The following is a 144,179-nucleotide window of genomic DNA, read 5'->3' on the forward strand; positions in this document are numbered from 1 at the left end:
TCATTAAAGCCCTAGGTGACTGGTGCTTGGCATGGAACTGTGAGGAGTGGGCAGCATGCAGAGGTATCTGCTACTTGTCTAGCACAACTGTTTTCCGACTGTATTTCTCTGTTTGTGGTTATTAAATATCCACAGGAGTTAGACTCACAGTGACCTTAAAGTTATATTAAGCCAGTGGACAAATCTACTTCTACAGAAGGAAGAATGAGATTGGCAGCTCAAGAGGACAATTCATCTTCTTCTCTAAGAGAGCTGATGTGAAGCTCTTTGCTACTAACAGACACAATCAAAATCTTTCTAAGCACGTTTTCAAATGACTCTGTTGAGTTACTTTTTCTTTTTCTTCCATTTTTTAAATGCACTGTCTCTGTTACATCCAGGCTTCCTGTCTCTTCCTGCTCTCTAAAGGTTATGAAGTTAATTTATCAAAGTGGTTTTAAACATGAAGTGGTAATGAATATTTACACATGCTATGTCTCTCTTTGATGAGATAAAATGTGAGGATTTATTAAACAATTTTCCAATTAAAGATAGTTTGCAAAGAACAAAAGATACATCATTGGGCGGGGTACAGCAGGACATGTGGAGATGTTAAAAGCTTATGAATTTAGGGAGCATTGACCTAGAGTAATCACTATTCTTTAAAAATCCAGCACTATTTCTCAGATACTATTAACTTTTGATATGACTTGCCCTTTCTGTGAGTCTTGGTGAGTTTGTATCCTGTGGTGTAAATTTCTTAGGACACTTCAAGCTGAACATCTATTGTAACCTGCAGATTTTTTTTTCCCACATGAAAATGTACTTTCTTGCTGAAGTGTAGCATGCAACAGGAAGATAAGCAGAAGAATGGTATTACTTAACTGTGTTTGAGTGGAAGTGTGTTTTCTTTTGCTGGTGGTGGTCATGTACAGAGATGTCAAGAGCTGAGCACACAGTTTAAACTCAAAACAACTTCCTCTGTCCTACATTATGTCCAGTTTATATTGAACAAAATACTTATGTACACACAAATACACAGGCCTCTTGGGTCATTCTACTTGTTACAAAGAAACCTACGTAATGTCAGTACTCCTGAAAACCACTGGGCAAGTTCACAGAGTTGAAGCATTTGCTCAGTCTTTTCCTTCTGTTATTCCGCACAGGAAAGGTCTGTCATTTCCAGTTTACTGTGATGCTCAGTTCAGCTGCTAGCAGGAACAGGGGATGGAGAATCTGCATTCCTGCCTTTGAACTCATGATTATACTCATGTTTAAAAAAATGTTGAACTTACACAGTTATCAGATTCACCCAAAACTAAAGGAATTTTGTAACTTTTTAACAAATTATGAAAAAAAAAAATTCCTTGTCCTCTTTCATATCCAACACTGTTGTTACTACCAAGAGGGCTGCAAACACTAGCTCACATTCCCGAGACATTAAATTGGACAAGTAGAGTGGAAATGAGTTGTCAAACATCACTAACAAACACATACAAGGGCCAAAAGGCACCTGTATATTTTCAGTTTCTAAAAAAGGCACATATTTGCTATTAAAAAGTAATAAACAGCAAAAATAATCTGACCAGGTTCAAATAGTTGAACTTACCTGTAGGCACTTTAAACAGCAAAGCATGCTACCTCATACAGTAGCTTTCTTGTTGATGGGTAAGCTACTACTCACATGTAAAGGCATAAGAATATTCATAGCTGAGAAGTTATTAGGCATACTGCACGTGTATTGCTGCTCTAACTCAGTCTCCCAGGAAAGCAATACTAGAGATTTTACACTTCACTACATATTTCAAAACATGGTGTGTCTTCTCAAAAGATGGTTTGACATGTCCAAAAAGAAGTCAAGATTAACTCTCTCAGACATGGGGGATGAATTTTCTTCATCCAAATGAACACCATTCAATTAGGGTTTTTCTAAAAATCTATTGGTTGTAGGGTTTTTTCCTTTTTTCTTTTTCTTTTTCTTTTTTTTTTTTCAGTCAGGAAAGGCAAAACCTCAGTGTCAGTTTCACACATAGGGTCTGAGGCTGATGCAAATGAAACTAGTTATTAGCTTGGGATAAAGGAAATACATTTTGACAAATAAGGGTTTTTTGTCAACTGTATATAAAACCTTTGAAATATATTCACAACTGGCTTGAATTTAGATGCACTTTTCTCCTCAAGCCCAGGTAGTAGGGCACGAAACGAGGTTATAAATTCTATGAGATAATTTATAGCAAAACAAACTACTGATGTGATTTTACCTTGTGAAATATGAGAGTGATAACAGACATTTCACTTAATCTGGTCAGAAGTTTTTTTCTACTGTTCTTGTCAATAAGAAGGCAGTTGTCAGTCTGTGCTTGTATTAATCTAGTTATTAATGCATAGATCCTAGCACTAATTTCTGCATTCAGAAATATCGTATTGAGCAGGATTGCAATAGTTTCAATAAGAGAAAATACATATTAAACTGTGATTCAGTATCATTCTGATGTTTCACACTGAGCACCTCCACTGTGGTGACATCTCAACCAGGGTTTAGAGCCTGGTACCTAGTGATAGAGCTTGCTAGCATTTTGTATCAGGCAACCCTCTGAAATGTGTTCCATGACAGCTTTTCACCTGTGGGATCGTTTCAGGTTGCATTTATAATGATAAGTTTCTACAGTAAAGTGGCAGATGGGAAACATCTATTTCAATGACACATGGGCCTGAAAATGTTTCACTGCCACTTTCTTTAATAAACTGCCTTTAATACATTAATACACTTACAAAATAATGAATATAAACATTATTTAAGATTGTTAATTAATGCAGTCCTAAACAGGTATAATAGTAAATGTGTGATTAATACAGAGCATAGCTTCTGGTAAGTACTTTGTAGTTTTCATAGATATTAAGCAAATAGGAATCATAACACATTTTTTCAGAAAAAAAATGGCAAGTAAGTTCAAGAAGGGATTGCCTGCAACTTTACTCACTTCTGGAATTTTGGAAATCATCTCCACTAATTATGTCACCATCCCTCAGGTTCTCCATAGAGATCCTAGTTGGCCTCAGAAAGATAAACATGTACCAGATAATAGTACTCAAAATTAAAACTGCTGTCATTGTAATTGAAGGAAATGTGAACATGAGAAAATTCTGTTCCCTGGAATTTAGAGCCATTACCTATTCAAGTCAAAGGGTCAGTGTTAATTTTAATTTACTCTTGCATTGTAATACGTAATGAAATTTTTAGATCAGCAAAGAAAAAGATTATATGCTTCAAGTTTTAAATGCATACGTCAAGTCCAACTTCATAACATCCCAGCTCTACTTCCCAACTGTCTCTGTTCTCCTGGAAAATATAGATGTTTTCTGCTGCCTCTAGTATCAACACTCTGGCACCATATGGTCTTTGCACATAGTCTGTCCCCAGACACATCTGCATGCCAGTTCAGGACAGTCCATGGCAAGTCCTATCTTGATATAGTCTCAGAAGTTCCTGAACAGGAGCTGGCATCTCAAAGAATCTTGAAGAAACTGAAGAATAATCTATTTTCTACCCTGAGGATTACTTTTTGCGCTGCTTCACACACTCTTTCCATTCTCACTTGAAGTGAAAATAAAGTAGTAATCAGTTCAGTTAACTTTAAATTGATTGATTGTGAGACTAGCTACTGGAAACCATTAACAACCCCTGCCATCCCTATGCTGTTCAGAAAATCTTTCTCATATCTAAGGAATAAAAAATTACAAGCAGGATCCCAATTCTAAACTGGACCCCAGCTGAACAGGATGCAATATGCTTGGTGAGCCTATATGAACAAAGATGTAATTTAAAGGGGGGAAGAGTGTCCATTTCTTAACCCACAACAAGGATCCTTAACCAGACTAAAGTTGTCCTAACAAACAAAGGAAAGGAATAAGGCTTCATTACCTTGATACAGCAGTACTTTGTACCTGAGTCCTAGTTCTGCCACAGACCTCCAGTGGGAGTACGGACAAATTCATCACCTAAATTCTGCTCCAGTACCCTGTTTGTAGACCAGAGGCTGTGCTTTCTTGCATCTGAAGGAGTAAATAATTTGCAGCCATGATATAACTGTAGGAGAGGTGGGTTAGATAGAAATTCCTCATTTACTTTGCAGAGCACGATATGTTAGCCAAGATGCAACTTGAAGCTATTAGAACTGGACTGTTCTTAATTTGTCCTTTAGAGGTAGTTCAATTTTCTCTGTGTTGTGCTTTATATTCATAGACATTGCTGCACAGACTGGCGAAAAAAATCAGACCTGCTCTCCTACCAACAGCTTATCTCTGTCCAGCTGTTTGCTTTTTTCCAACAGAGATGACACCCATGTGTTTACATTGGTTCAGAGAGGACTGACCCCTAAGTAGCAACAGTGCAGTCAGATCACAGTGAGTTCAATGGAAATATTGCTGTTCGGCTCAATGAATCTAGGGTCAGACTCTCTTACATTCAAATAAACAATTAACAGGCAAAGAGTAAACTGACACATGTTCTTGAAGGCTTCAAGGAGAAGAATGAGAAGGAAGCACCTTTCATTATCAAGGGTTAAAAGCATAGGATGCCTGATTATAGGACTTCTAAGCCTCACGGATGCAGCACACATCTGCATATTAAGCAATGAGAAATTTTTTAATTGATCATCCCAATTAGATGTGAAGCAGAGTTGAGCCAGCTGGGCACTGAGCTCTGCCCAGGCTGAAAGTCATAATTCTTGTGTAATTTAACTGATTGTTTGTTGTTTTGAGATTTTTTTCATCCTATCGTTTTTTATTTTGATATTCTGTGTTTATGCCTATCTGTCAAAAGTCTTAGTCCCTCTGCACACTAACAGAAAAATCTCAGTGTCAGTTATTCCAAACTCAGACAATGCAAAATCAATTTTGCTTCCAACATTTGCCAATCCCACAGACTATGTTTGTGTCAGCTTTTTAAGTCATCTTTTTTCCCCATTGCCCTGTTTGCAACAGTGAGGGGCTCAGCACTTTTTTTTTTAGACAGGAGGCTTTTTCTTTGTGCTAGTACAATATCTTTGACAGAGACATCTTCAAATGCTTTATGACCATGTAGTAGACTTATTGCATGAAAAGGGAGTTTTGTATAGTTTCTGCCTGTGTAGCAACATTTACATAGGTTATATGATCCATACAGCAAGCACATAATTCATATAATCCATGCATACTTATGAAAAATAATACAAATATCAGTATATTTCTGCATGCTATGATTATACAACTCTCTATGTTGATGCCAGCTAGCCACAGGTAATCTTTCAAGAAAGTTACAAAGAAAGATAAATGCACAATTGTGAAATATACGCACAGTCCTGAGTCAAAAATCTTGTATATACAGAATTATTATCATTGTCTCTACCTGTATGTGGATAAACTATAGCACAGAATTTAACTTTCTCAAGACCATTCACCACATCATGAGCATAATTGGGATCTAGTGAACACAGCCATGAGATACTTTATTTTCAGTGCCATATATTGAGAGATGGAGGGCATTAGAGATGATACTGCCATAGCAGTATCAAACAAATCTGCTTCTTTCTTTCCTTCATTTCCTCATGCTTTTGGCCAAAGCACTTTTTTTGAACATTTTTATATTTCCCTTGTAATATAGTGCTTCAAAATAAGCGTGTTGGAAAGTTAAAGTGTGGGAAGATCAATGAAGCTTTTTAAATGGTTTCTAAAAATGTGATAAATCTTTCTTCTAGTTCCTTCTATAATAAGCACAATGTTTAGCAAAGTAGTTAAAGCAATTTTGGGCTCCTGTAAATCTGACTTAAGCTGTTCTAGCATTAATACAGAGAGGAACATTGAAGAATTAGAAGCATATGTCTTACCAACTTTGCCTCTATAGCTGAACTATTCTCAGTCAATATGCGTACTCTCAGGTACTCAAGGTTTTCCTTTCTTCTGCAATTAAATTGCAGTTAAGAAAATATAGAATTAAAATAGTTGCAGCCTGTGATTTGTAATCAGTGTATCGTAAGGGAGCATAGAGAAATCTAACAGCAAGTCAGGTACACATGATGCTCTCTCAGGAGAATGCTAGTGCACTTTTAAAACAAAATATTGCCATAGGTTGCTGGCTAGGGACTCACCAATCTTCTGTATTACCTATGCTCCACAATGTTAGTTCCACAGATTTGCAGCTGCTCCAGCTACCTTTTGGGGGCTGCATGCACAGATGCTATTAAATACAGTTAAATTAACACTACTTTGCAGTCTCTGTCACATAGTTTCCATAACATCAAATCACCTAAGCAGTATGAATTGGTTAACATATTTTATGGCTGAGCCACGTTAATGAGTATTAAACATATTTTAATAAATAAATATTTTTTAAAAAAAGGACACCTCAGCGTGTTGGATTTAATAGGTAACTGCCAGAAAACTAAAATGCTGTTTGGTGCTTGAAAATAGAGTCATCTGCTTGCTTGTTGCGGTGTGAATATGAATATTCTGCTGAGACTGGTGTAGCTGTTGCTTTCTGTTGCTCTCAGTTACTCAGTGTTTTCAGAGCCCGGGAACAGATGGTGCACCACCTGACTCTGCACACTCTAATGTAAGATTCATTGTGCTTCACAGGAAATCAAAGATCAAGCAACATTGCAGAAGGTGAAGCAGCACCTCAGCAACCAGCAACACAGTATGATACAGTCAAGAGGTGGAGCGAGAAAGTAGGGAGAGAGAAGGGGAGAAAGGGAGAGAAAAATAGGAACTATAAAGACTTAGCTCACTTTCTGAAGTTTATATTGGTTTCTTCTTTTGCCTTTCATTTTATGCCTCTTATTTATTTTATTACATTTTATTAACTCAAGTCTATTCTCTGTTCTTTGGAAAATGGATCAGTTCATTCCAAAGAAGCTTTAATCCTTAGGCTGCCAAAAGTTCAGATCTGTCAATAAAAATCTGAATATTTAGAATCAAGAAAGTTATTTGATATGCATGATTCCTTCCTTTTCACTGTAAAAAATGCATGTTTGTAACATTAACAGCTTTAAAGAACTACAATGGCTCTCAGCACTTGCTAGACACTCACAGTAAGTTATCCATTCTTCCAGCTCTTTGCCCTGCCTTTCTCTTTCTGGACAGCATATTTAGGCCACTCCTTTATGGAAACCCAGAGTTCAGAGGTATGTGCAAGAAAAGCCAACCTTCTCCCTGAGCCCTAGACTATATGAAGCCAACAGAGGAAATTAAGTACTGAATTGAAAGGCCTGAGTGATGGGATAAATCATAGAATCATTTTCAGTTGGAAAAAAACCTTTAAGATCATTGAGTCCAGCCATTATTTAAGTCTGCCAAGTCTGGTGCTAAACCATGTCCCTCAGCACCACATCTCTGTATCTTTCGAACACCTGCAAGGATGGGAATTCAACCACCTCCCTGGGGATCCTGTTCCATTGTTTGAGAACACTTTCAGTGATGAAATTTTCTTTCTCACACGCAGTCAAAGCCTGGTTCAAATGGAGGCTATTTTCTCTCATCCTATCATTTGTTACTAGGGAGAAGACATCAACGCCCCCTCACTACAACCTCCTTTCATGTAGCTGTAGAGAGCAACTGCTCACACCAAAGCTTTTGAGTCTACTTGTGAGTTCCCAGTTATTCCTTGTACATGTTAGTGTACAGCCTGGTGCTTTAATAACTGATATAAAGGGAGCACTTTCAGAAACTCAAAAGTTAAATTCAAAATTTAATTACATATTTTAATTCTTGGATATATTTAAAAGCCATCCTAGGAACTGCCTCTAGACAGTCTACTTCAGCAGAAAGGTTGAACCAAACGACCTCCAGAGGCCCCTTCCAACCTCAGCCACTCTGATTCTGTGAAAATTACCCAGAGTCTGATATTGATCTGGTTTCCAGATGTGATGCTCATAGCACCTTGTTTCATTCCAGATACACATCTGAGCTCATGCCTGTTGGGAAGTCTTGTGAATCAGTACATGCTCTTTATCTATACTCCTTAGAAATATAGGGATACAATATCTTAAAGATTGAGTCATAGGTCCTGAATTACCTTCCTAGAAGCAACTGAATTTAGAAACTTGCTGTAAAACCCTGAACTGCTCACCACCAACCTCAACATTCAAAAGAAAATTTATTTACCTTTCCACCCCTTACCAAGAACACATTTATTACCACTGCAAAGCAATTTGCACATCTCAGCTTTGAACTGAATATAGAGAGGACTGGGCTTGCCAGGAAGAAGCTGGGTGATTGTCACAAGCAGGGCTATGCATTCAGTCCAGAGCAGTCCATCCACAGCACCTTTCTTTGTATACATAGTAAAGCTGAAGCACAGAGTTAATAGATTTCACTTTTTAAAATCTAAACTATGCACTGACAATAAGATTAAAAAAACCTATATAACCAAAGTGGTTCTTTTTTCTTTTTTTTTCTTTTTTTTTTTTTTTACAGGTATATAGCAAATATTTCATCTGACCTTAGTTACAGAGAAGTGGCTTCCTTGGTTAGACAGTTCTTTCTTAAAGTAACTCTGTATAGTGAAGCTATCAAACTAATGACAAAATTCCAATGAGAGGATTTCAGAAGTTGTAGTAAGGAACAGCATCTCATTCTCCTAATCTAAAAGTATTATATCCTTTCTAGACCAGCATGGCTAAAATCTAGCAGAAGATCAAAAACCAGATTTTCTGTATTTCATGGTCTTCAAAAAATGACATTTCTTCAGAATAACAATGGGAAAACTCATCTCTAAATGGCTTCTCTGGGGAAAAGTAAGTAGTCATGTCTATCTTTTTATCCAATAATTTGCAGGAAAATAGCTTGATCAGCCACAACACTATCTGCCTTCTCTGGCCACTATTACCTTTTTATTCCCAATGGAGTTAAAGATACTGAAAGCTCCTGAATCTTCACATTCTCTTTGCTGTAAAGACTTTCATTGGCCCTCTTCTCTCCCACTACTCTGTCTTCTCTGTCTTCTCAACGGCCACCAATTTTCTTCCACTTTCCTTGGTGTACTCTCCCGTCCTATGTGACTTACACAGATTTCCTGTCCTCTTTCATATGCAGCTCATCATCCACATCCTATTTGTCTTTCACAGACAGATACTATCTCACTCCAAATATTTGTCTTTCACTCCATCAAGACCAAGTAGCCTTTCTGTTATCTTGGCCAAACTCAGACAACAGCAGCAAAAAAACACCAATGCCATTCACAAACTGGGTTGAGCTTTGTGGTCCTCCACCCCTGTTTCATGTCACCACCCAGGTAAGGTCTGTAGTCCACACCAGATCTGCTCCTCTCAGGTTTTATAAGCTGCCTGTAGTCACTGATTCTTCCTTTCCAAAACACCAACCAAAGGGAGGACATACATCAATCTTCCAAGAGATGTGGTGTCACCTAGGCATTACCAGTGAGCAGCAATCTTTATTTCCTTGGAGGAAACTGGGATCCTGAGTACTCCTGGTTATGGTATCTGTGTGTTGGTCTTCATACTAAAACACCAAATGAGTGCAACCATGTTGCCAGATGCATATTCAATCATTCATGGCTCACGTGGGCTTTATCGCTTGAACCAGGCCAGAGAAAGGTGAGGATTTCAGAAGCCTGTCTGGGCTATTTTATTTCTTTATTTATTCATTCATTCATTCATTTTGCAGATGGTACTGCCTTTCTTCCGCATTTTCCTTCCTAGGAAGAAGTTATGGTAATTGAATATAAGGGCTGTCTGCAAGCAGCAAGCAGACCAGTGTTTCAGGAGCCACTGGAATATACCTGGTATAGCTACCTATGAATGGATACAGATTGAGACTCAAAACCAGAAGACAGTAAACATGGAGGAGTTGCTAGTTTCTCTGAGATTTCTCAACAAAGAGCCTAGAAGCTCTGTCTCTGTGAAGGTGGGGAGAGCAAGAGACTGAATATTATCAAAAGAGGGTTAGTAGCAATCACAGTACCAAAAAAATAGTAAAGAAATTAATACCCTCACCTCTCTGTGAAACAAGATCTTCCTCAAGATATGTCCAGATGTTGGGTTCTTGATCCAGCTTCTTCTCTTTCTGACATGTTAACAGCTTTTGCAACTTCCTGTTATTCAAGAACAAAATTGTTCAACAAGGAACTTCTGCATCATAAACTTCAAGATGTGGCAGTACTGTGAGCCTTAGCACTGTTCAGACTTCAGACAGCTTGCTTGAGCTATGGAGAATGGATATGATAACACAAATGTATAGGTCATGGCCACTCGGTGGTGGTGGTGATGTTATTTTCTAAGTCATTTTTGTACTGCCCTTGAAAGTTACAAACAGAAAATACTAACCAAGAAGACATTTCGCTGGAAGCTTTTTGTGCTCTGAAAACAATGATTTAAGCCTTGACTTTTCCTTGTTATTTTGTCACTGTTCTCAGAGCAGAGTTGTGACTTGCCAGCTTTGCTTCTTGGAGAATAATGAAGTAAAGCAGCTGAACATCAGAAACAGGGATCATGATGAGCTTGTCATTTGAGTTTAACAGCAGGGGCACCGCACTTGGTAATCATTACTACTGCCTAATCTACTGCATGTTTTCTAAGTCAGTAGAGATTAGAGCAATGGTGCTTCAGACATCTATTGGGAATAGAGCTAAAAAGGAATCATGAAAATTATGTGTAAAAATAAGAATGTATAATATACACATATTAATGTTTCCGAGCTGAACGTTGTTGGCCTAGTAAAAATGCTGCTTACTGCTATGCTGGAGTCCCACCTTTGGGAGTTAGCTGCAGGCTCTTAACAAACAGAGAGACTATGGTTTTTTGAAGCTCTTATAAATTTAGAAACTCATTGAGAACACTTGTCCACACAGGGGGAAGTTTTCTAAGTTACGTGCTTGGGATTAGGCTGCATGATTGCCAACAATCTTAATGGGAGTTATTCTTGCCTCTGAAAATATCAGGCTAACTCTGTAATAAAGTAATTTCCTCCACTATTGGTTTAAGCTCTTCATGCCAAATTTCTGACCTCAGTTACTTATTTGACATCCAAGGTTGCTTTTTGGATTGGGTTGCAATGAATCAGTGCCTGCAGGCAAGAGAAACAATTGCTCAATAAAATTCAGAGACAAATAGTACATCTAGGACTGATACTGTCTGCTTCTAATACACATTTTTGTACCACTATACTCCCTGAATAAACCACCAGTAGGGGACATTACACGCATTATAAATAGAAAGCCTGGAAAATAACTTCACAGACAAAAATAAAAAGAAGTAGCTGAAGGAACTGCCAGATGAATTAATCCAATGGTTAATCAAGGTTAGTTTCTGGCCCTTCTCCTTGGGACTGGCAGAGCAGTTCAGCACAATGCACAAGGAGGCAGCTAAAATGACAAATAAAAGCTTTGCATTCCAGCAAGTCCTGTATCTCTTGGGACGTTGTGGCTTACCACTGCATTGCAGTGAACCAGAGATTGGCCCACCACAGAGAGCCAAATCACTACTTGAGAAAATGTTCACTGAGATGCAATGACTCTGAGAGACCAGCAAGAAAAGGTTTTGAGAGCTGAGTGGGGAGATGCTATATAGGCAATAGTCATATGTCATCTCTTAGGATGATTCCAAAATGGGATGACAACTTGGAACAGAACTACTGATACAAGACAGTGCATAACTGTTTCTTTCATTGTACTAAAGATGAAAGATTTTTTTTTTCTGGTTATTTCAGCATCTAACTTAATGTCACTGTGATACTACATTATAGGGTGGAAGTGAAGCTGGCAGACATTTTTTTCTTCTATGAAACTGTCTAGTTTGATTATGTCTCACAGAGCCATGTGATACTGTTTTGTTCTATTTAGATTTCTAGAGATGCTTTAAGTTGCTGGGATAAGTGAAAACCCACATTCCAGTATGGACATGGTTCTAAACCACCCAGGCCACATAAAAGGATGTTGCATGAACTATCATTTCCATAAAGCTAAACCAGAAACTGCTATTCAATACTAATCTGAAAATAAATTAATATGATTTAATTTAACAAAATATTTTTTTCTATGAGATTACAAGAGTTAACATGTCATAATGATATATGTAGTTTTGATTCTTTTTCTACCTGTGCAAAATTTATTCTGCGTGTGTGTGATACCTGCATTTTTCAACAGAATGAACATGATAATGGAAAATAGCATGACTAGTTTAAATGCTGTAAATGCTTTGGGTGTGCATCATGCTGAGCATCGTGGCTTTGATCCAGTAAAGTACATAACTATATTTAACTTCAACCACCAGAACAATCTAGCATGTATACTGCACCTGCATAACTTGTAGTTCACTGTGGTCTCCAGCTGACCCATTCCCACCAGTGGAAAAATGTTCAGTGGGCCACCAAACTTCCTGGTCTTCAGATTATTTACACCAGAGGAACCTGTTGAAGTCACAGATGCTCTGTTGTTGACTGTATATCAATATGTCTTTATAAATAAAACAAGAGATCACACCTGCAGCCCGTATTGGCTTGTATGTCAACTAAGGCTTAGGAAGGAGTGCAGTTTGCACTTCAGAGAGTGTTCCAGTCATAGCATAACACATCTACAACATAAAGAAATTTCACAACTTTCTTTGGCATGGCGTTGGAGTAAACTACACTAGTATAGGTGTCCTTTTTGATTAGGAGAAGCCATAATGGAAATTGTCCCTAATGCAATTTGGCTTGTGCTGACAATGGTCACCCAGGTGCTCTTGCAAGGGCCAGGAGGAAACAAAATCACAAGAAGAAGAAAAACAAACAAACAAACAAAAACAAAGGAGGGGAAAAATGGCAAATAAAAAAACACAAACCAGCCAGCAAAAAACTAAAACAAACAAACAACAACAAAAAAACAGACAACAATAGATGAAAAGAGCAATGCAGCCAGTTAGCAGTGGAAGAGACAGAGATATGCATTTAGGCAAAGTGGCAGACAGACTGCAGCCACTACTTCCATTGCAGTGCTGAATTACCACCATTTTTCAAGTGTTGCTTCGCTTCTGATAATCTTCTGCAGCAGACATACTAAAAACGGTCATTTTTCCTCAACAAAGTGATTTGCAGTCTCCCAGTGTGCATGTGTGTGTGTGTGTGTGCCCTTTTCATGTCTCTTCTGAAACCTAGAAGACCAGATCAAGAAAAGCGGTGTGACTCAGACGAGGAGGAGGCAGCCATCGTTACAGTTAGAGCTGTTGTGTAGGTTACAGATCAGACAGGAGTGACTGTTGTGGTGCTCACAGTCACTGGGACTGGAAAGCAGGCCCCATATTTATTATGGTGCTCAGCAAAATGTCAGTTTGAGAAAATTAGAGCACTGGCAAGAATGAGAGTTAGTCGCCAGTTAGCAACACTAAATTTGTCTGCTGGGAAACTTGCCTTCTATCAGTTTCCCAACTGAAAACTGTGAAACTGCAAGTTGACTAGATTGAGAGAAGAAGAACCCCAGCATTTCCAGACGGAGATGTTGCCTTACATCTGCTGATGAAAAACTAGATCTTTGGTCTTCAGTCTTTTTAGAGTATGTTATTTATGGTGTTCTCTCATGTCAGTCCTTTTATCTCATCAGGTTTCACATGAATTATTCAGTGAAGCTCTGGCTATATGATTTGATTGCTCTTCTAGAATGTATGTTAAATTTAGTTATGCTGCACTTTTCTTAGTGAAGCTTTATTACCGAAACTCACAGTTTAGCAGGATACAATCCCCTCCTCCCACCTTCCAACTGTGTTTTTTGTTGTGGGTTGTTTTGGGTTTTTTTAACAGAATGCCAAAAGCATAGTGCTAGACAAATCCTCCATTTATACTCTGAGTCTTCATCTTCATCTAGGTTTTCACCTCTCAGAAAGGTCTTGAATGTCATGAACTGTGTTCTGTTCAAGTGTATTTCTTGTAATATGCCAGCTGCTTTCCTGGCATTAGGAATGAGCGTCACTGCTAAATTATGCTCTGTTGCTGACATCTTGAATGCAATCTTTATAACCCCGACCCCCCACCTCAACTGAAAGGCATGCTGTGGATTATTCCTGCTCTGGCCCATTCTTTCTCACTTTCACTTGTATTGTGTTAGATAACTGAACTAATTGCTGTGACTCAAAAATGTCACAACTTTGCGTGTAAGGGCTTGCTATCTGCCTCCCAGACAACTGACATCATGAATAATGTTATATCAGCAAGGTTTTGAAATAAGGATCATTTTAAAATATTCTTTCTGACAGTGAAATGAGAAGGTTACTTGGAAGGTATCTCTTTTATTGTCTGCCTAATGAAAATTTTATATTGGCATGTAAACCTTCTGTATCTCTTACAGCTGATCTTATCAGGACTGAAAGCCAAGGTATGAAAAAAAATCTACCTTGTGAAATCAGGAGAGGCTTTTCGCATAGCCATCCATTGAAACAAAGGGGTCAATAAATCCTTTTTGTGTACCTACTGATTTAGTCAAGTGTCTTCACCTGTGAGATTTGCCGTGCTCTGCATACCCAAATTCTCTATGCAGGTTCTTAGTTTCTGTGCAGGAAGTTCTCTGAGCTCCCCTTTCGGACCCTTTCAGTGTGGACCCTACTTAGATGGGAGTAACTTGGAAAAGTAAAGAATATGACATAGAAAGCAACTAAATGATTCATATTAATTGCATAAATACCTCAACATATGATGCAGTTTGAGTGTGAACGTTTAGACTGTCCAACATTGCCACCTACAACTAACTTTCTTTTAAATTATTTAATACAACTTTCTCTTGTTTATAATTTCAGTTTGAAATCAAGAACATCTACAACCCCAAGCCTCAATGCTCTTCAATATCTAATTTCACAGTTTTCTTAACACATATCTCATGTTATTTATTATAGTCACTGTCATCCCAACACCTTTGTCTATTCTTGCTACATTTTAAATGGTTTAGCTGGCAAGCCATCAATCATAAATCATGAGACATATCTTAACTTCAACTATGAGCCAGTTTAGAAAGAAAACAAGTCTTGTATGGACTAATTGGGTACATTACTCACATCTATAAGTGATAAATGCCTGTTCTAGAAAACAAAACTTTTTTCAGAGTTTTTATACATGTCTACATTATGGCTGAGAGCAAGATAGTTATTGATAAATCCAGAACTTGTCACGGAAGAAAGCTTCTTCAGAACTATGCTTCAATGTTCAGAAATAGATCCATTGTTTCATTAAACACAATTTAGAATACATGAAATTTTTTTTCCCAGTTGTAATTCAATCACTACATAAATGAAGGAATGATATAATTGTAGGAATTTAGGAATAGTTTTCTCTTCTATGGACATAAATAAGGCAGATTCACTGCTTTTATTTAGTCAGTGTATTTTAAAGCTTCCCTTCCTTTAAGTTATCACATACCGACGGTTTCTTCAATTATTCTTCTATGACTAACTTCTGATGCTTTACAAAAACAAAGCTATTTTTAAAGTATGAACCCATATGTGAAATACCATGTGTTTTTTCAAGGTCTGGTGTTAAAGAACAACATTAAAGGAATAACAAGGTCATGATAGAAAGTCAGGAAAAAAATAAAATATGTAGTTTTATACTGCAAAGCAAATAAGTATTTGGGAAAGACGACAATCATTTCTATAATGCAATTTTAATTCAACAGAAAATAGCTAATTTTACTTATTCCATCAGGTCAATTGTACTAGCTACATTAACCAGGTGATGCTCATTTCATTTTACAGGTAATTTATTGCAACTGCAACACTGACTCTAAGACGGTTCACAAAAATAATTTACCTTAGGTAAACACCATTTGCCACTAATGATGGGGCAAAACAAACTTGCAGAGCATTTATGAACAGTAACATCTCTCTCTTTCAGTACACATTTGCAAACCGATCTCTGTTGTTTGCAGATGAATTAAGCATGGCTTGAAAAATCATTAAAGCCATCTGCTTTGATGAGGAAAAAAAAACTGCTGTGATCATTTTATTGCTCTGACAGAGGCTAGGGACCATTTTACAATTTTTTAGGATCATTTACCCTAAATTTGACATCCTGTCTAAAAAATGAGCAGTATTATCAGTTCTCATTGTGCCTATTTAGAACCACATTTAGAGAGAAAGTAGCTTATACAGGTAACTCAAGGTATTTGTTTTGCTGGCCTCCAACAGATGGATGAGCCTGTTTTTCAACCATTAAAGTCTGTAGTTACAACAAACTAAATGTTTATGGGTTCTGGGGAAAGCTTAATCTTCCTCTGACATGATAGGAGCTAATAAGCATAAAAATATCATCAGTGTTTTAGTTACAAATTAGTTCCCATGGTCCATTTAAATATAACTTCTTTATTTTCTTTTTTTTTTTTTTTTTTTCCCAGAGAATGATCCATAGTTATTCAAATCAGTAGGTTAATATTGCTGGGTTTTTATTTTCCAAATCCATACTTTCAAGACCAAATCCACACCATTTATCTAGCAGCAACTTTTAATAACTTTCACAATCTCCCTACTTCCCTTTTTAAAATCCTAGTTGAAATCCTCTGATTTCAGCAGATTTTTGTCTCAAATAGCTTTCAGCAGTATTTCTATGACTGGATTCCACCACAACTGACTCACCTGAAAAACTATACATCATGGACAATTGGAGCATTCCTCCACCATTAGCAACACTGCTCTACTCTGTAGTTTACTTTGGTACAACTAAATCCACAAGAAACAATACATTTGTGGATGACATATCCAAAACCTCCCAACAGTAAATGAGTCGTACTATGGTGCTTTTTTTTTTATTTCATATGAGGACTGGTGGTTGCACCACCTAGAAAATGTCACTTATTCCACCTGCATCCTAAACAGATACTGGACCAGAGATATGAATTGAGGAAAAGGAACCAAAGAGCCATTCAACACACTAGCTGCTGCTAATCATATGCCCTTGTGCTGTAACCACTGTACTCACTTGAGTCTTTTGGCACATAACAAATCTCCAGCCTCGTGAGCAATCTAGAAGAAACAGTCCCCAGGTATTCCTTTCTGCATCCATCATAGTTACAGGTCCTTTTGGGAGCAGTGAACCAACAGAGCAAAATGCAGCAGCAAGACAGTGTTCAGTTTGTGATGGCAATAACTTCCTTGCTCCAGTCCAGAACTACGTTAGCTTTTTCATGACCACATTGCATCACTGCAGTAGGTAAGTAGTGCTGCAAGGCAAGATGGGTTGGAAAAGAATTATTGATAAGAAGTCCTCATTCATATGCATCTGCCCTTTTTTCACTTATGACTCTCCAGTTCTCTTCCCTTCATTCTTTTTTAGATATCCTTTTAACTTCTAGAATTTCTCCAACAACCCTTATTCTTCTTGTGGTTCTAGCCACAAAATGATCCCTTTCTCCTTTTCTTTGCTTTCTCTCCATTCCACTTTCTTATTGCTTTCTGCAGCTACCTGAAAAGAGGTTGTAGTGGGGCCGGTGTTGATCTCCCAAGTAACTAGAGACAGGATGAGAGGAAATGTGTTTACATTGTGCCAGGGGAGGTTTAGATTGGACACGAGGAAAAACTTCTTTACTGAAAGAGTGGTGAGGTATTAGAACAGGCTGCCCAGGGAGGTGGTGGAGTAACCATCCCTGGAGGTGTTCAAGAAGCATTTAGATGCAGCACCTCAGGATATAGTTGAGTGATCATGGCAGCTGGGTTACGCCTGGATTCGGTGATCTTGAAGGTCTTTTCCAACCTTAGTGTTTCCATGATTCTGTGTGTTCTATGGATGCCAACAACCATGCTTCAAAAAACAGCTTAGCAAAAGTTACTGAACTTAGAGTGCTTCTTAGATGCTTAGGTGTTCTTCCCTCGACCCCCCCACTGAAGCCATTTCTGGAAGACATTAGTCTTTGTAGAAGGCTGTATAATCAATTGCTATGCTTAATAATAATATTATTCATTTGGGAACATCAAATCAACACACTTACTCCCATTTTGCAGAGAACTTGAGTACCGAAAAACAAATGTGAAGGCCGTCCCCATAAATACATCAGGTAAAGATCAGAATGAAAAGTCAGGTCTCTGGGCACACAGTGCTGTGCCTCGTCCGTTTTTCTTAGCTCTTTGTAAATCATTTGACAAATACTTGACAACAAATTTTAAAGATATTTTTCCCTGATAAACACTCTATCTAAATTCTTTCATATCAAGTAGAAAACATAGAAGCTAGGAACAAATTCCACTGTTAAGTATGAAAACGTACTGCATCATTGATAGCATCATGCAACCAAAGGAGCTGAACTGGCATTGAACACAGCAAACCAGCTCCACCTGCTCATGTTTCTGGGTTAAGAACTCAGCCCTTGGGCTCATTCATTTCTCATCTTTTCTCAGATGGTTGACCTGTAATTGCCATCATTCTACCTTCCTGTCAGAAAAATATATTTGCTGACATGCAGATCTTTGCAAGGTCCTACAACTACAATCCAGCTGTATCTCTAATGGTGCTGAGGGAATAGAAAGAGGCCTCTTTGATTCTGTACAAGATCACATGAAATGTTTGATGACTGCATAAGAAAAGATCTGACATCTATTTCAGACATGCAACAGCAGCTGTTAAATGCTATGCAGTATCAACAACATAGCCACAACAATTCCTTACTAGCTCTCATTACCTATTCCACACATTCCAAGAATAAAACATCGCATTTGCATGGCACTATTTTCTCAGTTACTCAAGTGTTTTTTTTTTTTAAAGGCAGAGATGGAACTTAAATAGTGATATTTTTAAAACAATAGAATGCATATTGTATAAAACAGTTACATAGCAGAGAGCTGGGTGAGATAATCCATGTACAGTGTTTTTCTGTCTCTAATTAATGGTATTTATAAGCTTCTGTGATCATGCTTCTGTTCTTCCCGAGTGACAGAATTATGCAGCTGATCCCCAAACATCTTAACCTGACTATTAAGATCCCCTATTTTAATTAAGTAAAGTGCTTTGTATCTAATTGCTTTTATCTCAAAATATTTGTATTGTTCTCACATTGTATCCTCCTTGTTAAAAATTCTTTGTTTGGTATATATATATATATATATATATATATATATATATATACATGCAAAACAATACCACAGGCTTTCAAAATTAACTCTTAGGCAGAATATTTTCATTCAGGGTTTGTGTGGGGAAAAACTTAATTGCTCTTCTCCTGTTCAATTAGTCTCTCTAAAGAGAATTTATCCTTCCATTCCAAAAGAAAAAGGTGCTGAAAGAAAAATGAAACCTACACTATAACATAAGCCCTACCATCATCTTACATCAGAAATTAAGATTCACGTGCATGGAAGGGATAGCAGCTGTTCCCTGCACACAAGATTCAAAGTATAGATACTATACATTGTGTTCCATATATAAGAATTTAAGAATTTATACATTAGCAGTCTTATAATTTCTTCAAACAATTAGTTAATATATTTTCCTTTTTTATTCTGCTATCCTGCAGAATATAAATATTCTGTATCCAAGCTTACAGCCAGAGCCAACATTTTCCAGCTGGTTAAGAGTTTAAGGAGCTCTGCCAATACTTGCTGATTCACAAAGTCATGTTACTCATTTTCTCTTCTCTTTGTCTGTCTTCCACATTTTCTCTACTCTTTTCTCTACTTTTCTGATCAGTATTGTACAAAAGAAGCAGTCTTTCTTTGTTTGCATATTTGTTCTGGAAAAAAATAGTGTTGATGGTTCTGATAATGACCAGAGTATGATGTGTCTTGAAATATTCCAGATTTGTATTCCAGTAAAAATAAAACTTTTTTTTTTCTGTCCACCCTCACATCTTCAATGCTCTATACAAACAAGGAACCATATGAAGGTTCATTTCTTTTATTTTGAATTGAAGCCACCCTTATCCAACTTTTTCTATCTTCTCATTTCTTTGCTTTTTCCTTTTCCCAGCGCTTAAACAACTCAGCTTTCCTTTTGTGAATATGCAAGAAAAGTTAGAAACTGGAGAGAGTTAGAAGTGACCGTCAGCTCCACAGTAAAGCTCAGTATTTGCAAAGTACATTGCATTCATGCTATTTTTAGTGCAGCAGTATTAAAAAACAGATTCCAGACCCCCACTTTACAAAATACTGCATGAGTATACAGTAAAAGAAAGCTTTCTCTTCAGAAATCTTATTAACCCAGATCAAGCTACTACAGACATCAGCAGAAATAGTCCTATTAATTTTATTTACCTCCATGTTGATTTGGGCTTAATCTGTTATTCACATTATCATGATTGCAACTCACATACACACCTCCAGAAAATTCAAAAGACTTTTGTGAGTACTGCTAAGACAAAACAAAACAAGAAAAAAAGTAAAGCAACAGAGAATGTTTTCCCTGTCTGAGCCTGGGCAACAAACTTGGGCATGCTCATTGCCAGCACTGCTTCTAAAAACCAGATTAGAACAGCAAGGAGAGGGAAACTGCACTACCTGTTGGATTTGTGGCAAAACCTTGGTTTCTGTTCCAGGCCTAAAATAAGATACATAAAGGTGAGAACTGCAACTACAAGAGGAACAGAAGTGGAAATCTGGCACATAGGTGGGATACAGGGCTCATCAGCACTTCCCGATACGCACCATGAGCACATCCATGACTCGATGACAGCACCTGCAACAGCCAAGCGGTGCCAGCAGTCCCTACTGACTCAGGGGGACATCACCTACTGTAATCGTGAGAAACCACAAATGCACCACTTATTGTTTGGAGCAGCTGCAACAAACATGGCCTTAATTCTGCCTAAGTAGATGTTTCACTGCAGCCCAGCAGTGCTGGCAACCTGATGGTAGGTTGGATGTGGACTTATAAACACAGGATTTCCTTGGCTCGTGGTAAAGCCCAACAGACATGAACAGAAATTTTTCTGACATATCCTTTTAATAATAGTTATCCTATTATTGCAAAAGTGGGGGTCTTTTAGCCTATACATAATATTTTGTGTTCCATGACACTCAAATATTTTTGTATTACATTAGAGTCAATAAAAATCTAATGTTTCCAACCCTGCTAAATTATACAGTTTTCCCTATGGAGGACTATTATCATATCACCTTTAGGAATATTAGAGTCATCTCACCATGCCTACATATATAAGGTACAAACCCACACACTGTTCAATGCTGCTTCTGCTCAGATTTGAAGAAGTTATCTAGCTAGTCATTTCTCTGTTAGTTTTTACTTCAGTAAATGATAGAAGCATGACATTTCTGAGTAAAGAAACAAAAGAAATAACTTTAGGAATGATTTTCTGTCCAGTGACTCAAATGATTGCAATTAACAGCTTTAATAATTTCATGACTTTAGAAAAGAATTTGACCTTCTTAAAAAAATCAGAAACTGAGCACTCTTTTTCTTAATCTCTCTCTGAAGCTGAACTGATTTAACTCCTGGGTGAGATTGTTTTCTTTGCTACTGCACAAGTGTAGAATTTGCCCTTCTAACTTATAAAAATTGGTTTTCAGTGCAACTGCATTGGAGATGTTTTTATACAGTATTAATTGATGCTTATTGGAGGCTGAAGGGATGATCACTTAAAGTTATGGTATCAGTCACGTCTTGCTTGTGGGCCTTTGCGACATGACAGCAAATACAGACACTATTAAAATCTCTTCGTGAAAACACACAAAAATCAATCCTCTTCCACAAGGAGGTGCCCTCCAGCACAATCGATACAAACTGGTACAACAATATCTTATGACACTTGTCAGCTACTTTAAACGTTTTTGCTCAGTAAAGCTCACCAAGTACTGCTGCCTTTCGTCTCTGCCGGATTATGCCAAATGAAGATCTATTTCTAAATGAGTCACAGCCATTAGTTACCCTTCTGAAGATGACTTTAAATTCAGCAAGGTTGTAGAGGACTGAGTTCAACTTGGATTTCATCCAGTAGAGTTAAAGAAGATGAATTTGTTTACTGCTTTGAGACTTCTCTTTCCTCTACTTTATTTATATTACAGATTTTTCATGGAAAATTTTGTTCTACATTCTGATTCTTGCATGCCCAGAACACCAAAAGAATCTGAGTAAGGACAATCAACAGGTTCTTTCACCTTTCTTCTGTTATTAATCAACATTATTAGCTCTAATTACAAGCCAACTGTTAGAAATTAACTTCTTCAAGAGCTATATGCCCTGATCGAGTCCATGTCCCTGCATCACTTTGGTCCCATTGGGTTTGCTGTGTACCTGTCACCACACTTTTATACACATAGCTATCAAAATGTTCTGCGGTGGCCTTCTAGCAATCAAATATTTTCCCCAGATAACTATGAACCCAGGACCTGATAAGTGGTTCATACTGCCTATCACCTTGTTCAATCAGCTTTATCTTCTACTATGCATTGCTTAAAAACAAGCACCACAAAGACCAGAGTGATAAAAAACTCCAGGTTAACATAACACTGCAAAGTGTTAGACACAGGAAATTACTCCACTAGCCCAAGACAACATACCTGCACAAACATTTAATACGAAAAGACACTTGATAGGCTTGTTTAGTGAAAAATTAAACAGTATTCTCTGTCATTGTGCTGTATTTCTTTATGCAATGAGACATCAAACACTAAGACTGAAACCAAATCCCATAAAATCTTATCCAAACAAACTCAGTCAAATTAAAATCCCTTTTATGGAAATTAACCTTCTGTGAGAAGAAAAGAAAACTCAACTAAATGGGCAGCTGCATGACACTGTAAATTAGTGCATTAGCCTTTGAGCCTGAAGAGAACAGAGTTTAAGTTCTGGCATGAGGTGCAAAAGTAAACAAATTTCAAGGTCTCATATGAGCCATGCTCATGCTGTACTTCTGCTAGCTCATGTTCAGAAAGGTCATTGTGATTTGGGTGGATCACATCGTAGATCATTAGCCTCTGTTAACTACTAAATCAATTTACTAAGAGTGAAAAGAAAGAACTGTCCTGGATTACCCTCCTTTATGAATAAAATCTATGCAAATACAATGGATCCTGGTTTGTGAGACAAGGAAAGGTAGCAAAAAAATGTTACTTAGTGAATATTGCTCCATCATTCTTTTGATCAGTACAAAACACCACCAGGTCAGATGGAATCATGCGAGCAGAGAACAGCCTTCTAGTAAACAGAGAGTATATCAGACATGCAAGCATGTCATTTTCTCTTCCTAAGATTACAAAGAGTCCAACGTCATCTATCCTTTTCAATTGAGTGGAGCTGCCATTATGGGTCCTGCTTAGAAGTAGATGGCTGTCCTGACAGCACTCCTGCAGCAATCAGGGACTGGCCCATATGTTAGATGACAAGACATTTTGTGGGAGTTTCAAACAGGAGTATAACCAAAACATCAGAGTAGAATACTTGGCACTGCACTGAACTTTTCACAGGACCTATGTATCTCTTCCTTCCCACCAAACTCCTGCCAGCTGTCTTGACCTCCAATCTAGGAAAGAACTGTAGGGCTGCTAAATTTCACAGCAGGCAACCAAGATGGGGTTGGGATTCAGTGCAGGAGCTTTGCCTGATGCTCTGCTTCTTATTGAGTGTCATATAGCACCCAATCAGAAGAATTTCTTAGAGACTGTGTGTGAAGTAGAAAATTGCATCCAGCATGCAAGTCACTGAACTGGATGCAGCTGGATTCAGCTTCAGATCAGATGAATGCTTCTGGGACCATTGCTCACCTGTATTTCAATATGTACCTCCAAAGCAGGAGATACACTTTCTGATCCCGATCCCATAATATTGTGTGGAAAATGTGTATATCACTAAGCACAGACAGGAAGCTCATAACTGCTGAGGAATATAGAGAATCTCAGGTAACTGCTTATCTTTTCATGAGGCTGTATCTCCAAATTATACAAGTGGCCTTGACTCAGATGAGGTTGAGGGACTTTTAATGAAGAAACATCCTCTAAAATAACTTTGAATAAGGCTGAAGGCTAATCATGTGCTGAAACACATGCTAGCAAAGGAATTGGCTTTTCCCACCATCTCTCATGCAAACATATTTGTATACTTCTCTTACAAGCTCTATAATGTATAAGTCACAAAACAGATACCAAATATTTCCTTAGGGAGCTGCTCCCAAGTAATACTTCAGGTATAAGCAGGACATGCTCCCGTGAAGAAAGATTGCTATGACTCTATCAAGAAGTAAGAAAAATGTGAGTTGAGCAAGGCTCAGTAAAAATATTTACATATATAAACTATATACTTCAGTCCCTCTCAAATGCAATTGCAGGTGGCCTAATATCCCCCAAATTCCAAGACCTGAAACAAAATATTACTTTTAGATCTTTTAGAGTTGTTTTCTTTTAAGAAGAAACCACGATCCAAAGGACAGAACTGAAAATCTGCAAAACTGAACATTGTAGAAACTTGCATTTTTTGTATTATTTCTCTGCTATAATACTCTCAGTAAGACATTAACCCATCTGTAACCCATCTGAACAACTTGCTATGTCTGCCCTAGCTTCCTGAAAAGGAGGTTTTCCACAGACTGTAAAACATGGAATAGTCCAAGCCAAGTGAAGCACATGGGATAAAAAGCAAAGAAGAACTTTTCTCATCTAAAGAGAAGAACCAGCAGGTTACAGTGTTCTTCAGGTGACAGAGAATAAAAACAAGCAATAGCCTGTTACAATTCAAAAAGCACCACTGAAGAAAAAAAACTCTTGGATTTGCATGGAGAAGACAGCAGACAACTGGATGGCACATCCCAGTTCTTTGTTTCTTACCTTCATTTGCATTTGAGCTGATTGATTTGACCTTGCTAGATTCACACCCTCTATAAATGTATAAAGAAAAGGCAGAGGCAGAGTGAATCAGTGTCCTTATAGCAAGTAAACACAAAAAGACCAATAATAAGGCATACAAAATTAGCTTCATCCATATGATAACAAAGTAGAGTAAGGATATCTTTGTCTCAGTTCTGTTCAATTCAACAGACTTCAGGGTCCTGTTCTATGTAAACTGTACAACAGAATTAATAGAACCATTGTGAAGTGCTGGAGATCTTACCAAGCCATTAAGTGAGTTCTACTGACAGAAAAATATTGACCAAAAAAATGATGCTTCAGATTGTGTTGGGCTCTTGATTTCCATCCCTTCACAATTCAGGCTTCCACCTGTCCAGAGAATGTTCGTGCATTCAGGAAAGCATGCATTATGTATGGGTATAGAAAAGGGCAGAGGGGCTCTAGACCATGAGGCAGACTCAGAGAAAGCATTTGAGTTGTGTGCATTAAAACATTGTGACTAAATGTTCTTCTAACTTTTTTTGGCAGAGTCAATTACATTTGCAATCCTAAAGTCTCTGCTACTTGTCATAATTATTTTACTCAGCCTTAAACTCACTAATTATTCTTCTTTTTTTGAAGTCTTCTGAAGACATTCTGTTTTACAATTCTCAGGGGAAGCTGAAAATGTTTCTATTGTTAGGCAGAAACTTGTAGCAAATAAAATGGATTCTCTTATGGCAGTAACCACAATCTGTTAAATCTTCCCCTCAGAGCTGCTTCTCAGTCCTTCTCTAATTTTCACATCCATTTTGAGACTGGACAAAGGAGAAACAACAAGTTTTATATTTTTTTACTCTGAGTACATCGTAGAGTGGTGCAGTTCTCCCTCTAGTCTGTTCTTAGATATATGACTGTCATCAGTTTATTTTAAGAATTCCTTTATCCACTTCCACATCTTTTCTACCTGCCTCACCAAAAATCAGTCTGTGTGAGCCCTTCCTGAAGAAGTGGGACTGGTTTCTGAAATATCATAGTTTTATTAGCAGATTTTATGTACTGGGAAGAATTTACTTCATTTTCTTCTTTGTCTAATTTAGACAGACCAGAACAAATGTCTTCTGCGGATCACACTATGTTACGGCTTCAGAACAGCAGGATCATTAATGACATCTCTTAATAGAAGCACTTATATATTAATAATGTATACATTAATTACATGGCTATTATATAAAGTGCCTATAGAGTCTCTGTACATGAATAGTATGCATGCAGTAAATCACAAAGCTATATGTCAACTGTAATTATCCATGTATTTTTAACTTTCTTTTTCCTGCTCCACTGAGCAACCTCACATTCCAGCACTCTGGAAAATTTAATCTTCCTTTCCTTTCTCAGAAAGTTTCCCCTCCTTTTCCCTCAAAATATGGAGATTCCATCCAAAATCACAACGGACTAAAGATCAGAATAGACTAATATGGTTAAAACTCAGAGCCACCATTTTCTAGAAAATCATTCAGAATGTCATAACTGACATCTTTTGGACCCTGAGCTTTTCAGATAGGGAAATAACAATTTGAAGTCCTCAAAGCCCACATTCTCAAGGCATTTTAGAGCTTCATATAATCTTATAATGATAAATGTATAAGATGAGGTGATTATTTTTGAGTCTTTCCACAGAAAACAGATGATAACAGTAAAATAGAAAGATGTTTCCAAATCGATTTTTTTTTTTTTTTGCAGGTCAAAGGTTTTTATTCCTTCCTATTGCCATTCTCTCCATTTCCACAAGCACAACACAATTGCAAAAGGTTTGGGAAGGCCTACTGCTGAGGCACCTCTAGATTTCCTCAGAGATAGAAACCCATGACAAGAAATAATCAAGATTTTTGTTGCTTCAACAAGAGGAAGAAACAACTTGAGACAGATTCAACCACATTAACACAGCTTCTGCAAGTAATTAAGGCAAAACAGGAACCATCAACCTCTATCATATAAATATCTGAATCCATTGATAACTTTTCTTTACAGAAGCCTTTTCAGTATGAAACTGCACAAACAGTAACTAACACATCTGTGCTGTTTCTCTAAGATATTTTACCTTGATACCACTTTTAAATCATTTGTCAGGACTTCAGACTTTCCATCACAGTCATTAACTTCACAGGTAGGCAAATGATGAAGACTGCAACATTATTAAATATTTTCTAAACATCAAAAGAATAGTTTTTCTCTTTTTTACTTCAGCATATGAGGCTCAGAGAAAATAAAAGATGCTTGAGAATGTTGCTATAAAAGCCTTTTTTTATTTTGGGAGGAAGAGCTGTAAAATGTACTTCTGCCTTCACAAATAAACAGCATGGAAATAACAAGCAGCTTAGGAATGGTAATACATCTCCTTCACATCCATGTCAATGAAAACATCATACTACACTGCTCCATGATGTATTCTGTAATTATAGTACAGCAATAACTGCATTCAGTAAGGAATGGGTTACAGGCTTCAGCTTTCAATCTGAATTCTATCTTTCAACAATAATAAGGAAAAATATTAGGAAGTTTGACAGCTATTAGATTTTTAAGGAGAAGCTTATTTTTCCTTGACAAAATAAGGTCATAAACCAAACCAAAACACAAAGGAAAACAATGACAACAAAAACAAACAAACAGCAGCCCAGGAAGCTATCCCATTCGTGTATAAATATTAAAAACCTGAGACACTGGACTGTTTTGGTTTTCCTGGTGTCCTTTTTTGCTACATATATAACCTCCTCCAGATCTCTTTCTTTAACAATAACGCTGCTGTCTATGCACTGATTCCTGGCTGCATATAGAGGTGCATTTTTTTTATCGTGGTGCCTTTTATCTTTAACACATCTGGTTAAGCATTCCAGATGGACTTATCTGGGCAACCTTACATAGCACAAAAGTTCATTGGCCTGAGTTCTTACATCTCTAGATAGAAAGGGGGTCCCAGGTGTGCAGTCCAATAGAACCTGAGCTCATTTGATGCCCTAGAATTAAATGTATCTAAGTCATTCCACGCTAATTTTTACTTTGCATGAGTTACAATTTACAGCTCACAGTTGCCAAATTGCAGCAAGACTGAAAGCTATAATCTTTTTTTATTTACGCTTAATGCTTTCAGGATTCTTTCTTTGCTCTTGCTTACTGGATACAGCCACATCTGACACTGTGTCCTCCTGATGTATGGAACTACTGTCTGTCTCATTTAGGGCTTGTATGAGAATTCAGCTCACACTTGCAATGATATTTTAGACTGCTACCATTTTGGGACAATGAGTCAGCAGGACACACTTCCCTGGCTAGATCTTCTTATAAAAATTGTCAGAAATACTGACTTCCCATTACAGTTTATGCACAGGGTCACCCTCAAGTAACATAAATCAGCTACATAAATCTGCCTCTTACCTTCCAAAAAGTGTATTAACTGAAGACACCACATATACAGTATTTTCAGAGCTTTTATTATTATTTTACTCAAGAGATTTGTGTCCCTTGCTGTCTGTGTTTGTCATAACCATCCCATCAAAATCCAAGCCATTTTGCCATGAGAAATCTGTGGATCCCCACCTGCTTTCAGAGTCAGATGCACTAGTCTGTTGATACAATTGATATAAATGCATGAAGTCACCTAAGGTTTTAAGCAAGAGTCTTGATGAGATTAGGATATGTACTGCTTAATGTTATCTGTTGAGGATGGAACTTAGAGCATTATGGAATATGTTATTGATAGAGTTAGAGGCAATATGAGAAGGGAAAGACATTCATTAGTGTGGCTTTTTTTCTCTCTCTCCTTATTTTAGGGGGTTTTACTTCCAAGTCCTGCTTCAACCCAGTATGTTACTAAATAGCCTCAGCAAAAAACCGCCACACAAAGAGAAAACATCATGGGTGACATATAAGGTGTTAAGTGGCAGGAATCTAAAATGGGCATATCACCCACTAATTGGTCAATTATTTTCTTTCTTTTTCTGAAAGACATGCAGTTCCCAGTTAAACACAAATGCAGCAATATTTCTCTTCTCCCTTTAAAAAAAAGCTCTGACCCCAGTGTCAGCAGTTTAGTAATCACCACAAGTTGACAACGGCTCTTTGTAAAGGGTGTGTTTGTTAAGAAGGAAACTAAATCCTAGAGGCAAAGGATTCCAGGTTCAAATTTACAGATTTAGTGTAAAAACACCCCAACTACTTAAGTCAGTTATGTTACATCATTTACATCACAGGACTCACACGAAATGCAGTATACAAAACACTAAATTGTGACACCAGAACTTTGTTGCTTCATTTCAAATAATACTCACTTCCAGGAGTCACCTGTAGCCAAAGGTCCATCCATACCAGGATAGACCAGCATGACTGTTTAGAGAGTATGACAAGAGGGTGATTTCAGCATAACCTTTGAAGGTCTGACAGTTTCTATATTAGGGGCTTCCTGATCATAAAGCATTGATACACCAAGTTGAGGTTCAAGGACTGGTTTTGCTACAGCCAAGCTACGTCATTTACCCAAAGCTGGATCATGATCACAGAAACTATTCAGTTTTATGGATGCTACAGTTCCAGGAATCAACCTTTCCTTATGTGGCAATGCTTCTTCAGCAGTTAAGGCTAGATTCACAAAGAAACTTTACATACTATAAAGCAGAGCATTGTAGTGTCCAAAAGATAATTTGTAACTGAGCAGAATATTCCCCTATGTACCAGGAAGAATTCAACACCAAAACCCAAATTCATGAAAGCTTGAATGCTGAGCAGGCATATGCATGCACTGCATAAAACTGGAAGGTTTTTTCTGGGTGCAGATATCTATTCTGGACTACAAAGAATAGTCTTACTGCCTATGAGCTCCCTCCTGCAGTGTCACACTGCAACTCTAAAACTGTAACAGGAAAGCATTCTTTATTTTGTTTTTGTGTAGATGCAGATCTAGGTCTTCACTCACTTTGTTTGTCCACCATTTGATTCCTGCAGGAAGCAGAGAAGCCCTGATTCAGTTGACCAGCTTTTGAAATATTTTGTAGAGGCCCTTACACATGCTAGATACTTATGGCTGGGCTCACAGAGCCTTGTAACATGGAGCAGAGCACCAGCTGAAATACTTTTGCAAGTCTGCCTTTATGGCTAAGTTTGCAATGCACCTGGTATTTGCTTGTCCCGAGAACGGTTGGAAGCTTCGTGCATGCCTTAAGACTTCTAAATGTCCACATGATCCTCATGGACAGCTGTGAAGGCAGCCCTACAAATCCCAGCCACCTTTGCAGATAGCAACACTGAGCCACCTGTAGCAGGAACTCCAGCACCTACAGTCTACCAGCACTGGTCACAAAAGATAACCAGAAGTATTAAAGGGGTACATGGAGCTCCAGCAGAGAGGTTTAGACAAAAATGGAACAAGTTGGTTATATCAACAGATTTCAGAAGACATAAACGTTTATTTAATTTCATCTATTATTGGCCTCATGCTACACCCCAAGGTTTGATCATTTGTAAATCTTTCTGAATAAGGTAGCAAGTAAAAGTGCCCTGTGTATATACCATGCTAGACAGGACACAGACTGCTAGCACAAAGCCTCTTAGCTGACTTCCAGTAAACAAAGCAGATTTACACCAACTCACAATCTGACCTATTTGACCTATTATCCTATAAGGTGGTTGTTTTGTTTGTTTGTTTTTTAATACAGTGGGACAATAAAGTCCCTGCATTTATAGTCCAGAACACTCTCTGCATATCCCAGTGTCTTGTTTGCTCTTTTAAGAGCTATCACATGCTGTGCAGATGGTTTCACTAAATTATCAGCAATCACTCCAAAGTCAGTTCTGATACTCCTGTCCTTGGGGATGTACTACTGGGGCCAAACGCATCCCTGGTGCACCTCTGTTAGTCTAACATATTTGGCCCACTGACCACAAAGTGCACTGCCTCCAATTACCTTCTCTCTCTTGCTCTTATCTCAGTTTACTGACCCTGTACTTATCTTAGTCCCTTCCTTATCTAAAACACTGCAATCTTCCAGGTCCCCTAATGCAGTTCATGATTTGACTCCTGTTGTTCTCATCTAATATTACTGTCCTTTTCTGTGTTTTACTTTCTTCCTTTTCCTGAAGCACTCCACAAGCACTGGGGTCTTAACACTGCTGTTTGCAGAGTTTATTACTTTCCATCATTTCTTATGATTCTCCTGCAGCATGTCTTTCAAATAATTACTTCTTTGATTTACTCTGTCAGCCATATAACCTCCTCCTTCCTGTACTAATCAGCTCTGGATGAGCTACTTGGTAGGGCCAGATTGAGCCCAACAGACTTTACCCTGTCCCTGAGCCACAACTAGGCATGCAGGGCTCATAGACTTTCTAGCCTTCTCCATGCATACAGATCTCCTCACCAGGTCTTCCAAGGCAGCCCCACCCCAGTGATCCAGGCAGCTGCTATAACTGCCTATTTCAGTAAATGTCTCAAACTCTTAGGAGCAGGTGCCCCTGCCAAACACCTTATTGTGTCTCTGTTTAGGTTGAGTAGCTGCATGCCACTCCCCATGCAAGGCTTTGACTGAAAGACATCTTAGAAAGCAACTCCCTCTGCAATTGAGCTTCTATAAAGTACTACTATACTATGGAGCACACTGTTCACTCAATTATCATGGATGATTGTTGTGGTGTGGGGAGTTGGAATCCCCCTCCCACATTAACAATAACCAGGCTAACTCAGTTCAGAAGCAAATAAAGAATTGGTTTAAACTACCTGGAGACAGAATCATAGAATGCATCAGATTGGAAAGGACCCTCGAAGGTTATCTAGCCCAACCTCCCACTAGTAAGCAGGGACATGTTTAACCAGCTGAGGTTGCTCAGGGCCCCATCAAGTTTGGCCCTGAACATCTCCAAGGATGGGCCTCCACCGCCTCTCTGGGCAACCTGTTCCAGTATTTCACAACCTGCACTGTAAAGAGCTTCTTCCTGCTGATAGAACCAGCTGATAGATCAGTTGCTTCCTATCATGGAGGAGGAAAGAAAATGGTGAAATCTTCTCTACCCTTTCTTGTTTAGGGCAGCAGCAAGGAACTGCCATAGCAGAACTGCTATTTTGGATGCCAAGTATCTACCTGGTTACCTAGAGTGCGGAGATACGGAGAAGAATTTCTTCTGAAACAAAACAAATCACAGATACTCATAACTATGAGGAAAAAATAAAACTAAACCCCAGTTGCAAACAGTGGCTGTAATTACCTCTCTACCATGCAACTAAAAAGCATGGACATGGGCAGAAACGTCCACAGAGCTTTGCAAGAGCAGACAGAATTACAGTTTACCAGATCCAAGAGCTTGTGACCCTGCCTCAGGGGTACCTTCCTGTAACCTCTATTAACAGCAGAAAGCTCATCTTACAAAACCCCTTCAGGGTACTCTGTGTATTTCTGAGGTCTGTCCAATGAAAGTATGTAATAAGGATCACACTGAAGCAGTATTATATATGATATTATACATGATACACTTCTAGGGTAGGTAACACTACAGTTTTGGAGAAGATGATGCATGGATACCTTCTTGGAGTTTATTTACCCCTTCTTTTAGTGATGTTTGTGGTGTCATTTTCACACAAAAATAGTTCTTTGGGAAAATGTCAACGAGACTCTTCATAGGCATTTTCAGACTATTACATAAGAAGATGGCACAGATATTTCCTTCCCACAGAAATTAAATTGCTGTTTAAGAGGGAAACAAGTATTTCAACCTCCTAAAGTAAAAGATGAAGTTAACTTGACCTACCTACACAGTCATGAAAGCTGGGTGGTAAAGTACCGCAATTTGTTGATGCATTTATGATTCCCAAGGATCTGACCAACATCCTCTGGGTAATCTTGCAGTTTTAAAATGCTAGTCCCTAGGTTTCCATCCCTTTGCTCTGCCAGAGATTACCACTCCTGCAGCAGAAGTAGCAGAAAATGATGCACTGTGGTTCCTTCTTCCGTAAGCGAACAAGGAGGGCCAGGGCTCAGTTAGCGTATTGCAGATGCTTGTTCTCAATCTGGTATCTGAGCAAAACACAGGGGACTTTTGGAATTTTGAGGCACAGGCACCCAATCCCAGCTGCTCTTTCCTTTCCAAGCTGAGTAGCCTCTGATAAGAGCCAAACCAATCAAAAAACACATCCCCACCCAAAAAAAAAAAAAAAAAAAAACAAACAAGCAAAAAAAAAACCCAAAACCCTAAAACAAACCACAAACCAACCAACTCAACCAACCAGAGAAGAGGATTGAAACTAATCTTCTAGGCTTTTACATCTAGATCCAAGGGGTATTTCAAAGTGATGATTCTTAGAATGCAAGGTATCACATTAAGAATCCCAATATCTTTGAAGATTATTTGGAAAAGTCCTCAGTGCTATTAATGTGAGCACTCAACAGGGCTGTTCATTGGTACTATTAGCTGTAGTAAGCGACCTGAAGCTAACACTCTTCAGAGGAGAATGTACAGCCATTAAGGATTCCAAGTTTTCCTCCTAATACCTTTTGCACACATTGATCTATTTCCTACTGTTCAAAAACAGCAAAACCCAACAAAAACCCAACCAACCAAAAAACCCCACACACAAGGCAAAACTATTTACCAGATGATACTGTGCTCTGAAGGTGGACTTGCAGTGCAAGTCAGATGTAAGGGGCAATAAAACTCTAATCACTAATCCCTGGAGAATAGCTTCAAGTCCAAGAGAATGTCAGATGCAAAGATTGTGAGGAAAGGCCTCTTCACAGGGAATTACTGGAAAAACAATCCTTAATGTTTTTGTATCCACTGGTTACCAAAGCAGCCAACTGACTTGGTCTGACAAGCACATGCAATTCATGCTTTCAGAGAATGCAATATGAAGATTTGCACCATAGTTGCTGTGTGGGCAAGTCTGACCTGTGTGACCTTCGACAGAAAAGGCTCAGCCTTTGTGTCATGGTAAGTCACATCCCTAAAAGCAAAATTTACACATTGCCCTAAACTTGTAATCTTAACTCTCTCAACTGGATTCTGAGGGGATATGCCACGTCTTTACCTAATTCAGCACAACCTGTCACAGCAGAGGAAACCCAAGCATCCTGCAGCCCTACCATGCCTGTGTGCGTCTTGCAGCGATGCCTCCTGGATTTGCTTCATAGTAGCACTGCTCTGGGTAGCAAAGACACACAAGCAAACACACACACACAAGCCAACTCCATTACAGCTCCTCCTAAAAAGAAAGGTGCAGCCTGCATTTTCTGTCCACTTGTGTCACAGTATGAAAGCAAAACCAAAAACAAACCCCAGCCAATCAAATGAAAAAACAAACACCTTCATCCCAGCCCCTAACACCCCACACTAAAATTCAGTATGGTATTAAAATGCCCTGTGAAAATGTGTTAAGTGTTCTTAGAATCAGTCTTTTTCTACATTTACATAGACCAACCTCCTCCTTTTGTCAGTCAAACAGGATGCTGTGGCAGTCCAACTCCTGGTTAGAACTCATGCATACACTCACATGAGTTGTTCATACTCTTCACTTCCTTTTTTGTTGTGTTTGTTGTTGGTTTTTTGTGTTTTGGGGTTTTTTTGGGATTTTTTTGTTCCATATTGCAGGAAGCCATTTTAGGCACTGGGAACAGACCATCATCAGATCATCCTCTGATCTTCCAAAAGTAGAATCTTACTGTAGGGGCCTCTCCAGTCCAAATGGTTAGGAATCCAATACACAACAATCTTGCAGAAATCAGCTGCCAGATTTATTATTCTACCTGAAAACCCCAAACAAACAAACAAACAAAAAAACAAAAAGAAAAAAAAAACCCAAACAAACAAAAAAGTGGAATAAAAACAGATTTTAAATAAACCTCTTAGGTACATTTTAAAAAGGGTTAATCAGTTCAGTGAAGACTTTTGTATCTTCTGCTGAGAGATCATGTAATGTCAATCTGATTGCTTGTTTTGTTCAGTGAGTCACTACCGTACACAGATAAATATATATATTTCTTCTTAAATATTACACATTTGATGCACTTTCTTCCTTTTTTTTTCCCTTTTTTGTCCAACCCCTTTCCCAAATACCCACATCCTGCCACAGGCAAGAGGCGCTTTGTACTGACATCAAAGAATCAAAACCAATCCAAGGACTTTTCATCAAAGCATGTTTCATTTGAACCTTATTTCAATGGAAACCACAGTTTGTTTCAAAACAATCTTACTCAACCTTTTCTCTTTCCTTTTTTTTGCTAATTCTGAAATTTTAGACTTCTGATTCCGGGCTGATCAGTGAAAATATAAGTGCCATTGAGACTTAGGAATGACAGAACTAGGTGGCATATTAAGGCATACATACACTCCCATGTTGTCTTATGAATCTGAGTAAATTAAATACCTGCCCAAATGGTTTTTGTAATGCACCTGTGGTTTCTAGTGACCACTAACTCCCTATTTTTGATTAATTGCATATTAAAATATTCCTATCTTAACTACTGTCTTAATTGACAGAGATGAAAAATTAACCCACCACCTAGGATTGTCTTGGAATTCCATCCACTAGAATGAAAATTATTCTTGTTGTATGATTATGCATTCATTTTCCTCCCATTTCTCAGGAATACAGAAAAATGAGGCACTCCATGTAACACCTATTTACATTTCACTGGGCCAAAAAAGAAATCCAGATCTTACCCCCTTCTCCCTCTGCCTTCACACTAGGAAACAGTATATTCCAGAAAAGGTGCTCATAAATATTTATAACGTTTGGAGTTTTGCTAGGGCTTCCTTGTTTTACATAGAGAACAGCGTGTGTGGCTTGTGTTCCAGATTTCCCCTCTCATAAAATAAAACCATTTGAAAAAAAATAATACCACCACCTAACAAAAACAAAACAAACAAACAAAAAAAAACCCAACAAACAAAAACCACCAACCCGACCCTCAAAATTTAAATTGTCTTCCGAGCGTTATCTGATCACATTTACATTTAGTGTCCAAAACAAGTAGATTGGTAACATCAGTGCCAGCACTACAACGTCATACAGCGACTTCATGGTAATTCTTTGACAGTTCGTTTAAGTCTCCGTTCCACCGAAAATTACAAAAGGTTCTGCAGAGCTTTCCTTAGCAAGCTGAAGCTTACTAGTCATTTGTGGATGCACGTAAAAGCTGCTTATAGCACAGCTATGGCCTAAGCGATTTTCTAAGCAATAAATGGTTCAAGTCATCTATTTTGTCCTGAAATGCTACCTGTAGTTACAGCATTGCTTATAAATGGTCATAGTAAATTCAGCATCAAAGAGAATATTACAGAAAAAGACAGCAGCAGAAGCATTAGCATTATCTAGTATTTATATATGTTATCAACATAACACAGCAGTAAAAGGTTTAAATGCATATTAATGGGTACCGTGTCTAAAAATTACTAAAGTACCTATTTAGTGTATTGGATATTTTTCCCAAGGAGTGCTTGCTGTGTCTAAACAGCATAATTAGATATGTGACTTAGTACAGTTAATTCCTATTGATTAAATAACTTATTTATGGACCAAAGGAAATGGAAGGATACAAAACGTTTTCTCCCTCCCCATCATGATCCTGTATTTAATGCTGACATGATCATCAGAAAGCCTACCACATGTCATTACTACCCTCAAATGGATCTTGAAAGGTCTAAGCCATTGCATGGGCCATATATGTATAGCAACAGGGCACCAGATAGAGCACATGGCTCACAGTCTCAGGTCAGGGATTTTGCTGCTTGGTCACTGTGCTTATGGCCACTCTGTCATTAAACAAGATTTTTTTTTTTTTGAGGCCACAGAGGAAAATAAGAAACAAAAATTCTCTTGAGTATCAGGCTGTATTCAGAGGCAATGTGCAAGGTCTGCCACTGCAAGCTTCTAAATTAAATGCTGTGGTATATGCTTTGCGTCTCTTTTATAACTGCAGAAATACAATTAAGAATGGCAAGAAACAAATGCCCTAGGCATGCTGTGCTGATACCATCATCAAGTGGTTATTTTGCACAATGAGAATTAACTGTACTACGGATACCCAGAGAAAATGTACAATATCTTATGCTGATATGAAACAAAACAGACATGATATAGCTTTTTTTTCTTTTTGTACTTAAAACCTGTACGTTGTTCCCTTCCCAAACTTAAGTAAAAAGCAAACCCACCCTTTTCCTCCTGTTACACAGAATAACGTTTAGGTTCCAACCCTCCCCTTTCAAATAAAGTGCGCTGTCCATGGCAGACCATAGGAGTAATGCAACAGGAAAAGCCCCTTTTAGTGTACTATTTAAAAAACAAACTGAAGTCGATTCAGCTTTCCTCTTGGTCTTGTGAAAGAGGAGAAGCCTAAAGGAGGGAGAAAACACCCCCTTCACTGTCACTGTTGTTAATAGACATAGCCTTCGTTATAGGGGTGGGTGTTGCAGCAGCCACCGTCCTGCATGTAGACCATGCTCTCATCAAAGTGGGACAGAGGCACAGTGTCCTCCTCATTGATGTGGCGCTCCATGTCAGTCTTCAGTAAGGGGCGCTGGTTGTCTGGAAAAGCCATGGAGAAAAGCGCTTCAGGGTCACACACAAACTTGTAGACATATCTTTCTCCAGCCACCTTAAGACAACAGAAAGGAGAAAAAGGTGCAGTGTTTTAGTTTTGCAACTCTAAGTTCAACATAGAATCACAAAATGGTTTAGGTTGGAAAGAACTTTCAACATCAACCCGTCTCAACCTCCCTGCCATAGGCAAGCACACCACCACCTACTAGACCAGGTTACTCAAGGCCTTATACAACCTGGATTTGAATACTTCCAGGGCTGGAGCCTCCACAACTCCTCTGGGCAACCTGTTCCAGTGCCTCACTACTCTCATGGTGAGGAGTTTCTTCTTCATGTCTAATCTCAATCTAGTGTCTTCTGGTTTGAAGCATTAGCCCTTGTTCTATCACCTCACCTTTGCTATGCAATTAATACTGCAACAGCAGAACTGGTAAGGCAATGCCTTAGCACAGACCACATGGATCTGCAGAAGTAGACTGTGCAGAACACTTCTGACTTCGCCACACGTGATATCCTGTTGGAAGATGGACTAGGCATTCTACTTCTAAACATTTGTTTGTGATCATTTCCTATACTTAACCACAAAGAGAACTGTTCTTATTGGAAGATGTAAACAAATTGTCACTAGAGTTGCAAAATAAAATGACTAAGTCCAACAGTCTGTGTGCGAAGTGGAAAAAAGAACTACGCTGCCTGATGGAGATCTGCATTTCATTTTACAGGGATTGATTCATACTTACGTACAAAAGCACTTAAGTTATACAGCACGCTGATTGTACACGGACAGCGTAAGCAAATACGTAGGCTAATATGTACTTAACAATTGCTCATGCAAAGCTGGGACATTTGGATTTGCTTATGGAGGGGCCATTTGTCCAAAGATTCTAAAGTTTTCCCTTACTCAGAAACAGCACTGTATGCCTGTATTTCATCTTCCTAAAAGCTAAAGAATGATAAAAACAATACAGAATTCATGGAATTACAAAATCACAGAATGTGAGAGGTTGGAAGGGACCTCCAGAGATCATCGAATACAACCCCCCTGACAAAAGACCCAGGGTAGTCTGCACAGGAATGTATCCAGAAGGGTTTTGAAAGTCTCCAGAGAAAGAGATTCCAGAACCTCACTGGTCCAGTGCTCCATCACCTTCACTGTAAAGAATTTCCTCCTCATGTTGAGGTGAAACCTTCTAAGTCCAAGTTTGTATCCGTTGTTCCTTGTCTTATTATAGCACACCACCAAAAAGAGATTGGCCTCCTCCACTTGACCCCCACCCCTCAGATATTATAGATATTGATCAGATCCCCTCTCAGTCTTCTCCAGACTAAACAGCCCCAGGTCTCTCAGTCTCTCTTCATTGCCTTCTTTTTAAAAATAAAGTCATTGAAGAGTCTTCTCAAGCATCTTATTAAAAAAAATAATATTTAAGAATATGAAACATGATTTATTAAAGTTATTTTAAAATAAAGGTCATACTGTGTACTTCTTGTAACTCCACCTAGCATGTCACTATTTATGGGTACATAAAAAGTGTGAAGTCTTACATTTTCAGCTTATTTACTCTATAAGTAATGCAAAGTTTTGGTAGAGGCTGTATCTGCAGTAGAATGGTTTTTATCAAGTTAATGCCAGCAAGTTCAACAGACTGAAGGCTGAATTCAGAAACCGGGCAATTGCATAACCTGTTATCATTGATTAACTTAAAACAAAAGGGGGGGAACTGTCCATACAAATCTTACAGCGAAAAAACAATATGAATCTACAACCACCACTGGTTTTTAAACATATACTAACTGGCCACATAGGGTGATCCCAGGGGGCAAACCTACAACATTGCTATGTCAGAGAAATAAGCATCTAAACTAGCTTTTTAAGTTGTGTTCTCATGGGTAATAAAGTAGTAAAAAAAATAAAGAGGTATCAAGCTAGATATGTCAGAAGTACATGGAAACTTTCCATATTAAATGCATGTGTGGGTTGGACAGTATTATCAGCCTTACAGTATCCCATCCCCACCTTTTCAGCTTGTTTCCCTCTTTTTGCTATTTATTCTTGCCTGTCTGCTGCCTTTGAACTGTGCCGGCACAGCTGCCTATGCAGCTGAGCTGTAACTGACAATAAGGAACTTTTCTGCCTGAAGCACCACCCAGTAAAATCAACCTTTCTGTTTCTCCCCAAGGAGGCCTTGTCTCCAGTCCATTTTACAAAGGCTCAATACACAGTTATGTGACACATAAAAAAGGGATGAGGCACTGTGCTACTTAAGTACCATAAGCCAACACTAGTCCAAATTGTTGCCCAAGGTGGATAGTGACAACAATCCTATCAACAAAGCAAGAGAACTTTTAACAGGCAACTCCAAACCAAGACTTCATGAAGCCTACTGGAAAAGCTGTCCAGTAACTTGAGCTGAGAGCATTGCTTCTGTTCAAGGAACTGGCAAATGGCAGGTTTAAACATGTTAGTCATCACTGGTCACAAAACTAATGTGAAAAGATAGGGAAGAAGTTTTACAGCATAAGGTGTTCATTACGATCTTTGATCACACCTGCCAGTTTTGTAGATGGCAGCAGACAAGTCTCTCCTATTGATTTCTCAGTCAATCTACGTGGTACTACGTAACAAGACTTACATGCATATACACATAAATCAGCAAGCCACAGTAGAAGAACAGGTTGAATATTGTCAGCAAAACCAGACTGTTATACATAAGTTATTGTTAAATATTTTCTGTAATTCAGTCTATTATAAAATATTAAATTACACTTTTAAATGGTATTATTACAACACTATTGGTAAAATATTAACATATTTGGTATGTTAATGGATATAATTTTTCTCCCCTATCTTGCACTTACCACGGTACCCAAGCACTAGGCAGCTAATTTAGATCTGCAAAACATTATTCATGCCATACTCTACTGTTTGCCTTTCCCAGGTGCCAGGAAGCTCTTTTGGATATTTTTGAATGTTACCTCTTTCCCTGTAATCACGATGTGCCTTGTGTGAACTGAAACCACAGACCTTTTTTACATAGAAAAAAATACCTTGATGCATATGCTGGAAAAAAGCTTTGTGTCTGGCCTAAATAGATGAAAAACCCACCTAAGCAACACAGTTACTAGCACTCCTTGTAAACTGTCTTATGGATTAACATGTAACACTGGTGAAATTTAATACAAAATCCACTACTCACCTTCTGCATGATTCCCTTTTCGTAGTAATAGCGAAGTGATCGGCTAAGTTTATCATAGTTCATAGCTGGCCTATTTTTCTGAATCCCCCAGCGACGAGCCACCTGCCACAAAAATGGATTAGCACTCATTTGTTAAATGCATTTAACAAGCAGATCTTATCATCAGACACTTTATCTGGGGATGGAGGATGGGGAACTCGGCAGGTGCAATGAATAATCACAAGAGAACAGGCTGCCATGACCTGAATTTCACATGGACTACTATGATTTTTAATTGGACACACAGTCATCCATTTCACTTGAAGCAGATACTTATTTGCAAATGTGGTAGAGGCTTGGGGGTGTTTTTGTTTTTTCGTAATGAAGTAAATCAATGAAAAAATAAAGCTATATATAGAGATGATACACAAAAAGTATGTATCAAGTTCCACCAGAAAACGTCCATGATAGATGAAAACTTTCCTTTAGTCTGATGCTGTGGATAATTGTCCTATTCCTGTGTTTTACTTGCTGTGGGAACACTTAAGTTATACTAAAGACACATGTATACACTCTTAGTTCATCAACTAATACAGGCTGTACTTGGAAAGACAGCAAAGTTGAGATTATTAGGAGATATAAGTCAAAAGCCAACTCCCACTCTTAAATATTACTTCAGCAAAGAAAATGAATTATCAGAGGAGGTAGGGTAATTGCTTGGAAGAACTCTAAGGTAGTATAAAGAATGAGACAGAAATTTCATTGCTGCAATTGCATAATTTCCCTTAGAAAACAATAATCAAACAAGGAGTTGCAAGCAACTTGTGAAGCCATTCCATAGAGAACAGTATATCTTCTGCTCTGACTTACGATTTCTACTTGCCTTTACACTTCCTGTTTTACTGCCAAAAGTAGTTCTAGACAAAGAGACCTTTTGTTTAAAAAGCTTAACTGCTTATCCTCCACCTGATATTATCATCAGCTGTTGGTGACATTTCAATTACTGGCTATACAAATGACTATCATGTCACCATAGGGAAAAAAATAGAGATGATGAATTCTCTAAAGCACATTTTATAAAAAATGTTTGAGAGGTGCATATGAGGAAAACGTTTTCACTGTGAGGGCAATAAAACAGTGGAACAGGCTGCCCAGGGAGGACTGTGGAGTCTCCCTCTCTGGAGATATTCAAAACCTGCCTGGATGCATTCCAGTGGGATCTGGAATAGGTGATCCTGCTCTGGCAGGGGAGGCAGGGGTTTAACTAGATGATCTTTTGAGGTCCCTTCCAGCCCCTAATATTCTATGATATGCATACAGCTCTGGAAAAAAGGGGAGAGCAGCCAAGAAGCTTCCCTGAATGCTGCTCTGCAAAACTTACCCAGAGGTGTTGGGAGCTTTTTTGATGCAAAGAGACAACATGCAGCACTGAGAATTGAAGGGGACTAAGTAACAGCAAAATCCATGACTGTGATCTACATCCGGACAATAATTTTTCAAATTTCTTTTGAAAGCATTATTTCCTTTCAGTGGTCCTGCTTTTCAGGCTTATGTAAATTACCATGGTTCTGCTAACTTCAGCTATGCTAAAGCTGTATTGAAACATACCTCCAATCAAGTCAGTGTACGCCAGCTGTAGATTTAGCCTAGATCTCTAACCTTGATTCACCCATTCACACATGCCTATGTCATTCTGTTTATTCCTACCAAATTTTTTTCCTGCATTAATCAGAGTCCCACAAGTCCCCAACTTAACAGGCTTGCATAATAAATAAATACACAGCAAAGATAACTACAACAAAATAATGATTGAGAATATGCTATATTGCGTGGTGTTTTGATATTCCCAAACAAGCAAACAGGTCCAGAAGTAGTCTTGGTAAGTGAGTCTTCCGGTCCCTCAACTGCACAGCATTTTTCAAGTCTTGCTCTGTGGAAAGAATTCAGGCTTCCAGCCTCCCTCCTGACCCTCCTGCTGAAGTTTGCTGTCCCTGTGACAAGGCAGCATAAATGCACCTACCCCCAATATTCTTAGCCTCCACCGTCCACTTTCTGAATTATCTAGGTTCTCAAGGCACAGATACATATTCATTTTTGTTGATGCCCTTTCTAGAAAGCAGCACAAACATGCAGAAAGGGATGGGATAGAAAGGTCATATCATTGACATCCTAACCTGCCACAGCTGAACCAACAAGCTCTTTGACTTCCCTTCAATTTACACTTGGCAACCAGCAGAAGTGTGCAACTTCCCATGGGCTATTCGTATTTTAATCAACAGTTTTTGTCAGATCCATGACATGTGATTCGTGTGAAAACAACTTGGGCTCCTTTGTAGCACACAGGAGTGAGGCAAGTTTCAAGCAGCCTGCCTCCTCCAGATCTTGGATGCAGTGCTGCTCAAAAACACAAAGCAACTGCTACAAAGTCAGACAAGCAGATGATCTGGTTAACTTAAATCAGAATATCCAGTTCCTCAGGAAATTACACAATTAAAAAATCTTAAGGCTTTGTTTTGCTCCTTTTCCTTCTTGAGCTAATAAAATCTATAAAGTTTTTGCACCATCTGCTGGAAACCATTTTTCAGTAAGTTTCTTTAATCTTGAAAAACTTTGCACACACCTAAAAGACAAAGCTAAGAGGGTTTAAGAATACTGAAATAGGGGCAGGGTGAAAAACTGGATACCTCAATTCACCAATATCCAACAAAAACCTCTCCAGAGACTTCACTCTGTTCTGGGTCAGGTCACACAACTAAGAAGAGGTCTTTGTGGCCCTGCTAGGGATGCAGACCTGCCAAAAAAAATTTGGTATCAACTCAATTCAGACTGTTCTGTGGTCAAATGCTCAGATGCATGATGCCAGGATCTGCCACGGTGACTATCACTACTGAGGGGGATGCTCAGACAAACGAGAGCCAGTACATGGGTCCTTGCAGCAACCTGCTTCTCAGATAGATCATGTCAGGAAGGAAGTGGATATCAGTCCTGTTTCCATCCTCAACTACTCTATCATCTCCTTAGGGCTATTGGCAGACAATGTGACTTAAATGCAGGAAAGCTTTCAGGGCCACTTATGCCAGCAGATACACAGCAAACAGCAGAAATAGCTGGTGGCATGCAGAAGCAGTCTTAGATCCCCAAAGCTTACCACTCAGCTCTAACTCAGAGGGGATCCTGATAGAAAATTTCCTACAGTCTCCTCTATTACCCAACCCAAAAAAGTAAATCAGAATGATACTGCTTTTTGACAACCCTGATCAAATCACTCACATCAGTTTTACAATCAAATTCACGAACACTACATCTTCTAAAAGTTCCAGGGCTGTTTAGAATACAGAATAGATTATGCAATGGTACCTACTCAAAAAACCCATTCAATTTATCTCTGTTTATCACAGAAGTGAACTAAGTCATGCTTAAGCAAATGTTCATGAATACCAGTAATTTTATTTACAACCTCGAGTCCTTCATGGTTCAGAGTTGTGCATGTACATGAGTATTTGCAAGCCTAGGATCTAAGGATGCACTAAACAATCTAAAAATACAGATAAGCAAGGAAACTCTGAAGAAGAAAAAGAGAGGTATTCATATCATTGCCTAACAATCTCAACACGCTCCTTTGCCATCTGTCAGACTTGTGGTCGGTCACTCTACAGGCTAAATTTTCCAGTTTCCACAACTTCACACTGAAGAATATTTATGTTGAAAGACTACTCAGGGACAAGTTTTCAAATGATTTTGGAACACAGCTCTATCCATTAAGTGGTTCTGAAAAATCCAGGCCCCACGATCAATGCTGAGTATTTTGTAACTCTGGTACTTGCTGTATTTTTATTATTTTGTGGGACTAGGAATCAAGTCTACATTAAACCACACCACTCTCCTAACCAAAGCACTTCACTTGCCAGTCCATTCTGTCACCTTTCTAAAATGCTCATGAAGCAAAATATTGAGGAAAAGCAAGGCTTAGATCTTCAAGAGCTCTATTACACTTGCAGCACAGGGGAGTGGACGTGAGGATATGCTCTACATCTAACCCACCTCCTCCGGCTCAATCAGCTTGAATTCCATGCCTCGGCCAGTCCACGCTATGAAGTGAGAGTTTGATGGGTCATCAAGAAGAGCTACCAAGAACTGCCACAGCTGAAGGGAGCCTCGTCGCTGATACGTGGGTCCCTCGCGGTACATGCCTGGCTCCTGTTTAACATCACCTGCACAGAACAGCAAGAACGTCAGATGAGCAATGCGCTCAGTTTGTCAGATGAACCAGCAAAGCAATCACTAGGGTTAATAAAATAGAGAGAAAAATTCTTACTACCCAGCCACTTCCAAATGCAACATTCCTCTGTCTGCTGTTAATTGTAAACACTCTTACAATAACATATTAATATACTCTTTCATATTAATATACCTCTCCTACAAAGACAGACTGAAAGAATTGGGGCTGTTCAGCCTGGATAAGAGAAGACTTTGGGGAAACCTTACAGTTTCAGTTTCTGAAGGGGACCTATATAGGAAGGCTGGTAAAGGACTGTTTTAGAAGGGCTTGTAGCTATAGGATATGGAGCAACAGTTTCAAACTGGAGCACGTAGATCTAGGTCGGACATTAGGAGGAAGTTCTTTACAATGAGAGGGGTAAAATAGTGGAAAAGATTGTCCAGGCCTGTGGTTGAGGCCCCATCCCCGGAGACATTTAAGATCAGACTTGATGTCACTATAGGCAGCCTGATCTAGTTGGAGGTGTGTCCCTGCTCACTGCAGGGCAGTTGAACAAGAAGACCTTTAAGGATCCCTTACAACCCAATGCAATCTGTGAATCTGTAACAAATACCTAAACTCAGTCATGATTTACAGAAGCCTCCCTAAGTCTATCCCCATTTACTTTGGATACATGCAAATCTCACTTGCAAAGCATTTTGCAATATCCTCTATCTGAAAGAGCATGAACTGTTTTTGTAAGCAACTCTGATGTCTGAAGAACCGTGTTTGTGTACTATACTTTGCACAAGCCCCAGGTTTGGAAATGTAATGTATGCTTCAGAAAGCTGCAAAACCCTGCTGAGTGAAACTTCTTTTGCATGCAAATGCTTCTAAGGAAAATTTGACGAATTATTTGACTTGGACTTAAACAGCATGTGCTTTATGTATAGGTATGCAAATCCTGCAGATATGCGAGTTCCTCTGTGGCATATTGGACTTGCATATAAGCATATTATTACTTTTACTCATATCTACATATTAGATTATTCCCCCTGAAAAGCAGTAAGCGATTTTTCTAAATTTTCAAGTCCAGAGGAAGCTTTTAAAAGCCAACAATAATAATTCTGTTCCACGAACTACCAATTTAAACCCATCCTGCTACATCCATACTGTGTCTCTGATGTTTTCAAATCGCTTTCATACTAAACAACTCATGCAACAACAATAGCTGAAAGGTCTGATGCTGAAGCAGAGAGCATTTTTTTCTGCACACGACAGCAATTCCTGATATCCTGGTAAAACTCCTCATTTCGACCACCAGAATAGCAATACCCTCCACTAAGCAGTGTGATCTGTTTAATACAGAAAGCCAGGGTTTTACATTCAACCACAACATTAGGATGCTATGATGGCCATTACAGAGCCAAAGTAAGAATAATATTATTAAAAATGGAGCGCTTCCTTTCGTAATCAGGAAAGAAAATTGAGTTAATAGCTGTGGAAAACAAATAAATCAACACAAGGCTTTTTGGTTTATGTGAGGTTCAAGTTCCACTCCTGAAAGGTCTTCCTTTTCAAGGACAGGATTTTCCTTTTAATGACGGCCGAGCAATGCACAAATAGCAAGTACAGTGTTACAGAGGATCAGATTCTTTGCTTGTGCCAATTTCTAATAAAGCAGCTGAGAACCTAAGTTCTGAAACATCAAGACTAGTCCTGGCCTTATCAACTATTTTTGCTTTACTGGCTAAAACATGAGGACACATCTGCTATTTTTTTCCTGAAAAGTCATCATGCTACAAGTATAAACACACCTATTTGTATCACAGCATCAATCTTCTAGAGTACAAGGTGTTCTCTCAGTGGACAGTCATAGAAGCTAACAGCAGAAAGTTTGCTTTGCAAGCACACAAGTATCTCCAAACATTTATTTCTTTTCCATTTTTATTCCTTTCACAAAACTGAAATAAACGAAAAAGGATTTTCAAGAAAGAAAGAGATAAATGTGATTCCTAAAGAGTTTTCTTACAGTACAAGGTCTGATCTCATTCCCATAAATGTGAATACAAGTTTGCCACTGGTACTGAAAACAGATCAGGTAGTGCACAATCATTTTGGGAGAAGAAAAAAACTGACATGTGCTTTAAAGAAGAAAAAACCCAAACCCAAAACCAAAGCAAACACCAACCAAAAAAAAGAACAAACAACAAAAGCATACTTTCCAAAGCCAAGATGTAAAGGAGACTTTCAATAAATCACCCTTTCAGAGAATGTGTCAATCCAGTAACAACACAATACTGGACTACGTAATCTTCAGTTAGGTCTAATAGCATTTAAAATCTCCTATTTATTTCTTGCTATTCCTTATTAATCCTTGTGACACCTCTGTTTAAAGTATGTATATTTCTCTGAGTTACTTTCATTTTGAAGTCTCCTGTTCTTCAGCAAACACAACAAATGCTGCTAGACATGCAATAGTTTTGTAACCCACAGAAGTGATTCTTGTCAGAAAGCAAACAAAGTAAAGCGGGAGAATAAAAACTCCAGGAGTTCTCAGCTCAACTTCCAGCTATGGTCAGAGCGGTATTCACAAGTTTATCAGGAAATATGTAATCTTTCCTGCTAAAATAAATAAAGGTGGACATACGTACACTAATGCAAAGAAGCTACTTAAGCAAATTTAAGTAATTGGTCTCCAAATTACTTCCCAAAGTTGCAGACTAACAGAGTCACCAGCCAGAAATACCAAGTCCATCTACTTTGTCTATAATGAAATAAATCTGAAATCAACTCAGTTACACCAGGAAACTGATTTTCATCAAACTGAGGATAATTTGAGTCATTTATTTCAACTGACCTCAGAATCCCTCTCAAAAAAAAATTCTGTTGTGAAAAGATCATTGAATTGTTATCAATCCCACTGAAAAATAAACCACCAGTACAATGTTTAACCTAGTGCAAATACATTGACACAAACAGGAAAAGTCCCTATACGCTCACTCCCCACTATTCATCACTTCACAGACAAGGAGACAAGAGGCTTAATCCTCAGTAAAACCAAAGCTGCTGCTTTGTTAATTATAAGAGCAGCTTTCATTAAATCTCAAACAAGAAATGGTATGTGATCATCAGGGCAATGGAAATCCTCCTATTACTTCTCAACAGTACAGGAACTGAGCTCCTCTGTTGCAACTCTGGATACAAGCATCCTTCGCTGGCAAAAGTAGAGCGACATCCTATTGAAGAGGAGACTTTGGTTTCAAGAGACAAAGGTCAGCTTTGGTTGGGCGCACTGCAAATGGTGTGTTAAGGAATCCTAAATTGGAACGTTACCGAGCTTTTTTGATCAGCAACAGAGAAAAGTCCCTCATTTCTTCCTTTTTCATCTCCCCACACAAGAAAAAGAGAGAAAGACGTGTCATACATACCGTCAAACTTCTCTGGAACAACGCAAGTGTCATCATAAAACTGCCTAGGTCCCTTTTCATACATGCAGCCTGTAAGTTAAAAAGAGAGAGGTATTTATATAAAAGATGCATGGAGAAAGGAGAGATCATAGGCTTAATGCCAGAGGGAACACTAAGTCATAGAAGAATCAGATTAATATCCCACATCCTTTACACACCGCCCAATAGCAACATTTTGGCCTCAGTACAGGGGTATTTAATTAATGTGTGCATTCCCAAAGGACTGTTAATCTCCACCTGCAAAAATTAAAAAGCACCTATTTTTCTCTATGATTTATTCCAAAATGTTTGTCTCATTTCCTGTTTGAACTAGCATGGCTTTGACTTTTAACTACTCGTTCCTGCAGGTCTTCTCCCTGAGAGACTGAAAAAGTACGTCCTACTCGGTATTTCCTCCTTATGCTCACAGAAGTCACCCCCCTTGATGTTTCTTTCAATTAAGATCATTGTGTAAAATCTAATTTTTGTTGTTAAAAGACACTCCCTGCAACTCTACATTTTTTCTAGCCCTCTTTGCTCACACTCCTGCTTTTCAGGATTATTTTAATGTTATGCTTAACCAGAACTGTACGGCATGCCAATAACAGCCTCACCAGTGCTATGGAGCGAAACAAAACATCTCCTCCTCTCCTGCCTCCCTGTGACCCTCCTTTTGACTGTGCAAATATTACAGAAGGCCTTTCTGCCATACAGTTGCAATGTTTGGTTGGGCTAGTTTCCCACTGTGAAGCTGAGGAGGAGGAGGACGCCCATCTCAAAACCCCTTTCATTCCAATATACTATTTCCCAGTTCCATAGGCCTGGCCTATATTCTGCATATTAAAAACCCATTTTGTTTAGTGTACCCAGATTACCAAACAATTCAAATTGCTTTGTGTGACTGCCCTGTTTTACCCGTTTTTACCACTCTATCTTTGTACCACAAAGTTATCTATTAACTTTGTTCCTTATCTTTACTGAAAATGTTGAATAGCAATAGTCCTGATATCAGCTTCTACAGGACTATAATAGAAATAATCCATTCAGAGATGATTGCCCAGTGACAGCCACTTTTAGATCTGACAGTTGGCCAGATCTTAATGTATTTAATGTGTACTTTATTGATACTGCTTTGTGCTAACTTCTTAATCAGAATGTAATGCAGTGGCAAATTGAATGCCATAAAAAGTCTAACTATACAACACAAGTATCTTTATCAATCAAACTTCTAATCGCAGCAAAGGATAGAGACAGATTTGACATGACCTTTATTCCATAAAACCATGCTGATTGATTTCCAAATCCAGAAAACAAATATTTATCAAACATCACTGCTTTTTCTATGTCTTTATTAACAATTTTACCACCTCCAAGCACTCATGAGTGCATAACATGGCTAAGATTGTTTTTCCTCTAGCCGTGTTGTGATTGAAACTCAAATCTGTCGAACTTAGCCCCGCAGTTAGTGGATTTTTCTCTGATATCTTTCACTTTATCTAGCTACTGTATTTCATACAACTTCACATACCAAGACTGTTCTAAATTTCCATCTCTTGCTTCCCCCTCCTTGGTAAGTATTACTTTCAATTTCTATTTTCTGCCTTTATTCCACCCTAAAAGCAGTGGGGCTTTTAGCCAGATTCATTATTTTTCCAGTTTTGTCTTTTCACTAGTGAATGAAGTCTTACTAGAGGACTTTGATTCATACAACTGTCTGAATTCTCATCAATCTCAAAACCAATTTCACTGATGTTTGTGAAATTTGTCCCTTTGAAGAAAGACAAATAAGCCCTAAAAACCAACCAACCAAATCCTAAAAAAACAAACAAACTGGAATTATATATTGTCATGAAAGATACACCAAAGCAATAGAGCAGAGAATACAGCCCCTCTTTCAGTGGTCATTTTCTCTTAGTTCTGTTTACCTTCCTATTTTTAATACATACAAAATTATTTTACTTAGAATTAATTTTGTCAGTGACCTAAACTCTGCCCTAATGAAGTCACAAGGAGTTCTGTTATGTATCACATGACCAAATGGTCCTAAGCAGCACCAAAACACTGTAAAAATTGTAATGAAAGGAAAACCCAAAAACCTTAACTGAATTTAAAGTATAAAACGGATTACTTTAACAGTTAACTGAGCCTGTCACACCAATAGCATGGTCACACCAATAGCATGGAAAATACCACTTAAACAGACTGGGTGAAATGGACAAAATTTTAACTGTCTCTTCCTTTCAACTGCTAGAGGCTGTGAAAAGCAGAATGCCTAAATTCGTAATAAAATTGCTTCTATCCTGATCAACTTGTAGCACTAAAAGAAGCTACAAAAGAATCAGCACATCACAAACTTGAGACTGGGAAGGGGGAAAAAAGATGACATAAGTCTTCCCAGCAGCAGAGTTAAACCACTGAACCCCAAAATCCCTCCGTGCTTTTTCACTTTTTAACATTTCTCTCATACAAAAGCGATACATAATAGAAAACTTAACTTCTGTTCTGTTTGGGTGAGCCAGGAAGCCTTCTTGCCTCATGTAAATGGAATGGCAGCTAGGCACTTCTGAAAGGAGAAGACAACAATGCTAGTCAAAAGACTGTGTGGAATTAAAAGTGTGCAGGTTACCAATGAGACAGGCTGCAGGCAGAAGAGCAACAAAAAGGATGCAAGTTACAGCAAAGAGGAACCTGTCAGCACTACAGAGCAGCATGCACGAGGCATGGCAGAGAAGAAAGCTCACGTGAGGATCACAGATCCCATCCAACACAAGCACTAAAACTCAAACTGCTTTTGTAATCAACTTTCCTAAAAGCTGACTCCCATGACAGTTACGTTTTAGACCATTCTCAGACCAAAAAATCCACACAAGATAGCACAAATATTTTAAACTCTCTGCTTGTACATCTTTCTTTCTAACTAGTTTGACCCAACCGTTTTTAAACAATTACACAGAAAATTGTGCCAGTCACACTGGAGACTTATAAACTCTGCATTAATACAAGGGAACCCAGAGTAAACTTAGAGTAGGATATTGCTTTCTAGACTCCAAATAATGACTTGAGGGCTTAAGAAAGTTTTCTGCAGATGCTAAGCATTTAATCTAGGAATTCTGATGCATCCATTTCGTCTTCCACCTGTACCTTCTTAAAAAAATGACACCCTGCACCCCACACCTCCCCCATGAGAAAATTACTGTGTCCATTCTAAGTACTATAGACATTTATTTGCCATTTCCCAGCTCTATCCAAATTTGCAAGAAAAACGAGAAAAAACAAACAGAGATAATCAAAGCAGTGTTCTTTAAATGTCTGTTTTTATCTGCGTATCTTGCATTGTCCCCAAGCAGCCACATCCCTTACACAGGGACTTGCAAACAAAAATACACCATAAATGTTTGCCTATCTAGACCATGTTTAACCCCCTTCCTGGACATCAAAAGTCTTGCTTAACAAAGTCTATTTGATCTTGTGATAAATACCTACCCTAAGCTATGCAATCTGTTACCAGTAACTTGTAACTCTTTAAGAGATGTAGGGGTCGAAAGAGCAGACATTTATTTTTCCAACACTGCCTACAGACTCTTTCAGACTGTGATTCCAAATTTCACTGTTCACTGACTAGTGATGAGTATCAAAGATTTGGCAGGATAAGAAAATGAGGTTTTACACTGACTTCACAGAACAAGTGAAACACAGGGCAGTATTAATAAGTTTCCTCTAACAGTCCATGGTCTCTCTTGCACGTCTGTGCCAAACTCTTCATTACTTCCTGTCTCCATGAAACGCTCAGTGCCTGGCCTGCTCAGGCCTCCAGAATCTCTGAAGTCTCAAGCAGCTATTATGAGCAACCACAGGAATCAGTGATTCAGTGATCACCCAAGTCAAGTATAGCTCTCTAGGCTACAAGTCAGGGCTACAAGTAGTGGCTCACCTGCAAGGAATCACTCATGTTACCAAACAGATCGGATTTTAAGGAGAATGGAAAAATTTACGTAAAAAAAGAGGAAGTTGTAGAACTGAAACAGATGCTATTTTCTATTTTAGGTAAAAATCCACTAGTATTGGCAGCAAACTCCTTTTTGACTCATGAACTCCACTGCTGCAAAGTGATACAGCAGAGTATACGGCATAAAGAATTATGCGTGTTTCCAAGAAGTTGCGTTCTTAGCCAATTTGGGGTTTCATCTCCCATGTTCCTAAGTCAATTATAATTAACATCTGGAGTCTTTTTAAGGCAAGCATTGTTTGTATCATCATTACTTAATCTTCTGGTTAGCTTGTGCTTAAATAGTCCGCAGAGGACCGAAGAATACAGCAAGGAAGAGTTGATTTCTTGTAAAGTAACTAGAGTCTTGTTATCCTAAAGTGCTATCAGTTAATTTATGACTATCAGAGTGGGTCAGACTCTAATCAAATTGTAGAAACATTTCCAAAGTGATTATTCAATCAAATGACTAACATGGTTAATTAGGAGCCATAAACATTGCTCTGAAGTTCATCAAAGTAATGACTTGCCCAGAAAAATTACTGCTAATTAAATTGCCTGCTGCTTTCATTTCTACCTTATCTAATAAAAAGTCCAACCAATGAAATTTAGCATTGCAGTTCTGAATTGTACTAAATGCTTGACTAAGACCCAGAAGTATTTTTACAAGCTAAGCGGAGCTACTTCAAAAGAAAACATTTTAGTGCAGAAATTACAGAGCAATTATATGTTTTCTTCTACTTAAAGCATTGTTTCAAGAGAACAAGTAAGACAGCAGCAGACATAAAATACTTCCAGGGCAGGATTCAAGTGTTTGTGGTGACTGATTCTATAACCTTTTAGCAATTTTTAGTCTCTGAAGAAAAATGTGCCTGAATTTAGGACAAACAACAAGCTTATTTCAGACTTTTAATGAAGTCATTCCCAATGTAAAGTTGTATCATCTCAAGAACAGCAGACTAACTTTTAACAAAATAAATCTAAAAATAGAGACAAGGAAAAAAAAATTCTCTTTTATTATTAATTTGGAATACTTAGGGGTCATTCTCTACTGTTCCACTTGCCAACAGCAACATAGCAGTCATCTTAAACCAACGGCTGTGGTCTTGTATCACCATGTTGGTTTTAAACCATTTTTTCTCAGTAGCTATAGTTTTAAAATCATGTGTAATCTAGACACTGCAGAAATGCCTTCTCATCTGGGACTGTCACAGATTAAAATACTGGAAATAGGCTCTGCTGTGCCTTAGTCAAAAAACACATCGAAGCAGAAAAAGCCCAGAGTTCCTCAGGACAAGAAAAACCTGCATTTAGCAGGCACATGTTCCAGTTTCATTATCAAGTAAGACACTTGAGTGGTCCCTTGGTAGGGAAGTATTTCATATTAATCATCATATCAGAACTTAAAGGGTTAAGACAACAGGGTTGTCGCAGCCCTGCATAACTCAAAGTGGGTAAAGAATCCTTAAATCCTCTTTTCTGGTGTTTTTTGAAGATCAGGACTACGTTTCAGACCCTGTACAAAAACAGAATTTCAGCCCACATGACTAGCCAGGCAAGACACGGGGAAGACATAGCTTCTGCAGGCCGTGGGGTGAAACGACTGTCTTGAATGAAGCGGAGCCATGCAGGAACTGGAAACCTGAACTGGCATTTACTCTGTTCCTGTTTCTGACCTTACATAGAATTCCTAACTAAAGGACACGTTGTTACATTACACTCTTAATTCTGAATTACTTTTTAGTTCACTTTATCGACATCATCGATTCTGGGGGCCCAAGGAACTACACATGTACACGTGACAAAGCACAGTGTGATACAAGAGGTATTGCATTACATACCTGTGTGTGCAGAGAGACAGAACGGGAGACCAAGGCTTAGAAGGCGTCTACAATCCATAACAGGGTGAAGAAGTTGAGCTGCCTGCCTGACTTTGGTCTCCACATGTGGCACCTACAGCTTTGGCGAGGTATGATGCACTGGCAAGCAGCTGCCTTATGCAGTGAGCCTGATAATAACTTACTCAAACACCTCAACTCATAAAACAAAGAGGTAACAATAAAAATGGAACCTTCTTACTCTTTTGCCTGCATACTTCTGCAATTTACACTTCTACTATTAAGAACAGGTCCCAAAAGGAACTGCTCCCAAAGGAGTAGAATCCCCAAAGCTTTGGAAGGACTCCACGGGCAGTGGATACACCCAGTGCTGTAATTTAACTTACACCATATCCTGCTCCTCCATTGTCCTTTTGATCTGAAAAGTAATTACATGGGTTTGGGCTCCTACTTCAGCAATTCAGAGCTGGTGTATCTATCCAAACAGACTTAAATGTGCTACGTGACTTGCCTACCCAGAGGTAAGAGACACAGCATGTTCAGATTCCTCCTCCTTTGTGCTACTGGACACAGAAGGGCACACACAAGCTCCTGGGGCAGCTGGGATCAATGTAGCTCCCAGGTACCACTCATACATGTCAGCCTGACCCTGTACTGCCCACACCATGAGTTGCTGCACTGTCTGTCCTTCATTCAGGGCCTTGCAGAGCTTCACTAAGCTGAAACAAATCTGAGCAACACAAACATTTCTCTGGTACATGGACAGGTGGTTGGTGCACTGGAAAAGATTTTTACCAAGTACAGAGACAAAGGCAGCCTTTTAAAAATAACATGTTCAAGCTAGAACAACACATCATACTTTTGGCTTCTAACTTAAAACATCACAATCACACCGCAAGTAACTTTTCTGTTCATAGATTTCCAAGAGCACTGACAAACTGTTTACAAGGGAGTGCTTCATCCCCCACTGAACCACTTTTAGCCTCCTGGTGGAAAGCAGCTGTTTATCACCACTGAGAAGCTCTAAACAGCTAAACGGTAAAGAGCAATAGTGAATGCAGTGGGAAACAGACATGGCTTTTTATGTAAGAAAGGCAATTCTTAAAACTAGATTGCAACAAGTAGCTGAAGTGGAACCAGGCATCACTAAGAAAAATACATGATCTGTGTTTTGCAGGGACACATAACAAATGATTCTTTTTGATCATGAAACCTATGAATTCGTAAAGCTGCAGAACATACTTAGATCAGAATCTGTGTGTCTCTCCAAAAAGAGATATTCAGATTGAAATACTAGAGCTCTTGACAATCTCTTTATACAGGGTTTGCTTGAGTATATTTCACAACCCAAATGCTGGTGGGTCAGGCTTTAGTTCAACCACCCTTAAAAGCACTATTCCCTCAGAAGGTATGTAACTACGATAGAGTCCTACAAATTGGCAACAGAAAACTCAGCATTATTTTTTCATCAGCAGGTTCAGCCTGAAAAATGTGGGTGCACTGAAGTTGCTTGGGTGAAAAGAGTCACTATCTCCTCTGAAAACAAATCTAAATATTAATGATTCTTTTTCTAAACTATTAGTAGCTTAAACACATTCGGAAGGGAAGTTTTTGTTCATCATTTTTTGTCAGTTACCAGCCTTCATACCAGCAATTAGGGAAAAAAAAACCCACCTCCAACTCTGTGCAACCATAGATACACATACATTCCTTTCTTAAAAAAAATAGCTAATTGAACTTTGTTCAGTTTCTTCCATCTCACTTGAAACAAAACTTATGAAGAACTACATTGGCCCCATCAATTCATGTCTAAGTGTAATCGTTACACACATACAGATTAAAAAAAAAAAAACCAAACCAAACAAAACCCAAAACCTTAAGCAGCTTCCTTTCCACAACTTGATTTTTTAGATCTGTGACAACATCTAATGCATTTTCTGAGACCAGATGTCAACAGCCTGTCTAGGCGATGTGTAACTTTTTATACAGCAGAAAGGAAAACAAAGGCTCATACATTCAGCCCTGAACTGAAATTCCACATGGAGTTGATCTTTCAAGCATACTTTAAAATCATGTATTTGCTTTTATTAACCTCAGTAACTGTAAAAAGGATTTTAAACATCGCTTCCCTTTAAATTCAACAAAAGACAGCAGTATTTTCTCTCTCCCTCGCTCCTTTTGTTGGTAATCTTACTGCAAAAATGTCTGTGTTGCTTTTTCTCCCCCACCCCATCCCCAGCCTGTAAAATCGAAGTTGGACAAACACTGCACGGCTGAAGTGACATATTTGAATGGAATTCAGACCAACCAGTTCCTGTTTATGTTTCTGATTTGAGAATGTAGCCTTCCCATTCACTATACATTAGAAACACACCGAGGCCATAAATGGTGTCGGGTTGCAGGCAAGCAGGGCCAAGGAGCATTAATCATTACTTTAAGGCAACTGGCAAAAGCAGCAGCTGAGGGAACACTACACCCTTCAGCTCCACATAAATGGACATTCCAGGGTTTGGCGTGTGTGGGTTTGGTGGTTGCTGCCTTTTTTTTTTTTTTCCCCCCTCCTTTCCTTTCAGCATCCATTTTATGAATGAAACTTCAGGCTGCACAGAGTCCATTCATACAAAAGCTGTGCTCACAGAGCTCAGTCTCTCGGGATCAATCGGTCTTGGGTAAGGCTGATATGATTGGTTTAAGGCAGGCTTCAGCCTTCCATTACTGATTTAAAATGCAGCCCGTGTCCATTTGACCTGCGTTAATGCACAAAGAGTAAATCCAGACTGTGCTCTCAATCCTCAAATCAAATCATTAGCCAGTGCCACTTACTGTAACTGTAGATTTAGAGGATATTTATCCATTTCTTTGAAAACCAGGGACTGCAGGACAGTTTTTCAGATCACATTGTCTGCTTTGAAAGAAAAAAAATAGATATACGGCCTCCTGCCTATATGCTCACATTTACTTGTTATTCAGGTTTCCCTTTGTTCATGAAGGTAGTATTACAAAATGTATTCTATTCTAACTACAGATTTCTTTCAGGCAGAATTAGTGAATAGAGGAAGTCAGCTAGAAGGGAAGTGAGTGAAAAGTTAAAATTCTGCCTTTCATTACAATCTTCTGTAGTCCAGATTTCCCAAGTTTCCCCCTCAGATACTCTCATTTTCTGCTGTTATACCATCCCACAGCAGATTTGTGTTTCTGTGTTTTAAGAGCAAGTACAAAGTGCAGTGCAGCTTGGCTACCTAACAAAAAACCCACACTCCCTCGCTGAAGCAACACAGCAAAACTAACTCCTGAAACTAGAGAGTGATATATTTTAAACCAACGAAGTGAAACTCAGGAAAACTGCAAAAACAAAACCAAGGAGGGGAAGACTTCTTAAACTTCTATCCATTCTCCCACCACTGCCTTTATACCAGCCAGATTTTCACTGAGATCAGTTATACTGCTGTGTAAAAGAATTTCTTCAAGGTCATAAAGAGATGCAATTTTAAGGTGCGTGCTCTGAGACGCCATATTCAGGAAAAGGCTGGGATCAGTTCTGTTTGACAGAGCATTTATAAAAACTATGTTCAAAAACACTGCAAATATTTGCAGCCTGACAAAAAAAAAAGGAAAGAAAAAGAAAACCTAGAGAGAATTTGAGGAAAAGATTAAGCAGCTGAAGGATTTATAAAGCAAGATCTCAACAAAGACTCACACAGACAGACTAAAAGTATACATGCAAACTGTCTACAGAGATTTAGAGGTGGTACATTAATATCAAGGAATTGTTCAAGATGAGTCAAAGAGGTGTAGCTGTGAGCAAGGGAATGTAACTGATCAAAGAGAAAATTTAGGCTTATGATCAAGAAATATTTCTTAACTGTGAAGTCTATTAGTCTGCAAAATAATCTCCCAGGGGAATAATTGTAGTAATAATACTTAGCACTCATACAGTGCTTTACGTTTTCAAAGCACTGTAGAAAAATTAGCCATTATAATTAAAGACAGTAGAAGCAGCACCACGAGTTGTGTCATTTTAAATGCTGTATGGTCAATAGTCTAGAGAATATCCTGGAAATAGCAAATCTGTACTGACTCTGACTAAGATTTCCTTTTATCTTTTGCACTAGCATCTCCATATGCCTAAACTTTACCTCCAGGAGATACAATAGAATAGCCAATTGGTGTTTAAAAATAAGTTAAGAAGGAAAAAAAAGAACAAAATTAAACAACCCAAAAACCTGCAAATGCTTCCAAGAATTTTTTTTCTCATCAAAACTTCAATACACTCTTTTATGCTGTTCAGCAAACTCCCAAATTTAAGGACATGTCAGCTGATCTCTAGGGAATGAGATGCTACTTGGAATCTTTTTCTACATTAAGTTATATTGATTTTCTTTTCAAAAAGCACTACATCAGGTATTTGAAAGGGATCCTCATTTTTATTCTGTTCCCAGTCATTAGGTAAATACACATCTATAACAGGAATGGCAGAATGCTAACAGCATCCTGTACCTAGAAAAGCAGACTCATGAGGTTAAGAAGTGTCATAATTACAACCTCCTGCACAACCTTGACACAACCCCTTTGTTGCAAATCAGTTACGACACAGCCTTTTGCCTCGGCACTCTTGTCTGGAGTGCACAGGTCAAAACTGTTTGGGGGAGGGAGAGCCATACTGTAAACAGCTTTGCAGGTGGAGCCCCTACTTCATTTGCTACAGAGGCTGGAAGCTGTGTACTTAATGAGGTAGAACATTTCAAGTAAGGAAAAGATGACCTCAAGATTAATACAGCTGACTGGTCAATTTTAGGCTCAAACAGAGCTCATTCCAGCCCCAACAAAGTTTTCCAAAGCAGTCATATTGCTTCTGCGCTGATTTTTCACGTTATTTTTTTTTTATTCTTGCAGTGCTTATATAGGGGCCCTAATCTGACATTCAAATATTTCAAATATCAAGTCCCTAGGAGCTCAGTGGTAAACATAATGTTCTTTAAAAATTATCTAGTTTTAACCAGGTACCTAGAATAAACAGGTATATATCTATCTGACGTGTCACTGCCTCTGCTCATCTCTCTGCACAGAGGAGCAGTTCCCCATCCACCCTCAAAGGCCAACACAAAGTATTTATTACTTGTGAGGCCTCAAAAATTAAAGGGATGAGCAACTCACAAAGCAAGGCATTCAGATTAATGTCTATTTGAGTAAGTCATTCTTTCAAGTGATGTGACTAATATCTTGGAAGAAAACTTTGGACGTGACAAGAAGAGAATCAGATTTGCTAAGGTCCATTCAAGCATATTAATTGTGAGGCTATCTTGAATTTTAGCTGTGAGGATAGCCCTGCTTATGCCCTAGCCTGCTCAAGAAAGACTGAATGTATCCAGATTGCAACAGATAAATTTGTCAATCAGTGGTAAGTATATGCAAGCAACAATTCCTCTTCTACTTATCTCTAACACCACAGTGATACAAATTTTAGAGTTCCCAAAGACATGGTCACAAACGAACTTTCCAACCAAAATAACTATTTCAATTGGGCAAAAATAAATATGACCTTTAAACTTAATAATTTAAGATGTAATTTTAGAACTAATTTTTAACTGATACACACATAGCTTAGAGTCATACCTTAGTATATTTGCAAATACACTACAGTAAGTGGAGAAGAACAAGTCTGCAAAGATCCTGCTTAAAAATAAAGCCTAGAATAAATGAGGCATCTCAAGTTTGCTCTTTTTGTTTAAGTGTCTGAATAAATGAACTGAATTCTAGGAGTGTATAGGAATGCCCACTAACAGCCCTTGTAAACAAAGGTCTTCGGAAGCCTTCTGGAGCATATGATACAAAATCTGAAAGTTCTTCACGTTCTTGGCTGCAACAAGTACTAAATACATCTGACTGGTAGCCATGGAAAAAAAAACCAAATGATTAAATCCATGGCACAAAATAAGGCCTGATTGATCGAACATGTATGATGCACTGTAACTTCTAGAGGTGAAGATGGGTAAGAAAGAGCTTCTACTCTGTTGACATTTTTCTTTTTCCATTATCTCAAACATTCTGGTAGTAGAAATTGCATACCTGCAATTACAATTACAACTAATTGATCTGCCATTTCCCATGTCATAATTAATGTCATGTTTTAATAGAGTTATAATCATTCCATAATAATGCTTTTCATTCACCAGCTTCCCACAAAGTATAGAAGCATAGTGCACAAAAGCAATGAAGTTTTATGAGGCTCTTTCAAAAACATCCCAAAAGGAACATCTCAGTGTATTACAATGAACTTCTTAAATATGTTTCTATATTCTTATCTGAGCTGCAATAAAATACCATGCAAAAATACTTCGCTTTGGCATTCCTCCTTCCCTGAAGATCCATAGGTGAAAAATGAAACCAATGATTCAGTGACAAATACATTATGCTTCCTAAGGGGTTATTTAATGTACTCTTAGCAAGAATGGAAAATGATGGTTTCTAGAGAACAGATGGTAACAAGACAAAATATCAACAGACCACAGTTGTTGACTGCAATTTATGGAGTGTACAGATGTGTCAACTTAAATGCAGTGATTCTGAGGCCAATAAAAGTACTTCCTGATACCAAGAGATTAATTTTTCATGACCACTGGTTACACAGCTTTTACATTTTTTAAAACTAATTATTCATCTACAAAAGAAACAACCATTTTGCTTGAACATCATTACTATAAAGTAGAATATTGTTCTTACTGGCACTGAAAACAAGAATAAAAAAAGGCAGGAGCGGATTGGATACAAGTTTGCAGAATAAACTTTCCTGCTTTTTCCCATAATGAATATTCCAAAGAAAGATGAATTCTAGTAGTTAACCCAGATGTAAAGTAATAGAATACAATAAGGAGCTCAATATGAAGCATGCTTACAAAAGGGCCTTTTTTCAGCCTCTAATTTAGCAGGATGAATAACGGTGCTTGTGTAGGTTGCAAGGGACTGGCAGTGCCTGAAGCTGCAGTCCCCCTTTTACTGTCCATTGCCACATTCACTACACAGATCATCTCTCCCGTGTTGCTCTGTAAGACCAAATATACACAACTGCCAAAGCCATGTACCTCAGAACCGGTGACCAGGACGAGTTCTAGATCTCAACCTTGAAATCTGAACTCATTTTCACCTTCTTTTACCCTTCAACTTGGAGAAATATTTCACCCCTGGTCCACTCCCTGTATAGGCCTAACTCAAATTTACCTATGCATTGTGTTCTTTGCTTGCCAAGAAGAAAGAGAAAGCAGCTCTCTTTTCAACCTCTCCTAATACAGAGATCAACTCTAAAACAAGCCCTGAACATCAACAATACCCCAAAATACCCTACTAAATACACAATGTTAAGTTAGCTACAGAAAAGGCAATGAAAATCAGTTCTCCACTGAATCAAGCTATAAACTAGTTTGTCGTGGGCTAAACTTTCAAGGGAACTGAACTCATCTGCCAAGTAGCCTTCAGGAAACAAACTGCAAAAGCGTCTAGTAAGAGACAGTAACAGCAGAAGAGCACTACAGGTACTGCAGCATCCAGAAGAGAGTCAGGTTGAAGTCAGGCAGGGTCCCAACAGCTGACCCACAGCCCAACTTGGCAGGTATGTGTACAAAAGCAATGCACATTCCTCCAGAAGCACCACAAGGACTCACTGAAATCTCTTCCTTTCAGCAGTGTGGGGTACATACAGTCAGAGAGAGGCACAGCTGAAAAGGAGCTGCAGAAATCACTTACATTGAAAGTGAAAAACGTGTTTTGACCACATTTTCTTGGCTCTATGCTGATCAACTGTTTACCCCACCTAGCCCACTCCATGCTGTTTTAATCTCAGCTTCTCTCCATACCACCCTTACAGCTTCCTTCTCCTTGTTACTTGATGCTCATTACTAAACTCTTTTTTTATTTCCCCAATTCCCTCTCTCTTTTACCAAGTATAATACAAATATTATGTTTAAATTGTGGCAAACATTTGCAGTGTAACTCCTTTGATTTAGTTTTATCCTTTCTAGCCTATCTTTCTATTTTGACCAGAAGCTATTGAGAGCAGGCTCTGCCACCACCTTTTCTGTTCTGTACTGTCTGTAGAGCAATAAGGCTCCATTCCAGCCACCCTATAAGCACAACCATAATAAACATTATTAATAGCAACAGTGTATTCCCCACATCAGCAGCCTGGCATTACAGATTATGCACCTCCACAAAACATAGCAGTATGCACAAACTGAGAAGCTGACACCAATTTGGCCGATTCTTCTCCCTCATTGGTTTTATAGCTGTATAAACCCCACTTCAGCGGAGTTACTCCTGATTTAAAGTAGTGCAAGTAAGAGGAGAAAGAGTCCTCTATTTCTGGCAGGCAAATGAAAGAGCTCATAAAATGGAGCACACAAATTCAGAGGTCAGAGATACAATAGTACAGAATAAGCCCCTTCTTAAGCAAAGCTCAGTTTTGCACCCATGATTTTTCTCTTCTCTGGTTTATTTAACTTGTGCACTTTCTGGACAGAGTTCTGGAAAATGAAATCCTTTACAGAGGAAGCAACAACAGCACAAGTCACACGGTACTATGTAAGCTCACTACTTTGCAAGCTCTCTCAGACATAAATTACTTTGTGAGACTTAGGAGCCAAAAAAACAAGTTCATATGATAAAGTCACCAGTAGCACTGGCTTGGTCTCATTTAGTACTTTACTACACAGAACTAAAGGAGAATCTCACCTACCTGAATCATATGCAAAATCCCTAGGTTCCTGTTTAATCATCAGAGGAGGGGGGAAATTTTGACTGGCTGCACCACCAACCATAGCGTTGTGTTCATAAACTGGATCATGGTACTCCTGCTTAAAACCTTGAGGCGGGAAAGGGATGTTTGGCTCAGACATCTGGCGCTGATACATTGGACGTCCTTCCCTTGGCATTGCAGGCAAAGGTGGGAAAGAATTGCAAGGTTCAGAGAGCTGGCGGCGAAATCTAGGATACAAGTTAGAGAGGTCATTGTAAAGGACTTCAGCTACATTGTACTTCCCATACATCTTCACAGGTCATGATTAGTGGCTCTATCACTTTCTCAGTAGCAAACATCTTGCTTAGGTAGAGTTATAGGAGTTTTCTGTTTTTTCCTGAGTATTAGCAACATACAGTTTGCACTCTAATTTACTCTTACCGTTTTTACTGTTACAGGGAAACCATTCTGACCACAGCAAACACTTAGAACAAAGAGTACTGTCTGCCTTAATATTTGGAATCATTCCAGGGTGAAAGTCCATGGTTCTGTCCTCAGAGAGAGGAGAGATCTCAGGGGAGATGTACCTGCAAGGTTGGTGCTGCATTCCAGCTCTAACAGAAAGAGAATGTAGGCACTCCAGAAAAATGAGAGAGAGCAAATTTTTGCTAAGAGAAACAACGCCTAAGAATTCCCCTCTTGTCTTCACATGTTTCCTTGGTCATTTCTACATGAAAGAAGCCATCCATACATGCCATGCTGCCATTCACTACTCCTAAATGCTCTTCAGTAGGCATAAAATCTGATAATTCAGTTTTAAGTTAACTTCATTTATGCACAACACTACTCAAGAACCTGTGCTTATTACTATCCTGCTATAAAACATACCTAAGTGAACAAATTACTTGGACATCTGCAGGTTCAGAGGCATAGAGAAGAATACAATCATGCTGTTTTCCCACCATGCCCTAATGAACTGCACAAAGTCTTCCTGTTATCTCCTGCAGATTACCACAGTAGTGGTAACCCTCCATGTACTAATATTGTATCTGCACTAATCCACAGCAGATGCAATGTTGTTGCAACAAACTGCTTACTAACTGTAACCACTCATCATGAACAAGACACAGTTTAAAAAAAAAAAAAGAAAAAAAAAAGAAAAAGAAACTTGTGCCACTGTCTGTGAGTTTCTCACTGGCACACACACACATACAAATAATTAATAAATCAAGAACTAATGAATATTCAGCTTCTTGTACTTTGCATCTGAACTCACTTTGGTTCACACAAGCAAAATCTGACATTCTCTCAGAGCAAACTGGATGAATGAGGAAGAATGCAGGGGTTTGATTGCATAGGCAATACAAACCTTGACTATCAACTCATATGTTGCACACATTTCTAAAACAATTTAACTCTGTGATAGTGCTGTGAACTTGGTCTGACAAATATTTACTGCCATAGCTTAATTACCAAATACTGTGGGAGCTACAGAGATAGAAACTATTACAATGTAGTAGTGGAGACAAAATTAATTTTTTTAATGCTACTGTAAACATCCTGGTTTGCAGTAGAAAGAGTACTGCACTGTAACATTGGCTTTTGCAATTCCACCTACACCTGCAGAAAATAAACTTAGAAGCTCAAATGTATTATGAAACAGGCTGACTGGCACTGCATTCATTTCCCTCTTTTCCTTTTTTCATTAGCCAAAAAAAGAAGCAGAAATTATCATTAAGAACTGTCAAGGAGTGAATCAGAAAATTGCAACTTGAAGTTAAAATAAGAAACAGGCTCACTCACAAAGCCTCAAAGGAAGTTAATAATACTTGTTGTACTGGAAGCTTTGTATGGAATCAAGCCATTTGTTTATACAAGTGGATTTGATTCCTGTTGGTACTTGTTAGGACCACTTATCGTTCATATATTCATGCCCTGTATGAAGATGTATGGGCTATATGTTCTAGATACTAACGCTGCCATATGCCACCAATGCATGTTCCAAAGAAATGTGCCATGAGTTATAAATTTAGATATGAACTCACATAGGTAGGTCATTTTCTTAAATGACATTTTCTGAACACACTCATTATAGTAGCATATCCCCTACTAAAGCAGGAAGATTTTAATTCATAAGAATCCAAAGTACACATTCGCTTCAAACAACTGAATGTGACAAGATTCAAAATAATGAAGAAAATAGGGGAAAATACCTTTCACTAGAACTGTACCTTTCTTTTAAAAAGGAGAAAAATGAGACTTTTTTGGCCGAGTCAGCTATTTTGGACTTCACTGAACACATGATGGTCTATTACAAAAGAGAAGCATTAGTGCAAAAAATGCTACAGAACATGAACATCAAAGAGGGGGAGCTGGGGAGGAATAATGTAAAGAGCCTACAAAGCTTGTGCAGAGCAAGTGTTAAGGGTATTGAAATACTAAGGTTTATGGAAGTATCTATAAACACTCACATTAGGGCTGACACACAGCTTGAGTACTCTATTTACAAGTTGCTTTAAATAACGATTTTTTTTTTCATCTGCAAAATATTATTACTGCTTTCTGCACAGAAGTCATTTAGCTTCTGGAGATTTCAATCCCTGACAACTTGACTTTAGTGTCTATACAGAAACACATTTATTCACCATCCTGTAACCAAAACCGCTCCCTGGCTTCACTGGGCACCTGGGTGGTTAGACCACAGTCCACGGAGGGGGAAAAAGACAGTGACTATGGCAGCTGAACGGGCTGATTCAGTGTTTCTTGACCACCAGAAGGGCTTGTAGAAAACCTTCGGTGATACTTAAAACTATCTCAGCAGAGCACAAAACAGCAATATAAACTTTAGCAACCCCTTCAGAAGTGATCTGCACAAATCCCTGGAGATAACAGGCCTTATTAGAGCAGAAGCATGCAAATCACACTCCCAACAACTGTGATTTTCTTTTCAGGTGCTTCTTAATTTGCCAATGTTTAAGAGTCAAGTTGAGTTTCTGAAAATATTATGTATCTCTTTACATACAGCTGAAACTTTAAATGCTCAGAGCAATCAACACCACAGACAAACACAACTCATGCAACAAATGTTAGGATAAATAGAATTCCACAAACAAGTGTTTTGTCTTAAAACTCAGGGAAATCCACTGACCAGATCTGCTGCAAAACTGAGCTAGGAAAGATAGTCAGTTGTCTGGGGATTTCTAACATATCAAAACAAAGCCGGGTGACTTAAGGACAGTTCAAGCGTTAATTCTAGTCTCTAGCTCTTGTGGCTTTTACTCAGACTAATGTTATTTAAGCACAGTTTATGTTGGCATCTTTGTTTGAAATGCTACATTTCAAAAGGGGGTAGAAAAATTACTCACTCTTCCAAAGAGTATTCTGAAGCAGTAGCACCACAATATGACCACTTATCACTTACATAGGTGAAGTGCTTCAAGAGGCCAGTTATTTATAGCCAGGTTCACGCCTGTTAGTGACTTCACTACCTCGTAGGCCTTACTAGCCTCAAGTGAATCATGGAAGGAACCTTGAAAGACCATCTGCTCCAGCCTTTTCATGAGAAAGGGAATCTAGCTAAGATTATCGAGCACACTGCAATCACCCTCCCAAGAGCAAAGAATCGACTGATTAGAACTCTTGTCATTGCCAATATGATGTCCTACTGAAGTGCAGCAAGCAGAGTGCCAGCCTTTCAAAACCCACATATATTTCTGACACTAGGAACCTTGCTGGTTTTCACCTTTCTAGCCCAACCCAGAAGGAAATAGCTGTGGAGAGGAAGCTACTGCTACTCTTACAAGATTTGCAGCCACAACCAAAATACTTTCTACATGGGTCCCTTGACTGCTCTGTGTTTTACCTGTGGTCCATAGGGAAGCTGTTGTCTTGAATGGATTGGGATGGAGGGAGATGAGTAGGGAAAACCCGGTCAGGTTTAGGAGTCTGAGCTGAGTTTGGGGAGGCATGGTGCAGTGGTGACACAGGAGTGCTGGATGGTGTTGGTGGGTTGGAGGGCCTCATTCCCACTTGTGGCTTCTGATCATAGGCACTATCAGTAAGGCAAGAGTAAAGAAGGTAAGATTATTTTCTCTGGAGAAACAACTGTAGCATCTCCAACCAGAAAAAAAAAAAAACCAACCCACAAGTGACATGTTTATAAGATTTTTGTTACGGTTACACCTTAGCACACCTATTAGGGCAAAGAAATTCTCTACTCCACGTTGTAAAAAGGACAGAAAAAAAGTACATTAATGGGAAGTAGTTCAACACAGCATTTTCCTCTCGGGGGCGGAGAAATTTATTTTTAAAGGATTCAGTCTTACAGTGACATTCTAACAGTGAGTATACAAAATACTTAAAGTTAGAAGCACCTGGACTAGAGCACGAAGAGCTGGCAGCCCCTGTCAAGACAATTTTTCAGAGCTTGCACAAATCACAAAGAAAGACAGTAAAAACAATACAGCTAGAGGGAAGGGATTTGACCCAGAAAAGCAATAGTATGTTGGCTTAGCAACCCACACTAGGATGTCAGCAGCCTCTCACAACAGGTTGGTTTTTTTAACCCCCTCTCTTCAAAAATAAAGTGCTGCTCCTACAAATACACAGATGTTGTTTTCAAAGGTGTCCCAAATCAAGAAAGGACTTGAGCACACTTTGATCATTCCTCTTTCTAAACAGGAAAAATCCAGACATGAGGTAGATAGCAAGCATGAACTTCCATACTATCCTACATTGGGTTCCCTAGAATCCATCCAATGCATCAGTATATGCATTTGATTTTTGAAATTAAAATCCCTAGGGCTGGCAAAGGTGCCAGTCTTTTTTTTTTCTAGTTTTTTAACTTTTCATATCCAAAAAGTTAAATGTAAATAGTTTAAGTGCTAGCAGTTTTGGTAGCACATTAATGAGAATAAAAACTCACAAGCTAGATGAAAGATTCTAAAATAGACTGAAATGTCAATAAGAAACCCTTCACTGCTGACATTAAAGGAGGAGTGACACGTAAGTGCAAACCAGATGAAAGTCAATAAAGAATGCAGTAATATCAAAGCCCTCCACCCTCACAAATAAATAAAGCTTTTATTATCTATCCCTATAAAAGAAGACAACTTGCTTTTGAATAGGTAACAAAGGTGCAGAAATTAAATACTATTTTAAATTGTAACCACCCATGAATACACATGTATAATACCTGCAAAACTTGGGAGTTACCTAATCATTGCTCAGACCTGCCAATCTCTTGCCTGTTACACAGAACTTTCTCTCTTTCCTAATGTGTGTAATGCATTTTGAAAGTACTTCCAACACAACTAGTGGAAAACAAGACACTCCTTCCTTCTATTTCACTCTTGCACTCTGGCTTTTTAAACTCTGGCTATCTCCCATGGAGAAGGAATTGAGAATATGCATTTTGATGAAAAACACTGCTTTAAAATGGTTATGTAAGTGTTTGATACAACTGTAAACAACTCCATCAGTGTTCATCAGCTAAATGCATTATCTCATCAGTCTGTTATCTGCTGAAGAGGTTATTTTTATAAGATCTCTATTATGGTTTTATTACTCTTTAGTCAGTCCTCATTTAAATCAGCAGTTCTTACTGCAAACATGCTCCTCATGGCTTTACCTGACATTGTACAGGCACTTTTCCCCATAACTGAACTTGAATGGTTGCTCTTGACTGCAAGCGGAGCCAAGTTCTGAACATGGGCTATGGGGTTCCTTCTTGATTTTCACAGGGAGACCATGAAAAGCCACTGTAAAGAGAAACAAAATGTAATTAGAACCCAAGTACAATATTAACAATGAGCTTCCTCAAGTTAGCGAGGCACTGCTAATTAAACGCATGATTAATTAAACCACTATAATATTAAAAACAATATAGGAAATAAACATTGGGAATATTTCTCTGGGTGTCAACTGAAAAATAGACACCAGAGATCCCTCGCATTGGCTATTAGCACTTTTATTGTTTAATAGAATGATGGCCAGGATCCCATCTCATTAGCAGCAAAATAACAGCCCACTTATATTTGGCTTAACTACTGTAAATGTTGTCAGAGGCAAAATACTTCCCAGGCACCAAATGTTTCTAAGTAGTATTAAGTGAGGTAGCTTTTAGCTATAAATGCAATACTAGTTCACTTCAAAGAGAGCCACACAAATGCAGAATAAATTTCTCACATACAAGGCTCAAGCATATGATCAGTATTCTTTTTGTCCTACATAATTCATGAAAATTTGCAGTGAAACTTATGAACTTGAATAATTACATGTGCCTTTAGTTATAATCAACATCTGAAAAAAAAATACACAGTAAATACCTTCAGTAATTTTTCTCAAAAATACACAAGATGAAATCCTAGCCCCAAAATCAATAGTAAATGGGATATAGACACAAACTGAGAAAAAACATAATCATACCTTTTTAAAGGTAAAAAGAATAAAGGGAGTGTGACAGAAATACAGCATTAATTAGAAGCACAAGGTACTTTGGATTAAGCAAAAGGCCAAAGGTAAAGACAAGGTTAACCAGTATATTAGTTTAAGGCAGCCAACTTCCCTTATTTCGTAGTGAACCTTAATCAAAATTAAAGCAGAAGAAAATTCAAAGTTCACTTGACCCAGACAAATCTAAAGTAAGTGGCTAGGAGGACAAAGGACCAAAAGACAGCTAGTTAACAGCTTGAAAATACATCCTTCAGCTTCTAAATAAAATGAGGTTGTAAATATATTTTTTAACTCTGAGAAGCCTGGAGTTCAGAGATCAATTTCACTGTCAATTTTTGATGCTGACACCAAAACACTGTAGTTTGAACATCCTGCTCCATGAAAATCATGTATGTGCAGTGGTTCCTGGTAGAGAACCTCAGCACAAAACCAGGCCACTGTTACATACCACCAAGTAGCCTCTTTCCCTTCCATTGCACCTGAACTTAGGAAAGACAATTTGTTATGTACGAAGTACTTTCTGATACTAATCCACCTGCAAACACACACGTGTTCAGTGGGGATGGGGAGGTAAATGAAGTGCTCTCTAAGAGATGAGCATCCCAACCCATAAACTCTGAGTAGCTGCAAGTTTGATCTGGATTCCAGATTCTCGCCATGGGTTCTTCCACAGCTGGGCAACTTTCAGAGAACCCTTTCACAAATGGGTCTATTATCACAACACGTCTACTTCACACTGCCTCTGTTACTTGACTTATGAACTTATTCCCTGACTACTTAGTTCCTGCTATTGCCTTTCAGCTGAAACTTTTGCAAAATAGCACTGTGTTTTCCACAAAACTCACAAGAATTCTCTCTAAAACTGCCATACAGCTATAGTATTTGGTGGATAATAGTCAATTATCTGGGAAGATTACAAAAGAAAAGCAGACAGTTCACAAATACGCACAGCACAGTATCTGAAGAAACATAGATGAAAAGAGGTACATGTCACAATAAGGAAAGAACTCTTTCTGTATAAAACTGTCTGAACTTGCACTAAAATAGAAGACCATGGGGACCATGTAAATAAAGACACTCGTGTTTAATAATAGTGCAAAATGTAGCCTGGTCAGCTTTCCTCCACAATTGCAAAGCAGGCTGACATCCCCTAGTTCATTTCCGTTTTTTGCTAGTGAACTCCAACTGCTGACTCTCCTTGCATGTCTTGGTCAGATAACGCATGCTGCAGGTTCAATGCATGTGATGGGCCCCACAATTCCAGGATGGTGGCTCCAATGCCAAGGTAGTCAATCTCTTTGACTTGAATCAGATAATTAAAACACAACTGCAACAAGACTTTTTTTAAAAGCCAGTATCACGTATTCGCGCAAAGGCCACATACTGCTCTATTTTTTTATTTATTTTTTTTCTTATTTTAACTTTGCTACTTCCTCAGAGTTAATCTGTTATGAAAAATTACTTCCCTTATTTATTTTTAAATAACGGGAGTACAGAGACTCCCACACCACAGCCCTGTGTGGAGAACTGGCTGCGTATTTCATCACAGCGCTGAGAGCCTGAACGTCTGCTAACAGGCAGTTTTCCAGCTCACTGGCACAGGCACAAGTGAAAGCAGCACATTCATTTTGTGCAATTTGCTTTACCTTCCCACATGGAGTTGGTGCATGTAAAAGGCTGTTAAGTACTAAATTATTCCTTATCAAATCACCATCATCTGGAGTCATGATCAACACTAATTAAATTACTTTCACTGAACACGGCTCCAGCCTGCTGCCTCGGCTGTGAGGTACATTTTATTTTGCTTACTGTACAGTCCTAGCAAGGTACAGGGCACAGTGCTAGAAGGCATCTGTGCTGTAGTTTTAATTAAAGTTTACCTCACCTTCCTCCCAGCTTTATAAGCTAGGGTAAAGTGTATCAAATCAAGTAGGTTACGCCTTCATTTCATTTAGGGAAAGCATTACAGTCCAAAGTGATTTTATATTAGATCTTTATCTTAACTACAGCCAGAAAGATAATGTAGCTGTAAAATTTAAAGCCTTCCTCGGGCAGTCCCCTGACACAGTCACCATGCTAAGCTTTATCTCTAACTCATTAAGTGTACACTCTTTGTGGCAGAAAGGGAAAAAGACAGCCTGAGAACAATACTTAGTGCACTTCTGGGGGGCTTTCTTAAAACATGGTTGAAGATGACAAACTTATTTCACCAGTAAAATTTCAAACATTCAAGCCAATTCTTGTATCATCAGTGAAACCCTCTACCTGCTACTCTTCAGTTTAGTGTGACACTCATTTTACAGTGCACCTACTGAAACAGATTTTAAACACACAGCCTTCTGCTAAGGTGAATTTTATACTATGTTTTCCATTTGTTTTCTTTTGAGAAAAGCAAGGTTGCTTGTTTATACAATCTAATTTTAGTGGGGCACACCAAGCTACCAACCCATCCAAATTAACGAAATGACATTTCAAACAACCAGCTCCTCACCACTTCTTTCTTCCTGACGGCAAATTCATTTTACTTAACCCCAGAAGAGAGTCTCAACCCTATTAAAGTAACGGGCACTCTGCCTTGATAATCATCTTATTAAGAAGTGACCAAGGGCCAAGATTTTATCCTGAGTGATTACTCACAGATAACCACCTGCGAACTTGAAAGGCAAACAGTCTTGTAACGTGTATTTAAATGGATGGCTTCAACACCTCATCTCAACCACTAGGGAAAGTCAGAATTATTGGTATCAGAAGAGACTCAATCTGCAGACCCTGTCTGGAGCTCCTCCAAAGTCAACATGCAGATGCAAGTGAAGAAGGACTGCTACCATCTGTAGCAAACTGATTAAGGTATAATACATTACTCTATGTATATTCTCTGTGCATAAATGTACCTATCTATATCTGCAGAGTAAGAAAGTTTCCATGTTATACATGTGCTGTTGTACAGACCAGGATTTCATACAAAACAATAATTCCACCATGAAGAAAACTCACACTGAACATGCAAAAACAGAGGGTGAAACCGGCTACCCCTTGTTTGGAAGTGTTTTTCTCCTTTGCTGTCAAAAACCTAACCTCCAAATGTTTTATTCACTGTTAACACCCAGTTTAAGGCTCAAATGAACAATTTTAATAAGAACTCTGAAATTAAAGGAGGAATCAGTTGTCTCTGAACAGGTAGATCTGAATCACTTCTTTTGAGAAAGCCTCAGAAATGCACTGCATCAAATATAAAGGCAATGGTTTAAAATACTTTCCAATTCAAGATAAAGAAATTTTAAAATTGCAAGTAATTTCTCATTTTGAGCAAAAAAGTTGCAATACTCAAACTTCAGATTCCTGCCCAGAACACAAAACAAAATCAGATTTTGTTTTCTGAAGATGAAGAACTAATTGAAATATATTTTTTGAAGGCATGGAATACTACTGGTATTGAACAATGCTGGCTAACAGCAAACAATTGTTACTCTACTGACCAAAGAGGTCTTATTATCAACACCTGCAGGACAAGAGCATTTACTATACAGTATAAAATCAACTGACAGCAGCAACATTGCCTGTGCTAGTGAACTCCAATGTCTCCCAAGTAACACTACACTCAGGTATTAAGTTTGAGGACTTTGTGTACCTGCAGAGGAAAGGAAGTAACTGGGAAGCCACTGTAACTCATGCCCTAAACATTCCCAAGTTAGTACTTGGTAAAATTTCAAAAGCAAGAAGAGAAGGCCCCTTTACTGATAAAGCCAATACTGCCACACTTTAAATCTATCTCCCAATACACACAGAAATGCAGCAAGCACTTGAGATACATCAGAGTCTCTCCAAGATTCTTTTCCAGTACATTTACCTCTGCCAAGCCCTCCCCTTCCCCCAACACACAAAAATCCATTACTAAAGGGTCTAATCTCAGCTATCAGCACAGAGTGCCTTTTATGGAGCCATTAAACCATTTCTCTTGTTTACAGTGCCTGAAGAAAGATGTGAATTATGTCTGTGACAAAACAGGCGATAACATTTCTAAACTGTTATCAAAATGCAAACTGAAACACACTTAAGGACAGGGACCCTAATTCGTGTTTTTGCAATTTTCCTCTCTTACTATAACTTAACAGCATTCACCTGATGATTCAAACCAATTATTTATGCTGCAAGTACAACAGGTAGGCATATTAATAATATTTTTTTTAAAACTGCTTTCCATGAACAGTTTATTGAATGATTCATCAAGGAGGATAGTGCTAGTTACTTCTCCAGTGATACTAATGACCTAGGTGCTCTTATCAGTAGACATTAAAAAAAAATTCAATAAAACATTGTGGGTTCATATGAAGCCTGAAATGCTCTCTTTCTGCAGCAGTTACTTACCATTTGAGCCATACATTCAGTACAGGTATTGGCATATCTGATTCAATGAGCTACAGAACTAAACACTTTCTATATGACCTTCTGAAGAGGTTTCAAAAATGTGCATTTAATTTATGGAACAACAGCCTTCAGCATTCTGGAGACTGTTTATTGATTATTTCCTTCTAGATCATTATGATTTGAGCTACAGACCTTTGTAGATAGCTGCACTCTGAATTTCAACAACCATTTAATAGGCACCTGACTAAAGACAACAGGATGTCAAAGCAGGGTGCTCTTTGCATTTCATTCCACTATACATTAAGATGAGAAATTCTACCAGTAAGCTTTGGGATACAGAGGAGGAATTAGCTGACCATTCTCTCACTCTGGAGGTTACTGCTGCTGCAGCTGAATGTGGCAGGCAGCCTAGTATACTAACACAAACTGAAATAAAAACATCATGTTGGAGAGGTGACAGATGATGAGAGGTAGGAGGATGGAAAGACAGTAAAGCCTGGTAACTGAGCCTTTCCAACTAAACTGTTCCAAACAGGTTTGAGTTAAAGCCTGCACACATAGACCACTGCAATGGCTGAAGACAGAAGTGGACTGCAAGCACGGAAGATCTACAGTTGTTCTCACCTTAGGCAATCCCTTGCCAAGACAACGCCAAAAAAAACTCCTTTTGTTTCTGACCACTACAACAGCTGCAAAGATTAGCGACTCCATTGATTGATTTAGAAGTGGCTGAACAGATTACATCTACACAGACTCCACCAAGTTCTTCAACCATTTGATCTATCAAAGTCACCTCTATCAGATTTTAGCTGAGCTCCAGTCAACTGGATTTCATTTAGGTCCTGCTCTCTGCCAGATATTGGAAGAAGCTGGTGACAAATTAGATATCTGACACACAGATATGTATCATCACTGTGATTTCAGAGACTATTCTGGCAGTTTATATAAAAACTGAACTCAGACAAGAGACCTGAGCTTTCGCTATCTCACAAACAAAAGCTGCTAGAAAAGGGGAGGAAGGAATACAAGCAAATCCTGCCAAGTCATTTCTTGAAAGTGCATGACCTTGGTACCATTCTCCATCTATGCATGCATCTAAAAAACTGGAGCTTGCTTAAGATGCAGAATTTGGCCTCGAAGACAACTGGTCTCCATCTAGTCCTACTGAGTGGTGACCACTCACCTGAAACAGTGTGCCTGTGTGTTTGGGTGTTCGTGTGTGTGCACACAGAGTCAAATGGAAGTAAGCACATCGAATGTGCAAGCATGCCTCTGCAAAAATACATCAGCTATGGTCAAAATACAAGTAATACCATAATAAAGGGCAGTAAGCCTTTTTCTTCTTCAAATGCATATATGTAACTGGGAAGAAAATGGGGAAGTAACATGCAGAAGAGAGGAACAAGATGTAAACATGTAGAAATGCACTCAACAAAATGCTAGTTCCCTCCTACATGGTGGCCTGGCTCTAAGTCCAGGGAAGGAAATCTGAGGCTAGCCGGTATCACAGCAAGTGCCCTGCCACCCCTTGTCTCCGTGCTCTTTCCCAGAAAGTAGAACTTCATGACTGGGCAGTACTTGGCAAATCTGTTGGATATGATTCCATCATTTGGTCTTTGCCTTGGCTTCAGATCAGATCCTTCCAGCCCCTACCAGCTCAATAGATAGAAACAGCATGGGACCTCATTTTTTGGAAGCTAGTTCTGAACGATGAGCCCAAGCACCAGCTTTCAAAGCCAACTGGCAAGAATAGAATACGTGGGCAAGATGGATCTATTTGAGAATCTTGTTTAACAAAAAGAAAATACCAGCTTTGAAGTAATCTGTCACCTTTACTGGAAAATATGCAACTACAAATGCACTTCAATAACAGTTAGAACTCACCCTGCAAAATGAAGCAAATTGCTTATTTTCTCTCCCAGCCTAAAGCATACAATAGTGTGCATGTCAATTAACAGTCTACTTGAACACTGCACTGCACAAATGCTACATAATATTATAGTCCTTAAAATCCTCAGGAGGTGGGGAAGGACTGGGGAGGGGGGAGCCTAAAAATGTGGGATTTGTCTTCAAAGCCTACATGGACTGTTCTCAGATGACATGGTATAAGAAGAAAAAAAAACGTATTTATTCTGAATTTAAATTAGGAATAAGTAGCAAGAAGGCGAAGAGGAACTGCAGTGAGAGTTGGAATTTATTCCTGTTTACTACTACAGAGTTTCAAGATGGAAAATAACAGCATATTTTCCTACAACTGACACTGGGAAATTCTGGACCTTAAAATCTGCAGTAATGCATCTGTATTAACAAGCATTGCTTGTTAAAATAACTTGTGCTTGCCTAGGAGTAGAAGAGAGAAAAAAAAAAGGCAAAAAGCATTACAGAATAATGACTAAAAGACAAAAAACATGTATTGACGAAAATCAATTTTAAACTAACTGAATCACCTGTTCATCTCTATATTATGTTAATTCTATAAATGCACCACAACTCCTGCTCTTTATTTGATCTGGCATTAACATGAAGCCTTTGAGAATAGTAAGCGAGGCCCAAAAAGAAGCTGAAGTAGACAATAGAGATGGGCACCCCGCACCTACAGCATATCAAAGTTGTATCACTGTCCTTAAGGCAGGTTTATACAAGGGCATTTGTACATGGGGAAAAGTGGCCCACAAAAATCATTGTAATGCAGACACATGCCCCTTCCTTCAGCACAGCTTATTTGACTCCTGAACACGATGCTTCTGCTCACGTTCAGCAAACAAATTCTTCTGGATGCTTCTTCCCAAATGAAAATGTCATTCTTTAACTGAAATGTGCTTTTATAAAGGTTGCATGCTAAGATACTAAAAACTTTTGTCAGTTTAACTATTTATTTCTGAGCAGCCAACACAAGACCTCCCATGCCATGATGACGCAGCCTTCGTGGGAGGTGGAGGGGTTCCCAGCCATGGTGGGAAAAGGGGTACAAAAATATTGTAAGTTGTACTCTTACAGTTTAATAAGTGGTTCAGTGTTACAAATCCTTGGTCTTAGAGCAAAATATCTCTCATTTGCTTATCTGTGCAATTGAAATTTCTGAAAAACTCATTAGTGAGGGTACACACCTGTAGCTTTCTAATGCTAGAAGTGCTGAAGGTACCACTGGGATAATTCAGGTATCGGTAGCCACTTGGCTTCTCATTTAAAAGGACCATGACAGCTGAAAATTGAAGTCTGTGAGTATGTTCAGTATCACAAAAATCAAAAAGCCCACTGAAAAGGGTAAATCACCTGACTGGATGAGACAGGATCGGGGAGGGGGGGGGGGGGCTGTGTGGAACTTTCAGTACATAGCAATAAAAGTAAACCTACTCCCTAAGCCCAAAGATGGAGCAATTCCAAGGCAAACTTTTCAAGAGGCTGCTAGTAAACACCTTGTTAGGACACTATAGATCCTTTGCCCTAAACTGACATTGTATTTGGGCAGCTGCTAACCAGCTGAACATGGTATTAAAAAGACTGTTTCTGTTCTTCTGGCCCCAAGCAAAAGAACAGCTTGACATGATTTTGGTTAGCTGATCCCTCTTCTTCTCCACCCCCCAAGCATTTGAGCTTCTAGTCAAGAATTGTCTAGGAGGTATTTTCATGCAGTGGGAGCTGCAGTTACCAACACGGTTTCTTAGCCTCCAAAAGCAGCAACTTCACAGAAATGCTGTCACAGACACTGTTTTATTCTGATTTATGTCCTCTTCATGCAGTGCTAACCTCCCTTTCCAGACAGGTACCTGTCCAACTACATCAGACCTGCCATTTCAGGCAGTGGAGGGGAAAGGGCTGCCAGAGGGGCTCTGCCTCCCAGCAAGTACCTCCAGGGCAAAAATTAACCTGCTGACAAATACCACAGCCACTGGAGAACTCTGAGAAGAATACAAGGAAATTTGCAGAACATTGGTGGGAGGGAGAAAGGGAGGATTAAGCTGGGAGGAGCAAACTGGCTTGCTTTGATGTCTGAGGAGAGTAGGTGAGGCAGGAGGAAGAGCTCTCCCTCTACCCCTGCCTCCAAAATAAACAGAGGCTTAGGGCTGTCTGGAGGAGGAAGCAGTAACCTAATAAAAATTAAACCAGCTGGGTTCTGTAGCAACTGAGCTGAAACCCATGGATAGCATAAGACGATTGAGGGGGTGGGGGGTAGGGAGGGGGTAATCTACAGAATTTTTAATTCCCCTATGCAGACACACAGAATCACAGAATGTTAGGGGTTGGAAGGGACCTCCAGAGATCATTGAATCCAACCCCTACCAAAAGCAGGATCACCTAAGGGCAGGCCACATAGGAACATATCCAGGTGGGTTTTGAAAGTCACCAGAAAATGAGACTCCACAACCTCTATGGGCAGCCTGTTCCAGTCCTCCATCACCCTCACCATATAGAAGTGTCTCCTTGTGTTGAGGTGGATACAGACACCGGGGCCCACAGAGAAACAGGGTTGCTCTTCATCTGCATTAGCTTTCAATGTTAAAATCCTGGGAGGAGATATGGGGCATTGGCTCATAATGTGGCTCCACGGGCTGCCAGGCAAGGGTGCAAGGGGAGCTGATCTACCTCTAGTGCTCTTGCTAAAAAGGAAGATCTTAATGCAAAACCAAGCCTGGGAGAAAATTTAAATTGTATTCCTACCTGAGAATTATCAATAAAGTTAAATGCAAAGAGAGGAGCTGGCCACTAAATCAGGGTCTGTGTGCTTTTCTGAGGACAGGATTTCCATTTGCATCAATTTCCAAAACTTAATTTAAATTGTAAGAGGTAATGGCTAAGTACTACGTAACTTCCATTACTAAAAGAGCAAACTGAGATAATATCCCAGCGTTTTACGCACACATAAATACTTTGCACTTCAGATAAGTCTTCAGTATGAGGGTTTCATGTCCAGATTTTAATAGGTTTCTAGAAACAGAACAATGAAGAAAATTCGGAAATTATAACAAGTATTTTTGTCAGAAGTAACAAGTTTTAAAATAAACTTTTTTGTATTTTTTGTATTGGTTGTTTTAAAGGTACCATCACCTGATGTTTAGGAAAGCATACCCAGAGAAGAAAACAAAGAGGAAATTATTCGGCCTTGTTTCCCCTCTTACAGGAAAGTTTCAAGTTACATCAATCTAGTTAGGGTTTTGGGGTTGTTTTTTATTGTCCCTTTCTGATGTGTTCATGCAAAGAGCTAACAGCTATAGATGAGAAGGCTGTTCATCTTATACTTGTAGCTGGAGAAAACGTGAAAGAAACTCCATTTCAACTCTGGTTCTGCCATTTGTTGTCCATAATCTAAACAACTGCTATCAGAAGGTTGCTTCTAGTTTTAAATAGCTCAGCCTTAGGAGTCCACCTTCAGAGATTCATAACCAGTCACTTTGCCTCCCTATAAAAACAGGAATATCCTCATGATAAAAGAGCATCATAAGAAAAGATTATCCTTAAGGATAATCACGCCTGTCAGTTAGCTACTCAAGGGCAGGCGAAAGCAAGAGAAGCCAATAAAAATAATGAAATGGACTACACAGCCAGTGCTCTCTAGCATGAATTAAAAAACTATTTAAAAGATTATTTGCAATTTGGTTTATTTTAGCAACTCTCAATGATAGGCACTAAAAGGAACAAAATTGAACTTTGAGTAGATGATTCTTAATTTGACTTTGCCTTTAACAACAAAAATATGTATACATTAATTCAAAAACGTATACACTAAATGAAGGATAGCTAATGGGATTTTTGTTTACTTCATTGGAAGAATGAGACTGTCACCACTCTAAATACATGTGCCCTTCATGCTTCAATGTTAAATTTTCACAAATGCTCACCAGTAAGGCCAGCTCTAACAGATGTAGTTTATAGTTCATTAAAGCGTGGCTGAAATCTACATCTTCAGTTCACTACCAAAAAGCACTGCAAGAACTGTAACTTTCAGTGGAAAAGGTGTGGGCCATTGAAATAAGTCAACAATAAAATTTAGCTCACAAGTTTTATCACTGATTCAACAGGGAAACAAAGAAGCCATTGTCAAGAGTGGTTATGTCTGGGAACATAATGTCAGGACTTAAATAGTAGTCCAATATTCAAAGACTCTTAGCAAAGTGCTCTTTCTGGAGCCAGTGGAATTTTGACCACCTGCAACCAGGCTTTTGTTCTCAGCACATATTTAAGGCTTCTGCAGCTACCTAAAGCATTCTCACTGTGTAAGACGAGCAAGTGAATATGCAGTACCAATATAAACACTGCATATTTTTTTCAGAAGCCAACTGTTTCTGAAGTTCTATGATTATTTTACATGTGCATGCAATCAGTTGAGACTATTGCATGGTGTATATACTTAGTAAATGCATGGATGTACATATATAGATAGATATATACACATGAACATGTGCATATACACAGAATATACACTGTGTATATATGCACATACACTTCTATAAATCCAGCTCCCAAATTCTAATTCCAAATGCTTAAAACTTCTTCACTAAATATTAACACTTTTCAAAGCCTTTTTTTCCTCCATTTACGTTACTGCTTTGGTCATGTGAAATTTTATTTGCAGATGGATTAATAAGGAAACACTGCACTTGGTTTCAGCAGGAAGACAGAGTATTAAAAAAATAATAAAACTGTTTGTCTTTTTTAGGTATACATTAAAAGCAGAAAGGAAACAACATTTGAGCAAAGAGGAACAAATTAGCAAGACTGGGAATTGGTTTTGCACACGTAATTTTTCAAATGTCCTTGACGGCAACTCATAATATATAAATTTAAAGACAAAAACCTGGTCAGTCAGTAACCTTCCTATTCAGTGACTGCAGGACTTGGCAGTAAATGTCACTGTTAAAAAATATTTCACTACATTAACTTACTGGCAACCACATTTGCTGAATAAGTTCATAAACAGCCACGGGGAAAAAGACAACCAGAAATAAAGCTGCTAATGATTCACTCTCTTCTAACATGTATAATCCTCAGCTTACAGAGCAAACAGATATATAAGAATGAAGATATCCTTTATCAAGACAGTTCGCTTCCCTATTCACCTCATCAAGGTCAAACTACACTCCAGGAATGGGTAAGAGTAATGTATCAAAGACAAGGAAAACATCAAGAATAAGTGAAAGAAAAAGAAAACAATCCTCAGGGAGAAGAGTGGAGCAAAGGCTTTGAAAAAGTAACCAGTTCTCCATTTACCAGTTCAGACCAGGTTTAGGGCATTCCTAGGAAAATACCTGACTACTTCCAAACTAAAAAAAAAAATTAATAAACATATTTTATGCATATTTATCAGCTTCTAAATGGCTCCACAGTCATTATTTCCCAGCACAGAAATGCAGAGGACCAAACCGAAAGGATACAGAACCTGAAACAAGGGCTGCTTTCCTTGTATGCTTGCAGAGGGCTAACGATATCGGTCCTACATGGCATGACTGTGTTCCTACATGGCATAAATATGTCACAGACTCTCCAGCTCTTAAGTGATGTTTTGGAGACTGTCACTCTCTCCTATTTTTTTTTCCTGCTATACCCTTCAAAAACTTCAAGTCAGGCTGTGGGAGAGCCTGACTTCTACTTTCAGTTGCTGAGGCAGCATATAAAAGAGAAAAAAAAAAGACCAAAAAAATGTATACGGACTGTAAACACATTTTACCTAAAGAAACCCATGAAATAAATAGAAGTGGATGGGCTAAGCTTGCAGACTGCCTGCTTATTTTACACCATCACAGAGCTCACGGATTTTAAAATCATTATTTAGGCTTCTCTTGGAATACAAAATACGTTTTGCAAAAACACTGCATGGAAAGCAGTTTAAGGGGAGTAACAGTTCTGTATCAAAATAGACTCAAAAACCCTTCAATCTGCCTTCTTTGGTTTCTGTGTGAAAATACAGTTAAAAAAATCTGCATACTTTGTTTAATACAACTGGAACTGAACAGATGCTCTAATACATATACATAATCCTGAGGAAATTAACTAAATAACTATCTGTTTTAAAACAGAAATAACTGTAGTGTTAAGAAAATACTGTCATGACGACAAGTTACAACGTGAGGCTTGCCTGTATTTCTACAGATGGGATCTTCACAGAGTCCTTATAGGGAAGGGAGGAGGGGAGGCTTCCTCAGAGAGGAAATAGAAGGGTTTTTCAAAACTGAAAATTCAACATTTTGAATAAAGTATGTTTAGTGTTTTTGTTTTTATGTAAACAGACCTTAGGAAGTGATCTGACAGCCTTAAGAAATTACCATTTGAAAGAAAAAAAGGTCTACATGCTTCATCTTTGATCTACGAGAGATTTATCACAGGACAGGATGACTGAAGTTTATTCATTAGCTGATAACCTCCACATGCAACACAAGCCTTTAATCTGCAATAAAACAGCAAATGAGGATGAAGCTCTGAAGAAAGGAAACTATGTCAGCTTGGCTGAGCAGGGGAGATGCCAGTGGAAGGCCAGAGGAGAAACTCGGGGACAAAACCCTACAAAAGAAACCCTGTTCAGCTGCTTGGGATCGTCCATGCCTCAGAGAGCTGGAGCCCATCACGTTCACAGAGGCCCCATGCAGTTAAACCACATCTGTGTAATGTGGATACTGTATCTGCTGGGATGCTCCAGAGGTACCTTTTCCTTAGTAGCAGAACTCACATCATGGCATGCAGGGCAGTCTTGAAAGGAATAGCTTCCACTTTAGAAGTTTTAAAAAACAAAAGCTATGTACTTGATGGGGTCTTGTCATTTGTTTCACAGTACTACTGCCACCATCAGTACTCACCATCACAATCTGTGAGCCACTACTACTACTACAATCCAGAAGAACCTAAAGCCCTTGTACCTTCAATGCTGGAAGTTTAATCTAAAAATAGAAGCAGAAAAGCAAATAAACAGAAACTGTTTATTAAAATTAAAGCAAACCCACAAATTCTCTACTATTAAGATCACAAGTTACCATCGATAGTCTGTGTCTTGGTAACACTTTTTAAAGAATTAAATCTTCCAATTATGGAAAAGGTCACAACTATGGCAATTTTGAATATTTCAAAAAATTCTCCAGAGGAAGGAGGGAGGGGAAAAAAAAAATCTGTATTAGAACAGACTAATGCCCATGATGAACCACAAAATGAGCCCACAAAGTTCTTTGAAAGCCACCAATTCCTAAATTCTTGTGAATGAGAATTAAAAAAAAAAGAAAAGGAAAAACAGAAAGTTAACAGCTGGTAACAGTTTCAGTCCTGCCTTAAACAAGGGAAACAAGTGCTCAGTGACACAATGAAAGAAGTGAGGCTATCTAAGGCAACTATGAAGGGAGATAAGGTGGTCAACATCAACTCCTCAGTCTGACCTCTCCAGCTCTTACAACAGCAATTGCATCGGACTCTCTCTGTAAAATGCTTTTGAGATCTTTAGATAAGTGATCATTAAGAGAGCTGTGTATCTCACAGCAGAGTGATACATGCATTTCTATACCTACTTCAAACTGAGAAACAAAGATGTTAAGCAACATGCCCAAGGTCATGCAAAGCTAAGGGCAGGAACAAACCACAGAGCCCTGGCTCTCACAGCTCTTTAGAAAGAATACATCACAGTCGGGCATGCGCTAAAATAAATAAGTAAATGCCTCTATATTTGACAATCTCTGACCTAGGAAAGGAAGTAGTTTCAAGTCAAGTGGCAAGAAAAAAAAAAATACAGCTGCAGCAGAAAGCCCTATCAGGATATAGCTAAGCACAAAGAATAACTAGCACCACCGTGTAGGATATTTGTGGGACTGCCTGCTGCTGTACCATACTTGCTGGGCTACACTTATAGGAAAGGTGATTCCAGCTGCATAAGACTCAAAAAAAAAAAAAATTGTATAAAAACCCTAAAAACACGCTGGTGTGTGCAACTTGCCACACACAGAAAACTAAAGCACTACCAACTGCAGTTTCTAGGACATTGCGCACTACCAAGACATGACTACCAGCTGCCTATGTAGTGAATCATCGTGTTAAAAAACGCTCTTTTTTTTTCCAGTCCACTCATTTTTATTTTTTTTCTAGAAGCTGCAAAAGTAAAACTATTCTGCATCATAAACAGAAACAAAAGCAATGAACAGATCTCTGGACTTCAGTAGGGCCATCAGAACTTACATTATTCTAGTGGTTTCTGCTGTGTTTTAATGGTGTGGGGTTTTTTTCCCCAAAATATTACAAAGTAAGTGAAAATTAACCTCTACCAATTGCTCACCAGCTCTTGCTATACTAAAGCAAACAAGAACTGCTCTTCTAGTTCTACAGCTCGCTGTTGAAATTTAAGTCACAGAAAGAAGAAAATAAACCAAACAAGGCATTTTTCACCTGAGAATGAAAAAACGAATCATGATTTTGTATGCTGCGAACATGTAAATAAATATTAAAGCTTTTCCTCATTTAAACTGCATTTGGAATATCCTAAGCCATTAGTTAAAATGACAGAAGAATATAGCTACCTGAAGCCTATGTAAAGAATCTCTCTTTAACAGGCTTTTAAAGATTGCAAGCCAGAGCATCTAAAAAGCACATCCCTGAATAATTTAAGGCTGCTGGCATCTACATTGAAAGAGCTCCTTTGCTAAACCTGGAGGAAAAAAAACAGAGGTAGGAGAAAGAATAAATGTCGTGAAGGATCAACGACAAAATCACTACTAAAAAAGTATTTTTCCTATCTTAAAGTTTAATCAGACATGGAGAAGCATGGATTTTACAGCCAGCCCTTCCCATTTACTGTCAACAGCTGTGGTCTAACATTAACATTTACCCCTCGGCAGTGTTAAGGCTGTGATGGTCAGGTAAACAATAGAGGAACAAAATGAAAACTAACGAAGGAAACCGATCAAGAAGGTGAAGCACAGCACAAATCCTCATTAGCAGATATTTTATAACAACTAAAAAGCAAAAAGGTAGAGTTTATCAAGGATTTTAAAGGGCTAACCTACATTTTGGGGCAAAAAAAGGGGGGAAAAAACACCAAACTGGAAGAACAATCCAATGTAAACACCCATTATTAAAATATAACAAAACACCATTAAGTTATTAAGGCACCAGGCAATCTGGGATTGGTATAGGGTAATCCCCATTTATAACCAATTGTATCAAGGTCAAATTACAAATCAGTGTACTGTTGAAATACCAAGTTTTCTCTGCCAACTACATCCTTTAAACATCAGCAAATCCTACCTACTTCCTCTTGTGTCTGTCATAGAAACCATCCAAACAATGGGATCAAGCAATCTTCACCTCAACAGCTATTGACTTCAAACAAACTAAACACTTTATTCATTTTTACTCCCAGATTGGAAAGTCCTGCTGTTATACAGTATCTGTAAGCCTCCCCACTGATTACAACCAGTTCAGGATCTGGCTCCTCCTCACTGTATGAAAATGGAAGTTGAAACAATAGGAAACCTTATCTGAGGAAGTTAATGCAGGTCACCTTTCTCAGCACGTGAATAATGATTGGACATGGACAGAAAAACAGCTTAACTAAGTCTTATGAATTAGACAAGAATTTGAAAAAGACAGAAGGCTGGGGTTTTGGGTTTTTTTTGGGGTTTTTTGTGTGTTTGGGGTTTTTTCTAAAAGGCATTCACCTTTTTGAGAAACAGATTTTGCCTTTTTGCTTTACACAGCTTTTAAAATAGTTGACAAAAGCAGAGTCATGAGGAAGTCATCTGAAGTAACTTCAGGTCAGCTGAAGTGTAGAAGCAGATTCAGAATGGGACAAAAATCAACCTGCCTAACACAGAATTCCCAAGTGAATGCCTGTAAAAGTAAGAAAATGACGCTATTTAATAAGCAGTTGTAGTAATCTTCCAGTGTAACTGCAAGCCAAAAAAAAAAAAAAAATCTCTTTTTGATACAGATCTTTCTCCCTCAGAGAGCTGTTACAGAAACCAGGTTGAAAGAAATCAAACTCCATTCTGATCACTGAGCTGAGCCTCAGAAAGGTTCTCTCCAATAATTAAATACTTTTTAAGCTTTGACTAGTTAAAAGGAAATCCGAGGTGGTCAAGATGGGGCTTTGGACGCTGTGACAAAAAAGAAAAGTTTTGAAATGCAGACATTTCTAGGGCTATTATGGTAGGAAAGACCTCCTTCCAGTAGTGTAACAAAATTAATTCAACTTTAAACAGGTGAAGAGAAATTTAAAAGTGTTACAGCGAAGCTTGACATGCTGGATTCTTAGCTAGTAGAAATGTGCATAATTCCAGTAATGTCAATAATATCACATGAAGTTATGCTAGCTATTGATCTCACTCCTAGTATCTAAAGCCCACACCTAACTATAAATATATGTTTTATGTTTGCTTTTCAAAAACTGATTGAAGTTTAATAGCAACTCATAATTGAAATATTCATGGTCCCAAACTAGCTTTGAAGTTAAATCCCTAAGTGGATAAAGTGGACTGTATATCTAATCTAAACTAAATGTTTCCCTTAGTTACTAATACCAGAGCAGTTTCACTAGTTAAAATGATTATTACAGAAAAGAAACCCAAAACCCACGGCCCTCTAAGGGGCATTTAATCCTGCTCAGTGCTAGGACACTGCACATGATCTTGGCAGCATCGGTTCCTCTGCTACCTTCCACATCTTTGCTTCAAGAGTTGAATAAAGTGAACTCTAGGCAAGAAAGTTTTAACCACAGCTCTCCAGCACTGCTACTATTACTGACCATTCTCACAACTCTTTTCAATATTATAAGTTTAAATTTAAGACCACAAATCTACCTCAGGTTTGAAGTCCGCTTCTCGAGCAATGAAGCTAGAAATAACGGCACTAATTTTTGTACCTGGACTGAAGGCTGTTACTATTCCAGTGCAGCACTGCCATTTTCTTTGCATGATCTGCACATCACACACAAAACCCCTACCTATACACAGGTCCATAAAGACATTTGTGTAGCAAAACACAGTTTGGCTGCCTCTGAACTGAAGAAACTGTGGCCTCCTTCACAGATTCAGACCTCTGTGCTTCACCATTATTCAGCTCAAATCAATGCATTAAACACTGAACCTAGGAAAGCTTGCCCATTGTCTCCCCTGTTTACAAAAAAAAATAAAACTAAAAAACCCAAACAGCCAAGTGCTTCTGCCAGGCTGCTGCCAGTAACAGGGTGAGTACTGTACAGATTTACAGATTATATATAGTAAGTCATTATAATAGAGTTTGAAGGCAGGTTTGGATCCTAGAGAAAACAGTCACAATTGTGCTACTTCTACAGTAGTAATTTCCCCACGGCTTTGGGGATGTTGATCTCCGCTCCTGTTTCACAGAGCCCACAGCTACACACACTATATCCAAGCATATGTCTGAAACTCCATAACCTTTACCAGAGTAGCTCTCCAGGAAGCTCTCCTGACCTTTACTTAAGATAAAGAAACCAACTGAAATGAAGAAATAAATGTTCCTTTGATAATAGTGTGTAAGCTGTGGCTAAGGAACATTTGAAATACAAGAGCATTAATAAAATAGCCATATTAGGAGAATTTCTTTATCACCAAACAAAAGCAGTGACCAGCCTCAATGGGGCTTTTCATTCACAGTTCACAAATTATTTTCCAAGAATCACTGACTTGTTGTGTAACAAGAATTGTGGGTTAATAGAAGCCCTGACTGAACTTTGTACTCTTAAACAAAGGATGTATGCATACATGACTATATTTGGACACAGTTCCACATGTAGGATAATGTATCTGATTTTCAACTTAAAGAATAGTTTTGGCTTTCGCATTATAATTTAATAATAAATATATTTTTTTAAAGTCTTTGAAGCAAAGGTGAAAAAAAAAATCACAACCCTTTTACAAAGGACAGTTCGAGAAGTTTAGAGCCTGTTGGTTGGTATATGTACAAGAACTTCCAGATAAAAACATAATGAAATTCTTGCTATGCAGGTATACTATCAGAGTCCAGGGGATGAAAACACTTTTTTCTTTTACTTCCCCCACAAAATCTTAAAAGTTTCTAAATAACCAGGAAAAAAAATCCTCTAAAAGATTCCTAAGAAAACTCAACAAGTCTGAATTTGCTTTTAGGTTTAAGACTATTTTAATGTAATTCCTTCTAATCTAATTTTAATCCAAACATTTTAGTACACAAATGCTGTATTTAACACCTATCTGGTTTAGTGAACTGCAGGAATTCACTCCGATAGGATAAATTATTTAAGTTATTTAACAAAACAGAAAATCTGCTATGTGCTCTGCAGCAGTCAGCTAGCACTGTATAGAAGAGCCCTCTGAGGACGGAAAGAAGTCTTGCCACAAAGAAGAAAGATGCCTAAAGAAGCTCCAAGAAGTCTGTGACTTTGTCAGATGTTTCTCATGCCATTTCTTTACTACACCCTTGCAATCACCCAAAACCACAGTAGAGCAGGTACAGAAAGGGAAGCCAGCATTCACTGAATAATAGCATTTTAGCAGGTAAAGGCAAGACTTGATGGATACAGGCAAACATAAAAAAAATAATGTTTGGGCACATGTTAAGTAAAGTAGCAAATAATGCAAAGCATCCATCTTAACATAACTCCTGTTTCCTCCCATTAATTCAAAGGGAAATTTTGTATGAGCAATGAAATGCTACATGCTAAGATGACTTAAAAATGTTCCAGCAGTGGTTGCATTTGGTTATGTGGATAAATTCACTTATTTACACACAAAATATACTGAGCAGCCCAATTTCTGCTTATAAGAAGTGACTCCTACATCCCACAGCATCTGATCCATATCAGGTCAAGAAGCTCCTCTACTCACTCTATGGAGAGAGAAACTCCCTCCACTTCCACAATCTGAGTTTTCCCTTGCTTCCCTGGGGCTGGGGAGGCTGGGGGAAGAATTATAGGAGAGGACCCCTGCTAAAGGTTATACCTTCAGCCCAAACAATTTTTTGGCTGCATGTCAAAACACAACTTGCTTTATGTATTCATCCCACTGATGTCACCGACCGGTGATAGGATCTGTCACATGACTGCACATGACACAAATAACAAATATGAAGACCCAAATACAAATACACAAATACTTATTTTTTTAAGAAAGTGTTGATTCATACTATACTTACAACTTTCAGCCTGATAGTCTGGCACAAACTGCTCGTCATTGTCAGGTACCTGAGCTGAAGAAAGAAAAACAAAAACAAAAAACAAACAAACAAAAAATAAGGAAAGCATTAAAAGAAGCCATTAAAGCATAAATAAAAGACTGTTGTGCTTTCACTGGAAGCACAGCCAAGATTAAAATTAGGATTTTTTTTCCTCATTGTTGAGTATGAAAATCAGGCAAGTGCATCATTTTAATATTGGATAAACCCTGGGGTGAAGCTGCGCGGTACAGCATGAGTCCAGAGCAGCCCTAGCATAGAGCGATGGGGATGGGAGGACATGAAGGCTGACACAAGCGTTGTCCCTGCCTCATTCCCTGCATCATGGCCTGGACCTACCACACCACTGGTACAATCCATCAGTGCTCATTTTCAAAATATCTGCATGGAAAGTCTGCATAAATCCAAATCTTGGGTGTTTGATACTTACGCGTCTTTAACCCCCTTAATACCACACCTTTGGCTTACTTAAAAGCAATTCCAATTTTTCATGGAGGTCAGCCAACACAGTAGGGTTTTTTTTGTTATTGTTTAAATGCTCAAAAGGAACTATATTAACAGGTCACATAATTCCTCGTCTAATGACATTTCAGACATTGAAAAAACCAATATTTACTTAAAGCAAGACTCATTATTAACACCCATTCCCCTTGCGTACGATCATCTTTGCTTTTAGGAAGCTTTCATCACAAACCTGAGATATAAAATACAATCGCTTCACAGTCTGCTGATACATCATTTGGTGGTACCACAGTCCCTATTCATTGTGTATCTAAGACATTAGCCATGTCTCAAACAGTGTTCTAAGTTCCTTTAAGCTAAAATACCACCAAATGTGTATTACAGCTGAAGACATTCGAGTAACTGCAGTACATGATGCTGAGAAGTGGCATCCTCAGAGTACTAGTGGTTCCGGGAACATCTCAAGAGAAATCCAGCTCCTCATCTCTGAACTTTGCCATCTTGTCCTCAACATACAATAACAGGAATCATCACAGCAAAGGTGCATAAAATTAGCTGTTTGAAAATATTTTAATTCACGCAGCTCTCAACTGAAGACAAGCAAATAACTCAGATGATCTTAATTAAAAAGTTAAGATCTGCCATGATCCAGTTACCCAACAAGATTTGACAGGCAAATACTCATTATATAATAATTTATTGAAAACGTGACTATCTAACCATTAAACACATTAAATGATTAAATATTACTTTAATGCCCTTCAGAACACTTTCTAGTTTAGGAAGCATACGTTCCCATTTTGAGATGTGCAATTACTACTAGCTTTAACAGAATTTGTTTTAATTAAAAATAAGTATTTAATTACAATTACAAGCAACTATTTTGAATGTTCATTGCAGTACTCTTCACGCATCAGATCTCCACTCCTTACTCAGTAAATATTTCTAACGGCTTAACTGAGAACTATTTTTCCTGGGTAAAGAATCCAGAATCAGGCTCTCTATACTGAAAAATGATTTGTTCTTGGTTTCAAAAGAAATGTTTAAAGTCCTACTGCAGCAAATACCCCTTAAAAACAAATTACCTTGGGAAATCAGCAAACAGAGATTTGAAAAGAAGCGTGACTAAAATAAATACAGGTAGTGTAATTAGCATTACTCTGAAAGAAAAAAAACATAGCTATTGTTGCTTTGTTGTTTTGAGTTTTTCAGTTGTAACAACATTACAGTAATCTATGCTTTTAGAAGAAAGCAGTACCTTTGAGATCGTGTTAGCTCCTCAAAGTTTGAAGCTGTAGAAAACACATATTTTACCACCCCAATATTTCCAGTATTTTTGATGCATTGTATTTCTCTTTCAGAAAAACCACAGGACTTGTAACAAAAATGAACCCTGGGATGATAAGCCCAAATACTACCACTCTACAATTTCTGTTATTTCAGGCAATTCACTGCATGCAAACGTTAGGCATTTTTTGTATAAAAATGCCAAATATTTGACTGTCATGAAATCATGGTATCCTACTTAAAAATCAGTTCCCACAGACTTCTTGGATCTCCAATTGCCTCTGACTGAGTCCGTGAGTAGATTCAGAGTTAAAAAGTCATCAAGGAATTTCTTGCTTACAGAAGACACATCCCACACATTTTTCTTAATCCAGCTCTCATTTTCAAATGCAGCATAGAGGCTAGTATCACTCTAATTTTTTATAAACACACATGTATTTTTTATGTATACATGTGTATACATGTAAATTTGGGGATTCAGAATATCTGAAAAAAAGCTAAAAGACAATAAAAATCCTCCTGTTGAAACTGGAAGGCTGCATTTAAAAATTGCAGAACTGGCACAGCAATCTTATATAACTTACTAGAGCATACTCTGCATACCGGTCTCTGTTTCACCAATGCTTTATTTTGGTTTTATCAGTGTAACTGGACTTACCCCAGAAGAAAATCTGTTGTAAAGATCTGTATCAGTAAATGAGATTTGTTTTTTTTTTTTTTCCCAGCCAAAGAGTAAGAAAAAATAAAATACATCTGGTGAAACTGTTATGGAAAGCAATATTACTTTAGCGATACTGCCATTACCCCTAGTTTGATCTGGAGTAAACAAGAAAAATATACTTCATTCATGGATACCCAAAATTTATGAAGGCTTGTTTAATAGAGATAAAGGTACAGCACTTTATCAGTAATCTAAAAATAGGTGGAGACTACGTTGTCAAAATGTATTTTAAATACAATATTGACATAGCCTTAAAAGCCTCTGTAGGATAAGGAGTACAGCAACTTAATAAGCGTCTAAAACCTTGCCAAATATAAACAAAACAAATAACATCCAAAATGTTCAAACTAGGAACATACATTTCCTACTAGAATCTAATTTTAGTAGCATCAGTACCTTAGAAACAAGCCCACAAGCCTATGCAAAGAAATTAAAGGGACCTGCTAACTGCTGGAAATGAGAACTTCAATTATTCCTTCGTTTGATCTGACATTATTTTTAAACTAGCTCAAGTGAAACCCGCACTTTATCATACTGCCCAAATCCAAGCAACCATCAGCCCAATTCATGGACTTCTTTCACCAGCATCCTGCTATGTGAGGGCAAATCATTGGGATACATCATCCCATTACTCAAACGGAAGAGGGCATTTGCGCCTTGAATTTAGGTAATTACAGGCAGACTTTGTAGCAAATAAAACAGACAAGTGAAGACACCTTAATGTCTGAAAAGAAAATGTAACTTTTAAGGTTGCAAACTGCCTGTACGTTTATATGCGTATGTCATTCATTTCCTCTTTTATTCACAAGTACTGTAATTCAGCAAGGCTGCCATAAAATCTTCATTGGTCTTCTGTTAACATACTCAAGACAAGACACAATGCATAAATCACCCAAAACTTTTTTTTTTTTTTACTTTGCCATTCACAGGAAAATTGAGAAAGATATCTGAAACGATCATCTAACTGAGTGTTTCCCTGAGCTACTTAATTATGGGGGTCTGAGAAGGCAAGTATATTCCAAAAGACTAATAAAAGGTTTTGAAGGATATTAAGCACGTGGCTTTTACTGCTAATAGCAGAAGCAGCTACGTTAGTTCACTCTACATTCAGAGCCATCAAGTCTCAGACTCCTGAAGCAGACAACATCTGCATCATAAACTACCCAGCCCAGCCTACATTATTACCAAAAGTTTTCTTTTTCTTCTGACTATAGCTGTAATGTCTCAAGAGGATTTGGGAAGTGTACACCAATGTTAATGATGATCTCGAGGATGTTATCAGTTTAGATTTTACAGCTTCACTACCTACTGAGTTAAAAACAGTTTGCCAAAAGCAAACAGTCACAGCACAAAAATACTTAAGACTTGTTTGCAGTTTTTAGAGCTTTGAAAAGCCTTTCAAAAGCTGAACTCACAGCAAAAAGCAATTTGGGAAAAAGAAAAAAAAAAGTACAGAACTAGGACCTGTTAGCTTGCTTTCATTGCAAGTAAACAAAAATAAGAAGTCCCCATTAACAAGCATCCAGGACAAAAGGAGTTAATATTTAATTAAAACCAGCTCTATCCACTGTAACAATGACCTGGAGCCAAACAAGGCAGAAGATGTATGAGTCATTCTTTCTGCCAGTGAATGAGACAGCTGATCTCCGAAGCAATTCCTCAAGACAAGCAGTCAGAACTGGAGTTCTGCCTCCATTCACAAAAACACAGTCCAGCATGAACCATGTGGCCTCAACCACAAGCTTTTCATGTCACACCCTTCCAGAAAGCTACAGCAAAGTAAACTTGAACTTTAGGCATAAACACACTGATTTCACTGCTTTGTCTCAAGATGCAGCACAGACCTGCTAAGGAACATTATTTAATAAGTGAAAAGTTAAGCAAATTATGCAGGGCTGATATTTAACTCTTCCTTCTCCCAGCCACAAACTGCTTCCAAAAGCTCAGCTGTACTCCAGGGAAAGGTGTTCCAGTTAAAAAAACAAAACGGAAACTTTCCAGAAAAACAAGAAGCTGCAAACCTCCTCGCTTCACTTAAAACTTTATTTTGGGAGGCAGAATGCTTCCTGTGGTACTGTGTTCTCTGACCTCACACTTCACTTTTAGAGCTAAGAGCAAAGCGTTTTAAAATATCAGTCCATTTATTCTAAGTGGTAAAAGAAATCAAAATTGACAGGAAATTATACGTGAACAGCAGTATTTTGGCTTCAGCTGAAGTAAGACTTTGGGCCTTACCAGTAATGAGCCTACTGAGTTTTCTTTGATTCACTGTCACCTCTGAAAGATGTAAATGTAAGTATTCCTGAAAGAGCTAGGAGAGGGGAGGCTTGCTTGTTGTTGGGTTTTGATAGGGTTTTTTTTCCAGGTTGTTGTTGGTTTTGGTGGTGGGTTTTTTGGTTGTGGTTTTTTTTTTTTTTCCCAGGGAACAACTGTTTCTAACAAAGGAGCATTCAGGAAGCAAAACAGTGACAAATTTCAAGATGGTAAAAAATATTATTTCCCATAAGCACTGGATTTGCTGTCAAAACAACCCAAACCCCTTTTTACATAATGTGAGAAGCTCTGACTAATAAACTTAAATGCTGTTCAAAACTAGCTCCAGATCTCAAAAATTCTCCCTTATGTGAATAATCCCTAGAAATATGAAGATGGGTTTGCAGAATCTGCTCTTCATTTGCTGCTATACCAAAAATGAGAAAAAAGTTAGCTAAAAGAGAACACTCACACTTAACATTTTGTTGCATCCCTCCTGGTTTGCAAACCTCACTATGCCTTTGAAAATTATTATTTTGAATAAAAGGCATTTGCTTTTCCAGCAAACAAGAAAAATGTTAAGAAGTTTATTACTACAGAGACTTTCAGACTTGTAGATTTCTGGTAGTTTTATTTCTTTTTAAAAGAACACTCCCTTCCCTCCCCTTATTTTCTAACTTTCCTCCTTGTCTTGTGCATAGATATTTAAGAGTTGTGAGTATTTGAAAGCCCAATCTCTGCATTACAAATTCTGAAAATCTTTTCACTCATTTTTTCAAGTGTCTGTCCCCATTAGACAGATTTCAGCCTTGGAGACACAAAATTGTAATTTCTTGACTGGTTTTGGTCCTGTGGTCAATTGAATATGGCTGTACAGCATTTGTCTTACAGTGAGTAAATTTTACATTTTTTGGCAGCAGAAAGCTAGTTAAGCCAGAGTAAGCTGCTACACATCTTCACTGCTTTAAACAAAACTAAACCAGTATTGGAAGATCTAATGCTTTCTTTTAGAAAAAAAATAACCACTTAAGAACTGGAAACTACTTATTTTCACACTTTCTCACCTATGAAACAAACTAGAAGTCAACACCACCTTAGACATCACTGCGGCGCTGGCGCATCCTTCAGGATCAAGGAACAAAGGGCAGGAACTTAGCTCCTAAGGTTCATTCCAAATTTGGGCATTAATTATTTGAGCGAAACAGCTTGCTTTTAGATACTAAGAACTGGCTTTTAAATACTGTTAGCTTGTAGTAGGCATCCACTCAAGTTGGCTAAGCTGCAGTAATGGCATGAACCTGTTGTTACCTGTAGCTACTACCTCAAACCACTTTACAGCTCACTTAAGTCTTTTTGTATTTTTTCCAAGTCACCCAAAGAACAATATCTTTTACTTTTCAGTTTATTACCATCTGGGAAACATATTATCTGTTGCTCCAAGAAGCAGGTCTAGTGCATAAATGCATTATGCCTTTGCTTCTGAAGCCTTTTACGTATCTTTAACAAGCTGCAGGAGAAACTAGTATCTGAAAAGATTAATTTTAAATAAAAATCCATAGTTTTGTTCATCTATTATTCCCCCAAAACTGAATGCTTTCACCATGGAAAGGAAACACTCACTAAGAATTTTTCCTCTCTCTTCACTTTATTCCATAACAAGAAGTAACAGCTACCATGATGAGATAACATTAGATTAATATTTGAACCTTTTTTTTTCCAAGTCAATGAACAATTGCTATCTGCCAAAACCAATCTGATTCCAAATATACGGAATCAATAAAGTCATTTTACAATATTATCATGACAAAATGTTGCCATCGAGTTATTTAAATATGAAACAGGAGATAATATCTGAATAATATTTACCTTGGCTAGGAATAGGCAATTTTAACCATTTCCTTTCAAGTTCGAAGGTTGAAACAATTATTAAAGGCTTCGCACTTTCAATTTCTGACTTCAGGAAACAGTTATAATCTATCTTCTGTCTTGCATAATAACTGACATGAGGAAACCTTATTCAAAGTAAGTCATACATCAAAAAACCGTAGATTCTTTCTTACATAGCTAATACTACACAGAGTAAGACGCAAAACTCATTTCCATAAAAATCTAGTGTGCAGCTAGTGGAATACGTTTGGAAGTTTTCTGTAAGTAGTGTTCAGCTTCTTAATTACAGAATAGCACTATATTCAAGAGATTATTTAACTGTTTACATTTTGGGTTATTTCTTTAATACATATGAATATTCCACCATTTTCAACAGGGATAGAATACATTTCTGTTTCCTTGTTTGCCACCAACTAGTCACAGGTGACACTAACTGTAAAAATCTCCAGGCTTAAGCCTGTGATGTAATAGGGATAGCTCCAGGAAAAGCAAAAACAACAAAAAATTAATCCACAAGCATTTTTGTGTGTGCGATAAAATGCAACTCACTTTCTTCTCCTAACTAATAAGTGGATTTCTGACCTGGTAACTCCCCAGTGGGGATCTGAACTCGTGGGAGAAACCTGGTCAGCTGCCACTGCTTTTCATAAAGAGGGTCAAGATGTTTTAAAATTTCATGGTCATTTCCCTGGCTCCCCAGCATTATGAAAAGAAATATGTAAACATTACTGATGCTGCCAAGTTGGCAGACTTTTAGCCTATGAAGGTCCAGAAGAACATAAATGGACACATCTAGCAATCAGTAAACAAGCCTGATTTCAAAATCTGTTTCCTGGCTAAGCTCATCCATGTAGAACATTTGAGCAGAGCTACAATATCCTCAAACACCAATATATTGTAAAGACTACCAAAAGTTGTTTTGGGTAGGTTTGTTTAATAAAAATTGGGGATCAAGTTAATAGCTTAGTATTTGATTTTCTCATCTTGACTTTCTATTTCAGTTTTAGTTTAGCTTTTAGAAAAGCTGTACAAAGTTTGTGTTTTTTTATGGAACAGCTAAAAACATGATGTGGCCTGAAACACATATATTCCTTAAAGTGTTTCTAGAACACTGAAAAATCTGTACTATTTAGTTGTAATATGCTGTGGGAAAACGTAACACTGAGCTTTATTATCATCCCCTAGATTAACCTTTTTTTCATTTTTAAATACTTACCACATGATGCTATAATGCTATCTCTTTTTACAAAGGTTCCTCAATCTAGCTGACACAGGACAAGACATAGGTTTCTCTCTCAAAATCTATCTAAATTTATTCAGTGAAATAGACTCAGCTGAAGAAGAAAAAAAGACTCTCAAACGATTCATTCTAGTCTAAAATAAGCAGTGCCTCCCGAGTAAAAATTGCACTTACAGTAATTTATGTACCTACAGAAATGATTTCATCATTTTTAAATTCCATATTATTTTTCAAACTTACATTATTATCTGCACATGCATTATGAATCTGTCTGCATTTTCCTGACTTATGATCAAAGAAATTTAATCATTTTCAGAAACAAAAACATTCATGCCAGTTAAAAATCAAATTAAAAGTTCTCCTCTCTATCAAAAAATACTATCTTTTGAGTAGTATTTTAACATACTCCTGGCTTGTTACAGTGAATGAGATGAAACAAGATAAAGAGATCCTTAGGGAAACTAACACAGGGAGACAGTTACAGTTATATCTGATTATTATACTAGAAAAAAGATCTTAGCACAGGACATCCTGTTTTCAATGATTAGGAAAGAATCATTAAATTCACAAAAATATATTCTCTGTTCCATTAATTTAAAGATGACTTCTTCATTACATACAGAAAATCTACATGCCAAAAATAATGCTAGAATAAAACTGTCACTAAAATAAGCAATACCCCATAACTTACTTACAAGTTAAGAACTTAAAGCTGTTAAAACAGAATCAGTATGTAGACAAGTAGTCAACAGCAGTATTTGCATATATGAAAACCAACACACATTTTACCCCAACATTCCTCCTTTCCAAAAAAAAAAAAAATTAACATCTATTCTACAAAACAGCTGTGCATAGTCCAGTACATGATAAAAATTAAACATATGTGAATACTCACATTCATTTAAATAAGGATCGATTTGGAGATATTATGTTAATTTGCATCAAAAGCATGTTTACATAAAAGTTTTGAGCAGAAACATTAAGAACAGAAAATGCATAAAAATCTTCATGCTTTAAATAAATGGCATTGTAAACACCAAAGAAAAACAAAAATCAGAGAATATTGCTAAAGAGAATACACTTCGACAAGCAGAAAGCTGCCTTGCAGTTTGTTAAAGTTCTCTAAATGCAGCAGCTCATATTCTGTCATTAAATGAATCTCTCAACAGCTACTCTAAATTCAGATTTCTACATTATTGCTCTTAAACCTTCTCTATTCAGTAGAATGTACTCTGCAAGATTATTTGAAATACTTAAAAGCACAAGCAGGTGTACACAGACCGATGTCAGTTTTCTAATCACCCAGTACACAATCTCACAATTACAAACATGAAGACAAAAATAACATGCAAAATATTTAAAGGTTTCTGGAAAAAAAATAAAAGAAAGAAAAAAAAATAGTACTTTTAAAGTATTTCATACACACCTAATGTTCTGTGTTGTGAACAAGGTGGAAAGAAGACACTTGCACTTAAATCTTGAAGCATCCCGTCCCGATGAACCCAGAGAAACTAATTTCTGCCATCAGAAAAGTACTCCACCAGAACACCAAATAATTATATGTGCTGCTCTAAAGGAAACAGCAAGCCCAGTTCTGGCTGTATGTAGTCTCTCGAGGTACAATAATATAAACCTGATCAATTGCAATTAAAATCTGAACAGAGGCTTAGAACTTGAAGTCTTGGTGCATTAGTTCTTGCCAAAAGCAGATGTGATTGTGAGCTGGAAGCAATTTCTCCTGGTAATTTGTGATGACACTGGGTAGAGCAGCCCCAGAGTCCCCAAAGACAAACTCATCAGAGGCTCTAATGTATGCATGACACATGAGGTGGCTCTTTTAGAGCTCAATTAATTGGGCTGAACATTAAGACAGCAAGTTCAGGACTTTTTTTTTTTTTTTTTCCCTCCAGAGCTGTTTTTCCTCTTTTTACAAGCAATTTTTCCCTTACCTTCTGCAAGCCATGTCTCCTGTAATTGGCTCAGATCTTGAAAGAGTTCTGCAAAAAGATGAAGACAGAGATCAGAGACTCACACCCTTAATCTCTTCATGAGATTAAAATATCCTCAAAAATACATTTTTCCTGAAGAACAACATACAAAAATTCTATTTTGGCAGTCAAACATACAGACAAAGTAGCTATTTTGGGGCTGCAGTTAATGATTTTTCTACACCTATTAATAAAAAAATAATTACTTACTGTATTATTTTAAGAGCTCTTGAAATAAACAGAATCTTAATCAAGCTCTGTAGTGTAAAAGGCTCATTCAGCAACACATAGGAAAGTTAAAAATTATAATCTTTCTTACAGGTGAACTATTTCTCCGTATACAATTCAGGCCTCCTCCTGTGGTATCTGCTCCCTCAGACTTCAACAGGAGTTCTGCCCAAGCAACAACTGAGTATTTTTATTAGCAGGGCTGTAACGATCACAAAAATTTTGAAGCAAAGACCTGAGAGGCTGCAACAGCAAACAGAAATGGGAAATCTCTTCTACTTCCCCTTACATTTTACTTTGTATGACAAGCGATTCACCACTATTTCCTAGATGTACTCATTGTACTTTCTTTAAAGTGAAACCAATTTCTCCACAGACCGAGTTTTGCAGCAGCTTATCTTTCCTTGCAATTCACTCAAATGAGTTGCTTTTAACAGGTGCAACCAGAGCAGCAATCGGTTTACTTGCAAAGCTCTGAAACTCAGTTATGAAAATTCTGTTTACTGAGGCTAAGTAGGATATTTGAACTGACAAATGGTTTATTTTTAATTTACTGTATTTTGAGAGAGACTTCCTCTTTTACAAACGTTGACAGATAACTATTTACATACACTGAAATGACAGAGGCTATTCATTTACTCTATGGATTGATACCTCATGTTGATGTTGAGAAATCATTTAAGTGAAAATCAGAAAGTTGTTTTTTCAGTCTATTTTAAACTTTTCTGGACAAGTACGCAGGGACTTTAGAAAGTGTATCAGTGTGTCCTCATCCCCACAAGACTTACAGTGGTTAAGTTTTAGGCCTCTATATATACCTTCCTGTATATATTATGTACTTACAGGGGGGTAGGCACAGCATCTGTACTGACCCTGTGGTCTAAAGCAGTGTTAGCACCTATTGCTAGACTACTGCCCTATAAGTGATCCTCAGTCCTGCTGACAGGACTTAGTTACAAATCTTTGGCCTCACAAACTTTGTCCACTCCAGACTTTAACTGAATTTCCCAGGATTTTTAACTCTGCTGGAGCCACAGCAACAGGCTACCAGGTACCAGGACTAGCTTTACAGTAACACCAGAGTAAAAACCAACCATATCCTACACCATCATTCTCAGTCCTGCTACCACCAGTGAACACACACCAGTGAAAGGGATGTTAAAAGGTGGGACAAATGAGGAAAGCCATGAATCTCAAGAGGCCTGAAGGTGAAAAAGCTAGGTGCCATGACCTATGTCAGATGCTGCAAAGGCTTGGCCTCAGTGTATGATATCCGTGCACCACATGTGCAGTAGTACCAAAAATGCAACAATGTAAGTCAAGGAAAGAGTATCAACTTCATCAGTCTATTGCCTTTGCCATTCTATTTTGCAGTAGTAAATGCAATTTTCTGGTCTTGTTTATTCAAATTGATCTAGGTATATTTATCTCCAAGATAAATAAATAAATAGCTCTCAAAGAGCTTCATTGCCTTAGTAAGTAAGGGGGGGGGAGGGTGTGTTGGGGGCAGGGTGTGTTGGGGGGGAGGAGGGGGGAACAAGCCCTCACCTTCTGAATCATGAGCCAGGTCTCTGTTAATGAATTTTCTTTTCCTGACATTTGTCGGTCTCTCATTACAGTTTCTCCCACGCGGATTCTATAAACAGGAAAGATCAGTTACTTCAGAAATCTGAGGGGTTTGGGTTGTTGCCTTTTTTTTTCATTTAATCAAGAATACTGAAAGCTGGCATGAATTCGTTACATTTTCTAACAGGGAAAGAAAGGATCGTCTTGCAGCCTCCAATTTCTAGCAAAAGATATTGCTGAGCACCTAACGTGTTCATAAAGATTCCTCTGTCTAAAAGCAACACATTTCTATGTACACTCACACACACATATATATATTGTGTTCAACAGCAACACAATACCAACCATGTATTTTTAGCATTTAAAGTACACAAACCTACACAATAGCACATCAATCCCCTCTGTGTAAGCTACGCAGGAGAACCCAGATATGAGATTATAATAGGCTGCTTTGTTTCCCTGTGTTACTTAAAACGTTGTTTGCAAAGTCCTGAAAGTCAAAAAGAAAAATAAAAAGGAAAAAGAAAAACGTTAACGTTTGCCTCAACTTCATTCTTCTGAGCGCTGCAGGCAAACACAGCCAGAAACTTTGAATGCAACTGCTGCTGCTCTTGCCTCTCTCATCCGCTAATCATGTGCATGATTTTTTAATCATCCCAAAACTGTCTTTAAAAGATGATGATGCTTTATTTAAATAACTAAGAAGACAGGCTGATCTTGCAGGCAGAGCTCCCAGATGAAGAGTCGCCCCTACAGCGGTAACAAAGCAGAGACTCTCTCTGCAAAACTCCCCCACAGAAACAAGTCGGAGTCAAGTTTATAAACACCAACTTTGAACCGATCACTCACACTGGTGACCATGTAAGGCACTTGCTGGTCATAAAATCCATCCATTCTGCAACTCTTCCACAAGTCTTAGCTCAGTGTTTTATTTACTGGGCATTTGATCTGGAGATTTCCTCGGGGTCTGGACTCCAATCAGCCTGGAGGGGAATACAAGATGGCTTTTAGATTAAAAAAAAAAAAAAAAAAAAAGGAGCGCCATGAATGAACTGCTTGAATTTGCATAGCTAATTAACCTCAAAGAGTCCCATTCATAAAAACAACCCTCCCTTCTCTGCCTTCACCTGGTTTACGCGCTTCTGCCAGGAAAACCCGGAGCAAAAGCACTTCGAAGCAGCAGCAGAAAGCAAGACGAGAGGCAAGGGTTTATTTACACTCCTCGCCGTATTCCCCGGGCGATCCGCGCAAGTGGCAGCCCCGGCTCTAGCAAACGTGTGCTCAACTCGTAATGGCGAACGGCGGGGCGAGCCGCGCACCTCACGGCAGCGGCGGCAGCGCCCGCCAGCCGCAGCCACGCACACACACACCCCCCACACACCGCCACACGCACCCAGCCGCCTTCCCCCCCACCCCCTCCCTCGCCCCAGCATCGCTTCTGCAGCCCACCGCCACCGCGCAATCCTGCGGGGCGGCGGGCAAAGTTGCCGGGGAGACCCACCTGAAGGCCACGCGCGGCGATCGACTGCAAAAAATTCCCTCCAAATTTAATAAAAACATTAATTATTCCCCGGCACTTCCCCCCTTGGAAGCAGCGAGCGCCACTGACAGAGCTCAATCCCGTGGTTTTTCCTCTCCTCCTCCTCCAGGGGCCCCCGAGCCGCGCCGGCGGATCCCCGCCGCCCATTGGCTCCCCGCGCCCCCCGCCGGATCGCCGCGCCGCCCGCCCCGGCCGCGGCCCCGGCCCCGCCGCCCCCCGCCCCGGCCCCGTTGCCAGCGCGGGGGGCGATCCTTCGCTCTCCCCTCCGCTCCCCTACCGGGGTAGGGGGAGGCATCAGAAATCGTAACTCGGGTGCGCCACATGGATCCCGGGATCGTGCTACAGGGCGCACCGTGTCTCCTTACACACGCACACCTCCGGGTGGCATGGCGACCCCCTCTCCTCGCATAATTTATTTTTACAATAAAAAATTTCGACTCCCTCACTCCGAGAAGCAAAGAAACAAACAAAAAAATCCCACACCGATACCCCCGACACGCACACAGGCGCCTTTTCTGACGGCAGAGCAGTCCCGCAAAACTTGGCGGGAGCCCCGAGGTGAGAAAGAGGAAAGCGTGGCCAGGAGGCTCTGCACAGCTCTGTCGGGATCTGCCGGCATCACAGGGCTGCTGGTCGCTTTTTGGTGTTGTTTTTCTTTTAGCTGAATCATAGAAAGCAATTGTTATTTCTACTCGGATGACATAATTTCTAGGTTTTGTGGACAGAATTTGGCAGCATCCAGGCACCGGATCTGGGGAGGGTAGGGGGGGAGGAGGAGGTTTTGGTGCAGTGGTGCCAGGACCTATCAAGCGCAGGATTTCAGAGGACTTCCCAAAGAAAGTGAGCTTTCTTTGTATAGAGTGGCTGTGGGAGGGCTGTGTCCAAAAACTCTTCCCTTTCTTAACTGCCAAAACGCACCAAAGCAGATTGTGTGGTTTCATAACAGCTATATTTGTCCTCTCTTTGAGCAGCGAATTCCAGGTAATCAGAGGAATCAGGTGGAGGATTTAGGTATTCATGACACTGTCTTGCTGCGAGATACAAAGTTTCAGGTTTTTTTGTTATTTGATGTCGTTCAGTAATTACCAGGCTGAGCCCCAAGCTAGCAAGTCCAACTTTGCCCTCAGCCCTTTCTGAAGGCTTTCTTTATAGCTGAGGGTGTAAAAGCAGCTAAAGAAACTTGCTTTGGCATAAATTGCCTGGAGCGGTGTTAACAATATTCAGGTTCCTCCTTCTGTACTACTTTGTTTTGAAAATTACAGTTGTCTCACTGCACTCTATTCTGGGGCATATTATTTTCTGCCACAATGGTTGGGGTTCCACACCACCCCACCCCACCCCTTTCTCCTCTCACTATTCATACTCACTCACCACTTGTCCTGTCCAGCCAAGAAAAAAGAAAGCATCATGTTCCTGCCACTTCAGTCCTTCCCATTATGGCCTTGTCAGAGAAAACGTCCACCAGCAGCAGCTTGGGGGTTGTGTTCTTGCTGCTTCTGCTCCGTGCATACACCCCAGCACACCTGGAATGACCAGAAAGGAATGCTGCACTAAATGTTGTATAAACCTGTAATCATTTTAGTCAGGTCTTGGCCAAGTCTCTCAGTTGCTGCTCCAGTAAGTCACTTTCATGATAGAATAGGGAAATAAAACTACCGAATGTTCCAGGTATAAATGAAATTTCCTGGAAAATGAAGGCCATCATTTTCTTATTTATACCCTTGCCCAGGCTAGAGCAGCTGCTGATCCAAAGATGATGGCCTTATGTGAAGGCTATGGCTACAGATCTGTTCCTGCGGAGCACATGGCCACTCTAACCTCTGGATCAACATGGCTGATAAAGCTACGGGCTCCAACTGTCCGCATTTTCATGGCGGGTAGATGTCTCATCCACCCATCAATCAGCTCTAAAAGGGCTAGACTTTACCATATACTCTTCTAAGCCAAACTTGCTAATGGATTGTCTTGTCTTTAAACAGTGCACTAAAAATTGTTTGTGTGTCAGTCAGACAAGCTATATTAAACCATCCTCAACTGAAGTTTCACAGGGACATCAAACCTATCAGGTATTAGGTACTGCCTGTGAAATTTGCACCACCAGATCCCATCTTGCATTTCCATACACCATAGCCTGCACCCCACAGACTGCTGTGTCCAGAAATGCACTCTTGTACCATTAACAGTCACATCTGTCTTACATGTAAACTCATGTGGGCACAGTAATGATTTTATAGTTTCGCATGTTTGTCAAAAATTCTTGAAACTTGGCTTTGGCTTGGGGCTTTTTTTTTTTTCCACAGAGTGTTGATATTTCAACCATTATTTTCAGAAAACAGTACTCTCAAATATGTTTTCTTTTAAAATAATCCATTTAGAAAGCTAAGAAGCAAGATCAAAATCACTATATTTTTTATTTGAAATGACTGAACAGTTTTTACCAAATTGAAATTATTCTTTAAAAATGTACTGAGTTTATTTTACTAGAAAAAAATACTTTAAAGTAATCAGCTTTTCTAATGGTAACTGCTTTAAAAGCTAACTGCTTTCTTGTTCGAAGTACACTATAAAGCTTCACTATATATTGAAAATTATATATTATTTCCCTTTCTTAATGGAAATATATATGCTTCACACACTTACCTGATGGAGGACAAGGAAAAAATATTTCTTGCTTGATTTGACACATTTTGGAACTGCTGTAACATAAAAATACATAAATAAATTAGAAGTAAATCCAGACAAATGACAAAGAAGATTTGATTAAAAAAAAAATTCTCTTTGAAAATGTGAGAATTTAACTGCATTTTCAAATGAAGAAATAAACCATCATAATCTGGTGTGATAAAGTCTAAACTCAGTATTTTTTGAAAATAATAATAATATGAACTCACTTGATAACAAGACAGACATTTACACTCAAAAATGCTTTATGCTGAAAAAAGAAACCTTTTGGTTCATAAAATTATGCTTACACCAAAGAAAACCTTCAAAAGAAGGATAGTCACAATTGAAATGTCATAGACAAGTAAATTTTAAAACACTATCAAGTCACAAAAATCCTACTTGTTTTTGTGAAAATATTTAGACTAACCACTCCTTCCAGGCATTTCCCCTGTAAACATGATGCACTTATAACTGATATACAATAAAAGTGATGCCCTCAGTCCAAACAATCATTGAGCTACAACTTTTAAAAGTTTATAGCAGACTCAATAAAATAACAAGTATGTGACTGACTACAGCAAAACCATGACAATCAAATGAGTTTTCTGTCTGATAAAATAACCCTTGATCACATTTTCACCACCTGATGCTGACTCTTCCAGGTTAACAGTGCTTGTTTTACCATAACCTTGCTGCCCTACAACAAAATAGCAAAATAATAACAACAACAATAAAAAAACAAACAAATACATAAAAATAAAGCCCAACATTGAAATGAATAGGCTTTTTGTCAAGTCTTTGACTCAAATGCAGCATGCAGGATTGACACTTTAATTAGGAGAAAAGAAAGTAGCAATAGGAAGAAAACACATGAAGATTATATCCATATGCTAAACTATCAGATGTGGAATTGAAAGTATATACAAACAAGGATCTTCAAAGAAAGAAGGGAGGGGAAAAAAAGAAATAATCCCAATTGGACTGTTTTTAATGTATGGACACATTGCAGACATCATTGTAATTTAAAGCTAGCACTGCACAAATCTAGAAACTGCATTTGAATGCCTATCTACCTGATAACATGATGCAAGGCAATTTCAGTCCACAAAATTATGATAGCCAAGAAAACCTAAATTAAGATATTCCACAAACTGTGCAAGGAACTAAAAACCCAGACAAAAAGGTGACAAGTAACTGTATTTAGTTATTTAGTTCATCACAACTAAGACTTCAAACTTAGGCTTGACTACACAAGCTTTAGAAAGGAGAAGGCCTGGCAACTCTTAGAGCACTGGCCCATTTGTTGAAGCTGAGTAACCTCAATTCTGACTCTGCTAGTAGTTTTTTCTTGGTAATTCCTGCAAGGGCAACTTCTATCATCTTACTGGGGCTTTTGTGCCTATAAAGTGAGACTCTGATACTTTCTTCACTAGAAAAGTACTGTCGAAAATAATAGAAATAATAGAAAGTCTATTTCTATTGATTGTGGAGATCCTAGGTGCACCTAGCCCCTTCTGAATTGGTGAAGGGTGAAAATCATGCTACACATATGTAGAAACTTCAAGAACACATGCTACAAAACAGGAGTGTATCTTCTAGACTTGTGAAGGATGTAGATAAGCATTCTCAGGAAAGAATGCTCAGGTCAACATACCATCACAACCAAGCCAGTAAGCACCTCCTCTGCCACAAACTGCCAGAGCACATGTTAAACAGCAGTTTGATTAACTTGTATACATCAGCACTATCCTTGCTCAACAATGCTCATTTCCTGACAAGCCAAGCAAGTAAAAATAAAAAAAAAAATTAAAAAGATACTACCCCAGAACCTAATATAGCAATGTATGAGTCACTGGAAGAATAAATCAAGTAACAACATGAAGATGTAAATTGTGATAGGTTCTTGCAGGATCAGTGAAGTTCCCAACTTGCTCTCCTTTCAATTACACTCGCAAGATGGCCATCCATGATTAAGTGGTAATGAGGTAGCCCAGGAGAGATTTGGATATCAGGCTAGGCAAATAATTTGTTCACAACCCCTAATCTGACAGATGGCTTTAATCTGCATGTCCTCCGTTATGAATACTGAGAGACCCATGCAAACACTTCATGTGAGTTTTCTGCTCCAATATAGTTCATAGGAGTTGTAGAAAACCTCAAATCTCCTGGTGCAGTTGTAGTCTAAGACAAACATGAAGGAAGAAAAAGGGAAGAGAAATGCTTAAAGATTGTGTTTAGTAAATTTGCTGGAAAATCTGTTGTTCAGAAGTTGTTCAGCATGCATTAAATGGCTTTGCTCATGATTTAAGCCTGCCTGACACCCAGAAGACACAAAGTGCCCTTTCAGAATTACAAACTCTGACTCAAGATCACTATTGGACATGCTCAGAGCTTGAGCACAGATATTAGCATAGCAGCAAGAGGTCTGCAGGAAAAAGCAATGTCGTTTATTAAACAAGTAGCTATAATGACAGAAAAAAAACCAAGCTTTTGGACTTAAGGAAGATTCTTAAATGTCTCTGCCTCTCTTTTTTTTTGATAGCTGCATCAACTGACTAGTAAATTATATACTCTCTATCTACAAATGTTCATTTATGAATTTTGACAATTACAGCAATGATCAAAACTATTACTAGAGGCAAATGTGGGGCACTACAGGATTACATTACTGCCAGTATGGCTCCTACAGCTATTAAACAACTATGTAGTGCAGGCCATATCTCAGGTGATTACAAAGAGCCAAAAGCAGAGTACTTCTCTGAAAAAAGTTTGAGGAGAGCATGGAAAACAGGGAGAGGAAGGGTGGCAATACAGACGAGGAGCTAGTCTTTGATAGCACTACATGGTGTGTGCAGGCAGAGTTGCCAAAAGAGAAAGTGAAGTTGAGAGACAAGAAAATTTCAGGCAGGCAGTGAGTGAGAAAAGCTAATGTTATCAAGGTTTAGATTGAGAACCAAACAACTATTTGTTCCTCACTGGGAACAAATTCCAGGTGGGAAGAAATCACCTAAAAATGGAGCTTAAAATTATGTGTACAGGTGGAATGGATGTACAGGAACTACAGGCCAGAGTGTGTGTCCCCTCCATAAAGTGAATTGGGCAAGTCTTCACAGAAATAATAAATGTCAGAGAGGATATACCAATACAATAACATTTGAACCCTTAGAAATTATAAAAGCATAATAGGCACTGAACATTTAGAAGCAGGAAGCGATCTTTCATTCAGTGAATTTAATGTGCTTAAAAACTTTCATTTGTACCTCCCAAACTCTGTTAGCAAGATAGGAAAGTACAATTACCTGTGTTTTTTTGAAAAGGAAAATGAGGCTCTTGCAAGTATTCCAAGGATCAATAAGAGGGACAAATATTGCATGCTGGGAGGATTTCAGTCATATTCAAGGACTTCATTGCTTCTCTGACCTAACTATATTGGGTCAAACTCAGCTCTGATTTTATAGGTTTCCTCCATGTAGAGTGCAGAAGGTTACCATCATTCGCAGCTTTGCAATTCATTAGTTTTTAATATTTGAAGAAGGGGGGAGAAGGGAAGAACATGCAATCTTTGAATATTAGGAATTTCATTTTTTGAAATATGGTGTTTTAATAAGGCCATCCTTTCTTTAAGTTGCTGGCTCATATTGAATGTTACTGTGTTATAAAGGCTTTTTGTCAGTTTTGAAGAATAAATCACATAAAATCTCCTACATTCCAACAAACAAACAAACAAAAAAGGAACTGAAAGCAGGAGGTGAAACTGCAGGCCTGTTATGTGTGACAAGGGCCAAAGAGGGCAAATATGATCCAGCTCCACCTGCTGCTGCTGTTACAGCCATCGGTTCACCAAAGGGCAGTAAACAATGTGAAATGACTGTAGTTTAAAGGAAGCTGCCCAGAAAAGCTGCATCTTGCTCTCTGAAAAATCTTGCTATAGATCCACACAGTTTTAGGGTTTTCAGGTCTGAACAACCATAGAAGAATTCACCAGTGACTTTTCATTGTTATATATTTTTTTAAAAAAGAAAAAAAAAAAGGTTCTCTAACTAAAGTAGTACCTCTTCTGAGAACTGTCTGCTGCCTTAATAAGCAAAGAACTTGTGTGCTGTCAACAAAGAGCAAGAAGGATTCTTGTAGCATAGTAACATTTCATGGCCTTCTTCCTAACACATTGCAGGCTGGAGAAATTACTGTAAACAGGGGAACTCTTTTACATAAGGAATCCCTCATAAGCCATTCTGTGACATCTATTTCCCTGTGTCTATTGTTCTACCTATTCATTTTTATCATTAAAAAAGTGTTATTGAGTACCGGAGTAGGAGATTTTGAAAAGTCAAGTCTGTACAATCTCTACGTTTGTTTAAAGGAGGAGGAGCAAGTAGAGATTTTAACAAGTTTTCCCCTGATCTTATTTACTCTTTAATACAGCTTTTTATTTGGTCTCTGTATCTCTATAGGTTGGCATAAATTGGGTGGTACCTGCTCTACATACAAGTTTGGAAACACCAAAGACCAAGACTTACAAGCAACTGAACTTTTTTAGCTAAGGGTTTTCAGAGAGTCTTCAGGAAAATAATGTAGCATCGTGAAAAAGACCCACAGAAGCAGCTGCTCTTAAAATGTCATGCATAGGCACAGCAAAGGTTGCACAAAGTTTCCACTACTTTTGAGAAAGAGTGTTAAAACAAAATAATAATAAGGGAAAAAACAAAACAAAACAAAAACAAACCACGTTCAACAAATGCCAGTCAGTCTGAATGGAAATTTTCAGTTTGGCAGAATTTCAGAAATGGAGTGGCAGAAGAGAGGCAGAAGGATTTGACATTTATTTGCTTGTATTTCGAAATCACATCGTGGTTGAGAAAGAGGGAAGGAGTAGAAATAAACATCTCTAAGAAAAACAGCAATAGAAAAGGTACAGTTATGTTTGATAGGACTCAGATTATGTAATTACATTATGCTATTTGTATCATGATCCACTTTATTTCTTAACCTAAGATTAAAAATACAGTAATCATATTTGGCTTTTGAACATAATAGGCTTCACTAGCATTCATTTTTTCAATTTTGGTTTGGGTTCATCTTTATTTGTTGTAATTTTAGTCTCAAGTGCTAAGTTTAGCTCTCTCTTTCAATGTTAATTGCTATGTTTATTTTTCTTTTTAATTTTAGAGGCCTGCAGTACAGTTTGAACTGGGGATTAATTAAATTCCTGGTAAATCACATTCTAACAGGAAATGTTGGAATCCCATTGTGAACAGGACCAGGCTATATTTAAAAATAAAATAAAATTTTAAAATCTTCTCATTCAGTTAGAATCCAGTGAAAATAAGAACAGAAGCTCAGAATGACACAAAAGTTCTCAGACTGTACATTTGCCTCAGGAAAACTATAAGAATGTAAGAGTTCTTATATCTAAGGTTACAATCTGGAATCTGGTACTTTATTCAGGATGTTCCTGTTCCAAACTCTGTTGACTCTTTCTATTATCATCACTATGCTTTCCATGATGGCCTAAGGAAGAAAGCTGGCTTCTATTCACAAATCTTACAAAGGAAAGCTCAGATTTACTAAGCACAGTCCCCTAAGTCATTGTGATTTTTTTTCCCTCCTGCACAGAGAAGATAGAAAGAAAAAACATACCATACCTGAATTATGGAACATGTTCACTTGCTTTCTTTTAATGTTGATTTGTTTTATCAACTCTGATTACTAAATTACAATTTGTAAATATAATTGGTGGTGAAAACACATACCAAGTGTTTGGGGGCTAGCACTGAACAACCAGTCAAAGAATAACCTTCAAAGGAGGACCTTCAATCTAAGTTGATACAACCATTTTGTTGCCTCATTCTCTGGGCTGGATGCCACTCATTACTGTCAACTTCTCTTCATAGGGTGCCAAGATACTAGTTTAAAAAACTGAAAGATGCAGAATGAAAGTTACCCTTGCCTCCCAAGATGGTTAGTATCATCATCATAAAAGTGCCGTCTTTGGTACATAGATGCAAAAGAACAGTAATACACAAAAAGAAACACCTGTACACACACACACCTGAAATTATACATTCATTCACAGTCCTACCCTTAGGATAGTAGAAATTGTGTACTTCAGAGATACTGGTCAATTTGTTAGGACAATCTTGGACAATGCTCAAAAGCTTAAGCAATGTGCAAATTGTTAGAGCCATACATAACACAGCTCAGCTTAAACCATGGACAAGAACACCACAGTTATATACATAAAGTCAAATTACTTCAAAGAGCCTTCAATAAATTATAATGCTAAAATCACAAAGTATCTGAGTATTTTGGTTGAATCACACATTAAAAACATACAGCACATCCGTACAGCACAAACCTGTATTTCAGAGTTAAATAGTGAATCCAGACCAGCAACAGCAGAGAGTAAACTAAGCCTTGAGGCTAAGAATTTGAAAAATTAAATAAAGCTAAATTAGAAATTATTTCTCTAAAGTAAATGCTGACAACCTCTTAAAGACAACCAAAGTCAGATAAATGTCTGTTACAACAGCAGGAGAAAATGCCCTTCCTGCCCATTTAGCATCTTCTCCCCCCCACCCCCCCCCCATGTGTTCATACAGGACTGCGTTAACATCTTTTTATTATTAAATGGAGCTGAAAGTTTCCCAGCAAGAACTACAGTACTTGTATCTACAATTAAGGTTTCCCAATTTGTACTTTATGTATCTCTACAGAATAAAAAAAAGGAAAATATTATCAACCTTAACAAAAAAAGCCATTGTTTGGAAATTCTAGATGGGCCTGACAACCAATTTAGGAGCATTTCTATTTCAAAGGTACCATTGAGAATTAATAAATAAATAAAAGGAATAAAAAAAGGAGACACACCAATGTATTGTTTAGGCTCAAGAATGTATCTTCAATCGATCCTGTCATTTCAGACATACAAATACTTTGTTCCCTCAAACATATCAGTCAGTAATCTTACAATACATACCCTGAGATTTATTTTGATACCGTAAAAGCAACTTTCCAGCTTTCTCTAAGGTCTGCTTGAAAATAACCCCATAGTTAAAAAAGGCTCTTTTCTCCTTTTTTCCCCCCCACAATCCTGTGCTGGTAACAGTTGTCATGATTTCTTATGAGGTCATTCCCACTTCATATTTAACATTTATGTAATTTATTCTGATTGAAGCACCTTCTCTTGCCTTGATCAATACCAAAATGAACTCACTCTGACAAAAGTCTGCATTTAAGTTAAAAATACATTCATTATCCAAAAAATAATTATCCTCAAGCCCGACATTGCTAACTAAGCACCAGCTCAGCATTGTCCTTAAAGAAACTTCTACTACACACTTGGCTTTTTTCACACACAAACAGATCAAATATTTTCCTCTTCATCTATCTGATATCTCCTAGGCAGTTGAGATCCTCATGTGCTTGTGCTCATTTTCACTGACATGGATGTAGAAAGGTTTGCCTATGCTTAAAGTCCTTTGCACTAGCTAATTAAAACCACATTTCTTCTCACAATCTAAAGAGAATCATGAGGGAATCTGTTGGTCTGTAGGAGTAATCATTCTATGCATATAGTCTCGTTTGTAGGAAACTAACTTTGCCCAGATTTGCTTTCTGAACTGATTTCTGATACAGCTTGAAGACTTAACTGAAAGTCTCCCAAAAAAACCCAGAGAATTAAAATTTAAATTCAAAAAAAGCATTTATAAATAAAATTATTACTTAAAAGAACTATACCAGGATCCTAAAAAAAATCATCTTGAGGTTAAAAATAGGACTAGAAATCCTCCTCCTCTTCTTTCTGTCTTGTACTAGCACACAGAAGCCAAAGACTTATGGATTTGCCATGGCATTCTCCTTCCACTGTTCCTTTATTAAGACTATGCACATACAGTCTTATTTCCTCATCCAGAGGAAATAAGAAATGTATGAAAAAGATAATAATATGGCAAGTGGAAAAATCAATGTGGCTTCCCTTTAGTTTTGTTCCCTTTTTACATTAAAAACAAACAAAAACCCCAAAACCAAAATACCAACACTGGGGAGTTCACAGGAAGTAGAGACCTTCCCTGATGTTTAAAGATATTTTCTTCATAAATGTTTCAGATTTCACCAAGCTTTATTTTTATGATGCTGGCTGTTTTTTTCCGGACCTATTCTCTTTATCTCTATCCTTTTGCTTCTGTAATGTATCACGGAAAGAAGAGTGCTTGGTTTCTTACTGTGAGTACCTCCATAATCAGGACCTCATAGAAGGTGCTGTGAATTGCCTGCAGGCCATGTATGTGGCCTTGAATTTTACCAGTTCCTGGGGAAAAAAAAAATATTATCTAAACATGATGCTGAACATGAAGAAATGTGTCCCTATCTCATTTGCTTTAATAGTTTAACCAGGATTGTTTGGCATCTCCAATCTTGAATTTTGTTCTCTCTTAAGTGTGAGGCAGCTCCTCTGCACAGACGAATACATTTGATACCCTGGCTCCTACATATCACTTCTTTTACTACTTTAGTAAAAACCCAGGTTTTTACTAATTAAATTTATTCTCTGTATTGCTATACATTGTGTAGAAGAATATTTACTGTATACTGTGGACAGCTGGAGGGTATTAAAGCTATTCAGTCCATGGTCTCTAAATATGAGTCTCTTCTCTAATACTTTGTCTGTGAAATTATCATAATTATCAGCATGACTTTAAAACCATTCCAGAGCCATTAAGCAGATATATTTTTTTGTTGTTGTTTTTAAATCATTCCTCACAAAACTGCACATTTCCTGTGTGCTGTTGCATATTTGATAATAAGAAAACCAAAGGAAAATGTTGGATGGATGATTAAACTGCAGCTCCCCTTTCAAGGGTGGTAGACTCAATACTCCATGTCGCAGACATTCTGGTGCTTTTCACATTAAGTTTTTCTAGTTACACTGAAAGTATTTTATTGTAATGATTCTCCATTAAATTCATTAGATGAGGTTTGTTTTTTGTTTTGGTTTGGGTTTTTTTATCTGACAAGCCCAGTTTCAGGTGTACCAAACAAACCCAGTTTCAGGTGTACCAAAACATATAACTTATTTTATTTCAAGTATCCCTGATTTCCTCACATCAAACAAAACCCCCCCAAAAAAAACCAAACAAAGAGCCCACCACCCAAGGCTGAAAAAAAAAAATCTTTATTCTGACACTTAAAAAAAATTCTAGATTTCTTTTAGAAATATCCTTGACACTTAAACAAGTTTGAAAATAATAGGTAGTAATATTTCAAATTACCATAAGTTACAGGTTTTAAGATTTAGCTGAATTTTAGCTGTCCTGAAAAAAATTCACCTTTCATGTTTTGGAACTGTTCCAAGAAAAGTCAGTTATTCATGTAGTTTTAAGAGATGCAGTTTCACCATTTTCCAACTCATGGTTACTTCCTAGTGGTTTTCACTTCTCCAGAAGGCACCTGATGATACAGAAGTAGTTTCTGCATAAGCTGTCTCAAGCCCTTCAATATTCAGTGCCATTTGTTGCCATTTCAGCAAATTCCATGCCACTTCACTGCAATGGCATAATAAGCCAAGAGTATTAGAGATAATTTATTATAAATTCTAAATACTGCTCATTTGTTCTGTGGCTTTTTTCAGCAAAAGGTCTTTTACTGCACATGAGGTAGTCAGTGAGATGTAGCTTAGAGAGTTGTGCAGCCTATGAAATTTTGCAAGCTTACTCACAAAACCCTTATCAGAGTTCAAATTCTATTTTCTTCTGAAAGCACAAGCACCTTCCTGATCAGAGCTAAGAGAGACTATTTACCTAAAAACCACAAACAAGCAAAACACACAACAACAACAAAAAACAACCAACAAAGAAATAAGGAAAACATACCATCTTGTAGGGAACTGAGTGCTTTGGGAAAATGCTGGAATAGCAACTCAAAGAAGTATCCTACATTGCACATTTAAAAAGTAGCAGTTTTATATTAGGTTTAATATAGCAGAGAAATCTGTGCTGCCAGTACTGTCTGACAAACATCCCTCAGCTTTACCAAGGGGAGCACATCTAAGGCAAGAGTGCAGTTGAGTTTTGATGAGCATTTAGACTTAGGCTTCTGAGCAAAAACTGTCAACAAGAAAAGTGTTCTTGCCAACTGTAGTGGTGCTTTTGCAAGACCACTAAACACAATTTTCTTTTTTTTTTTTCCTGTCCAAATATAGCATTTCTTATGTTTCTCATGCTTTCCATATGGATATCATCTGCTGTTCTGAATGCTTAATGGTGCAATATAAGTATATAAAAACATGTTCAGAAGCCCTCTCTTATCGGTGCAAGCATCTCCGGAATCAACTCTTACAAAAATACTACACACAGCTTTAGAGTGAAACTCTAAACACAAATCAGCTCAGGATGGATACAAAACCACATTCATTCTCTTTATCACTGTTAAGATAAAATAGTAAATATCAGAATGACAAGTACAAAAAAAAAAAAATAGCTTGCTTACTTTGATGATGATAGTGTCATATATTATTTATTAATAGCAGGAGGTTTTTTTGGTTTGGGTTTGGGTTTTTTTGGTTAGGTTTGGTTTTTCTTATTTTTTTTTTTTTTTAAAAACAGTGGTATAATAACTGTTAAAGAGAAAGAGCTATCAAAAATGTTCAATGTCAAACAAGCCACAACTTGCAGCTCTAAAGAAGAGATCTAGAAAACTTTAGGACTGGAGCAGTTCACTCCATAGTCATCAGATGTATGACTTTTGGTATGACCTGAAAGGATTATTTCAACTTCTTTCTTTTTTTATATAAGGAAAAATAAAAAGGCTAAGAATGTCATTCCTTTAATTAGTCATATTTAATGTGAATCACCTTTGGAGCAGACTCCGTTTCATGATGGAAGAACATGAAGAAAGAATGAGAGAACTGAGGCTGCTTAATCTTGAGAAGAGAAGGCTGTGAGGAGATCTTATCAAGGTCTATAAATATCTGAGGGCTGGGTGTCAGGATGAAGGTGCCAGTCTCTTTTTGGTGGTGCCCAGTGATAGGACAAGGAACAATGGGTACAAGCTAGAGCACAGGAGGTTCTACCTCAATATGAGGAGACACTTCTTTATGGTGAGGGTGACAGAGCACTGGAACAGGCTGCACAGAGCAGTTGTGGAGTCTCCTTCTCTGGAGACTTTCAAAACCCTTCTGAATGTATTCCTCTGTGGCCTTCCCTAGGTACTTTGGCAAGGAGGTTGGACTTTATGTCTGGAGGTCCCTTCCAATCCCTAACATTCCACGATTCTGTGATCTCAGCTCACACACACCGCATACTACTGGTGAGTTGGTAGTAATGACTCTATTCAGAGTTAAGCTCAGCTGGCAAGCTGTGTAAAATTATGTTCCACTTCCCCTAATTTGCCTGGTATTTGGAGCAAATTAATTCTTTAAAGTGAAAAGAGAATGCAATTTAAAGGTTTGTGAGGGTTTTATGCAATATAATACATTTTTCTATTGCTGTATTTGAACAGAACAAGTGTGTGGGAAGAAACAAAGAAAGCATCAGAGTACACAGTATTTCTCTTCACCATATCAAACCAAGGAGACTCCCAGAACTTTCCCATGCTTCTCAGACACATCACTCACACACAGAACACAACCCAGCATGCTGAAGCACTGAAGCTGGGACCTCATCCCTGCAAGTAGGAGTCCTCATAGATGCACAGTTTAAGTGCTTCTGAGAACATAGCTTAGCTCTTTGGTGTACCACAAGTATGCAGCCGTTTTGTTAAAAAGTCCCAGCTGTACGGCAATCAGCACACATTTAAATCCATCCCTTCTCTGCTATGAAACTGCAATAGAGTGGAATAGTTAATTTTAACAAACATTTGCTTCATTCAGTTATAATCTCCACTTGAGCCAGCACTCATTTCTGTAGGTGAGAAACCTACACAGAGATAATTAATACCACACAGAGCAGCAACAAGACTGTAAATCTTTGATCTCTAATACAGATTAGGGAGGGATTTACTGGGGACAGATGACATAAAAGTAGGAGGGTGATAAGGATGTCATCCATGCCTGACAGCTGACAATACTATTCAGAATTATACATTTTCCTTGTTGCTGACAACAGTTAGGGTGCTACAAAGCACACCACCCTGTGTCCTCCAACTGTGTAGTGACATCAGTCACAAAGAACAGCGACCAAACCTTGGTAGCATCATGCAGACATTCAATTTGTGCTGTTTGCAACTGAATGCGTCTGGGGGGTTAACGTTTTTCTTCTGTGGTTTTGGGTTGCTGATTTGGTTTTGTTTGTAGAGGGCCTTTTTATTTGGGGGGATGGGTGTTAAGTCAAACCTAGGAAAAGGTTTCAGTAAGACCTAGTTTTTAAAGTACTGTTATTAAGCAATAGAGACATTTTTAAGAGTATTGTAAAATGGTATCTGACAACACCATCTGTTATTTATCTTCAGTGACATTCCAAGTTTGCCACCATCTTAAGGGGAACCTCCTGCATCTTCTCACTGAAGTGAGTCCTTTTGTTTTTTCCTTCTATAGGTGGATTTTTTTTTTTAATAAGTAATATTCTTTAATATGAGTGCCTCAGATACTCCAGTGCTGCATTCTAGAAGGTTCTGGCAACCGTGTAGGATCAGTTGATCATCTTCCCTTTCACCTGGAAGGTTTTCCCACCCAGTATTCAGCAGCCATACCAAAGCACATAAACATTTTTTCCAAACAACATGCCATGTAACAAACTGCCACATAGAAACTGCAAAGAAACAAGGTGGATGAAGCACCTGGGAGGGAAAGCTCTCAGTCAAGAAATATGTCACACATATGGCTGTTTCCTCACTGAAATCTCTAAGCATTAATTTTTATACATACATGGACTTGGAACAGATCATTCTGTCTGGACATGCAGAACCAGATTATCTATCCTTGAGCTATCCTCTCTCTTCACCTGGAGATATTCTGCAACCTATCCTGTGCCAAAAAGAAACAATGCAAAAAGAATTGTGTACGGAAATACTTATTAAAATATTCATAGAATTCATTGATGAAGACTGACAATTGTGACTTGAAAAAATATTGTAACAGCAGTAATAGACTTCATAACAATAACATAACTTAAAGCTAGCCTATGATTTAGGTTTTATAGTTATTTGCAGAACCATTGGTATAATTTTTAAATTCCTTTTGATCATAAAAATCAAATTGGTGAGTAAAAGCTTTCACTTTGGTCCTGTTTGTGAACAAATGTGTTTCTTATGTCAAAAATTGCAATTAACTCTATTTAAAATTCTTTTAGAGACTAGTTATGCAAGAAAAAGAAAATTGTTTAGAATATTTCTGACAGCATACAAACAGAAATTGAAAACACCTCGTATGTATACGCATATAAATGGTAGATTCTTTTAAATTTCATCATAAAATGTACATTTATAAAAGTTTATCTTTGTATAACCTAAAATTCATTCTAAAAGTAAAGCTGAGTAGTAGCTTAACATTGAGAAAAAAATTTAAACCTATATTTACTTATGAAAAATAAATGTTTGGTTTAGAGAATTCATTCTTATAACTCATTAACAAAACAATTTAATCCATCCCTATGATTTTGAAAGGATATACTTTGCATTCAAAGAGTTAAAACTATAGTTTGCACCAGTAGAAAGGTGTGTAAAAACAGAAGGATATATAGCTCCTAACCCATACAAGGGCTGTACATTACCAACATCTTCAGAAGCCTAAAGACAAATTAAAAACAAACAAACAAACAAAACACCCCCCCCAAAAAATCACAAACAAACGAAAATGAAAAAACCAGCTAGAAAAACCCCACAATAAAACAACGAAACCTCTTCACAATGTGCTACAGATTAAATACCTTTTTCAGATTTGACATCTGTCTACATGGATGAGTTAAAAGGGAAGTGTCTGTCAAAATTTCTAAGGATTTTGAGAAACATTTTAAGAAACAAATTACCTGGAAGAAACTGTCATTTGTGCTTCACATTGTCATGTCTATTGGGTTTTAGAGACTGATGATTTTAGCTACTGTTAATTATTACTAAAGCATTTAACTCTTCTATTCTTTTGATTTGACTGCACTTCAGCTATAGGGATACTTCCTTGGGAGGTCATGTGTGACACACAACCATAAATATCTGGCACCTTTTCCAAAGCATGAGCTGTGGTGCTTCTTCTAAACTATACAAGCATATAAACTGCATCTTGAGAATCTTGAAAGTGCTTAAAAATCAATAATTGAGTGTTTTGTATGAGCATCATCAACTCTCTAGTGATGGCTTAAGAGGATTTTAAAAAAAGGTCATTGTGTAATACTTGAGAAAGTGTAACTCCTCTCACCTTCAGCATTAAAACACCTCTTCATCTTAAAAATAATAATTGCATAATAATTGCATATCAAGCAAATAGTTTACTTCCATGTATAGATACTGCATATCAAAATAGTGTTCCTTGTAGGATGACTAAAATTTCACTGTAGATACTAGATACCAGACACACAGATTTTTTTTTTTAACATATATTGCTTTTGGAAACAGTATAAACCCCCTGTATTTCAAGTTTAATTCTCTAAAATCATACAATTCCTCCAGACAAACAGAGCAGAGAAACAGGAATTTTTAGTTTTCAACTTTGGCAACAAATGTACTTACACCCACTGTAAGCTACTGAGTTTATTTGATCTATTCCCTAGAACTTTATGTAAAGCCATATTAAGCTGGTAGAAACATTTCTGTTAACTTCATGCCCTCTGTTGTTTTCACCCTTCTTCCTGTGCATTTTTTCTAAGGATTACTTACCCTAATGTCATATATAAAATACTTGTATATACACATCATACACTTGACTGATAAATTAACTTATGTGGATGTGTTTAAGTAAAACTTGGCTTTGTAAGTGAATTTTAAATTTGCATCATTGTGTAAGCCAAGGTGGGGAACTGCTGGTTTTAAGCTTAATTGGAATGGAAGGTTTTTCCTCCAGAATGTTTCCATCTAATAGTATATTAGCTACATGTTGTAAAGGATAATTCCTTGATCAATGCTTAATTTGTGTTCTGCTCTTCCCTCAAAACAATAATCTTAAAACAAAGAGAAGAACATAAGCATTAGCTCTGAATATTCAACTGTCTCATCTTTTGTCATAGCATAAACATCCTTCTGGTTAGGACACTTAGCATAAGCTAGGCACAATAAAGAAGCCCATTCCTGTTTATATGGGGGTGCACACTGTGAAGGAGAGACATTTTCAGACCAAGAATCCAGTTCATTATGGTTTCTCTGGAGAACAGGGCTAAAATGAAGGAATACCAGGCAATTTTATGAAGTTTTTACTCTGAAGAGGCTCTCTCCCTCAGACTGGCTACAAAGCCCTGTGGCCTGCTGTTTCACTGGACACATCCATAGTAAATTGCTGAGGCTATGCAGAGGAAAATGAAGTGGGTTCTACTGCAAAAATAACATGGTATTATGAAAATGGCTTAGATTTCAGGGGCATCTCATCATGTTGCAAACTGATTAACCACTTCAGGTTACATGATGTCAATACACTTCAATGCAAATTTCAATAGCTGTACTCTCACGGTTCCATTTTTCTGCTTCACATGAATTATTCCAAAGGAAAGCCTTCAGGAAATATACAATATAGTGGCCCAGAGGTAAACAAAATAGAGCTGATTTTTGTGTAGATATAATGAGTGGGTCTACAGAAATGTGCCAGAGTAATTTTTTTTTTTTTAAGCAAAGCTGTTTTATTAGTTAGCATTTGAACTTTCAGTATTTCAAGTCAGAATAACAAGTTTGCCTGGAAGGTTATGATGTATTAGAACAATGAAATGCCTGTAAAATACCTGGTTGGGGTAACAGGACTTGCTAATTATAAATAGCATATCCACAAGAATTTTGTCAGTCCTTTACAGTACCTGCAACCGGCTGCACTCAGTTTTCAGATGCATGACTGGCTGAGGCTAATGGACTTCTATAGTCTCCATAACTTGTGAAAATATAATCTTACCTACTGAAATTTTATTGCTAATGCAATTATTACTGCCGTAATTACATACTGCCATTGTAAACATAGGATGCAAGTTGTGCCTTGTTCAGTCAAAAGTCTAAAATACATCTAACTTTCTACTGGGAGAAACATAACTTTGCACTTCAGTTTGATTTCAGGACAGAAGGCGCTAATCATAGAAAACAGATAAACAGTAAAAGCCACAAAGAAAGAAAAATAAAAACCACACACACACAAAAAAACCCAAACAAACAAACAAAACCTGTCCAAACCACTGATTTATAAAATCTAAAGCAGGTTTAAACTGATTTTTTTTTTCTTCTAGATTCATGTTTAAGTAGCAGAGGCAAATTGTTCTTGGCTTTTTCTGTCCTTCCAGTTTTCATAGCACTGTTGTACAATATAATATTTCTGCTTTTAAGAAACTCATATTAACTTCACAGTTCGCAAATGCCTGTGTGATTAAAAGGACTAAAACTTCTGATATTGAAAGGGCCTAAAGTGTAGCTAAATCAAAGCACTTCCTCTCAGGGTTGGTGGAGGATATATAAATCCTGTCAAGGGTATCTAATGTCAACTGCATGCCACAAGCCCACCATACTATGAGATGTGAGGGGTTACTCAGGCCAGCAGAGTAGCGCTGACTAGTTGGTAACAAATGCTGAATGGATCTGTCAACATAAAAACGAGAGGAATGGAAGGACATGATACTTTTCCTTGTTGCTCTTTGGACTGAAGAAGATGACTACTTTTTCTTCTTACCTGGTCAAATTTAAGTAACAAAGGAATCAATACATAAACACTTCAGAGAGAACTAGATGGTTGTGATGGTTTGAAACTGTCTTTTTAATTTTTCTTTGCAAAGTTCAAGCAGAGAAAGTGAAAGAATGTAAATAAGTCACTATTGGGTGTAACAAATCAAAATAATGATTGTTCTAAACACTTCCATTGGATAGATAGAAATGTTTAAGAACTATTACTCAACACAAAGTGGGGCACTCTGCATTCTGCAGTCGGGGCAGTTGCTGGGCTGTCTGGCTGCTGTTTCTTCTTCTCTTCTGGCTGAAAATAACACACTGATGTTGGCGAGCTAAGTTAACAACTTCTCTACTTTAGCTAACTCTGCTTTCTGTCCAGAGGGGTCTGGGGAGGGACGCCCCTGGGAGAGAGGCCCCTTTGGGAAAGTTCCCCTTTGGGGGGAAGCAAAGGGAGCTCGGTTGTGCTTTTGTGTTGATTGTATGTATTTGTAAATGTTGTGAATGTTGTATATTTGTACATATTCATTGCATTTCATCATAGATTGTAGATTCTGCTTGTAAATATAGCTTTCATTTGCTTCCAGACTGAGCTAGTCTGGTTATTGTCGGGGGGGTGGGATTTCAGCTCACACTGACACGATGGTGAATGGTAAATGACAAGGATCGATTAAATAAAACCTATCAGGCCACAATAAACATAAGCCATCTCTGAAAAAAATTAAAACAGATGGGTTGCTGGGTCAAGTGAATGTCTTGTATTTTAGTAAGGATTTTCATGCAACTAGTCCTGAAATCTTCATAGAAGAAAAGAAAGAACAGGTCTGGAATTCACCCCGAGAAGCTCCCTATGTCATCTCCAGATCCAAGCCACTCGCTGCACGAAATTCACACCTAACACAGTTGCTGAAAACCTCCAGCAACAGACTCAACAATCTCCCTAAGCAATCTGCTGCTGTGCCTGTGCTTAACTGTCCTTTAGAGTGAGTCTGTGGTTCTTAATGGTCACACTAATCACATCACTTCTCACCCTATCCAGAAAAAAAAAGAGCCTACTCTTCCTTTTTTAGCATCAACTCTGTAATCTACCTTTCTCTACAGTAAAAAACCTCAATTATTCCATCTTTGCAAAATTCTCTAACTCTTAAAGAGACGTGAAGGGAAGATACAGTAGACAAAAAAAAAAAAAAGTTCTCATATTCCAGTATTAATAGTCTATGGTCATGTATTGAGAGTAATGATGAAAGAAGACCATTGTTATCTAGGCATAGATCAAGGGCAAATGCAAACTTATCCAATTGTCTCACAACCTTCACCATATTTTCTTCTAATTTATGCAGGTATCACATTTCCTTACTAGAGAAATGGAAGTTAAAACCTAGGCATGGAGATATTTGCAAACTACCTGCATTCCAATGAAGATCAGCATTATCTGCATGCAATATTTTAAATAAATTAGCACAGAAATAAAATCTACAAGTTTTGTTGTTGTTGTTGTTGTTGTTGGGGTTTTGTTTGGTTGTTGGGGTTTTGTTTGGTTGTTGGGGTTATTTTGTTTTGTTTGTGTTTTATTTTTATTTTTTTGGAATATTTGAGACAATGTAAATTAATAAAAGAGGTTATTAGAGTTGTGAACTACATCAAACAAACTACAACACAAATTAGTATTTACTAGAAAAAGCTCCATAAAGAAATATTCCATAGGATTCATGATCTTTTACAGAAGCTTTATTTTCCATGTGGTAGTTGCTTTCAATGCCAAGAAGCCAAACTCTGACATGAAAGTTAGCCAAAAATACAATTTTCCTCCAATTGCAATTGTTTTCTACAGCCATCTTACAACTGTAGAGCAGTAAAAAGTGATCATTTTAAAGAAAGAAATCTAATGTGTATGCACTGTAGATACCTTCATGACCTTCCCTACATTCTATGATTTGATTGTCCAAGACATGCAGTAATGATTCAAAATGATATTGGACCGAGTCTACCACATGTCAATGAATGCATCTTACACTTTTGAACAGTGACTTTTAAACTTCTGCTGAGACTGCCAATTGCAATTCATATACTTCCATTGACATTGTAATAGATGGCTGTCTCCCACACTTCCTTTGACTTCTCAGCCATTAGAATGTCAATGCAAGAAGTCTATACACAACTTGGCTACTGAAAGGAAAAAGACAAACTACATTTTTAACACCTTATATCATATTTAATATGTAAACATTCACCACATTACTAGCCTATTTACACAAGAGAAATAGAGAAGTTCAGTATGAAAACTCACTTTGTATTTCCAATGTATTCTGTCAGTTATGAACAGACAGCTGGTGATGATTTTTTGTTTTCCAGAAAGAGGACTTTCTTTGCTTCTGTAGTAGAAATGCTGAGTGATAGATTGTGATTTGGATCATACAAATGATCACAAGAATAAAAGAAGGAAGGTAAGTGAAAACTTCCTTCTGCAGTCAAATGTAGCTTCCTACATCTTTATTAAGATTTTCCAAAAGCAAAGGGGGAGAGAGCACTTCACAACATTTATCCCACTCATCAAATGAAGAGAGAGAAACAGTGAGTCTGTCTGCTGCTCCCGGGTTATTGTACCATGTCCCTGCCAATACATGGCTACTGTAAAAACTCCTGGCTTATGATGTCAGTTTACACTGGCCCAAAGAGAACAACTTCTTCTTAAGGCACAGACTCATTCAAGTGTCAGACCCAGCTAATCATAATTGATCATAAGTAAGAGCTGTAGGTTACCTTTGAAATAACAAAGTAACAGAGCAAAGCTAACTCGGAAACCCTCCACCTTCCTTGGCTTAAGAAAGACCTTTAGTTTTACTTCAGAATGTTTTGCTAGTTAATGAAATGCAATTACAATACAAAGCCCAATTTATATCTTTTGTGAGGACTATTCTTCAGTTACAGCACCTGTCTCTCAGATGCTAATAGCTTCTTCAGTATGCAGCAGCTTCCAGCATTTGGGGGTGGCGTGACTGTGACAACATATGTGGAGACAGAGGTATGACTATAACCTGAATCTCGATATATATCTGTCTGCTTCCTACCTTATCATTAGTTTTCGTGTCTCTTTCACTGCATGCTGCATCTCACTTGACTCTTACTTTCTTTGTATTGATGGAGACTTTGAAAGCCAAAAACCACTGTAACGGCAGGAAATGCAAAGTGTGGTCACTTTCTGCAACCTATTATAAAATAAAATTGCTTAGTATCCTTTGTGCAACATGAGGTTTCATTTATTGATTCAGAGTAGCATCATACCAGAAAATTCTGTAATATATTGCTACCTTTCAACAAGGGGAAAAAAAAAAAAAAAGAGAGAGAGAGAAAGAAGCCTTGTAGATTTGTTCTCTGTTTTCTACAAAATTTTATCTATTCCGTGTAGATTATACCTGCAACTGCAAATAGCCATGAACTTCAGATATCACCTTCCTCTAGACAGACTCCAAAATGATATCTGTGGTGAGCTCATCAGTTTTATGTGCAGAAATGTGGGCATTCCTATGTTTCCTACACTACCCTTTAGGGTAGATACCTCTACTTATATCTTTGTAAAGTAATCCTATGTATTCAAGAAAATGAGCATGAATATATTTCATTGAAACATGTCTAGGCTCAAGTAAAAAAGTCTTACAGAAACAATTGCAAAACAGATAAAATCTTTATCATCGTGTTCTGAAATGGCACACTCCAAACAGTAGAAACACTTGGCTTTTAACACAACAGTTGTATTCACTCTAAACTGCCTTCCTTTTTAGGCTTTTCCTCCCCAAGAGACGCTTTATGGCCCCTGAAGATTATGCAAGCAAAGAATGGTAATGAATAAGATTCCATTTATTCATATTTATGAGGACATTAGTAATTAATGACTAAATGATTTTTGGATATTCTTAATTATATAGGTTAAGGAAACGTTCAGATTGATAGCACACTCATACTAGAATGGTGAGTATATTGGTTTTTTTTCCTCCATACCTAGGAACAAATATCTTCAGGATCCTGGTGCCTATCAGTCAAGGATCATTATAGTTTTTAATGGACAAGGTAGTTATAAAATAATCCACAGCATAGAATTCAGTTATACATTTTACAGGATTTGAATTAAAGTTTTATCTTGGTGCTGGTGTACAAGCAGGTTTCAGGACCTTTCTACACCTGAAAATACTGTTTTAAACAGGTCATTCACAACTTCCTGATGGAACCCTCAAGGGCACCAGTCAAGAAGGCTGCTCAGGCACAAAAACAACAGGAATCCATAGCCGCTATTCACAGCTCTTTGAGAAGAGAGTCAAAACAGATGAGCAATGAGAAGTTTCTGAAAACATTTCAGAGATGGACAAAAAGCTTTTCTGCAGTAGGTTATTTGTTGTGTTGCTAACTTTCCAGGAAAAACATAGATGAGCTCCAGACAACATTACGTTTCGTACACATTGCAGACAGGATAAATAAATATTCTCTAATAACTTTGGCAGCCAGATCAAATGGCTATAAACTCAAAAGGAGGAGAAAAAAATCTGAACATCTGATATGATCACAGAATCACAGAATCAGTGATGCAACAAACCTCTCAAGGGTGACCCTATACTGCAAGAGGACAAATTAGACGTTCCCTTTCTTGCCCAGATTTTCTAACATTTTTTCCTTTAATCATCTAACTTGCACCCAGTGCTACAAAGAAATGGATAATCTGTCTATAAGGTGCCATAAAGAAAAAAAAAAAGTTACCCTTAGTGTATGTCCCCTACTATAAACAGAGGAAAAATGTTTTAATTTTAAAGCACAGAACTGGAAACAAAGGGTTATACGTGATCTAAATCCACCTCAGAAGGTGACTTCTGTTGTTACCCTGCTTTCTCATGTACTAGGTTCACAATCTCTTAAAACATGGCTTGATATACACATGTAACTGTGAGGCACCCTGTGTAATATTTGGAATTTTAAAAAGAAACTTCCTACAGTGCAAGGTGTGACTTATTGTAAAGAAAAAATAAAAATTGTTTATAGAACTAAGCAAGAACCTTTAGAACAAGATAATGCTACTGACATAGCTGTTCTTTAATATTTCTAAGAGTTACGTGGAGTTTTAGTATTAGGTCTCCCAATGAGGTAAAGCAACTACCTGATTTCCAGTGAATGACTTGGTTCTTATCTCTACAGAACGCTTAAAAACTTTTTCTGTACCCTTTAGACTTTTTGTTTTCTTTTCTTCACCATCAACCTATAAATTTATCAGGACATTCATTGTAGCGTTACGTAATATTCAACCACTATTGACTGTCTGCCTGAGGTTTTATCGATGAGCAGTATTTATTCACTGAAAACTATAGTGATGAAGCAGAAGTTATGAACCCTTGAAAGTTCTGTTCCTGCCTCTAGCAGAGGGAAAATGAACATACAATTTTCTGGGAAAAAAAAACTCAAGCTTTATTCTTTCCCACTTCAGTACTAAGAGGGGGAGGAAAGCGTCTTTGAAAGTGACAGCTTGTATTTTCAAAGTTGGATATATTGTCATCATTCACCTAGCTCAGCTTCACAAACTCCAAAATAATGACTCCTGAGCTTATTAATTGAAACTGCACAAATAATTTACCCTACCTCCTTTCCCCAATGCACGGAGAATAAGAGAGCAAGTGCTGCATTCAGCATGTCTGTCCATATTTCGGTATAAAGGGTGTATAGATGTTAAACAAACATTTCAACTTCATTCATGTAAAACACACATCAAAAGGAGAAACAGTGTGACAAATGTAAAGGACCAGCAAAAAAATAACACAACATGTTCAATACTACAATAAAGACAAGAAAAGTTACCGAGCAGCAGGCCCAAGGAGTTATTTCCACTTGGATGGCAATGTCTGCTAGGTCAGTTGTCTTTTTCTAAGCAGAAGGCATTTGACCCTTTCAGTGAATAGAGTTCATTAAATTGCTTCCTGTCTCAGAATCTGTGAAACCACAGGGTGAACATGCTCAAGAAACTCATGTAGGTTGAATATGGCCAAAGTGGATGCTTCAGGAGCTGCTTGTACTAAAGGAAGCTTGATTTGCAACAGAGTAAAGATTGAAAGATCAAAGATCGTGTGTTACAGAAAAAGTAACAGTACAGGCAATGATTTGTCTGCTTTAAAAGTCTCAAAACCCACAAGAACAAAAATATACCTGTATCTTCTGAAGCACAGCAGAAAAAAAATATTCAAGTAGAAAATGTTTCTTTGAAGAAAACGCATTCAAAGAAATAAAAAAAAAATAATCGTGCTAGCTTGATGCTAAATTTTTAACTCAAAATAAATCTTGCACAGGTAGTAAAATAAGCTGTACATGCACGGTTGGTAAGGTTTAAAAGATAAGAAAAAACAAACAGGCCTTTTTGAAACGGATGTTTCCTATATTCTGGGGTACGTTTTTTTGAAGTACCAGATGTGGATCCTTAAGTGATAACAATCAAAATATACGCAGAGTTCAGAAAAATGGAGCTAAAATATTTGTCACAGTCTAATGGCAATTGAATTACACATTTGTTTTTAAGGCATGCCTTTTCATTGTTAGTAGACAGGCTCTGTTGATTACATCCCCCATGGGCATCACACAGGTGAATAGTGCCCAACTCCACAGAAGTATTGACAACACAGTGTTGCAGACAGACACACAGAGCTGTTCTTAGATATTCTCTTTTCAGTGTTTATATTTCACTTAGCTCTTATTTAAATGTTTTGATGCATTTTTACACTTTTGAAATGTTAGGTGAAATTGCACCTCTAAACTGGAGTACTTGTAGAGGTATTTAATTTAGTTTTAGGTCAGCAATTGCCTGTAGCAATAGTTACACCTATCACATAAGTATTCAATTGTTCTTGTGCATGTTCAAACTGATTTTCTTAGATTATTATAGAAAAGTGAGACCTGAGCCAGTTCAGTCACTGAGGACAAATACTTAGAAAAAAAACAAAAATGTTTTTTTAAAATTTGTATTCTATTCCTCCTCTAGTAAGATAGCATAATTTGGACTTCTTTAAGTGTTTTGGGTTTTGTTTCGTTTGCGCAGTTTTGTTTGGTTGGTTGGTTTGCTTTGGGGACTCTGTTTGTTTGTGAGTTTTGCTTCTTTCTTGTTACTCTAAAAGTCCAATCTTTATTAAATGTTGGTGTCTTCTCTGGCAATATTAACACAGGCTTTGACATACTTAGTATTCAGTTATTAGTGGCCAGTTGGTACACAAGACCAACACTTAAACTGAACTAATACCAATACTTACTGTGTCTACTCTGGGTGTATATAGTTTGCCAAATGTTGTCAAAAACTTTAAGGCAGCCACAGTTGTGTCCATGAAGTTTCTGAGTGCATCATGTTCTTGTGCTGGTTGAGCAGCCATGATACACATATGTGGCACTTTTATGATAAGAACAACATAACTATTTTTTTTTCATAGGTACAGTTTTGTGACATAATTAATGTTCTTGGCAATACCACAGTTAAGCTAGGAAACTTGTGGCTGAAATTTTCAGTTGAAGTCGACTTATAGTTGTTCAGTGCATCAGAAGAGAAATCTTAGGAAAGCACATATTCCTTTCCAGAAAGAAATCTCCCTTCCTCTCTGTTGTTGGCAAACAAGTTCTCCAGAATTTTCCACAAACAAGATAACTGATATTCTGCTATAAGGAACAATTTCCTCAGCTGGTTTATGTAGCATATTTAATGAACACTAGTGGCAGATTCACTGGCATAGGAAGGGGAACTGAACTGTGTGAAATCGGCGCTTACTATGCTGAGACAAGCACAGACTTTTGCCTGTCCATGGTACTTGAGTTCTCACACACTCTAGTGTTATTATCTTTTCCTTACTATTAGGAGGTCGACTATAGAAGATGCTAGAGTCAACTGCAATATCCAAGGGCACATTCTTACCCTCTTTCAGGGGACCAACAAAAGAACCACTCACATAGTAGACTCCTATTCCCAGAAATGTTAATCTGGTTGGTAAAATTCCTGAACTAAGGCAGACTACAAAAGAGCTTACTAGACTATCATGTACCTGGCTACACAAGGCACGTGTGAGCTCTATCTGTGCAGTCTGCTAATTTAATTGTACAGGAGATCTAGACATCCAGCAGAAAAAGTTTAGTCTGCAGACTGAGAAAGTGCTCTTTCCTGTGCTTGTTTCAAAACAAGGAACCCACTATACTTTATTCATTCCCCTGTAAAAATTATGTTTATCTTTCCAGTGACTTCAGGAAGTGTTTAACTCTGTGTATTCAGGATCCTTTACGTTCAACCACCTTAAATATAAAAGCTCCAGGCTAAGAGATCCTCCTTCTGACCTACTAAATAGCAGCTATCATCTTAGTATGGCTATTATTCTCAGCAGGATGAAAAATCTCACCCTAAATGGAGAAAAGTCTGAAACCTAAGGATTCTCAAGTTCTCAGTAAGAAATTCTTTTCTATGTAGTACTTTGCACACCAAATGTACTTGACTCAAAGGAAAATAAATACCACAAAATCAGCCAGGAATCCAAGTGTCAAACTATGCCCTCTTTGGTTATCACCATCACCAAAAAAGGGAAGTAAAAATTAAGTTGGGTTAATGGTTTTACTGATGCAGGAAGGGAGCTAGCTGATACCACTACGAAGTGGTAAACACAGAAAAGCAGTCCCTTAGTCTCTACTGATGAAACTAAGAGGTACATATTAGTAAATAAAAATGTACTGATTCAACAACTGAAAATGAACTGGAAAAGAACGTTCATGTATTGTGCAAAGCTGCCTTAGAAGTTTAAGCTTGCAGTGTTGCTACAAATGCTCTTAAAAAAAAGGAAAAGATAAGTGTTAATATAATAGAACCTACTAAAAGCCCTCTGAAAACAGGTATCAGAATTTATCATTAAATAATGTACCCATTTGGAATGCTTTAATTAAAACCAGACAGTTCTTCATGCTTAAAGAAAAGTATATGCTCTTAAACTAAAAGTTGAATGGTGATTGTTATGCTGTCTGAAGGAGCAAAAAGCTTTGGGAATAATGGTAGTCAGCTGCTGATAAACAACATTTTATTTCCTATTCATAGAGAAATCATCTGGGTGGATGCTGCAATATACTGCAGAATTTAGGAATGCAAGAGGTTCAGTGAGAGTGCAAAGAAAACTAACAACAGTAAGGGGTCTAAAGCCAGCCTAATTGGTATTGCATTCTGATTTTCTTTAAAGGTAAAATACTTGGATCTTTTCATCAGTGGTGTCATGAACTTATTATTCACTGCTTACTCCAGATTTTTCTCTATAAGTCTACTGGTTGTTTTCTCTTACAATTTCTTACCACTTCCTAGTCTTATATAGCAAGATGTACTATTAGCTCTCTGGGTCCATATTTCAGAGTGCAATGAACACACACACATAGACATTTCCCTTTTCTCACATCAGCTGGATAGCATGAAAAAATTCCAAATTCCTTTTGACAGGTAAAACTTTGCTGTAACTATGAGTCAAGTATGTTAGTTTACCTCTGTCAAAGTAGCCATTGTTTGTATGTCTGATGTCCACAAGCAAAATCCCAAGGGATCTGAAGGCCTTAGAAGTATCCCAACAACTAATTCTCAAATGATAGGCAATCAAATGAGGGTTTCTGTTGTTGCTTATGAGTAGCTGCTTTATGGATTGTCAAAAAACTTCTACTTTCACAGCATGATCTAGCTGTCACTTTTCACAAGCCCTAAATGCATACACAGAAGATGACAGAAAACTAGCAGTATCACAGTACAATTTGTTTGAAGCCTTAAGAACAATAAATGCCACTCACAGGAAGATGAAACAAAAAACCCCAAATACTCATTTTTCTAAGTCCAGAAAACAAAGGAAGATCAAAAGTACACTATGTCCTAAATTAAGACAGAGATGAGTGAGAATGCGTTTTTATTGTGTGCTAAAAAGAAAAAGAAAAGTCTGAGAAAGACTGGAGATCAGATTTGGAAAATAAAAATTCAGTAACAGTTGTTTGATTTGATTGAGCAATAAAATGTCTAAAGCATTGAAGTATTCAAACCAACCAAAAACCTGAGCAATCTAATGCAAACTTACTTGCTACCCATAACATAAAGTGAAGAGATAAGTCCATCCTGCTGGAACTCCAGAACACAGTATATGTCACCTGGTTGAGCGTATCTGTTTCTGTGATCACAGGCACACTGTGACAGTGGTAGTCACTGCTGCTCCCACAGCACCTCCCTGTCCTTTCCCCAAGCCATGATGGGACCAGTAAAGTCTGTAATTATTCACTGAGAGAAAAGCTGCCTTTATGACTCCAGCAGAAAGAGCACTCACACAACACAAACACTTCAGAGAAAAACAGCAAAAGCATCTTAGTATCTCAAAGAACAAATGGACACTAGAGTAATGCTTTTATTTTTATTCCCTACCCAAGTACTCCTGTTTAAGCTCCTAACCTGACAGAAGTTCAGAGCAAAACCCAAGTTCTTTGTTTCTACAGGTCCTTTTCCTATCCTTCCCAGATTTTCATTATCTAATTACAAATGCAAGGGAGGACAACTCCACTGCCTCTTTATAGCAGAGGAGAGATTGTCACTGCTTTTGTTATGTTATCCAGGGAAATAGTGCTCCCCTCTCTCTGCAGCATTCTATTTGTGACTTTAATGACAAAAAGCTGGGAAAAGACCACATGAAGTAAAGAAAATTAATGACTTTGGCTTCATTTCTTCTCACTGCCTCAAGCACTTGGCCCACTGCTTGAGGCAGTGAGAAGAAGTGAAGCCAAAGTGCACAAACACTTGTCCTGATGTTTTCCTTCCTCTTTGGATAAGGGATTCAGACGAAAAATGATAGGCTGCAGTTTGTTGTCTGATTTGCTATGAGCTAAGATCCTCCTTTTGCTCAACAAACTGCAATTTGTATCTAGAAAACATTTTTTTCTTTAAAAAGAACACAAAAATCCTAAACCAAACCAATCAACCAACAAAACCCCCAAAAAAACCCAAAACCCCCAATGTAAAACAACAACAAAAAAACAAAACAAAAGCCCAGACCAAACAAATTGTACCGAAGACAATCAAATCCTACATATCCTCAGTCTATTCTATGCCAGAAACCCATCACTTCCCTCACAGCACTGCTCCTTTCTAGGATTTAGCTTCTGTTCATGGAACACATAGCATACAAAATGGCAAAACAGCAGCTGGACTGCACTATGGGGCTTAGCTCTTCTCCAGTGACCAAAGAAAACTGCTAAATTAAGAGAAGAAACAATACTGAGTCATAATAAAGAAGCTAATCAACACAGTTCTTAAAAATTTGCTCAGAAAAGAAAGAATACACTGCAGCTGAAACAAAAGGGATGGAATAGATAATGAAGAAATCTAAGGATTAATGTTCCTATTCAGTTGTGCCAAAGCTCTGGTTTAAAAAGTATAGAATGTATATCCTCCCTCAACAGTTTCCAAATTTTAATACTTTTATTTAAGACTCAGTTAAAATTTAAAAGATCCAGGAAGATATTTTTTCCTAATTAAAAACCAGCTATTTATTCTCATTGCAATTTTGCTGGATTTATATTCTTAAATGATTTCAACTTCTTCGAAACTGTAAGGCTTCATATGCTAATCAACAAATTTAAATAGTATTCTCAAAGAACATAAAGTATCACTCATGTGACTGGATCCATAAGCAGCTAATAGTTTTGTATAAAGAAGAGAGACATCTTTTATGAAAAAAAAAAAATCAGAATAGTTAAATTCTACCACCAATCAATTGGGAGGCAAGAGATAAAATGACCATTTTTACATGGGAACAAATATGATACATCATAACAAAACAGCTGAAGTGCACTTATTCCAGAAGGATATTCTTAGCCTGAGCAGTGAAGATGACAATCAATCATTTGCAGTTATTAAATGCCTGTGTTGTTACACAAAAGTGAAACACAATTCTGTTGAACTTTTGCAAAAATATTCAAAAAGCTTTATATTTATTCTTGGAAAGACAAGGAAGCAGAGTGCTCAAAGACTTACAGGCTCAGAGTGATGAAAACATGAAAGGTAATCTCCAAATTTTGCTGCCAGACGTTTGTGAATTTCCGACAACATGCCAGACTTGCAGTTATAGAAATGAGAACAAAAATAGTGGAGTGGTTTCTTCCTATCCTTACAAAGTCTAAGCCTTGGGTTTCTCTCTGATCTTTGCATATTGCTTTGGTAAGTTGCATGTTTCTTTTTTTAAACGATATAGGCTTCCAATCAACTCAGAAATTCTCTCTGAGGTCCCTTGTGCACCTTCTGAAGGGCTTCTCTTCCAGTTCTCTCAATATTCAGTCTTGCTTCAGGGTTCATAAAGCTGTAACCCCCTTCATTATATACTCCAAAATTTGCTGGACATTGTTTGCATTTCTGATTGAAAAAGCATGCATTCCAGTTCATAGTCAAGAAGTAGGCTGAAATAAGTCATCACTGCCATCAAAGAGCTAGGAAAGAGAAGACTTAGGCAAAGGACACCACTGAGGTAAGAACATTAGTCTAATGATTAACTCTTTACTTTCCTCTAGCAGTCATTCATCAACATATAAACATTGACAGTTCCAGCTTCATTTGATTAATTTAACCTATTTTCTGTATCTGTGCCTAATAAACCTGTTTGATTTGCCTTAATGAAAACTTGCTCCTTTGCTCAGCCAGCTGATGTGTAGCTAACCCATGGAGATGAAAGAGAGAAGGAAAATAAGAGGATTTTGTCTCACTTGAAATAAAAGGACATTTCTTTACAAATTAAGTCCTCAGAGTCATTTAAATCTGCAAAACTGGAGACAAAATTAATGTGAGCAACAATTCACCGGTCCATAAGTTCCTAGACATTAACATCTGCCTTGAGATGTTGAAGAGGAGTATCATTTGATGATGATGAAGTTCACCAGCCTCACTGTCTTGGATGGATCTCACTTCTGCATGGATGGTAACTACTCTCTCATGCATACAAGCAAGCAAATAAAAATAGCTAATTGAGCTATTTCCTCCACAGAAGGGGAAGAAAGAATTAGTGCTATTTTTGTCTGCAGTAACTGAGTACCTTCTGATTACTTGCAAACATTTGGGTCATGAAATCTCTCTTAAAGAACCTTATGACAGCAAAATACCTATAGACACACAGAAGGTTAGGAATTGTGATAGACCCATTGTCTTCAGTGAAAGCATTCATGTACTTAAATGGTCTTTTAAAATCCTCTATCAAGATGCCATCTCCATAGCTAGCAACCAGGTTGCACTAAATCTGAGCAATATTTATATCTGAGGAAATATTTAACACTTCATTTGAAGCATTTAAGAGAAGAAGAGAATCCCAATGGGGAGCTTGCTTTAAAAGAAGTAGAATTTTCTACTCAGTGCAGACAAGTGACAAGGATACTGTTGTGTCAGAACTGCTTTCAGAGTTCAAGAACTATCTATGAGGTCTCTGTATACTTAGAGGCTAACAAGTGAATCTTACACTTGTTGAGATTTGCAGTGTCAGTCCCTCAGGCTGCTGCCAATCTTTGCAATGTAGTTGAATAACTTCACCTTTCTGCAACTCCAAGAAATCATCCAGGTTTTTCTAGATGTTCAGCAACTGCTAGGTGAAAGGTTTGAGCAGCAGAATAGGTAAGATAAACACACACAAGACTGTGAAACTGCCATTTGTTAGTTTCTTCAAGATTTAGTTATTCTATTGTGAACTCATGTATGGAAGTATTTTAGTTCCTTCAAGACAGAACCAACATTTTGGTCTTTGTTTTGTTTTTGTGGAATACAAACTGAAGTAGTTGGGGTTTTTTTTGGGGGGCGAGGGTAAGAATTTTTGGGTTTTTTTGTTTGTTTCTTTTCTCTATGAAGATGAAGAACAAATTCCAGTAAAATCAGAAGTTTTCATGGTGTAAGACAGGATATTATTTTTCAAGACATAATATGGCCATATTTTATAAAACACAAAAGCTTTACCTGCAAAGTATAATTCATTGACTGGAACCTAAGATAACACAGGCTAGTGTGGTGCAAGAGCCCAACTGCAATACCATATCCTGGTTCTTAGATTGTTATTATCCCTCTGCTCACTCATGAAACTGCTGCATCCTGTGGTTATCTGAGAAAAGATGTTGTATGCTTTCCCAGTGTCCCATAACCATAACATTGGTTATGGATAGGTCCTTTCAGGGAAAACTAGAAGTCACTGGAGAGCCAAAGCTCAGATGGCAGGAGATGCACAAAGCAGTCAGAACCTTTCTTTATCTCAGAAGAAAAGTCAAGATTAAGTGTGAGACCGTTGTTGACTGGAGCAGAGAAGTTAGTGGCAGAAGACGAGATGAGGGACATGATATTTTCTTTGCTTTGCTTTAACTTGCAGAGCCTTCTTTCAGCTCTGCCCTTCTAAGTCTTGGGGAACAACATTGGGAAATGTATTATTTATCTAAAATGAAGAGTGAACGACTCAAGCTGGATATACAAATCCATGGGACTAGACTGAATGATCTCAGAGGGATCTGAATGATCTGCTGAGGGAGCCCACAAGTTTCGAGACGCAATCCTCTGCTGTCTCTGAATGGACTAGCATATGAGGGAACTCTCAGAGGACTGGGAACATGTGGATATCACAACTGTTTAGGATGGGCAGATCTAGGAAACTGTAGGCTGATCAGTTTAAACCATAGAGCAGAAAAGAGCAATAGATGTAATTTTCAGAAAGGTAATTCCCAGTTAAACTCTAGGAAGAGATCTTCCCACAGAAGGTGGTCAGACACTGCAGTAGAGACATAGTAGAAACTCTATACTTGGAGCTATTCAAAACTCAGCTGGATGATGCATTGGTCTAGCCTCAGAGATGTTAAGCCTGCAGACTTTTTTTTTAGGCAGGAGGCTAAGACCAGATGATCGTCAGAGGTATCTATCTAAAATATGTTGTGACTCTAATTTGTGATGTTTTGCAAGAATATTTTATTAAAAAAAAATAGCAAGAAACACATTATAATAAAAATGGAAACTTCCTATGAAAGCTTTGCAATGAGCAGTTTCTCTTTGTGAAGTTTATAAGTCCTAGAAGTGTTGAGGGAAACCTTTTGAATAAATTTAAAAGAATTTAGAACAGGGAGGAAATTAAAAAAAAAAAAAAAAAAGAAAAGGAATTTCAGTCCTGCCACATTTTTAAAAGATTGTATGTATTGTCTATACAGCAGATAATTCTCATGGCATTCAACATGTTGCTGACCTGTCAGTTAATCACAGAATAGCTTAGGTGGGAAGGGACCAGAGAGATCACCTGCTCCAACCTTCCTGCCATGGGCAGGGATGTCTCTCAACTAGACTCAGCTGCTCAAGAACTCATTCAACCTGGCCTTGAACACCCCCAGGGAGGAGGCATCTACAGCCTCTCTGGGCAGCCCAAGCCTCCAAAGACAAACCTCTCAGAAACAAAGGTCGTCCTTAACAAGGCAGTTACTTGTGGCTTTCAACAATTTGTATAGCTAGCAAAAATGTATGTGGAGCTCATGACGGTAAAAGGAATTTGAGATATGGATGACAAGTCATTTGGGTGCCTTAGAAAATGCAATTATTTTCTAGCTTTTTTTGTTGTTCATTTGTGGGGTTTTTTTTATTTGTTTTGCTTTTCCTTGGTCTGGTTTGGGGTTTGGTTTTGTTTGTTTGTTTGGGGGTTTGTTCTTCTTTTTTTGGCCAGTATCAAAGGGCATTTCACGATGGGGAAAAAAGTATCCCAAATTCTGTAGCCAGACTATTGCAAGTGACTGCTTCATCTGTCATTTGCTCTATCAGTTGGCATTCTTGCAGATAAAAGAAGTCTTAGTGCCATGAGATGAGTAAGAAATTGCATCCAATATAGTATGCTAGCAGTCTGATTTTTCTCTCTCATACGCCCTCATATTGAGTGGGATGTGACTGCCAAACCAAATCCAGAAGAAATAGGATTTGAATGTTAGCAGAGACGGGGGGTAGAGGGGGAAAATTAATATTACCATTAAAGCTGCTTGCACTTCTAGCTACACTTTAGATTAAGAATATACAGCTCAAGCATTTCTGGCATTTTATACTCTCTCCTCCTTTATTTTTTTTCTTTCCTTTTTTTTCCCCTCCCCTCTCCAGAGCAATGCTTTGCATCCTTAGCTATAAAGACAATATCAGTACAATAGAGATGGTTTTTTAAAAGGAGGGAAAAAAATGATTTACAGACTAGTCCCATAGTTCTAGTCATTGAAACTGCACCTCTTATATAGTTGTTCCATTTAAACTTTTAAGTATTACATGTATAGCCATTTTCAGTTCATAAATATGCATATCTAGCTATATATATTTATATTTAACAAAATAATATTCTTTTGCTAAATGCTGTTAGCTGAAATAAGGATCAGATTCAACAATCTGCAAGTCTTCTGAAATGCTGACAGAGAACTACTCATTAAAAAAGTTGGAGAAACTGAATGTTTCACAAGCAATACTTCCTCACTTCACACGCTCTGGCTTCTATAATTAAACTAAGGTATTGTGAAGGACAATGGCATCAAATACACTTGAGAAAACATAGAATGTATCAATATCTACCTTGAATGTGCTACTTAAGAACCTCATGCTATGCATTGGGGTACTTGAACTACAGCTGAGCACTTTCGATGTGAGTGTTCAACTTGCCACGGCTCTGCTGCTCCTCTCCTGCACCCATCTGCACTGCTTCTTGACCATCCTGGAGGGAAGGGAGGGCCTGGGAGCTGAAGCTAGGGGCTCATACAAAGCATAGTCTTAACCTGCCACGAGTCAGTATGTTCCTAATTTCTTCCACTGTCAGTTACCACTTCAGTGAAATCTATCTGTTCAGAGGGAAATTCAAGTCCTTGCCCTGAGGAATTTGCACCACACAGAACACACTCTATGTACTGATTCCTTATCCAAAAAAAAAAAAACCCCAACCCAAACCACCCCACCCCCCCAAAAAAAAAGACAAAACCCCAAACAACCCCACACACATACACACACTCTCTAGGCTTGCTCCAAAGTACATTTAACTGCAACTTTGAAAGGAAAAGATACCCTCCACCTCAGTGTATCAGACCTTGTGATAGAGAGTTCTTATAGAAACTGGAGCATGGGGGCACAAGTCACCTCAGGCAGACAGTTTGAGGCTGTCTCTCACCATGGAAGTGACCTTAGCTCCATGCCACTTGATAGAAGAGCTGCACAGGCACTTTGTTCTTGTAGTTTCATTTACTGAAAAACTTGTCTTTTCTTTCCTGCTCCCCTCCTCTAGTTGAATTCTTTCTCCAAGTCTGCAAATCGATTCAGGCTTCAGAAAATGGACCACTTGCCAAATCACATAGATGTACAAAACCTCCACTCAGACCCATTTAAAAAGCCCACCCCATTTGTATTCACTGAGAATAGTACATGTCCTTTCACAGGGGCTGGGACATTGCCGGCCTAGTGCTAGTCTTTCAGTTGGTAATAAATCAACTTCATTGACTCTGAGGCAACTACTCCTATTTACCTCGGCTAAGAACCTGTCCTGCCGTGTTGTCATGTCAATCTGATGAGTTACTATCTATTTCCCTAAAATTCCTTCTGGGCATTGATTGTTCCCCCTTCCCCACTTTACACCACCACGTGAAGTTGTTAGGCAATGCTAAACATTGGAGACTCATTTTAACAGTGAATGTAGCGTTCCTTTATCCCAGCTTTGGAGGGCAAAGGAAATGTTGCTTGTTCAGAACGAAAAGGTAGTGTATGAAAAAAGACAGATGATAAATATATCAAGTTGATCAAGTTTTTCATAACTCAGTGCAAGTAATGCTAAAACTAATTTTTTTAATAAATTGGATATAGAGAAACACTTCTTTCTTCTCTTTGAAAAAAGTTCTTCAGTATTCTGTCAGTATTTGATGCTATAATATCAAATTTTATATAATTTCAAATATAAGTTACAAATAAACCTCATATCTTATTTCAGTTCAAAAGTCCCTTAGGATGATTTGTTTGGCTTGGGTATAATGGACAGATTTTTGTATTTATCTTTTTTATTGAAAAAAAAAACAACAAAGGGGGTGGGGAATCTTCTGCAAATCTTCTGATGAGGTGACTTACCTTGAGATGTGGCAATTTCTGTATGGATATTAAGTTCATTTCTTTAAGAGTAAGTTTTCTACGCTCTTCTTTACTTTCTGTCCCTAATATGAATGGCTTTTTTTGTTTTTTTTTTTTTGTTTGTTTGTTTGTTTGTTTTTTTGTTTTGTTTTGTTTTGTTTTTGCTGCCTCCCTCTATGCCAGTAACATTTGGGATATCTACTTTCAACAAGAACTAAGCACTAAAGCATGCAAACCTTTATTTTGGTAGATAAAGTAGTGGAAATTTTCAACTAGTCACTGCTTCGAGAAGATCCTTTAGCTTGGCTTAGGTTATGTGATGGTGACACAAAAAGAAGTTTGAAGCTGATGTGCCCGACTGCGTATCAGTGACAAAACTTTCTGTTGCATGGCCTTCTTTCTCCTCAAGTATTTGGAATTCACATGTGCTACTTCTACCTGTTACAAGCAATTCACAGTATGTCCAACTAAAATGAAATAATTATTCTCTAGCATTAGCTTTCAGAGTTATTCCCATTGTGCAATTCCCCAGAGCAATAAAACAATGCTCTTGCAAGATAACTAGTTTTGCATACTGAAAAGTTAACTCTGGTGTCCTTAATCAAGTAAAATCCTCCCTACTTGGGGTTAGAATTTTAACAGCAGGGACTGCAAGACTAAACAACTAATACCTCAGCTTAACCTGCTGTTGCAAGAATCCTTTTGAGTTTCTGTATCAATCTAATAGCTCTTTTGTAAAACTATAGAGCAGTAAGGCTTTTCATGCTCTGTGTTATATTGTGGAAACATTAGCAAATGAAATAAACGTGCATTTGTCTTTCTAGTACTTAAAAATAATCACTTTGAACTGTAAATTATTTATGATACTCAAAGAGACACTTTGCAAATAACAGGAAAGCATCAGAAATCAAATGCAGATTGTGGTATTTAGCCTTGTCTTCCCATCATTAACTCTTTCAGTTCCACAACATGGTTCAATAAATCAAGCATGTCCTTTAGACATCTCTCCTAAAGGAATTAGGCAACAGCAGAAATAAATGAAGCTGTCTGCATGTGACAGCTACAGAGGGAAACCCAAAGAATGAGAGGAGGGGGGGGGAAAAAAAAAAGGAGCTCCTGTGAGCAGATGATAAAGCAGATGCTGTAAAACAACAGGGGGATTGCACTATTTCTTCTCCAGAATTGACGATCGTTTGATAAACAGCTAGTCACGCTCCTGGAAAACCTTGTCCATCAGTGCATATCAGTACAAATTAATGATGACATGTCCTGATTAAACTTGCTGTGCTGTGAAATGCAATGCATTATCTGCATGGCAGTAAATGAACAAATGCTCACAGGGAGTGAAAGAACAAGCAAAGCCACACATCTCAGGTTAGGTCCCGAGTCCTAGCTGCCTGTGGTGAAGTAGGTGTTTAATTGGCAAAAACTGGTCTTGTCTGGAGGGTTTTGCAGGACAGAACTTTTTTGTTCTGTTCATTAAAAGCATTTTTTTTCCTTGAGAATGCCCTTTCTTTAAAACTAAAAGAAGTCAAAATTTCAAGACCCCCAGTCAAGCTTTTGTATCCCTTCCTCAAACAAACCTTAAATAATCTTGCACTTTGTGTACATCAACGAGAAGTGTCTTGAAATAAACTGAATGCTGTAAATGCGGTAGTGGTGAGATTACAACATTGCATAACAGGAACTTTGCCCAAATAAGAGCTAAGCGATTTCTCAATGAGGATTTGAGAGTTCTCTCAAAAGTTTATTTCCTGGAGTCAAAGGCAAACAAATATATCCTTTCAATGTAATTTAAAAAAAAACAAAAAAACAAAAAACAAAACTTTACCTTCATTTAAAAACCCCTAATATCACAAGTTTCATTTGGCTTTTCTCTCCCTCAACACAGGATGAAATCCCTTTTGTAACAGCTAGCTATTTTTCTTATTTTAAAAAGCACAAGTCATGCATTTAACACTGTTTCACTTTACTAAAGCATTTCTGACATAACTGATAAATAGTTCTCTCTGGAGTTGAACAAGCATCGCTTCTCAAGGAAAACAGGTCCACTGAACAAAAGATCTCTTCTGCAACAGGAAGGTTACCTTGGGGATGGAGCCAGACTTTGCAACTCATGCTGCTGCTGCAAGGAAGAATCACTAGTGGCAGTAAGAACACCACAGCTAGCAGAACCTGGAATTTCTGCTCACATCTGCAAAACACATTGATGGCAGTGGACTCAATCCAGATGGCTAGCTGAAGTCTGAAATATTTTTCAGAACGATTCTTTATCCTGATCTTATTCCACTAACATTCCAGGTCAGATTCCAATCTCATGTAAAATCTAGAACAGTTTAGCTACATCACAATGAATGAGATTCCAGTCCAAATGTCATAGTATCTGTTCATAAAGCAGCAATAGTGACATTTCCTCTATAGTTTCATTCAGGATACAGAGGGAAACAAATAAAAAAATATGTATTTGGAATCTTGGGAGAAGGAAAATATGTAACCCTTTTAGTACTCAGCTTCCTCTGTACATACTACCTGGCCAGCATATGAGTGGAAGGAGAAACACATCCACTTCCCTGCCCAGAAACATATGGTAGAGAAACACTGTACAAGAAATTATTCTCAGAAATTTCAGTTCCTATGTTAACAGAGTCTAGGATGTGTATGCAGGAAAACAAAGAAGTAAGGACTACAACACATAGAGTGCTGCAAACCATCCTTAAAGTCTTTGTCTAAAAAAGGCATAAACTCAAAGCAACACTCAAACTATTCTTAATTACTTTTCCTAAGTTTTAATAAAAGGTGTCAGTGCAGGAAAGCACATTAGCAAGAGGCAGAGTAATTAGCACTATGCAGACTTAAGATAGTGCTTCCTTCATGGATCAGGCTGAGAAAGCTGCAGAAACCCAAGCTATTATGCAAGCAAATAATTCAGGAGGGTAGAGCAGCCAGATTCCCTTCACCTGGTTGCAGAGCCTGTGATGTACCAAGCAGAGCATGGCAAAGTGCCTTCAGCTTGTAGACAGGCTCTAAAACAAAACAATGCAATACAACACAAGTTGGGTTGTTCTGGTTTTGTTTGGTTTTGTTTTTCCTTCTTTCTTTCAAGTGGAATTCAACCTACTTTTTATTTCTGAAATAAAGGTTTTAATTAAAGCTACCTTCTATACAACATACTGCACTTCAGCTCTGTTGCAAATAACACATTAATTTCCCCTGACTCCAAGTAATCTGACTTTCTCTCTTTTATCCCTGAACACATCTTGCCTGGGTGAACACCAGTGGGAAATAACAGGTGGGGGCAACAAAACTGAGGTAGCTTACTGGAAGTTATGACAAACTCTGCATTTTGTTATTTCTCTTTATTTTTAATATATATATACTTCATTATTCTTGCAGACTTCCCCCCACTGAAGTTTTGGAATAAGCCTCAACAATGCAGTTTCTCACTAGAGGAATAAAAATGAAGCAGTCACAGAAAGTAAAACAGTGCTTAAAGCATATCGAGAGAGAGGAGTACATGCTTCATTCCAGAAATTACAGAATCACAGAATGGTGGGGGTTGGAATGGACTTCTGGAGATCATCTAATTCCAACCCCCTTGTTAAAGTACACCCACTTAGATCAGGCTGCACAGGAATGCATTTGTCACCATTAATGTGCCACCCTGTAAGTTATACGGAGGAACTCCTAGCAATGAATCTTTCTTTGTGACCTCAGATAATCATATTTGGCTTTCAAATTCAAATCTTGCATGCCCATGTGACAGTCAGGGTAAAGATTCTTGCATATTCACCCTGAGAACTCAAATCAAAATCCAGACTGTAAGACTTTTTTTGCTTCTTTCTGACTCTAGATCAGGTCACTGATCCCACTGTAAGTCACAGCTGTTGTCTTGCACAAAGAAGAGGAATGAATGAATGAAAAGTTTCAGAACAGGAAGCTAAATCTATGACAAAGCAAATCCTCTAGTAAGGTTCACGTTCTCTTGCAGATCATGTGCAGATGGAACATGCAATGTAAACATCAACTGGCCATAAATGCATCTGACAACATAGGATTATGTGGAGGTACTTCTGTTGCTGTAACATTTAAATCATGTAGCTGTGGACCACAACCCCTATTGTGTTAGATGCTCTAATATCACAGAACACGGAGCTCCCTTCCCTCCACTCCTAAAAGAAAGTTTGTGATCTCAACATGATTAAGTACAGATATGCAGGAATATGCAAGGAAACAATTGTGCTATCTGTGGTAATTGCAGCAACATGGACATTCTGTAGATAGTTGAAAGAAAGAATTGAAGGAAAAGTAATGTAGCATCTTTGCAGATGTTTCCAGGGGCATTTTAGCCGAGGTTAAGAGCAGTTAAGTGCTAAAACCCAAACACCTTTGCTTTAAAAATCTAAAGCTACTCCTTACAGCAAATCATTATGGATTGATTAGATACAGATCACATGAATGGGTACTTGCCTTTGTATTGCACAGAATGAGAGCTCTAAACATAGAATGATTTTAAGTATAGATATAAAAATATCTTTTGTTAAGGTAGGCATAAGCCACTAAAGACTTCATAAGAGAAGACAAATAGCCTGTACCTAATGTAACAAGAAGGGAAAGCGTAGGGAAGGAAGAGTCTGAGGATGGTTCCTGAAAGAAGATAGTGAACTGACAGACTAGGAAACCTTTAGAGGTGAACGGATATGAACAGGAAACAAAATTTACAAGCACTGTGACTCAGATCAAAATAACAAGTAGTTTAATTAGAAGTGTATGAACAAAGAAAAAAAAATAGCTGAGGGAAACAAAGCAATGGAAAACCAAGCAAAAACTTCAAAGATTGAGGAGAACGCAAACAATCAGTTACTATTTTATCACTGAAGATAAAG

The 144,179-nt window shown here is 38.0% G+C and overlaps 1 protein-coding gene across 7 annotated transcripts; it reads right to left on the reverse strand.

Annotated features, from left to right (window-relative positions):
- Nucleotides 1–37,090: 37,090 nt before the first annotated feature.
- On the reverse strand, nt 37,091–101,104 carry ETV1 (ETS variant transcription factor 1). Of its 7 annotated transcripts, XM_054384728.1 has the most exons (13): nt 101,060–101,104; nt 100,193–100,280; nt 98,378–98,425; nt 88,540–88,593; nt 68,258–68,387; nt 66,491–66,679; nt 62,629–62,876; nt 50,576–50,643; nt 49,693; nt 48,063–48,131; nt 44,475–44,644; nt 40,455–40,556; nt 37,091–37,312 (listed from the first exon to the last, which is right to left on the reverse strand). In XM_054384728.1, the coding sequence occupies exons 1-13, from the start codon at nt 101,102–101,104 to the stop codon at nt 37,091–37,093; spliced, it is 1,434 nt and encodes a 477-aa protein (XP_054240703.1). The 7 variants fall into 7 exon arrangements, with proteins under 7 accessions (XP_054240703.1, XP_054240704.1, XP_054240705.1 ...); XM_054384729.1 differs by lacking the exon at nt 98,378–98,425; XM_054384730.1 differs by lacking the exon at nt 88,540–88,593.
- Nucleotides 101,105–144,179: the final 43,075 nt, after the last annotated feature.

Source organism: Indicator indicator, chromosome 11, assembly GCF_027791375.1.
Source record: "Indicator indicator isolate 239-I01 chromosome 11, UM_Iind_1.1, whole genome shotgun sequence".
Lineage (NCBI taxonomy): Eukaryota > Metazoa > Chordata > Aves > Piciformes > Indicatoridae > Indicator > Indicator indicator.

What these genes read in the sequence shown, in the direction of transcription:
- ETV1 (XM_054384728.1), bottom strand. Translation starts at nt 101,104, where the DNA reads ATGGATGGATTTTATGACCAGCAAGTGCCTTACATGGTCACCAGT. An exon ending in TGCCTTACATGGTCACCAGT is followed by an intron (nt 100,281 to 101,059) that starts GTGAGTGATCGG and finishes TCCTGTTTATAG; the next exon opens with AATCCGCGTGGGAGAAACTG. An exon ending in AGACTATCAGGCTGAAAGTT is followed by an intron (nt 68,388 to 88,539) that starts GTAAGTATAGTA and finishes TTCTCTTTACAG; the next exon opens with TGGCTTTTCATGGTCTCCCT.